Source organism: Pipistrellus kuhlii, unplaced genomic scaffold (genome assembly GCF_014108245.1).
Source record: "Pipistrellus kuhlii isolate mPipKuh1 unplaced genomic scaffold, mPipKuh1.p scaffold_m20_p_23, whole genome shotgun sequence".
Taxonomy (NCBI): domain Eukaryota; kingdom Metazoa; phylum Chordata; class Mammalia; order Chiroptera; family Vespertilionidae; genus Pipistrellus; species Pipistrellus kuhlii.
Genome location: NW_023425522.1, coordinates 2,255,041 through 2,399,219, shown reverse-complemented (window position 1 = coordinate 2,399,219; position 144,179 = coordinate 2,255,041). Strand labels below are relative to the sequence as shown.

At 44.0% G+C, this 144,179-nt stretch overlaps 3 protein-coding genes across 12 annotated transcripts; all 3 read right to left on the bottom strand.

The window, feature by feature from the left end:
- Window positions 1–47,158: 47,158 nt before the first annotated feature.
- On the bottom strand, window positions 47,159–68,354 carry LOC118726880 (Golgi apparatus membrane protein TVP23 homolog B). Of its 3 annotated transcripts, none has more exons than XM_036452173.2 (7): window positions 68,180–68,343; window positions 65,214–65,296; window positions 63,805–63,949; window positions 59,296–59,385; window positions 58,034–58,165; window positions 54,171–54,299; window positions 47,159–47,229 (listed from the first exon to the last, which is right to left on the bottom strand). In XM_036452173.2, exons 1-7 carry the CDS (start codon window positions 68,189–68,191, stop codon window positions 47,194–47,196), a joined length of 627 nt encoding a protein of 208 aa, XP_036308066.1. In that variant the 5' UTR covers window positions 68,192–68,343; the 3' UTR covers window positions 47,159–47,193. The 3 variants fall into 3 exon arrangements, with proteins under 3 accessions (XP_036308066.1, XP_045442473.1, XP_036308067.1); XM_036452174.2 differs by lacking the exon at window positions 47,159–47,229 and adding an exon at window positions 51,764–52,911 and having other exon boundaries at window positions 68,180–68,339; XM_045586517.1 differs by lacking the exon at window positions 58,034–58,165 and having other exon boundaries at window positions 68,180–68,354.
- Window positions 68,355–70,929: 2,575 nt separating this feature from the next.
- FBXW10B (F-box and WD repeat domain containing 10B) lies at window positions 70,930–108,579 on the bottom strand. Of its 6 annotated transcripts, none has more exons than XM_036452166.2 (14): window positions 107,918–108,579; window positions 105,072–105,230; window positions 101,841–102,041; window positions 101,617–101,744; window positions 100,536–100,658; window positions 97,035–97,144; window positions 95,224–95,424; window positions 92,400–92,521; window positions 87,012–87,160; window positions 86,004–86,146; window positions 79,395–79,553; window positions 77,179–77,444; window positions 74,580–74,729; window positions 70,930–71,786 (listed from the first exon to the last, which is right to left on the bottom strand). In XM_036452166.2, exons 1-14 carry the CDS (start codon window positions 108,414–108,416, stop codon window positions 70,981–70,983), a joined length of 3,216 nt encoding a protein of 1,071 aa, XP_036308059.1. In that variant the 5' UTR covers window positions 108,417–108,579; the 3' UTR covers window positions 70,930–70,980. The 6 variants fall into 6 exon arrangements, with proteins under 6 accessions (XP_036308059.1, XP_045442470.1, XP_045442471.1 ...); XM_045586514.1 differs by having other exon boundaries at window positions 87,021–87,160; XM_045586515.1 differs by lacking the exon at window positions 100,536–100,658.
- Window positions 108,580–116,835: 8,256 nt separating this feature from the next.
- TRIM16 (tripartite motif containing 16) lies at window positions 116,836–136,895 on the bottom strand. 3 transcript variants are annotated; one of them, XM_036452168.2, is made up of 6 exons: window positions 136,315–136,895; window positions 129,653–129,748; window positions 126,431–126,664; window positions 124,143–124,308; window positions 123,586–123,681; window positions 116,836–118,643 (listed from the first exon to the last, which is right to left on the bottom strand). In XM_036452168.2, the coding sequence occupies exons 1-6, from the start codon at window positions 136,789–136,791 to the stop codon at window positions 118,060–118,062; spliced, it is 1,653 nt and encodes a 550-aa protein (XP_036308061.1). In that variant the 5' UTR covers window positions 136,792–136,895; the 3' UTR covers window positions 116,836–118,059. The 3 variants fall into 3 exon arrangements, with proteins under 3 accessions (XP_036308061.1, XP_036308063.1, XP_036308064.1); XM_036452170.2 differs by lacking the exon at window positions 136,315–136,895 and adding an exon at window positions 131,765–131,926; XM_036452171.2 differs by lacking the exon at window positions 136,315–136,895 and having other exon boundaries at window positions 126,431–126,696; window positions 129,653–129,746.
- Window positions 136,896–144,179: the final 7,284 nt, after the last annotated feature.

The window sequence follows — 144,179 nt, the reverse complement described above, 5'->3', positions numbered from 1 at the left end:
TGTGTGGACATAAGATTTAGTTCATTTGGATAAATACCATGAGCACAATTCCTGGAACATACAGCAGGAGTATATTTAGTTTTTGCCCTAGCCAGTTTGGCTAGGTGGATAGAGCATTAGCTTGAGGATTGCAAGGTCCCAGGTTCAATTCCAGTCAAGGGCATATGCCTAGGTTGCAAGCTCGATCCCCAGTGGGGGGCATACAGGAGACAGCTGATCAATGATTCTCTTTCATCATTGATGTTTTTATCTCTCTCTCTCCCTCTCTGAAATCAATAAAAAATATGTCTTTAAGAAAAGAGTATGTTTAGTTTTGTAACAAACCTCCAAACTATTTTCTTATTGCTGTATTTTGCATCCCACCAATGAATGAGCTCCATTGCTCCATACCCTTGCCGTCACTTGGTGTCATCCATGCTCTGGATTCTGGCCATGCTAATAGGTGTGTAGTGTTTTCTTATTTTAATTTGCATTTCCCTGATGATATGTGATATGGAGCAAAAAGGCGTTACATTTTCAATGTGAGCGTCAAAAGTATCACAGCGAGATTGAAAACATATTTCTCACTCCTCCTTTTACAATTCTAGGCACCCTGGGGTGGCTGTGCTCTCATGACCTCTAACAGACCCTATGATACATCCAAGTCCTCAACAGGGAGTGTCCAAAAAATAATTGCCACTTTTCCCCAAAATTTCTTTAAGATGGAGATGGACCAATGCCAGAAAATGGTGATTCTTCTATTGGGAAAAGAACTTGATACTTCTTCATTTCCTGTGCAGCCCAAGGCTATTGGGTACCACCTGCCCACACTTGTCCCATAAGGCCTGTCTCTGCCATCTGATCCTGCCTAGCAGCACGTCTCCAGGACACATTCGTCCTGGAGCTACTGAACGTCTGTACCCTGAACATCTGTACACCCCAGGCAGTGAGTGTCTGGTCCCAAGCACCTTGTGGCTCAATAGAAAGGGTTTGGATTCTAATTTGTACAAACCCAGGAGCCTTGGGGGGTGGGGGGGCTTTTCTTCTTGAGGTAGAACCATTTCTTCATCATAGAAGAGACAGCAAAGTAACACCTGCCCGGCTCACTTTGCAAAGAGTGGTTCTGACAGGCGCCACCACCCACCCTCCCCAGCTGAAAGCCACTGTTGGGGCTACTAAGTCTTTCCATGTGCGGGGTTTATAATAATAACTATCATTTGTTGAATATTTATTGTGTGCCAGGGCCTGTTCTAAACATTTCATAGATGCTGACTTATAAAAGCAACAGCTTTATAAGATATGTATTCATATTTCTTCCATGTTACAGGTGAAGAGGCTGAGGCATGGAAAGGGGAAGTAATTTGCTCAGACACATAGCTAAAGAGGGACAGAGCCAGGCTTTGGGTCCCTACATTCAGTTAGTCAACTCCCTAACAAAGCACTGAGCCACTCAGTGGGCTTTGACTCGGTTTCCATTTAACAGTGAATAAGTTTTTGGGCACATCTGCAGACTGAGCTGCTGCCATAGGAAGCCCACCAGGAACAGGGCATACCAGCACACCCAGCAATGAGCTGCTCTGGTGTGCTGCTTCTCAGAAGCCCCTGCTTATACCCACTCAGACTCCAAAGAGTCTTCCTAAACGTCCCATGAAATTGGTGTTTCTCTTCAATGTTCATGGCTGAGAAAACTGACCTGGACACCACGGCCTTAAGGCGGCCAGAGCACATTCAGACCCAGGTGTCTGTGGAGCCTGCCTTTTCTTACCCTCCCTTCCCCTCCCACACCCCTGCCCCGGGCTGGGAGAGCCTCCCAGGTCCCTCGGACACCACATGGCTCCATCCTGGGTGAGGAGCACGCTGAGCTCTCATCTCTAGAGCCTGAACAGAGATCATGTCTAATTTCCCAGAAGCCCAGCTCCCTCAGGAGGAATATCTAACCCTTGCCCAGCCTGAAAGCTCCATAGACTTTCAGGAAAATTCAAAAACCCCATGTAATAAGTATTTGTTACATTTCTAAAACGTTTGTCCAACTCTTAAAAATTGATTTTTTTTTTTACAGTGAAGCCTAAAAGCTGCTGAGCATAAAGAAGAGAGACATGATATGTGCTGTTTTAAAGCACAGAAAATACTGGAAATAGGTTATACTATCAAGGCTACATACACAACCAAGGTTACAACCAAAAATGAGACTTCCTTTGGCAAGAGGGTGTAGGTGACATAAAGTCAGGAGGACACCTGATGAGAGAGAGCAGCACCAGGCACCTGCCCCCCGTACAGCCCTGTACAAGCCCACTGAAGCCACATGGCAAACAAAAGCCTGGCAACCCCCTGGGCGCAGAGGGTGGCCGTCACCCACAGCTGTGCGGGCAGCAAGCGGGACTGCACTAAGGGAGGCCTCAGCCTGTCCCTATTCCCTAGAGAAAGAGCCATGTGACAAGAAGCAAAGGAGAAGCCAGGAAGGTACCATGACGTCTCCCAGGCCAGAGGGGCACTGGCTGGAGGTGAAGGCTGCCATGGAAGGACTGGCACCCACACCCAGAGTCCCACTGGGGAGAGGAGATCACCTGCCCCAGGCTCAGAGCAGAGCAGAGCACCCCAGGAGCAACACGGGGGCCAGACCTTTCTCTGCCTTGGTTCTCTCTAAAATTAGGGGAAGGGTTTATGCTGTTGGCTTGGCTCCCCCAGAATGGAACGAAGACATCGCTAACCCATCAGAATGTAAGTCCCTAATACTCCAGTCTGTTGCTCTTGTTCACTGTGGCATCCGAAACACCTAGAACAGCGCTCAGCATAGAAGAGAAGATTGCTTTTCTGGTGTGGACTCGCTAAGAAATGAGCCAAAGAGAGATGTGCAGACATCTTCCATCCGTTCAGGCCCAGGCGGCCTGCCGCAAGGAGCTATCTGCCTGTGACATCAGCTCCCGTGTCGGGACAGCCCCAGCTCCAGCTTCACCCTCCTCTTCTCACATCTTCAGCTGCTACTGGGCTGGGTAACCTGCCACCCAGAGAGAGACTGTAACAATACCAGATAAATACAGGAACCCCTTTGCAAGGAACTGATAGTAATCAGCTTAGATGTGTTTTTATCCCAGGATTACTAACTCATGAGGGAAAAAAACATAGGACTGTGAAACCTGGGCCATACATGTGGAGATGATAGATAGATAGATAGTTAGATAGATAGATAGATAGATAGACAGACAGACGGGAAGATAAACATGGATCGGTAAATAGAATTACATAGAATTCAAATATATAGTACACCAAGCATGTCAAACTCGTGGCCAGCAGGCTGCATGCCTCACTCATTTAAACTCACTGGCCGTGAGTCTGACTTGCTGACTGTATACACATGTATGTCTATATCTGTGTCCATACACATTACAATAAATGTAAAGTGCTACCTTCTTTTCAAATCCAGTTTGCTGTTTATTTTGTTTCTGGCCTCCTTTCATCCAATCATATGGAAAGATTTTATAGGGAAAAAATGAAAATTCCTGCTATTTATTTGGAAAGCTTCTATAAAATACAGGATTTGCTTTATGAAATGGAAACATTAAGCATGTAAGGTTTCACCCACAACAGGTATGGTATGGGCTGAATTGAGTCTCCTAAAATGATGTTGAAGCCCGAACCCCCAGTCCCTGTGCATGTGATCTGATTTACAGAGGTAATCACGTTAAAATTAGGTCACTAGAGTGGTCCCTAATTCAAATTAACTGGATGTTAAACCACCCAGGGTGTGTACTTGGCTACAACAGTGCTAGAAAACTGACACAGGTGCACGTGGCTGAGGAGAAGCAATGTCATCAGAACTCGATTTTTCTGTTTCTCCAACCTCCACTTTTCTGTCTGGGCCCCCCTCGCAGGCAGCTGTCACTCATGGTGACCCCAGAAGTGACAGACTCCCAAACTTTCAGTTTCAAGGCTACTAGGGGAGTGAGTCTTTTCTCAGGAATTCCAAAAAATAGCTGGATTCAAGTCTTAGGGACTTGGATCTTGGGGGTTGGGTTAGCTAGAGTTGGAGAGTGAGATAAGAATTTTTTTCTCCACAGAAGTACAGGATTCTAATCCTCCAAAATGGGGAAATGAATGTTGGATGGTAGGAAGGTGTCTAGACTGCATTTTAACATTCAATAAACAAGTATTTATTGAGTGCAAAGTATAATTCTAGGTACTTGCAATACATCAGTGAACAAAATGGACAGGGATTCCTACCTTCCTGGAGCTAACACTGGTGGGAGGAGGAAGAGTAAGTCACTGGAAGCCAATGAAATCCCTGTGGAAAAATCAGTCCCTGGTATCTTATGGGTTCTGGCTACTTGTTGGATGAAGAAATAAATGGAAATGAAGGCAAGTAGATTTGCCAACTGAATTCCAGCTACATCTAAAAGCTCATAGAGATAGGACTGTAGGATTCTCAAATGCCATGTAAAATAAATTTCAGTAGAGAAAGATGGATGGATCTCTGAACCCCAGAAGGTGATAATAAATAATTTCATCCATACTGGAGACACTAATGCCTGGTGATGTGACATTCTGTGACAGACACACAGAAAACTGGTTTAAAAGGGGAGGGGGGGCATGCAAAACTCCTATTACAATGGTCCTTTTATGGTTCTAAAACTGAATGTCTCTTAAATACTGTTTTTCTGTTTCTTCAGGGAACTCCTCACCAGGATACTCTAGTGTGAAAAGAACTGTGATTATTCTAAGGGGGAAAAAGAAGAGCATGAAGTCACCCTATTTTGCAATGAGGATTCTTCAACAGCCAAATGTGCTTAAATCCAAACACTCCCTCCCTAAATGAGATCACAAATGGAGTGAGAACTTGCAGCTGAGTTGGTGAGCTTATGGGGAGAAAAAAAACAACAAAAAACTTCAACCCATGCAACTACCTTTTCCAATTTGCTTTAAACAAAGGCAAAGATGCTGGCCACTGGTGAGGCTTTAGTGATATTTACCACCTTCAAAGTCATCAGTGATATTTTTGCTTGTTTATTCACTCATCAACAAATATTTTTTGAGCATTGTGTCCAAGTGTGAAAACACACTGAATTCCTCCCTCATGAAGCTATGACCTATCCTAGCTTAGAGTTTGTACAGCCTACAGAGTGGCATCAATCAATCCTAAATAAACATACAGTTCAGGTAGCATGGAGCATAAATTGGAGATTGGACCTAATTGGGGGAGGGGGGGAGTATCAGACTTCTCTTCTGATAAATTATAAGAAGACTTCTGATAAATGATAATTACAGAGAAGTGATAATTCAACTGAAATTTAAAGGATCAAGTAGAAGGCATCTAGTGAAGAGACAGGAGAAGGAAACATTCCAGGACAAGGAACAGAATGTACAAAGGTCAGTAGTAACAAAAAATGTCCCTCAGATACTCATGGGCGGGTGCAGGGATGAGCCCAGGAAAGCTGGCAAGGTCAGACAGTGAGGAGAAGCCATGTGAAGAAGTGCTGTCTTCATCCTGGGAGCCTATGGTGTTAAGCAGGGAATGAACCATGCACATTTGTATTTGAATTCGTGGTAGACACAACCTGGGAAAGAATAAAAGGATCATGAAGGAAGGTGGCTGAGCACTGAGGAGGCTATTCTGGGAGCGCCTGTGAGGGCTGATGAATTTGGATGGAGGAGGAGGAGGAGGAGGAGGAGGAGGAGGAGGAGGAAGAGGAGGAGGAGGAGGAGGAAGAATGGAGGATGAATTGAGAGTCATTCAGGGGGTCAAAGTGGCTATCATTCTGATTAATTAGGTGCAGAATTTGAGAGTGAGAAGGTATCAAGGTCAACTTCTCCATTTCTGGCTTGTATAATTGGATGCTTTTTGGAACCATTGATTGAGATGGGGTAAACTGAAAGATGAGCTGGCTTGAAGTGAGTTGGTGAGATTTTGTTGTTGATTTAATTAACATTGTTTTTGCAGCAGTTTTAGTTTTATAGGAAAACTGGGGAAAAAGTACAGTGTCCCCACATGCCCTATCCCTCAGCTTCCTGTTGTTAACACCTTGCACTAGTGTGGTGCTTTTGTCACAAATGAGGAATCATTGAAACATTATTATTAACTGAGGTCCATAGTTTATATTGGAATTCACTCTTTGTGTTGTATAGTTAGATGGGTTCTGATAAATGAGTAATGTCATGGATTCATCATTGCAGAACCATACAGGTAGCTTTGCTGTCCTAAGCCCCCTGTGCTTCTTCTATTCTTCCCTTCTGTCCACTGAAATTCCTAGCAACCACTGATCTGTTTGCTGCTTCCCTGGTTTTCACTTTTTCAGAATGTCATAGAGCTGGAAGCATATAGTCTGTAGCCTTTTCACTGAGCAATATGCATTTAACATTCCTCCATGTCTTTTTGTAGCTTGATAGCTTGCTTATGTTTAGTGATGAATAATATCCCATTGCTTAGATATACGCCATCCACCTACTGAAGGATATATTAGCTAATTCCAAGTTTTAGCAATCTATAATAATAAAAATGTAATATGCTAATTAGACTAGATGACCTTCCAGAAGACCTTACGGACTAAACCAGGGTATCCAAAGGGCTAAGGCAGAGGCAGCTGAGGCAGAGCCAGCCATTGCGGTGACAGGGACTGGGCCCCTTGCACTAATTTCATGAATTGGGCCCCTAGTTATGAATAAAGCTGCTGTGAACATTTTATGTGAAGGATTTTTGTGTGGCATAAGTTTTAAACTCCTTTGGATAAATACCAAGGAGTACAAATCATATGGTAAGAGAGTGATTTGTAGTGTAAGAAATGTCAAACTGCCTTCCAAAGTTGCTGCACCATCTTGCCTTCCACCAGCAATGAATGGCATTCCTATTTTTTCACATCCCTACCAGCATTTGCCATTGTTCCTGTTTTTAAAATAGGTGTGTAGTGATATCTATTGGTTTAACTTCATATTCCCTGGTGATATATGATGCTGAACATCTTTATATTGTCTTTGGTGAAGTGCCTGTTCAAATATTTTGGCCAGTTTTTAATTGGCTTGTTTGTTTTCTTCTTGTTCATTTTAGGAGTTCTTTATGTATTTTGGAGATAACTCAGTTATCTGATATGTCTTTTGCAAATGTTTTCATCCAGTTTATGGTTTGTCTTTTCATTCTTTTAACAGAGTCTGCTTTTAACAGAGCAGAGCAGGAGTGGTGAGTTTGATTTTGAACTTGTTTCCCTTGAGCAGCCTTTGTGGCATCAAGAGGGAAATGCCACGCAAGTGGCAGGAGGGAGTCCCAGAGATAGGAGGGACATGTGAGCCCCCGGGACAGGAGGAGCATGTGAGTCCCAGGGACCCAAATGAGAGAATGTGGCAGGAGCAGAGAAAACAAGACTTAGTCTGTCTACTCAGGGGCCTATAAGTTTGGGAGAGGAGTTTGCTTTCTTTCTGATTGAAGAGTTGATTCCTAAAATTCTGGTGAGTCAGGCATCTTTGAAGCCAATCCTTTCCATTTTGGTAGAGTTAGTATTGCAGCCAGATCCCTTGTAATAGGCAGTGAAGCAAATGGTACCTTAGGGTCTAATCCAGTGTCTGGGTTGAAAATTTGTTTAATTAATGTAATAGTTGTTGGTTAAATGAATTAAATATCTAATATATTGTGTGGTGGCATTTATATAAAAATCAACATGATAAATTTATTGATTTATTAAATATCTATTTCATGAGTTACTATTGTCTCAGACACTGTACTATTTGTGTGAACAAAACAGACTAAGATTACAGTCCCCTGGAGCTTATATTCTATCGGGAGGAAATAATAAGTAAAATATAAACATAACAAGTAAATTATATTGGGCATTAAAGGGATTGTCAAGTTCTAGGAGGTAAGGAAATGTAGATCAAGGTAAGGGAGTGCCCAGATTGTGGTGTTAAATGGAAGGCCATAGTATGCTTCATGGTAAGCAACATTTAAACAAAGATTTTAAGGAAGAGAGGGAATAGCCATATGGATATCAAGGGGAAAGCATTGCAGGGATAAGAAACAGCTGGTGCAAAGGCCCTGAGGTAGAGAAGTTCCTTTAAAGTTCAAGGAACAGCAAGGAGGAGGCTGGAGCAAAGAGAGAAAGGGGTAAGAGATGATATTCTAGGTGACAGGAGGCCAGATCCCATAAGACCCTGCAAGCCAGTATGTGGACTTGGACCTTTTCTTCACTGAAATGGGGGAGTGTTCCCAGTGTTAAGTGGAGGGGTGATATAATCTGGCCTGTATTTCAAAAGGATCCCTCTAGTCTGTTGAGAATAATGGAAACAAGAAGAGATGTTAATGACGGCAGTAATTCAAGCAAGAGATGACAGTGACCTCATTCTAGATATCTCCAGAAGGCAAGCTTCACAGGTTTTGCTGACAGAGTGGCTCTCGGGGGAGCAGAAGATAGGCAGCACATGTGACTTCAAGGTTTTTGACTTGAGTAACTGAAAAGATGGGTAAAAGTATAATCAATTGAAATAGAAAAGGATGCAAGGAGAGCAGGTTTGGGGCGGGGTTGGTTTTGAAGTTCAGAGGCCTCAAGAGCTAACGTGGAGAGTTGTCAAGTGGGCAGCTGGCAGGATTCTGGCTGGAGATTTGAAGTTGGAAGTCTTAGTGCAGAGAAGACATTTAAATCAGGACTCTGAGCGAGGTCACAGGGAGTGGAGATGGAGAAGGGAACACAGAAGGGACCTGGGTTCTCTCACCCGCCACTCCTTACCACTTCCCCCGCTGCCCCCAACCCAAGCCCTCACCAACTGCACCTCAGCAGCCCACCAGCTCCACGTGCCATCCTGTGCACCTTCAGCCACTCACACGGTGGCTAGAGAAGTCCCGTTAAAGTTCAGTCCCATCCCTCCTCTGCTCATCCCTGCTGTGGAAAACAGCTGGTGTCCATCAACAGACAAATGATACGTAAAACGTGGTGCGTTCACAGAAAGGAATATTATTCAGCAATCAAAATGGCTGAAGGGTGGATATGTGCTTCCACATGGATGGCGCTCAGAATATGTTAATTGAAAGAAAGCCAGTCACAGAAATTCCCATATTGTATGTTCCATTTATACGATATGGTCAGAACAGACAAATCCACAGAGACAGGAAGTAGTTGATGGTTGCCCAGGGTTTGAGGGAGGGAAGAATGAGAAGTGCTTGCTAACAGTTAAGGGCGTTCAAACATTGCATTAAATGGTGATGGTTGCATAACTCTGAATCTACTGAAAACCACGGAATGGTACAACTTAAATGGGTGAATTGTGTTGGCCATAAAGTCTCTGTCCACGTGCCTGTGTAAAAATCCTGCTGTGGATCCCCATCTCACACCAGCCTGGCTGCTCAAGGCCTCCATCTGGCTCATGCTGTCTGTCTAACCTCTGATCTGTAAGCCACTCAGCCTCCTCCTCCGTTCCCTGGCCTCAGCCTTCTCTGTTCCTGATAGGCACACTTCAGACACATCCATCTGCACCTGCTGCTTCTTCCTCTATGAATCTGCACGTTTCACTACCTCACCTCCCGCAGTTCGTCATGCGAGGAGGTGAGGTAGTGAAACGTGCAGATTCGTCTGCCTCCTGCACATCCTCCACCAGGAATGGAGCCCGTAATCCAGGCATGTACTCTGAGGCTTCCCTGGCAGACCACACCTGCCTACAGCGGCACCGCTCCCTTCAGTATGTCCTTGCTGCCTTTTCCTCCACCTCCTCCTCACCATCCAGCCCACTAGCTACTTACCCATTTAGTTTTCTGCCTGTGTCTCCTCTGGAAGGGAAGCTCCCGTATGGGTGAGACTTTACATTGGTTTTGTTCACTACTGAGTCCACAGGACTTAGAGCATGGCTGCCTGGAGGCAGTCAAACAGCACATACATGTGCAGTGAATAAAGGATCATCTCTGTGCTGCCTTAGGGGTACCTCCAGAGTTTGTTTTTTTTCCAAAAGTGCTTTTTTCCTGCAAGTTTTCTACAGTGAACATGTGTTACTCGCATAGTCAGGGTTATATAAACGTTATATAAGGAACAATCACCCAGCCACCACTCTCTACAGCCCACAGGATGAAATCCTACACTCCTTAGCAGATCCTGTCTTTTTTCAAAGCCGAACTCCACGTCCCTCTCTCCCCTTGAAAGTAAATGCTTTCTGAACTTCTGAACTTCAAATCTTCGAAGATGTTGAAGAGGGTTTCCTTTGCTTCAATGATGTTGAACAGGATGCCGTGTTCGTGTCGCCGAGAGCCTTGCACATCCTTCTGTGTACAAGGGACTTGTGCGAGGCTGTGCAGCAGGCCACGCTCCTGACACACTGGCCCAGGCACCATTTTATGGTGGCTGGTCTCCAAGCACCAGAGTCCCACCCGAGCCCTTGGCAGCCTGGAATCCTTGTGCCTCTCAAGATGACGCTGCTGGAACCCTCAAGCCTTCTCCGCCCGCCGAGATGACGAGCTGGAGAACCCAGCAAACAGCGCCCTGCCCGTGTGCCTTGCTCCATTCTGCTCTAATTGATGTCACTCCCCTGTGTGGCTGCAGAACCATATGTATGATTAAAGCTTGTGTTATAGTCATTGCTTGAGTCCTACTCAAATACTTAAATGCCTGCTTCCAAGCCAGACTATAAGGCCCTGGGCACCTGGGCACCTGGGCACCTGGGCATCTGGGCACCTGGGCACTAGACTCTGGGTCCAGGAAACTAGCGGTGAGAAAGTCCACATATGCCTCCTTTCAGCTCCCTTTTCAGTGTATCTGGCAACTGAGGGAGCGTGTCCAGGATATTTTTTTTTAATATATTGATTCCAGAGAGGAAGGGAGAGGGAAACAGAGAGAGAAACATCAATGATGAGAGAGAATCATGGATTGGCTGCCTCCTGCACATCCTCCACCAAGAATGGAGCCCGTAATCCAGGCATGTACTCTGAGGGGGAATCAAACTGTGATCATCTGGTTCATGGGTCAATGCTCAACCACTGAGCAACAGCAGCTGGGCTATATGTCTTTTCAAGTTGGTATTTTTGTTTTCTGTAGATAAACACCCAAAGTGGATTGCTGGTAGTGCCTATTTTTACTTTTTTGAGGAACCTCCATGATGTTTTCCATAAGTGGCTGCATCCATTTACATTCCCACCAACACTGCACAGGGTTCCCTTTTCTCTACATCATTCCTAACACTTGTCATCTTTGTTTTTTGAATAATAACCATCCTAACAGGTGTGAGGTGGTAGCTCCTTCTGGCTCTGATTCACATTTTTCTGATGATTAGTAATGTTGAACACTTCTTGTGTACCAGTTGACCATTTGTGTAAAATGTCTGTTTTTAAATCAAGTGATCTGGGCTCTGAAATTAACCTGGCCTGACTTGATTGTGTCAGATTGAACCTGCCATCTTCTACCAGCTCATTAGTTGGGAAGGGAGTTATTTAGAAAAAAAAAAAAAAAAAAAAACTGTCACTCGGTGGAAGGAGGGCTTATCTGTTGGGACTGGGAGTTGGGAACAATTCACTAATTTGGGTCTAACAACGTCACTAATATTATAAGGGTTTTGGGTCAATCACATAACTTTTCTGAGCCTATTTCCTCAATTCTAAAATAAAAAGATCTTAGAGATTCCTTGAAACTCTAAGACTAAAGATCAACTTAGATGACTAGCCCTCAAGGTTATATTTTCAAAAAAATTTCTTTTAAAAACATTTTAATGGCATATTGTTCTGCCTTATGTAGTACAGCTTCATGATCTCTATGGCCCCCAGCAAGAAACATCAGCTGAGATTCTCATGCACCTGCCAGGCCCTTCCCAGCTGATCTTGGAGGGGGGTGTGCAGTCAACATCTGTCTGGGTAGAACATTGGAGACTCAGGTCAGAGAGAGCTGAGTGTGATGTGCACCCACCCTACACCACCTCCCTTTGGGCAAGGCATATCCAGAGACCACATTCACAGGCCAATGCAAAGCACATGGTCCTCGTGTCCCATCAGCATCCTCTCTCCATTCAAGCCTCTTGTCCTGATTTAATTTGGGAGAAAATGATCACTATGGCAATAGCTTTGTTCCTCTTGCAGGCAAGAAAGCCAAGGAGAGAATGAGTCAATTCTTCCTCTGAGTACAGGGAGGAGGACAGGGAAGAGGAAGCAAACAGAAATCCTAGAGACAGTCATCAAAGCTTTCATCATGGCATTGGTTCTGGAACCCGCCCTGCAGAGCATGAGGAGCCATCAATCTGGCTGAGGGAGGAAATGGCCCTGAATGGGTGACATCTCAGGCAGGAGAAGGCACAGCTGTCTGTGCTGGCTGAGATAAGAGGATTCTCAGGAAATCTGAGTCACCTTGGGCCAACTCTTTTTGGAAGCATGGATAACTCCAAGCAGCACACTCCAGAGGCAATGCCAGCACTTCCTTCCAGCCAGGAGACCCTGGGAGTCCGCATTTCCTGTTGGTGTCCTCTGCCCTAGGCAGTCACCACTCCTGGGAAGTTTCCAGATACCCTCACTAATGGACTGTGAGTGTGCTGTTAATGGGTCTTCATCTCTCTGCTCATCTTGCATTGGTTTCCTCTGGAATGTTCCAACACCCTGTATCACCCTGGCTGGGAATCTGAACATTCCAGGGTGAGAGGCTTCGTGTGACTCAGCCTCCATGTGATCTCCCAATGAAAGGCCCTGAGACCTGAATTCTGGCCCAGGTCTACACACTTCTGACAGGGTTAAAGCCCCCCTCTGAGCCTTCATTTCCTCATATGCCAATCTGAGGTGAGGAGAAGGTGGACCAATTTTGGGAAAACAGACTTTTAGAATTGCAGTGATATTAGGACCTTTCTGTCTCCTGCAAATGGTTTGCTCCCTGCTGGCCAATGCCTGCCATCCCATCATTAAATGGAAAAGAAATACTTTAAGTTGCTAACAGCATGTGTCCTTAGTGTCATTAAAGATCTAAGTAGATTTTCAATAGAAGCAAACTAATGGTAAATTACACAATGCCACCAGTTCCCTTTGGGGGATAGAGGAAGCCCTGGTGAGGATTGGGAAGGAAAGAAACACAAATAGAAGATGCCACTCCTCACATTTCTTAGGATATGACTTTCAGAGATTATGACATAGGAAATAAGTGTTAGAGAAAAAAAAAAGGTCAAAGTCAAATAATCCACCCTTGATTTTCTAAGTAGGGACACCACAACTTCAGCATTTTATCAAGTTCCTAAAATCAAGAGAAGTGTCTGGTATCTCATCTTCATAGCTCATGACTTTGGCAAAGCTACTCAACTTCTTCAGTCTCAGTTTCCTCAACAGTTAAATGGGATGACAGTAAGGTTGTGAGGAATACGTGAGACTATATCTAGTATGCTTGGCAATTGTAAGCATGCAACAAATGTTAGAATAATAATAATAATAGTACCACGCAGGTTTGCCAACAGGTCTTTCCCCCAGAACTACAGCTAAACCATACTTCTAACAAACACTCTATACTCTTCTGTAAGATTTTTCAAATATGGAGGTAATATAAAGCAGTTCTAATTTTTCACAGCCCCGGTTGCCCAGACCTACTAGTGGTAAAGATGGAAACCCATCAGTCACAATCCTGCCTCCTCTGGTGGGAGAGTGGGTTTACTGTAGGGGTCATTCAAAGGAATGGACGCTCAAACTCTCAAAGAGAAATGGCATAGAGGTGTGATCAGGCAGCAAATGGGACTGAAGAAAATGCAGCCAAGTGTGTTCTCAGAGACCTTTCACAGGAGAAGACTACACCTGCCTAAGTCTGGGTCTCACTTAGAAGCTGAAAGAGGGAGAGGACACAAGAGAGCAGGACATGGGGTCCAGAGCCTGCCTCTGGGTGGTTGCCAGGGACAGTGCTGGGGGCCAGCTTCCATTACTGAGTTGTACTGGCCCCGAGAACATTAGTCTTTGTCAAAAGAATGCATTGGCAACTCAAACCCCACAGGGCTTCGGCATTGTGGACCTGTCTGTCTGCATTTCACTCTGGACTTCATCCTCTGGTGAAGGTGATTCTCCGGTCACACGGCAGCCAGAGCAGCAATGGCAGCAACACGCAGCCTCACCCTTTCATGCCAAGAGCTTTGTGTGGTTTTGGCCAGAGCCCTGTGCTGGGGACAGTGACAGATACACAGAATCAAAGCAGCTGGGCCTGCCCACAGGGATTTGCTTGCAGAAGAACCCAGAGCATGTGAAGCAATGAGAATGAAGTGCTGTCTTCCTTGAGCTCTGCCATTCCCACCTAAATACACATTACTGACAGTAGCTCAGTTTCCTTAACATGGCCATTGAAAACTCACTACTCCTGGAGGCCACGATAATAGGTTCCTCCCTCAATGTTTCACTTCCAGGTAGAAATGCAGTCTTCCCTGGAAAGGAAAAGTGCACTCCCAGAACTAGAAGGGAGCTGACTTACATAGACAGATGTCCCTGCCCCTGGTTCCTAATTAGTTTGTCTTCATGTAAATGAAGACTCCAAATCTTTACAGATTGATTGGTCCAAAGGCACTATCATGCTTAGTCAGAATGGAGTCATTCTGATTGGTCAGTGAAGAAGCTTATGAAATATAGCCATGCAGCTTTAATTGGATAGGGAACGTCTCAATCCTATTGGTTGAAATAATATTGCAGGAACACTTTTATAACGGCTGTCTCAGATGATAGGAACACAGTTCAGGTAGACAACTCAGTGCAGAGGCAGACAGCTCTGCACTGAAGCGCAGTTTGTGTGAGAGGCCCCTGTATAGAAATGGCTGCTAGGCTCCGTTTTTTAAATTTGATCCCAGTTAGCCTTTGGAAACCCTTCTTAGTAGGTATCTAAAGAAGAGTATGTTCCTAGTAGTTGTTAAAACCTAAATTGTTAAACCTAAGTCTGGGTACAAATTACACAGACTGCACTAGGTTACCCATCTTAGCTTACTTTCTTTTGATAAGATATGGTTTATCTCAATTAATATTTCTCATTATTTGAAGGTTATTTCTTATAATGTTTAGGTTTCTTTTTTGTTATTGTTACTATTGTTTCATGGTATAGTGCTATAACACAAATGAATCAAGGGTTCTGAAGCAATTCCATGTGAAATTAAAGTAGTAATGAAACCAATGGCATAGGGTATACTCAAAAAAACATAATAGAAACAGAGTACATCTTAGAATAACAATAATAGTTAACTGTAAGCACAGCCTCAATGGCAATTCAGACTGATAATTTACAAATTCTGTGGCTGGTAAATCTGCAAATTCACTCATTTCTAATACAACGTCAAAAATAAAAACATGAATAGGAATTATGGCAACTTGTATCTTAAAATTGAATTTCATTTGAATGATTCAGTGGATTATTAGTTAAGAAACTATTAAATCACTTGCAGGTAACTCCACTAATTTTTTTTTTACAAGTGTAGTCATGTTTTTCAAGAGAAAAAAAACTAATTTTGTCACTAAAGGTGAAGAAGAGATTTTAAGTTATGCTTTAGTAACAAAGCAGTTCACTCTGTTTCTAAGATTCTGAGGAATAAAAGACTTGAAAATGAGGATAAATGTTGGCTTAAAATAAAAGCACATGCTTTTATTTTAATTTAGCAATAAATTTATTTACCAGATGATAATGAAATCAATATGTAAAAGAAATTACTACTGAGTGTGACAGCATATATTTTCATTTGTGATTTGTCTAAACCAGTGGTTCTCAACTAGGGTCAATTTTCCATGCCCGTCCACCTCTGGTGACATTGGCAATATCTGGAAATATGTGTAGAAAATCCAGGATGCTACAAACATCCTACAAAAGTACAAACAGTCCTTACAACAAAGAGTTATCTGGCCCCAAAATGTCAGTAGAGCTTAAATTGAAAACTCTGGTCTAAACCACTAATACGCAGAATATGGATTATCTGTATGAATAGACTGAAAGAGAGAGGGGAGAGATGGAAATGAACTTGAAGACTTGGTCTATCTTCTCTTGAAAATTCATGCTGTAGAAGAGATGCTGTTGTTAAGATGATAGTACTTTGTGATTCATGATGATCACAAAGTCCTGGGCCTCCACATGGAGGACAACCAGATGTGTGCAGCCATCCCACATACACCTGCTTGATTAGCAGAGACTAGGCCAACAAATTCCCTTCGTCGTGAGTCAGTGTTGAAGTAAATTGTGAGAACTGAGAATATGGTCAATTTGTGGTCACTGGAAGTTCACCTTATAAGCTCATCTCATGAGAAAATGAGTCCAAGTTCAAGATTCTTCTTTTGCACCTGCAGAATACAATACTAGGGGGGAAGCACTTCCTTGGGGTTTTGAAAGGAATATGTAATTTACAAGAGAGGCCATTCTCAGGACCTCGAGTAGCTTATAAAGGTGGTGCATCTCACTGATACATTAAGGATAAATTTTCAAGGCAAAAGCTGCATTCCCGCTCAGAGCAAATAGACTTCAGAAGTGAGCTTGCTGCCTGCCAGAGTCCCAAGTGGTAAGCATCAGGGGTGCTCTTTGTTGTTGGATTTCCAAATCCATTGACAGCTCTTTTATCCCCCACCACCTCAGGCTTTGGAGTTAACCTTGTAGGCAATAAACATGTGGCCTTCTACTCTCATTTTAGGTGAGAATATTTCCATTCTCAATGGGAAAGAAAAGGAGAGGCTCCTGCAGAGGGTGCCCAGACAGCTAAGTTCCTCATAGAGTCTTGCACACTCCTGGGGTCAGGGGAGTGGCTGCATGCTTAGAGGTGGGAGACAGAGGACCGAGAGCCATAGACCTGAGATCAGAGAGATAGGATACCAAAACATGTGCTGTAGGCTCTGCAAGATTTGTAGCCAGTGAGGATGAAGATGCAGGATGGGTACCAGTGCAGACAGCAATATCTCTCAGACTGATGCCTCTCTCCCCTGTCCCCTGTTCATCTTAGATATTGGGCAACTGGACTCAAATACTTATTTGGAAAAACAAGAAAGGTAAGAGAACCTTAGATTTGAATTTAAGGAGAAGAAAGAAAGGGGAAAAAAGAACATGAGAAAATGTCTACCGTGGGACTAAGTGTACTCTGAATATTCTGAATTAGCAAAGTTGTTTTTTACTCTTGGGTAGAATTGAACTCAGAATCTAAAATCCAATGATGCTTCTGGAGTTAATACAATGATTATAATAAACAGAGCCCCCTTTCTTACAATGCTGAGTACAAAGTTTGAAAATCTGCATCCCACTGCACCCCAGAAGGTATACATTTCTATCAACAAAAATTAGAATAATGCTTGCTGACCAGTGTCAACAATTAGAAACTCACAGCTGGGACAGGTGCTCTTGCCTGGCTTTCCCCCTGAGGACCACACAATCACTTGCTGGGTGACTGTGCCAGGAGGGCTCTGGCCCAGAGAGCACTGAGAAAAAATATCTGTCATAGGGCATTTCCTTGGAGCAGATACTTGGGCACTGGGAGCTTTATAGAATTTTATTTACAGAAACCAGGGTGCTGGCCAGGAACCGGCAAAAAGGAGATGGTTATGAGAAGTTAGAGTTTCAAGGAGCCTGTGGATTCTCCCAGTAGAAGAAAATAAACAGTTTCAAAGTGCTGTCTTGGAATTTCCATACAGATGCCAATCCCCAGAAGGCAGCAGGTTGTCAAGTGGCATCCCTGGCCTAGTCCCTCCTCTCTTGCTGAGTGGGAAAGGGTGTAAGCACATAATCACAATGACTTACAAAACATCCTTTAAAGCTTACTCCAAAATTAACCACACATCCACATAAAACAGCAGAATACAAAGCTCATCAGATATCAGGGCTGAGAAGTGCTTCCAAAATTATCCAGTCTGGCGACTCCATTCTGGACCCAGAGACCCAGAGACTACATGCCTGATCTTTGTGACCACATCAGGTATTGGGAATAAAATTGGAAATAGAACTCTGGCCCTCGAATTCCTAGGGCAGACTGCTTTTATTCGTTGCTAACATTTTTAAAAGCAAAACCAAAAAAACGCTGAGTTGTTTTTGTGGGGGATTGGTTTGTTTTGTTTAGTTTTTCTGACTGACTTGCTCCAGGATTACAATGGGACACAGTGAGGAAATAGAGCACAACAGTATGGCCCGGGAGGTGGGAAGGGGCAAGGGGGTCCCAAGTGGCCAAGATGAGCAATGGCCCAGAATAAGAAAGAGAGTTGGTCTCAATAGTCCTGAGTGTGGTTTCCAAATATGTTGATCACCTATTGCTAAAATATCTTAGCATTAAATTGTAACTATGTTCTATTATATTCATATATTATAAATACAAACATGTGCACCAAATATAGAAATTTTTAAAAGATATTTTAAAAAATAATTTTAATAGAAGCTGACTTAGTCAGTATAGGCTAATCACTATAACAAACCAAAAAAAATCCCCCAAAATTCAGTGGCTTGATACACTAGTTTATTTCTTGCTCATGTCAGAAGCTAGTGTGGGTTGTGGATGGGGTTCTGCTCCCTGCATTTGTTGGAGGATTTAGGATCCTTCCATCTTATGACTATTTCCTCCTCCGGGGCCTTGGGGTCTTCCTCATTCACCCAGCAGACAGAGAAGGAGAGGAGATCTTGATGACTGCTCAGGAGAGGGGTGGGGACTGGGGCAGTGATGAACACACCTGGAAAGGCAGCATCACAGCATCTGGGCTGTCTGGATTCCACTAGTCCAAATGCAGTCATGTGGCCCCAGCAAGAGAGGCTGGGAAATGCAGTCCAGCTTGTGCCTGACAGGAAAAGGCAATGGGTTGGTGATCACCTAGCATAGCGGTCGGCAAACTGCGGCTCGCAAGCCACATGCTGCTCTTTCGCCCCTTGAGTGATTTCTACAAAATACCTTGTGTGGGCGCGCATGTACAGTGCGATTGAAGGAGTACCCTAATTAAGGTAATAACAATGTACCTACCTATATATAATAGTTTAAGTTTAAAAAATTAGGCTCTTCAAAAGAAATTTCAATCATTAAACTGTTGATATTTGGCTCTGTTTACTAATGAGTTTGCTGACCACTGACCTAGCAGACTCTGAGACAGTCTCCCTCCTTGTTCCCAAGGAGTTACTGAGCCTCCTGAGAGGTACATGATCCTGCCCTTAGGAAACCATTAGTCTGGAAAACTCATCCTATTGCCTCCCCCATTTCCCTCTCCCACAGAACAGGACTCCCTGATGAGAGCCAGTTTTGGGGTAACATAGGAAGATGTCAATAATTGCTAATATTACTGAGCACTTCCCCTGTGTCCAGCACTAACTAAGCAATTTACTTGTATTGACTCATGTAGTTCAACAAGCAACCAAAAGGGGTTGATGCTACTTATTATCCACATTTTTCATATGAGGAAACCAAATCTCAGAGACATGAAGTAACCTGTCACACAGTGGCAGATTGAAACTGAACCTCAGACACTGGCTCCAAAGGCTATGCTGTCAGCCAGGGGGAAACTGTTAGATTAGCTCCCAGCTCCTACAGGTATCCCTTCAAGTAGAGAGAAGGCCTGAGAGGAGCCAGGCTGAGCTGGGTGGCATGAGTGTGCACTGAGTGGAGGCAGCCAGGCCCAGGGTGCCTGGGAGCAGGATAAAGAGCAGGTGGGCCTGCAGAGGTGGGCTGTTGGAGCCCCACAGTGAGCAGAGTCAAGGGTTCAGAGCACCCACACGGTCCCCGGTTGTGTTGGTGCCTCTCCTTGGTTGATCTTGGCATGAAAACTGGGAATAAGTTGGCCTCATGGGATGGTCTCCCAGGGTGGAGGGTGCAGCAGCTCCTCCAGACTCCAGCAATGGGGTGAGGTGAGCTCTGGGTCTCACCTGCCCCTGAGAGCCCACCTGGCTGGCCTTACTCTCAACTTGAAGAGGTGCTTTCCCAGGAGGAAGCCTGCATGGTGGCTCCAGGCTCCCATCACCATCATCACTATGCTCTCTGAGCCAAGCGCCAACAGCCCTGGGTCCGACCTGGGCTTGATCATAGCTGAGCAACAGATGATCATACTGTGTGATCGAGAGTTGCTTCTGACTTCAGGACACAGGCCATTCGCCTCGTGGCTCTGTGCCTCTTTTCCCTCCAGTAAAATGGGCTAAAAGTGATGGCTCCAGCTTCCAAAGAAATTCCTCAGTAGCTCTGTGTCTCTTCACCTCAGACTTCCTATTCAGAGTGAGTGGCTGGCTCTTCCTCTAAAGATATGTGGTCCTAATGTTCCCCGAGGGACCCAGTTATCCTAGGTCTGTCTGCATGGAAGAGAGGCCCTTCTCTGCCAATGCCAGGGTGCCAGGAATGTCATAGAGGCCACTGGCCCATCAGCAGTTCCCTTTCTTTGGGGGAGCTGTCACTCTACTGCTAACAGAAGCCTCTGTCACCAGGAGCCTCTGCCTTGTTCAGTGACCCTCCTAGACCACAACGCCGGCTTCAGGAAACAGGGAGGACTGTGGCTTCTGTTTGCATTTTGATTGTTTTAATTGTCCCGCTTATCAGCCCCACAGTGCACCATTGGTTTTAACCAGTTGGAATTGGATGTGCTCTGAATGGGCAGGGAGTGTTAGGTTCTGCAGTTCACTCAGAACCCTCAGTCTACCTACTGCTGTCCCAAGCTCTGCCCCCACACAGTCCCTTTAGCCCCCACAGCAGTGCCGGGGGAGCCCACTCCCTAGCCCCACTGTAGGGATGATGCATGTGAGTTACTTGGTCAAGTTCACAGAAGTAGTTTGTGGCTGAGGATTCAAACTTCGGAGTCACTTTTCTCCAAATTTCAGCATTGTCACCTCACCCATCCTCATCAGTGAGAAAGTAACATGAGCCAGATGTATTAGTAGAAAGAAAAGAAAGAGAGGAAGTGAGGAGACACAGTCAGGGGAGATTTGACTCTCTAGTCCCTACATTGTATGACTAATATGGCAGACTCTTATCTATTTGATTTCTTCAGACTTGCAAACTGTTTTCCAGTCTATAATTTATTCATTCATTGTTTCAATAAGAATTTATTGAGAAATTATCATGTATGAAAATCTTATAAACCTTATACTTTAAGGATATGTGGAATTTTTATTAATTGTCAAGCCTAGTTGGAGGTGCAAAAGATGTAGAAGACATCACTTCTGCCCTTAAAGAGCTTATAACTTGTAAAACATATTTCCCCTAAGTTTCTTAGACCAAGGCTCTAGCATCTTCTATTAACAGAGGGAAGGTCCGGAATGCAGCTGAAGTATTTCTGGCAGCGTTTCCTAGTGCCTGTGCCTTTCCAGCACTGCCTGATCCTACTGACTCATTTCAATTTGGGATTCACTATGATCACTGGATCCTTTTTTTCTGTCTTCTATTCCTCTTGGAGTCCATTCTGACCACTTGAAGATTATTTTTATTCCATATTCACAGTGTCTACCTCCCTAATCTTGAGATGACTTGGCAGCTTATTAACAAATAGTGACCTGATACATAGATTCATGCACATTGAAAGGAAATTAATTAGAAGGTGACTGGTGGGGTGGGACTGCACTAGCCGGGCTGGACACGCCCTGGAGCCAACCTCCCATAGTTTTTCCCTGGTAACCCACTCTCTGACATCCCCCAAGGGGTCCCAGAGTGCAAGAAAGCACTCTGCAAAATTGCTGTCCAACAGGTTGTGGAACGCAAATGGAAGTATGCAGTAAACCAGATTTGGGGCAGACAGTGCCCCAGCAACAACATAATCCATGGCCAAAGGTGGAATCGTGTTACCCCACAAGGAATCAGGCTCCCTCCTCTCTGGTTCTGGAGTGTGTCACTTGAGAACCGCCGCTGCCAAGTCACTGCAGCTTGGCAGCCCCTGCATTGAGTGTCTGCCACCGGCTTGTCAGTGGGCATCATAGTGATCAGTCAGATGGTAGGAGAACACTTAGCATATTAGCCATATATATATAATGAGTGGCCAGATTATTAAGACTACCCCATCAGTACTTCATTGGGCCACCTTTTGCCTTCAATGCTGTGGCGATTCTTCTTAGCATTGACTCCACGAGATGTTGAAAGGTGATGCGAGGAATCTGACACCATGCCTGATGAATAGCAATGTCCAGTTCTGTTAGATTTGATGGTTGTGGAGCCAGCTGCCTGATGGCTCTTTTAACTTTGTCCCACAGGTGCTCAATTGGATTGAGATCTGATGATTGTGGGGGCCACTTAAGCAAGGTAAAGTCTCCCTCGTGTTCTTGAAACCACTCCTGCACAATACAAGCACCATGGCATGGCACGTTGTCTTGTTGGAAGAGGCCATCTGCATTGGGATACACTATCAACATGATAGGATGAACTTGATTAGCAACGATACTTAGGTATGTTGTGCTATTCAGATGCTGTTCCATACAAATTAAAGAGCCCAAAATCATGCCAGGAAAATATGCCCAAACCATAGCACTGCCCCCACCAGCTTGAAGGGTTGTACTCATGCCTGTGGGATGCATGCTTTCATGATGTTTCCTCAAAATTCTCACTCTGCTATCTGCATGATGCAACTGGAAACATGATTCATTGGACCACATTACTTTTTTTTTCTAATGCTCGACTGTCCAAGCCTTGTGTTCCTGTGCTAATTGGAGACATTTTGTCTTGGTAACTGCAGACAGCAAAGGTGTTCAAACAGACCTTCAGCTTCCATAGTATACAGTTAATTTGCCTACAAGCATCAAGTGGTCATAATAATCCGGCCACTCAGTGTATATACTGTATATCTACAATAATAGAAGAGTAAGATGCAAATTGACTGTACCTTCATGACACCCACCAGCCAATCAGAAGTGAGTATGTAAATTAACACAACAAAGATGTTAGGTTAATTTGCATATGTAGGCACCAAGCGGCCGGGGGTGGGGCAGGATAATTGTGTCATTGCCATTGCAACAATGCAGGTGTTTTGCACCACCCCCAGCTGCTCCTGGCCTCTGGGCAGCATGGGAAGACAGAAAGGCAACTCTGGCCAAAGCAAAGGCAGTGCCAGCAGCCAGAGGAAGAAAGGTCCATTCTTGCATGAATCTTCATGCATCAGACCTCTAGTAGATAGGTAGGTATTTAGATAGATAGATAGGTAGATAGATAGATAGATAGATAAGTTCTATTTCATGAAATTTGTCCCTGGGGAACTTGGCATTTGTAGGACTAACTGCAGTATTCTTCCATTCAGAAGCTCATGACTTGCTACTAATAATCCTTCCTCAAGGAGTTCCCTGGGGAAGGGAAGGCAGGGAAGGATCCAGAAGTCAGTTAAACTGGCCTGGTGGCTCTGCCTCAGAGCTCTGAGCCCTTTCTCCAGCACAGTCCCAGGAAACACAGCCTCCAGGCGCAGTGGCTGATGAACTGGTCCATGCTGGGGCAGCCAGCGCAATGGCTTGAGATGGAAACACAGTCAAAGTATAAAATGATTATATTTAGGGGCTGCCACTCACCTGAGAACACGGGTAACCCTCAGTGGATAGAGCTATACAGAGGCTGGCCTAGCTCCTCTCCACGAGGAGAGGCCCCAAGAAGAGGAGGGAGAACTAGACCTCACTCCCCAAATTGGAGAGTCACCACCACTGAGGTGCAGCCCAGAGGGGTGCTCAGCTGGCAAGTCCTCCATCTTCTTCCATGTCCTCCCCCCTCTGATCTCCTTCCCACCCAGAGCAATATCTGGACCTCTTAGCTGTGTTTGTCAGCACTAGGCACTTGGTAGAAAAATCAGTAAACTCCATCATGAAGGCCCAGAGAAAATAAAAGACGAAAACAAATCAGGGAAGGAGGTGGATAAAAATACAGATATTCTGGAATTAGAGCTTCTAGCCTTGCCCATTAGTCACCCAAATAAGCAAGAGTACATCAACCACGTAGCATACAAAGGAGGGAGGTGGCTGTCTCCCAGCTCCTGCTGTTTCCCCCTGGGAGGGACCCATGCAGGGAGAAGGGACTGGCAGGCCCAGAGCTCAGGGATCCATCTGCCATCCTTTGTTTGGACCCTGTTGGCTCCCTGCTTCCTTCCTCCAGGCTGGGCCTTGTCACCCAGAGCGGATGTGCAGGGGCTGGACCGGCCTGGCAGGGGCAGAAGCACACCCTTCCCAGGAACCAGGCCTTGCTGTGCTGCATTTTCTCTGCCTCTTCCCCTCCCTAATCTCTCCCTCCCTCTCGCCCTCTCTCCCTTCCTCCATCTCCCCCTCTTTCTTTCCCTCTCTCCTTCTCTCCCTCTCTCCTCTAAGGAGGTGAAATTTAAATTTGTGGAGTGTAGTTAACAAATTCCAGATGCCAGAAGAAATCTTGGCCCAGACTCAGAAGTTCTGCCAGGTCCTCTCCCCCACGCCTTGCCAGAAAGGCCTAGGAAAGCCGGCAGCCTGGCGCCACCTGTCGGAAGCAGCACAGAGCTCAGCGGAGAGGAGGAGGATTTCAGGGTGGGGCTGGGGGCGGGGGTCAATTCACAAGTCCTGGGTAGAAGAATTTGGTTTATCTGATGAAAAGTCCTTGGGCAAAATAGGACGTAAATCAGAACGCCCGGTCCTTGGAAACGAACCGCAAAGGGGACTAGAGATTTACAGAGCTTTTGGACACTCCTACCTCCTTCTGCTCCTTGGTTATGTTCTGTTTCATGTTTTCTAAAACTCCAGTCTGGAGCCCAGCTGGGTTGTTTTTAACGTCAGATCCTTTGAAGAGTGGGGATTTTTGGGTCCAATCTTGAGTTAAACAAAATTAGCCAAGAGGAGACTGTGCAACTTAACTAGTAAGCCTGTGCTTGATGAAGTGTAATAGGCAGAGGAGGGGGGGAGTTTGAAGTGAGTGAAGCAAGGGGAATAAATGGGCCTGTGATTGTGGGGAAACGCAGCCAAGGAGACTTTCAAGGGCAGCCTGCATTCCACTCACACTGGAGGAAACTTCTTCAAGGTGGTGAACTATGGCAGTTGTGCAAGGAGTGGACACAAAGTCCATCGGTAGTAGGGATAGGGAGGGGCTGGGAGGGCTGTGGGAGAAAGGGAGCACATGAATGAAGTCCCAGCACCAGGGAGTCAGGCACAGCCTGTGGCTAGAGGGGCAGCTCAGAAACCTAGGTAACAACTTTCAGGGAAAAGGCTCAAGAGCCCATCTTCCTGAGAGCAGAGCGCAGAGTGCAGCTCCAGCTGCCTCTATATCATCGCACCTGGTCCCTTCCCCAGCACAGCAGGCCAGGTCATGGACCCGTACATCCCAAGCCCTGTGTCCTCCTCCCCAACCTGCCCAGGGCCCAGGGCCCAGGTTGGGCTGGTGTGAAGCCTCCCGTACAAGGCTTTTTAGTCATGCATTTGCAACTGGGAAAGGACCGCTTAACATTGGGTTTTGGAGCCCTTTCTTCCTTATGTCCCATGGAAGAGACGTATCCAGGACCTCTCCAGATAAAACAGTCCTGAGCACGGCCTTTCTTTCCTCTTCTCAATGCTCAGAAGCTTCACCACTGTCCTCTCCATTGCCCCTCCCAGCAATACTTTGTGACTGTGAGAAAATAATTGACGTACAATATCTAAATATGTAAAAATTGAGCAATCCAGTATCTTTTAAACTATAAATATTTTATTGATTTTTTTTACAGAGAGGAAAGGAGATGGATAGAGAGGCAGAAACATCTATTAGAGAGAATCATTGATCAGCTGCCTCTTGCACACCTATTGGGGATGTGCCCGCAACCAAGGTACATGCCCTTGACCGGAATTGAACCTGGGACCCTTCAGTCCACAGGCCAACTCTCTATCCACTGAGCCAAACTGGTTTCGGCAATCTGATATCTTCAAAGCTTAACATGAGAGTTAGATTATAGAAATGCAAAGAAGACTCTGAGGGTGGAGATTATGGTTTCATTGGCAGCTTTCAGAGCAGCGGATCTCAAACTACAGCATCAGGACCCTAGGCCACGGCTAAGACACCCACCACAGAGCCCCCTTCTCAGAGCTGCTGATTCACTGGGACTGAAGGGGATATTGAATCCACATTTCTGGAAACTTCCAGCTGCTGCTGGTCTTGGAATCCCACTGTGAAAGCCACTGACCTAACAATGCTTGTTGGAAGAGTCAGGGAAGACTAACCACTAAGGCTTTCTCTGTTCTCCTTGGTTTGTGGGTTGTTATGGTGAAGGGGCCAGGCCAGGAAAAGACTGGGGAAGGCATATGGGGCAGAGATGAGTCTCAATTGTAACATTTTTGCCAAAAATTTTTTAAGTCAGATTATATACTGCCTGGACAGTCTCCCTCAGAGAGCTAGGAATCATGAAGTCTGATGTCCTTTTAAAACCAGGCTTTGTCTATCTCCCTGGAACCCAACCTTGCAATGCTGAGGGGTTCAAGAAAAGGAGATTACTTTGTCCCATCTAGTGATACCCAGCCCCTGAATGGAAAGTAATTTGTGCTGCCACAGTCTGACAATAACAGGAGTGTTTCCTCTGCTATGCATATTGATTATTGGTTAAATAGTATATTTATAAATATATATTAAGATATATATTTTAACAGCCCATAAAAGATCATAGAGGTATTTTTATTCATGTAATATACTTCAGATTTGTAAATACTGGTGACACTCCCTGCTTACCAACTCCGAAAGTATTCATTGTGTGTTAAGCAGACCAATCCCATATCATGAACAAACTTAGTTGTACCAAGGAAGGTGCCTGGATTAGAGGGAGACACCGAATCGAGAAAGAGACACACTGTCCACTCCCTGTTTGAGTGGCTTGCAGAAGAGGAAATCACGTGGGCAGTGTGAGCCTCAGGCCAACGCCTCCCTTTCCTGGATTCTCATTTCTTCTGCAAAGTGAGGATGCTAACTCAGGAGGCCAGGAGCCTTTGGGCCCTGACTACTGTGAATAGTAGCTCTCTGTTCTCTCCCGGGCCACTGCTGTCCCCAGTCCTTGTGCTATGCTAGGAACGTGCCCTCTCATCAGAATTGAGTTAGGGGGTGTGTTGGATGGCCAGAAAGGCTGAGGACAGCCCCTCGGAAACCAAGGCAGACTTCAGATTGAACGGCCAGACTCAAATGGCAGGGAGCTCACACAATGTTCCATTGTGGAGTTTAAAAAACACACATTTTTAAGAGCCTGGGCTTACTAAGTCAGCGATTTGAAACATTCTCAGGAAACTAAAAATATCTCGAGAGTGGACTGATTTCTCAACAAGGCTTTAAAAAACTTTCTATGCGGAAACAATTGGGTATTTCTTCTTTAAAACTGTATGCATTTTCTTTATTTAGACTTTCACTAGTGGAAACAAGTATCGAGGGGGTCAGGCTTAGAGGAGGGCCTAGAAATCATGGACCGAAGGGCCACCCAGTCCTGAGATTCTACCCAGAGATGAATGTTTATAACTTTAAACCTCTCAAACAATGGACATTTTCAAAGCAAAGAGATACATGCTTTCCCTTTTCCTCCTGCTAATTGTGGAGGGGAGCATGCCCGCTGTGGTTTTCTCCATGCAGGACAGTCCCAGAGGGAAGCCAGAGACCCAGGCTCTGTCCCCAACCAGAAAACTACAGCATCAAGAAGGCGCCTGCAGCCGAAAAATGTTTGGCTCAGAGGTAGAGCGTTGGTCTGCAGACTGAAAGGTCCCAGGTTCGATTCCGGTCAGGGGCATGTATGTTGGTTGCAGGCACGTCCCCAGTAGGGGGTGTGCAGGAGGCAGCTTGTTGGTGTTTCTCTCTCATCAACGTTTCTAGCTATCTGTCTCTCTCCCTTCCTCTCTGTGAAAAATCAATAAAAATATATTTTAAAAAAATAAATAAATAAAGAAGGTGCCTGCAGAGCTGAGAGAAACACCCTGTCGCTTTCTGTGGGTGCAGCTGCTCAGCTGAGGCTGCTAGCCGAGGCTCAGAGGTTGGACCTAACGTGAAACTGAAAAGTCTTCGCTCAGGTGGGAGCAGGCTTTTTCCACCCACCTTATCTTAGCTAGCGAGGCTGCCACACTAGAATACCATAGGCTGGGTGGCTCAAACAATATAAATTACTATTTTCTCATAGTTCTGGAGACTGGAAGTCTAAGATCAGGTGCCAGTATGGTCAGTTGCTGGTGAGGGCTTTCTTCCTGGCTGGCAGATGGTCACCTCCTTTCAGTGTTCTCCTAGGGCAAGAGGTGGGGGAGGGGGGAGGGAGTGGGAGCAAGCTCTGTCATCTCTTCTTTATAAGGGCACTAATCCCTTCATGAGGGCCCCACCCACATGCTTCTCATATAAACCTAGCACCAAACTTTTGTGTTAGGGTTTAGGGCTTCAATGTATGCATTTCAGGAGGACACAGTTCGGTCTATAGCACATCCATTCAGCAGCCATCTAGTGAGCACCTATTATGTACCAGACAAGTGCTGGGTGGCAGGGATATGGATAAGAATAAGACATAGATCCTGACCTTAAGGAGCTCCCAGTCAGTAGGGGCCTAAGGGCAGACAAACTCCTGCAGTTCAGTGCAGAAGTTACAGTAACAGAGGCAGGGGAAGCAGGGGAGGCAGAGACAGAGCCTGGAACACCCCAGAGGCTTCCTGGGAGAGGCAGCCTCTAAGCTGAGTCCTTCTTTCTCTTTTTTTTTATTTTTGCTTTTCCAAACTATAAATTATGTAATTGTGGTCAGTATAACATGTAAAAGGAGAGAAAGGTTTATTTGTGAAAAGTATTCATCTTCCCCACTCTGCCTACAGCCCCACCTCCCTAATCCAATTAAGGTTGCCAGTCTGGTATGCGTCTTTGCTCAGCTTTTTCTGTGCCCTTTAAAGAGATAGACACATATATGGAAGTATCTTTCTATGTTTTTAAACTTTGTAAGAAAAACTAAGTGATTCTGTGCACATCACTCTGCACCTGGCTTTCCTCAGTTAACTCTGCATATCGTCATCCCCTGGCAATGAAATGCCTGGAATCGCCCTGTTCTCTTTAACTGGTTGCACCTAGGGTAGCTTTGCGCACTCCAGCTTATCCTCACCATTAGTATCAAAGGATCAAAGCACATTCTTTCTTAATTCTTTTTTATTTAATTTTATTTTAGTTAGCAATCTCACTCTTCTTGGACCAACACAGTGATCAAAATCTTGACAAAGTGGCAACAGTTCCCTATAAACTTTAGGATGTTGGAGCGGATTGTCCCAAGTCTGGCTGCATGACCGACTCAAGAGTGCACACAATCCTTGATTCCCACTGTTCACTTGTCAGCTCTGTACACTAACAAGATGGTCTTCATGCCCCAGCTGAGACCTGGCAAACACACCTGAGCTTCTGGATGGATGGCAGATGGCAGGTCACCAACCAGAGGCTGCACAGGTTCTCAGCAGCCCTTCCTCATGATGTAGGGCAGTGCAGGGCACCAGCGTCCAGAGGTGTCCGAGGCCCCGTGCCTGGTGCAGTGGGGTGTGCAGAAGCCAGGGTTCAAGTTCTGTCAAGCTGCCACCTGCACGTGCTGAAGCTGCCACTAGTTTGTTTCCCCTGGAAGTCATGATGGACCAGATACAATCTGCGATGGCTGGGCTGGGACTTCTTAAGCTTCCCCAGCTAGTGCTGGATCTCCATCTCCCCTGCAGTGTCCCTTCAGCCTGGTCCAAGGCCACACAGCCAGGAAGTGGTGAGCTTGAACCCAGGCTGCCTGTTCTTGGCCAGCTCACTAAATGAACGCATGCCAATCCTCACTGTGCTGGCATGAATGTTGGAGTGATTGATGGTGATGATCCTGGCAGTCAGGAGACCCTCAGCCATAGGCATGGTTGGCTCTGAGAGTCTGAAAGTCTGGGGGAAATGCTGCAGGCTGAGGGGGGCATTGAGGACACCCTGATGGCTATGCTATTGCTGTTCACATTGGATAATCATTGAACTGATTGACTTAGAGCAGTGTTTTTCAACCTTTTTTGGGCAAAGGCACACTTGTTTCATGAAAAAAATCACGAGGCACACCACCATTAGAAAATGTTAAAAAATTTAACTCTGTGCCTATATTGACTATATATAAAGTAATTCTCTTGAATAGGAATCAAATAAACACAAAGAAAGTATTTTATAATTACTTTATTATGAAATATTAAGTAAACAAAATAGTGAAAAATTATAAAATTCTTGTCTTGTCTGCACCTACGGCACACCAGGCAACATCTCGCGGCACACTAGTGTGCCACGGAACAGCGGTTGAAAAACGCTGACTTAGAGCATGACTGACTTGTCCCAGATGATGGGCAGAGCCAGTAAACCTCAGATGGTCAGAGTCCAAACCCCAAGTCTGCCACCAGCACTCTATTCGGGGGGACAGAGGCATCTCCTCCAGGAGCAGCCGTGGGTGGCTTTCACAGCAGACAGAACTCAGTGTTCACGAGACCTGCATCTGTGCCATACACATTGACAAGGTAACTGACAAGTAAGGAGGGACACTTTAAAGGAACTGTATGTGTTCCTAAAGAATGATATAATTATTCTTGAAAAACAAATCTTGAGATTCTGTAACATGCACCATAAACACGTTGCCTCTTCTCAGCTTAGTCCCAGACACTGAATGCTTGTCAGAACGGTGGATAGGTCTAAGGATTTCCGTACTTGCTTCAAGAATCGTATGCCCTGTCTATCATTTATTACTCTCAAGGAGAGTATACACAAAGCTGAACTATATGTAATATAGAGAGCATGAAGGAAAGAGAAAATGGAATTAGGGCTCAAATTCCAGCTGGAGGAAAAGAGATGAGCTGACATCATGAAGAGGGGAGTGCCAGCAACTACAGGTCAAACTGTGAGGTCTGCATCTGAAGGACTGGGGTCATCAAACAGGCCTGAAACCCTGTGGTGTGGGAAGGTTTGTGCGGTGTGGTGGCTCCCCCCACAGGACAAAGGCAGGAGCGGGTCCCCATGGTGAGCTGGCTTGGGTGGATGGGACTATAGATGAGAACAGAGGCTGCAGTGGACACTGTTGTGCTCCAGGCCCCAAGTCCGTCTCGTGAGCAGGTGCACCGCTCCCAGCTGCAGTGGCTTTCCTCCCAGAGCAAGGGTGCCCCTCTGTCCCAGGGCCTCGTGGCTGCAGTCTGCCTGGATAAGCTAGAAGCGGTGAGTATTGCCAGGGTGGTGTGGCCTTTAGCCAGTGATCGATGGGAAGGGCAGAGGAAAGCCCAGTGCCTGCTCCCACAGACAAACTCATAACCTGGCTTAGCCTCCACTCCACAGCCTACACTCTCACTGTCCCTGCTCCGCCTCCCTGCTCTGCTGGGTGTCTCCTCTGGGCCCAGATCACCCATGTCGCTCTGGGAAACATGACTGTGACGAGCTCCTACAGGAAGGGGCAACACCAGCAGCCCAGGAACCTGCTGCCCCAGGAGCAGTACCCCCACGCCCCAAAGCCCTGTGCCCCTTTGCGAGGCCCAGACATGGGCAAGGAGACCTGGGCTGCAGGAGATGTGACTTCTAAGCTGAGATGTCACAGTCATTCGATTCAGAGCATAGCTAGGGTGAAGTGTTTTTTGCTTGGTTTTGTTTGGGGAGAACCAGAAGCAGAAAGGCCAGTGACAGAAGACAAGTCTCTGAACACCTCCCCAGGAGTTTGGCCCATAATTATCCTGAGGCCCAGCTCCCATCATGAGCCTCACCCTGTCCGCAGAGTGGATGTGGATGTGAGCGCTGCCCCAGGCCAGGGCACTGCAGCAGGGCCCGCATAGAAGCAGCACAGGGAAGGAGTCCTGGTGTTGGGCTGGAGGGGAACCTGAGGGGCTTGGTGACCAGTGAGAGCTGAGTGGAACGGTTAGCATATGTATCTGCTTGGGCTGCCATAACAAAGAGCCACAGCCTGGTGGCTCACACAACAGGTATGTGTCTCCTCACAGTTCTGGAGAGCCTGACAGCCACGTGTGAGCAGCAGTGGTTTTTCTCGAGGCCTCTCTCTCCTTGGCTTGTAGAGGCCGCCTTCTCACTGTCCTCACAGGATCTTCCCACTGCTGTGTCTGACTCCCACTCTCCTCTCCCACATGACCCCATTTTGCATCACTGGCTCTTTAAAGGCCCGTCTCCAAGTGCACTCACATTCTGAGCTGCTGGGGCTTCAGCGTGAGTGTTGGAAGAACACAACGTAGTTCCTAACAGTTAGCAATAGGACGGTGAGTTTGGCTCCAGGAAGGCTGAGTTTGAGGTGACAGCCAGACCTCTCAACTCTGCATGAATATCCAACAGGCCTCCCTGGAGGTTGGGCACAGAATTCAGGCAGGAAGCCCTTGTTGTCAAGATTAGAAGGGCCTGCTTGCGCAGCACTCAGGGAACATGCTATCTGGGGAAGCACCCAGATGCCAACATCTCACTCAGGTATGTAAATCCAGGAACTCAAGTTGCCTGTCCACCCAGTGCTGACCAAGCCCAGGAGTCAGATCATGCCCAGCAAACTAAAAGGAGGCCCCATGTAAATGAGAGTGCCTACTTAATAACTTGCCCACGGAGATTTCTGAAAGGACAATGAGTGCCAGTCACTTCCACGAAACACTCTGTTCCTGCTGACTAATTGGCTTTCTGTTCCCTGTCCCATCACGCCAGTTTCTGTAGTCCAGAAACCATATCCTACTTGATTTCACATCCATTCCTAAATGTATCTTATTAATAACTGCACCCACCCAGTCATCTGACATAGTGCCTTGCATGGGGCAGGTGACCAATAAAGCCGATAGTCATGCAGGTGAGACAGGGACTGGCCTCTCCCAGGTGTACAGGAGAACAGCTAAGACCATCAGCTGCAATCAGACTTCCCAGATCGGAATCCAGTCTCTGCAACGCTGTGTGACCCTGGGCAGAATCAACCACTCCGTGTCTGTTTCCACATCTTATCAAATTGAGGTGATACTTAAAGTGCCTTCTTCTTCAAGTTATGAATATTAAATGAGTTAATATATGTAAAGGGCTTAGAGTTATGAATATTAAATGAATTAATATATGTAAAGTGCATGGCACACAATAAACATTGCATAAGTCCTGGTAGTTTTAATATCCATTATGTACTTGACCTTTTACCTAGTGCGTCTCATTAAATTTCCAAACCATTTGAGGTGGGCATTGCCATCCCTTCCTTAAAGAGGAGGAAGCCAGATTTGGGGAAGGTAAGCAGTGTGCCCCTCAGCTGGTGAGCAAGCTCCAAGCTGCCTCATGCTTATTTTCTTGCTGCTGCAGCAGTTAGGCTCAAGATAACCTTCAGTCAAGAAGAACATGCCCAGTTGCTCATACAGGACCCCACAGGCAGGAAGAGTCAGAAGTGGGACCAGTACAGCATCAGGCTCTACCCAAAACTAAGGGGTTCAGAGATGGGATCATGTCTCAACTCCTACCCTACGTAATTGCAACCCTGCAAACTGCTTCAACAGCACATTCAAACTCAAGAGGTTTTCCATTTACATCACCCATTAGCACTCAGTACCCCAAATGGTGACCAGTCAAACCATTAGCATGCAGGCCGTGTCCACATAGCTCCTCCGTCTGGAAAGCCGATGACAGCTGAGCTCCCAACAGCTGGTTGAACACATAGACCATAACCAGGTTGTTACTGTGCTTTAGAGAATCCTAAGCATTCCTCCAGCCCCAGGATGGCAAATAGTGAAACACTGTCAGGAGTAATTGTAATTAATTAGAATTGGTGGTCTAGAACCACAGCTGAGACTGAGGTCAGTGGAAAAGAGCTCCATAGTTGACTAGTGATGTCTGTCAAGGACACAGGAGGGGAACAGCACACCATATGCATGTTTGCAACCCTCTTCCAAGCCAAACTGCTCTGTGTTCACGCAGGTATTGAGGAAGCAACTGGTATCCACTTGGTTTGTTACAGGGGGAAGGGGGAGAGGCATGAAAACATGGAAAGACATGGTCCTGCCTTCAAGAAAAGGCACAGAGGTGAAATATCAAATAAAAATACCAATAATGTGTAGGGAAAATTGCTCTCTTTCAAACCTTATGTACTCTAATTTTTTAATGGAGCTTTTAGTTTTCTCAATATGCTTCAAAAATAGTTGGAGTCACCTGCCTCTTATAGAAGCAATGAAACCTAAACTGTAAAAAGTGTTTATAATTGGGCCTGGATGGCATTTGATTAATCCCTTGTGCACTGCAGGAATATCTCCATCTTTAGCAACACCCTTGTCCAGTCCCTTGGTCTGCAATCTGGAACCACTAACTCCAAACCACTCACCTGCCTACCTACCTGATTCCCCTAACTGCCTATCTGCTCTCCCCTCCTGGCCTGATCACCCTAACTGCCTAACTGCTCTCCCTCCTGGCCTTATTCACCATACTGCCTATCTGCTCACCCCTCCTGGCCTGATTCCCCAAACTGCCTACCTGCCACCTTCTCCCTTCTGCCTTCTCCTGTTACTCTAGCCTTCTCATCTTCTCCCTTCTCCAGTGGAGTTGCCTTCTCCCTTCTGCCTTCTCTCACAACACAGGCCTTCTCACCTTCTCCCTTCTCACAGGTGCTGACCTTCTCCCTTCTCCAGAGGTGCCACTTTCTCCCTTCTGCCTTCTTCTATGGCCTGCTGAGCAGTAGGTGGTTATTGTGATGGCATCATGACTGATTTGCATATTACCCTATTATAAATATAGATGTACTAGAGGCCCAGTGCATTAATTCATGCACAGGTGGGGTCCCTCGGGTTGGCCTGCAGATATCAGGCCCCAGCTCACCCCCAGCCTCGCAGCCCCACCTGGCACCCCACATGACCTAGTGCTGCCCCCTCATCTGCTCCACCATCCCATCACGGTTCTGCTCTCATCAGGGCCCATTGGGGCCAACAGTGTTTCCACTGCTGCCCTCTGCCAGTGCCACCTTGCTGATGCCTGCCATGTTCCATGCCGCCCCCTGGTGGTCAATATATGTCATAGTGAATGGTTGAACTTCCGGTCTCCTGGTCAAACTCACAGTCAAATGACCACCTGAGAGGACAATTTGTAGATATAGATATAGATATAGATATAGATATAGATATAGATATAGATATAGATATAGATATAGATATAGATATAGATATAGATAGATAGATATAGATAAAGATATAGATATAGATATAGATAGAGATAGAGATAGAGATAGAGATAGAGATAGAGATAGAGATAAATAGATATAGATATATACTAGAGGCCAGGTGCATGAAATTTTGCATGGGGTGGTGTCCCTCAGCCCAGTCTGCACCCTCTTCAATCTGGGGAATGAATGTCTGACCACCTGAGGAATGTCTGACTGCCCATTTAGGCCTGATCCCATCAGAATCAGGCCTAAATGGGCAGTTGGACATCCCCCCCACAATCCAGGACTTCTGGCTCCAAACTGCCTTTGCCTGATTGCCCCTAAGTGCTTCTGCCTACCAGCCTGACCACCCCTAACAATTCCCTTTCCAGACATATCAATGCCTAACTGCTCCACAGCTGGCCCGATTGCCCCTAACTGCCTTCCTCTGTGGGCCTTGTCACCCCTAGTGCCCTCTCCTACAGGCCTGGTCACCCTCAACTGCCCTCCCCTACTGGCCTGGTCATCCCTAACTGCCCTCCTTGCTGGCCTGGTCGCCCACAACTGCCCTACCCAGCAGACCTGGTCTCCCCCCCCCCAAAACAATACCCTCCCCTAAAGCCCTTGGTCCCCCCCCAACTGCCCTCCCCTGCTGACCTGGTCTCCCCCAAATGCCCTCCTCTGTCAGCCCAGTCGCCCCCTAACTGCCCTCCCTGCTTGCCTGATGGCCCACAACTGCCCTCTCTTGTAGTTCTGGTCCCCCACAACTGCCCTCCCAAGCAGGCCATCTTGTGTTGGACATCTTGTGTCCACATGGGGGCAGCCATGTTTGACCACATGGAGGTGAACATCTTGTGTCTTGGAGTGATGGTCAATTTGCATATTATTCTTTTATTAGATAGAATATCTTTTTAAACAGAGTAAAAAATTGACATAAAAAGTCTGAACAGACTAATAACAATAAACCTGGTTAAATCAAGAATTTGGAACATACACACTATCACCATGGCTGCAATCTGACAAGCCTGTTCTACCAAATAGTCAAAGAACACATATTTCACTTTTTACACAACTTGTTCCTAAGGAAAGAAAAAACAAGAAACCCTCCCAAGCTGATTTATGAGGCTAATATAACAGCAGGCTCAAGAGGTTGCTCCAATACCAATAATTAAATAAACACCATTTCCAGTGTTGCACAGAGAAGTCTATGACATCAGGGAGAGAGGGAATGCCTGCCAACACAGTTTACAAGGCCGTCATACATCTTCATATCAAAACTCACAGGACATTCTGAAAGAGAAAGTTTTCAGATAATCTCACTTATAAACATAGATGAAAAAATCACTTTAAAATATAAAAGCAATTCAGCTATACATAAAAATGGTAAAGCGAGACAACCAAGATGGTGGCATTGGTAAATACCTGAACTTGCTGCTGTGCACAACCACATCAAAACTATAAGACAAAATGAATACCATCCAGAACCAAGGGAAGGCTGGCTGAGTGGAAATTCTACAACTAGAAGGAAAGAGAAAAGCTCATCAAGTCTGATAGGAGGTGTGGAGGTGTGGGATTGTAGAGGTATGAGGCACATGGAAAACGGCTTGCAACTGGGTATGCTGTTGTCTTTTTCAATTGGGAGAAAGATACAAGCCCCCAACTGCTCTGAACTCCAGTTCAGAGTGAGACTCTGGGGACCCAGACTCAGACAGAGAGAAAGAAACTGGATTGTCTGGCAATGAGCTGGAATGTAAGGAAAGCTTTCTCTCAGAGGTACTTGCAGTGATCATTGTTCCTGTGTGGGGCACAGGACACAGAGGCCCAGGGGTCTCTCAAGTGTGGGGCTGGTGGCAAACATTGCTGTTTGCTTCACCCTGGTGATTTCCTGAGGTTCCATCCCAATTTACAACCCCACCCACACTGTGTGCAGAGGCTTTTGCATATGAATGACCTGGCCTTTTGCAATCTAACAATCTGCAGCTGGGTCGGAGAGCCCCAGAGATTCCAAAAGAAGACCCATGGCTCCACAGCAGCTTGCATTGCTTCTCAGCTGGGCCTCATCTGGGCACCTCCAAATCCAATCAAAGAGGAGGAATCTGCAGATCTCTCTGTAGCTCCTGCTGGGTGGCCTCAGGCACCTCCTTGGAGATTCAAGAGCCACTGTACTCAATGGTCAGAGTGAGGCCATCCAGATCACAAACCTTACATCTATAAGAGACACACTCAGGGGGACAGATTCAGTGAGTGCCAAAGCCCCACTGAAGCAAGTCCTACCCCATAAGGGTATTTCCAGCACAGAAGTTCTCCCATTGTAGATAGAACTGGTCCTCACAGCCAATTAGCCTGAAAGTCAATTCCTTCCAGTGATACCAACAGCAGTCAAGGGTTAACTACAACAAGACTGTGCACACAGCCCAAAAAAGGGTGCACCAAGAGTGTCCACCTCAGGTAATTAGGGAGGCTGAGCCACTGGCTCTATGGAACACTAATCAACACAGGGAAGCAGTCAAAATGTGGAGACAAAGAAACAGGCCACTAATGAAAGAAATGGAGAAAACCAAACTACTGGATATACAGTTCAAAACCATGGTTATAAAGTTACTCAAGAATCTTCTAGAAATCTCTGAGAAATACAGTGAGACCCTCAAGGATATGAAAAAGGACCAATTAGAAATTAAGCATACACTGACTGAAATAGAAAATAATATACAGAGATCCAACAGCAGACTAGAGGACCCCAAGAATAAAGTCAAAGATTTGAAATGCAAAGAAGCAAAAACACCCAACTAGAAAAGAAAAAAGAGCCAAAACTGGTTTGGCTCAGTGAATAGAGTGTCGGTCTGTGGACTGAAAAGTCCCAGGTTCGATTCCAGTCAAGGGCATGTATATTGGTTGCGGACACGTCCCCAGTGGGGGATGAGCAGGAGGCAGCTGGTCGATGTTTCTCTCTCATCGACGTTTCTAGCTCTCTATCCCTCTTCCTTCCTCTCCGTGAAAAATCAATAAAATATATTATAAAAAAAAGAAGAAGAAAGAAAGAAAGAAAGAAAGAAAGAAAGAAAGAAAGAAAGAAAGAAAGAAAGAAAGAAAAAAAGAAGAAAGAAAGAAAAGAAAAAAAAAACAAAACACCCAAAACATGAAGATACTGCAAGGAGCCTCTGGGACGACTTCAAGCATACCAACATTCAAATCATAGGGGGGAAGGGGAGGGGGGCAAGATACTGAAAGAGAAAGAGAGCAAGATACTGAAAACCTATTTGAAGAAATAATGACAGAAAATTTTCCCACCTGGTGAAAGAAATAGACCTACAAGTTCAGGAAGCACAGAGAACCCCAAACAAAAGGAATCCAAAGAGGACCTCACCAAGACACATCATAATTAAAATGCCAAAATGCCAAGAGCAAAAGACAAAGAGAGAGTATTAAAAGCAGCAAGAAAAAAACAGTTAGTTACCTACAAGGGAGTACCCATATGACTGTTAGATGGTTTCTCAACAGAAACTATGCAGGCCAGAAAGGAGTGGCAAGAAATATTCAAAATTATTTATAGCAAGAACCTACAATCAAGAATATTCTACCCAATAAAACTATCATTTTAGAATTGAAGGTCAGATAAAGAGCTTCAGATAAGAAAAAGCTTCCCTCCTCTGCCAGCCTGGTCACCCCTAACTGCCCTCCCCTGCAGGGTTGATCACCCCGAATTTACCCCCCCCCCCCCTTTGCAGGCCTGGTGCCTCTCAACTGCCCTCTCGTGCTTGCCTGATTACCCACTACTGCCCTCCCTTGCAGGCCTGGTCCCTCCCAACTGCCTTCCCCTGCTGGCCATCTTGTGGTGGTCATCTTGTGTCCACAAGAGAGCAGAATCTTTGACCACATGGGGGCAACCATTTTGTGTGTAGGAGTGATGGTAAATCTGCATATTATTCTTTTTTTAGATAGGATAGAGGCCTGCTGCACTGGTGGGGGCCAGCTGGTTTGCCCTGAAGGGTGTTCTGATCAGGGTGGGGGTTCCCTTGGGGCATGGGGAGGCCTGGGCAAGGGGCCTGTGGTGATTTGCAGGCCAGCCATGCCCCCCAGAAACCCAAGCAGAGGCCCTGGTATCTGGGGTTTATTTACCTTCTACAATTGAAACTTTGTAGCCTGGACCAGAGCCAAGCCTTCTGCTTGCTCTGTGGCTTCCACCATTTCTGTTTGGATTTGTTTACCTTTTATAATTGAAATTTATAGAAGTTTAACAGAGGCATGGGCTAGCCAGAGTGTGTGGAAAGCTTGGCTTCTTCTGTCGCCAGGGGCAACCCTAGCCTCCTGCTCTTTCCAGCTCTGTAGCTGCCACGATTTCTGTTTGGTTTTATCTATCTTCTATCATTGAAACTTTGTAGCGTTGAGTGGAGGGTAAATGCCAAGGCTTTTGCTCTTGGCATTTTCCAGGGCAGGCAGAAAGCTTGGCTTCCTCCATTGCCTGGGAATCTCAAGCATCTTACCTGCTCTCTCTGGCCATAGCCATCTTGGTTGAGTTTATTTGCATATTTGCTCTCAATTGTCTGGTGGGGAGGCTGGTGGGTGTAGTGGAGTGATGGGTAATTTGTATATCATTCTTTTATTAGATAGGATATTCTGTTCATGAGAGAGATCTCCCCTCCAATTTGCTGCCAGAGAGGTTCAACCCCAATGTTGTCATGCCAGCTGTTAATACAGCTTTAGATCTGCTATTAGTGGGGCTCAGTGGGTTTTTGTCTGATGTTGCTGAATCTGGTCCCTTGGTGTTTCCATCCTGGGCCTCCTGGGAGCCTCTCTGAGTCACTGTTCTTTCTGTCCCTGGGCAACCTGGTGGAGGTCTGATTGGTTGAAGCCCATAGTAATTCAGTGGTTGGGGATTCCTTAGCCCACAGGCTGGTCTGCCTTGAGTCTCAAGCTTTGTTGCCTTCTGTTCTGAGTTGTATTCCCTTCCCCCATGGAGCTGCTCCCACAGGTGTCAGCTGCAGGTGCTTGGGGTTCCACAGACTTTTGCCTGGCTGCACAGTCCGGGGTGGTGTCTGTGGTAGGGACCCAAACACTTGTTGTTTTTTCACTACATTTAAAGAGAGAGAAAAAAAAACCAAAAACCAAAAACTTATATAAGCCAAAAACACCCTAAACTAAGTTGAAATTATAGACTGGAAGAAGATATTTTCACCACGCCACAGACCAAGGACAAATATCCAGAATACTTAACTGATGTCTTATACATATGACAAGGCACTGCTGAAGGAAGCCAGCACATGTGGAGAGGAACCTGATGTCTCCCATGGTTGTACCACCAGGTGGTATGTGTGTGTGTGTGTGTGTGTGTGTGTGTGTGTGTGTATTTGTGTGTGACCTACCTGCATTCACTCTCCACACCTTTGCATAAGTAATTCCTTGCCTTGCCCTCCCAGCATGGCTCAGTGGTTGAGTGTTGACCTATGAACCAGGTGGTCATGGTTTGATTCCTGGTCAGGGCACATGCCCAGGTTGTGGGCTTGGTCCACAGTGTGGGGCATGAAGGAGGAGGCAGCCAGTCAATGATGCTCTCTCAACATTGATGTTTCTATCTCTCTCTCCCTCTCCCTTCTTCTCTGAAATCCATAAAAATATATTTCTTTTAAAAAGTAATTCTTTGACTTAGAATCCCTTTCCCAATTTTTTCCCCCTGGAATTAAAAATGACTTCATGAAAATGCGTTTTCTTCTTCTATGCTTCTCTGTCACATTTGACATCAAGCTTTAAGATGTTACAATTCATTATGATTAGTATTGTTATTACCAAAGATTGGCTGTCTTATTTCTCACAATTCTGGAGCCTGAAAGCCCCAGATCCAATAGCCAAGCCAGTTCTCTTCCCAATGAGAGCTCTCTTCTTGGCATGCTGGCAGCCGCTTTCTCTCTGTGTCCTCACATGGCCCTTTCTTGGTGTGTGCAATTGGAAAGAGATATCTCTCTTTTTGTTTTTGTAATGCCACCGATTCTTTCAGATTAGGACCTCACCCTTATGACTTCATTTAACCTTAATTATCTCCTAAAAACCTTATCTCCAAATATAGTCACAATGGTGATTAGGGTGTCAACTTATGAATTGGGAGGTGGGGTTGGGGTGGAGTACACAAGTGGGTCCTGGCAAATATTCCACTTCCCCCAGTCCTGTTTCATTCTACAGGTCTCTCAGCCTCTCCTACAAGTTGTCTCTGTCCTGGGTATTAGGGATCAAGATGAATGCTTGTTGCCAGACTCTATATGTAGATAAATCTAAGGAAGGGGGTGATGGATGGAATTCTAGGAGGAAGCATGATGTAATCCTAAAGAGGAAAGAGAGTAAAAAGGAGAAGCAGCATTCCAATATGTTTTTAAATTCTTATCATAGGAGGGAGAAGAATTCTCTTTAAAGTGGGGAAGATATAAAGTCAGATGCTTCAGAAAACTCCCAAAGGGAGTGCATCCGCAGCCTCGCTTTTTGTTGACTGCTGGGCCTCGGAAGGAGCTCGCAGGGCCTGTCCTTTGGTGACCACAGGCACTAACAGACCCACACTTCTCCACCCTTATCTAACCTCAGCAGGCTTAGCTGCTGGAAAACCCTTGTGCTTGACAAAATTGCAAATAGAATCAGGAGCTAGAAACAAAAACAGAGACAGCATATGCACAGTACAGAGTACTGGGACCCCAGTGAGCTCTGGGTGGTGACAGCCCTGCTCATTGCCCAAGCTGGTGGTAACCATCAATAGCTTCATCTTTGTCTCCTGCAGCTCATCCAGGGGCCCCAAAGAAAGAAATGTGCGATTCTCTGTCATGTGAGAGGCGTGCAGTGGAAAACAGGATACATATGTTCACGCTCCCTGGGCTGTTAAAGGGGGGCAGGGTACACACCCAATAAATGTTTGTTGAGGGTCACTCGGTGCCGGGCATTGGGCTCTGCACTGGGAATGTAAAGAAAGGCAAAGCAGAAAGTCATGGAGCTTTCAGACAACAGGAGGGGAGTGACAGTTAGTTTTATGTGTTGACTTGGTTAGGTTGTAGTACCAGTTATTTAAATTGTTACCTAGGTGTTGCTGCAAGCATTTTGCGTATGTGGTTAACATTTTCAACCACTGCCCCTTAAAAGCAATGCCCTCCTAGAGCAAGGGGGTGGGTCTATCTAATCCAATTAGTTAAATTTTAAGACCTTAAGAGCAAAACTCACGAGTTCCCTGAGGAAAGAGAACTTTGGCCTGGAGATCACAGCATAAGCCCCTGCCTGAGTCCCAGCTGCTGTCTGCCCTGCTGACCACGCTTGCCAGCTCCCAAAATTATATAAGCCAATTTCTTGAAGTAAGTATCTTTTGTGTGTGTGTGTGTGTGTGTGTGTGTGTGTGTGTGTGTATACACATATACATATGTAAAGAGATTCACTTCCAGGGACATATCTGACTGATACAGAGCTGTGGGTATACAGATATAAAGGCGTGTTTCTCTCTCCCATTGGTCCTTTTTGTCTCAAGAATCCAGACTGACCCAGGAGACTCAGAGACCAAGGGCATTACTAGCAGAGCCCTAGCGCTATCACTGGGAACATCATGTGTATCTAGTTGTGTAAACCTAAATCAAACTCTCAGATTTTAATCTTGGATCCATCATGTACAGACCTTGGGCTACTTCCCACATTTTTGAAGCCTCAGTTTCCCCATCTGTAAATGGGGACAGATCTCCCTCATAGGGCAATTGGAAGGGGTCAAAGTGGTTCAGTATCTTGCCCAAGAACACCCATCCGGAGAGTATGGAGTCATGGTTTACTTTTTGTCTGTCTCCAGTGCAGGCACCATAACTTTCTGCCTTCTCACCTTGCTCCTTGGGAGCTGCATTTCAGCTGTTCATTCTGTTACAGCCACTTTTGACATAGACAGACCCTTACACGTTACAGCTTCAACTCTGCTCTCCAGGATCCTCTCAAACTCTGCCTCTGGCCCAACTCTAAAGCAGAATCCCAGGTTCCCATCGCATTCTGGTCCTTGGATGTAACCATTGACTTCAAATCCAGCATATATTCAATTCAGTCTTCACCACCATTGATTGAAAAGTCCTGGCTTCCCCTCTCTACAGTTGTATGGTCCTGGGAAAACTAGTGACCCTTTAATCCTCAGAGTTCTCATTTGTCCACTGGGATGGGTGCAGAGCCTGCATTTCTCTGTGTCTGTAGTACCTGCCTCAGTGTCTGGAACACTGAGGAAGATACTACATATATTATAATGAACCACTTCGACCCCTTCCAATGGCCCTATGGCCCCATTTACAGTACTAAATATATTACTGTACTTATTCATTTAGCATTTGTTCATTCATAAGCACTGGTTCTAATTAATTGCATAACAGGAAGCATGGATTTAGTTCTAACTCACTAATTGCAGGCTGATTTTCCAGGAAAACCATTACTTCCCATTAGACCTGGTAACTAAGGTGAGGCAATATGGCTGTTTCATTTACCTTTTATGTTGGTATATTGCCACCTAGTGGAGGACATGCAAGCTACAAGCAAAAGAAGAAAAAGGGATGCAAAGAAAGTAAATCTTAAAAGAAATGTTTGCCACAGTATAGTTGAATTTTAACACTCTGAAAAACATAAAAAACAGGATGTTTTAAATATAAAATAAATTAAAAGTGAACACTATAGCAAGTTATCAGCTCATAATTTTATGATCTCCAATAGTTCTCAGTTAAATAAAATTTAAAAAATCTGCATCCTTTCCTTCAACTGACTGCTTTGCTCTATTGGAATTCTCCACACCATAGATTGGATGTGAATCTGAATTAAAGAGAAGACACTTAACTAGCTGTTGGATTTCCTGATAGCTCTATTGTTTAGCTAAGCAACTCTTATTTTGCTTTTTGAATAAATTAGTACTATCAAGCACTTGCCCTGTGCTTGGGACTATGCTGAATATTTTATACAGATTATCTACCTCATTTAGTCCTTATGAACCCCTTCCGCCGCCCCTCCCCCCCCAAAAAAATGGAAGGTAATCTTACTTATGACTCTCAGCTTACTGGCTCAACTGTAAAAATGGGATAAGTAGCCTATTCAAACTCAGAACCAGGAAGTAGAACTGGATCCACAACCCCAGTCAGACTGACTCAAACACAAGTTCTTCTTGATTACATTTTCCTACATCCATCTCCAGCATGGAAAAAGCACATTTGAATGCTTCTATAACAGAATGTTAACACTACAAATTGGTGTAAAATGCTTTATGGTCTATTGGGACAATCTTTCACTAAAGTATTCGGTAAGGACTGCCTTTTCTCAGTACTGATGTCTCCTCTGTCATTCCTTATTTTAGGAACTTTAGTCTTTTTCCCCCTAATGAATTCCTTCCTTCTCTTTCCTTTGGGTTTACTTTGCTCTTCCTTTTTCTAGTTTCCTAGGGTGGAAGATTATTGATTTTAAATCTCTTTGATATTTTTAAGACTACTTTTCAAAGTAGTCTTGGATTCACAACAAAATGGAGAGGGTGACACATGGTTTCCCATACCCTCTCTACATATGCATAGCCTTCCCCAGCACCAACATCCCCCACTTGTCACAGTCAATGAATCTTCATCAACACATCATAATCATGTTAAGTCCATAGTTTACCTTGGGGTTTACTTTTGGTGTTGTATTCATTCTATGAGTTTGGGCAAATGTATTACTTGTATCCATCATTATAATATCACACAGACTAGTTATACTGTCATAAAAATCCTCTAGTCTCCATCTATTCATCCTCTCCACCCCAGTTCTTAGCAATCAGTGATTGTTTTACTCTCTCCATAGTTTTGCCTTTTCCAGAATGTCATATAGTTGAAATAATATAGTATGTAACCTTTTCAGATGGCTTCTTTCACTTAGTAATATGCACTTAAGTTTCTTCCATATATTTCCATGGCTTGATAGCTCATGTTTTGTTTTGTTTTTTAATGCTGAAAAATATTCCACTGTCTGGATGTACCACAGTTGATTCATTCACCTCTAAAGGACATCTTGGTTGCTTCTAGTTTGGGGCAATTGTGAAGAAAGCTGCTGTAAACACCTGTGTGCAGGTTTTGTGTGGACATAGTTTTATTCCATTTAAATAAATACCAAGGAGTGCAATTGCTATGCTATAGGTTGCTGGTGGGGTGTCCTCTGCATCCCCACCTGTTACTGGTGGAAGGGGGCTTTTTGGGGTGCTATGGGGACAAGAATCTCCTGAGGCCCGCCCAGGAGGAAGTACCATAGAAAGCTTTGCTGATGATGTAAACTTAAGGGGGCTGACTCCCTTCCAAGGTCCCATCTCCCTCTGTCCCACATGGAAAAAGCGCCATCTTGTCTTCAGCAGGGCAGAGCTTCTGCTCCTTATTAAGGTCCTGCCCAGGCCAGCAGCTGGCTAGGTTAGCTTGTATTTCCAGATGGACTGCAGGGTCTGCATGGCTTCTCGGGCCAAATATCAGACTAGTGCAGGTCACAGAGCAAGCCAGTGCAAGGAAGCAGGAGTGAAACAAGGGAAACAAGAAGGTGAGAATTCCTTTGTCTCTGGCAATTTTAACTAGAGCCTAACCAATTAAGCCTGAGGGTTCTGTATGCTTGCAATGGCTCCATCCCTCTGGCCAATTATTGTTTTCCTAGGTAAGCCTGAAAAGCAAGCACTTTCCCTACATCACCCAACTAAACTGTGCATGTACCCCTTTTCCTCCCCCCTGTGATTGCCAGGGAAGGGACCCTGGCTCCCTGTGGAGCATGGAGTTGCAGCTTCCTGGTGAAGCTGCCTAGAGGAAGCTGCCTAGATCATATGCTTACACCTGGCCTCTCCTTTGCTCCTTTCCTGTTATTATGAGCTAGCTAGTTACAGCAATGACACAAGTACCTTTAGTTCTGTAAGAACCCACCAAACTGCCTTCCCGCATGGCTGCACCATTTTGCATCCCCATAAGCAACAAATAAGTTTTCTTTTTTAATAAAGGGTTTCTTGTTATAAATCTCCCTCTAACCATTGTTATGGCGGCCTCCCATACGTTTTGGTATGTTGTGTTTTCATTTTTGTACATCTCAAAGTATTTTATAATTTTCTTTGTGATTTCTTTTTTGATCCTTGGTTATTTCAGTGTATCGATTACTTTCCACATATTTTTTATTTTTCCAAATTTCCTTTTGTAGTTGATTTCTAATTTAATTCCACTGTGGTTAGTATGGTTTTAATATTTTTAGATTTACAGAGGGCTGTTTAATGGCCTAACATTTGGCCCATCTTTGAGAACACTCCATATGAACTTTAGTGAAATGTGTTGTCAGTTACTGGAAGTGTCTGTGACTCTGCTGGTTGACAGCACCCTGGGATCCTCCGTTTCCTTGTTGCTCTGACCAGTTTGGCTATCCATTACTAAAAGTGAGATATTGAAGTCTCTGCCTACTATGGTTAGATTTCCTGATCTCACCACCTTTCAACAGCAAAGAAACTAAGTTTTTTTTTTCTACATAACAGTTTTTCTTTCTAATTACCACAGGCCAGGCCTAGAACTATGCTGAATATTTTACATAGATTATTTCAATCATTAAAATAAGTGAATCATCTTATCTAATAATAAACATTTAAATTGACTGCACTTCTATTATGCCACCAGCCACTGAATGATATGCGAATTAACCCAACAAAGATGGTGGTGTCAGCAGCCAGGAAAAGGAAAGCCCATCCTAGCATGAATCTTCCTGCATAGGGCTTCTAGCTATTTAATAATAATAATGAAATTGTTTCTCTCTTCAATCCTCTCAGCTTTTGCTTCTTATATTTTGGGGCTCTGTTGTCAAATACATATGTTTATAATTATTATGTCTTCCTGATGGGTTGACCCTTTTATCAATATACTAGGGTCCCAGTGCACAAATCCATGCACCTTGAAAGGAACTGTAGGTCACAAGGCTGCGGTGGGCACAGGGGTGGGTCTCAGCTCATTCTCCATGCTCCACACACCCCCATACCCTCTCTACTGGCAGCCTGCTCCCACCATTGCCACTCCCACTCACTGCTAGCACTGGCCCTGCCCGCACCTGCTGATAGTGCAAAGTGATTGGGGCCAGAGTTGGGCACTGGCAGCAGGTGTGAGCGGCACCTCTGGTGCTGGCTGTGGGTACGAGCAAGGCTGGTGCCTGCAGCAGGTGCAAGCACCAGGAGGGACCATGGCGTGCAGGAGTGAATAATTTTCAGTAACCAAAGGCTCACCCCAATGACATCAACGAGCACCCTACCTTGGTCTGTCACCCCCACTCACCTGTTCCACCATCCCACCGCCAACACCCGCCTGCCATGCTCTACACACACACCCTGGTGGTCAGCAAATGTCATAGCAAGTAGTTGTTTCTATGGAGGACCAGATCTTTAGAGACCCTTACTCTACCATTCTTGAAATGTTACTCCAGGATTTCTTTTAATAGAAAGTGGTATACAATGGATTTCTCTTAAATTAATGCAACAACATATACTGAATTCACTTAGAACATCAGACATTCCACCTATGATATACCACCCAAACAAGAATTGTTTGACTTCTCAAATTTCATAGAATGCCAGAACTAGTTTCCAAAGTCTATGGCAGCCATCCTAAGTAAGAACTCAGAATATTAGAATATCTGCATACCAGCTCAAATTTGCTTTCCAGCTCCACCTAAGCAAGACTAAGGGACAGACTGTCCACCTGTAACTCAGACCAGTGTTTTTTTGTTGTTGTTGTTATTTTTTAAATATATCTTATTGATTTTTTACAGAGAGGAAGGGAGACAGATAGAGAGCTAGAAACATCGATGAGAGAGAAACATCGACCAGCTGCCTCTTGCACACCCCCTACTGGGGATGTGCCCGCAACCAAGGTACATGCCCTTGACCGGAATCGAACCTGGAACCTTTCAGTCCGCAGATCGACACTCTACCACTGAGCCAAACCAGTTTCGGCTCAGACCAGTGTTTTTAAAACCTTCAGACCCACAGCAATTTTTTATTACAAGTATTTTTAAATACCCTTCCTATTATTCTAAAAAACATATATATGGGTAGACTACAACTTATCTCGGGCATTTTTAAAGTCGATGTCTAATATAAAGGAGAAATAAAAGGAAGCAACTTATGGAAATATGTAGTTCAATATGAAAGTAAATGGCCACAGCTACTGAAGATGCAATAAGACAGTCAGGTGCTTTTATGAGAACGTAATTACCAGGAATGTGGCCCTACAAATTGGACAATGCAACTGCAGCAGGTCTGACTTGCAATTCAAAGGCCATGAGCAAGGTTGTCATTGGTGAGTTTTAAAAATGAGGGAAAACTCTTGGTAAAGTACTGAATAGAGTATAACCTTTCACTTGATGGTTGCTTTTGATGTCAAATATTGCAAATCTGCAACTAAAAATGTAAAATGGAGTTTTTATATGTACAATGGGACTGATAGTGTAGGCTCAGATAACTGTCAATGCTCACAAGCTAGAGACTGTGGGGAATAGATCCGTGGTTGAAGAGTTGGGCTTATTAGAACCTTTTGCACAAGAAAGACCACATCAAGGGTTTCTCATAGAGGGTGCTAAGGGTTTATTCATAGGATATGGGCCTATAGGTGGGCCTCTGTGACTTAACGAAAGGTTGGCTCCATGGATCATAGTTGGATTGGGTGCTTTCAGAAAGTAAAGCAAGCCTGAGGTGTATTCTACTAATTTATTTATATAACTATTCATAAGATATATGGGAATTATTAGACATACACGACAATTTTTGGTCCTGTCATCTGCTTGGCCTGGTACCCCTAGGCTCTGTCCACTAAAATAGCCAATCATTATGTCAATCAATCCTTCTCTCCCATACTACAAAACACTATCCCTTGTGGGTAGCACCACTGCTCTGAATATTCTAAATCCAACCCCCTAATCATATCAAAGGATACATAATTAATACATTGAGGACCAGTAGTTTTCTTCCTAGCTTTACCCAGTGGCCAGGTAAGTTTCTATCGAATGAGTACAAAAAACATTTTACATAAATGTTAAAGGGATACTTTAAAATTAAATACCCATTGCATTTTGAAGTTATTTATTACATATGTTCTTACAAGCTAATATCTTTTTAAAGAATTCTTGTGATTGACCACAAGCCTTAGAAAACGTGAGAATTCTCATGACCCATCCGCAGTGTATTAGTATACCAGTCTTCACCCTCACTGAACTACTTGCTTTAATGGCTTTGCATAAAAAGTTGCTTTAGCCGAAACCAGTTTGGCTCAGTGGATAGAGCGTCAGCCTGCAGACTGAAAGGTCCTGGGCATGTTCGTTGGTTGCGGGCACATTCCCAGTAGGGAGTGTGCAGGAGGTAGCTGATCAATGTTTCTCTTATATCGATGTCTAACTCTCTCCCTTCCTCTCTGTAAAAAAATCAATAAAATATATATATATTTTTAAAAAGTTGCTTCAAAGGGCCGTCTAGACCAAAGGATGCCAAGAGCATTGGCCACCGCAGGGGCTGGCGTGCCCCACAGAAAGCCCCACATGAGAAGTATGTGGAAGGCACTGCCAGATGCCCACCCAGTGTCCCTTTCCCTACTAACAAAATCTCTTATTCAAGGCAGCAGTGTGCCTTCCTTAATAACCTGTTTTCCCAGACTTTCTTACCCCTGGGTGACACTATTTTGGCTAATGAGATGTAAGTAGAAGCAAAAATCTCCTGTGATTTCTTCAGCTGTGACAGTCATGACCCTGAGGCAATGAGCATGGGGACAAAACCCAGCTTTCTAAGTAACGGTTTGGTGACTACATCAACACCAGCAATCACCCACTTTCAGACTTATTGAAATCCATTATTTAAAGCACATGTGTCAAACACAAGGCCCGCGGGCCAAATCCGTCCCGCCAGGCCTTGCAATGTGGCCCGCACCGCGCTGTCATCACTGCACTCCGCTGCGTTTCCATCACAATGACAGTTTATGACTGTTCAGTAAACCATTCGCCCGCGATTTTGGCTGGATTTTAGATTTTGGCCCCTTCTCTGATTGAGTTCGACACCCCTAATTTACAGGATTTTCTGTTACTGTGAGCTGAACAACTTACTAATAGAGGAAATTAAGTTACAACAGGTCATTGATTTAAAAAAAAAAAAAGGAGGTTTATGCTAAGCCTTTAATATTACCATCAATTGGACAAAGAACAGGCTCAAACTATATATGGGGAGGAGGGGGTTGAGTTAAATCTTAATTTTTCACAGAAGGAAGTCAACAGCTAATTATAAAGTTACTGTGTCAAGAAACAAGGTAAGCGTTAAGCATATTATTTAGAGGTACAGCGGTAAATATCCCAAAACATAAAACCAAGCGGTTGAAAATGTTTGCTCCTGGGGAACAAAACTGAGAATGGGATAAGACTTGCATTTATTTGTTGCCCTTCTGTACTACTTGATTTTCAGACCATGGGTGCTTGCTTTCTTTAATTAGTTGTAGTGGGAAAAAGTTACAAATGAGATTACATTTTCCTTGGCACTAAATTATAACGTCAGGAATTGATAGGCTTGTTCCTTTCTTATTTAGAACAACATAAAGGTTTGAAGGAGTGTTTCCTGATTTTCACAAGAATTAGATATTCTTTTTATTTTATTTGTAATTAAAAAGTATATTTAATATACGATTTGAGACTATAATCTTCCAAACCAGGAACGGACTGGTTTCACTTTCCCTAGTAGTGGTTTCCAAACAGCAGCTCAGGAGGCTCCTCGGAAATTGGTAGGTAGGGCTGAGAGGGTGACTCTAGAGCCTCCAATCCTGTTTCCCCCAGAGCAGCCCTGCTTTATTTATTATAAATATTAAGCTTCGACACAAGACTTGGAAGAATGAACGAGTATGAAAAATCACTGCACTATGGGCAAAAGTTAGCACAGCTGAACAGGTACCTACTGAATTATTTATCTAAATACTATACTAATGCAAACAATTAGGGGGGATGCTGAAACTACACTTTATTGAAGAATTCAGTTAAGACTCTAGCAACAGAAAAGCCAAAACAATAACACTCAAGCAAGATAGAAGTTTGTTTCTTATTTAAAAACTAGAGGCCGATGCATAAAATTCGTGCAAGAATGGGCCTTTCTTCCCCTGGCTGCTGGCACCAGCTTCCCTCTGGCACTCAGGACCCAGTCTTCCCTTACAGCTTCATCTTTATTCAGAAGGGTGCCCGGACTAATTAGCATATTATGTTTTTATTATTGTAGATTCAATAGGCAGTTAGGGTAGCTATTCCCATTAGAGGGAGCTCAACACCCACCTTATTTATCTGCTATTCACAAGCTCCACCTTTGCAGTCCACATTTCAGCTGGCAGGAAAAAGAAAAGGGGAGGGGACGGACATGCCCCCCTTTTAGGAACTTCCTGAAAATGTGCCTGTGGCCAGAACTCAGTCACATGGCCACATAAGATGCAGCAAGCAAATCTGGAACAAGCTGTCTTTGTTGCCATGTCCCAGCTAATAAGTAGGAAACGTGTAGAAGAGAAAATGGATATTAGAAATAAGTGGCAAACCCTGCCACATGCATATCCCAAAAATCAATTCATATTTGGCTTGTAGGACTGCAGGATCAAGTAACAACAGTTATATCAAAACCTGTATCAATGTGTCCCCTGTCAGACTCTTAACTTTAAAGATTCAGATCTTTCAAATTAAATAATAACATGTCTGTATGCATCACTGACTTTCCTCACCAGATAAGCACAAGTAAAATGGCAAACAGGCACTTAATAAATGAATGACTTAATAACTTAATGATTCTTAAGAAAGGAAAAGACATTAGAGAAAAAAAATTCCTCTACACACAGAACTGTATACTGATGAGACTTCCTATAACCTGTTTCCTTGGACAAGTCACTCAGTAACCTGAAGTTCCAGGCATCACACGAAACGGGTACGTCACGAATATCAAATGAGATTACACGTGTCAAGTGCTTTGTAAACATTAGAGTTTTATACAAATATAAAGTTATGCACTTTCAAAGCTATCACTCCAAATAGACACTTATTCAATTAAACAAAACATCTTTAAAACAGTTTAACAATGTATAAATACATTGGCAAAACAGTTTGTAGACTGAGACTCCAACAAAGGTTACCGAATACCTATAAGAGAATTTACATGCGTCTGTAAAGTTCATAGACTGTTACACATATTGCTTTTTAAGAAATACCATTAACACAAATACATGGTTTACAATATCCCCACTAAAGCAAGAAAAAATAGATTCATAAAAAAAAGTGTCTCTTAGGCATTTATTATGCCAAGTATTTAAATAATTATTCTTACTATGACTGAAGAATAATGCTCTCTTCATGGCAAAATGTTTTGTTAGGCCAAGAACACTCTTCAAGAGCTTCCTGGCTGTAATCTCCAAAAACAAGTAGAACACAGCAATAAACAAGTATCTCTTACACTTAAACCATGAAAACTCATTTATATTAATAGACCTAAAATACATGACTTGTTACAATAAAAATAAACTAGCTCACACCACTATCCAAATTTGTTTTATATCTGCCTTTGAATGCCTAGAATAAGAGTTTCATTATCAAGTACATAGTAAGCCATAAAATTAACAATTATTTCTAACTTATACATAGTTGAAGTGCTCACTCTTACCATGGAAACAAAATTTTCTTCTGAAAATAACCTACAGAAATATTTAAATATACATAATTTTGAAATGAGATTAAGAACCTTCTATATTCTATGAATCAAAATGCAAATGTCTTCATTACATATGTACACAAATATAAAGACTCTTATCAAACTATAATGCGTGGATATTAATTACATGACTGGGCACACACATATGTACACCATAAACCAAATTTTGACAATGTTTCTAGCAATACAATATTTTAAGCCCCAAATGCTAGCAAGAAAATGAAAACTACTTTTCCGATTTGTTTTTTTAAGTAAATTTTTAAATGGAAAAACAAACACAATACTTCTCTCTGCTACATGCACTGAGTTCTAAAAGGCTCAGAGTGAAGAATCTCTTCAGTTGTTCCCAATATAACAGCCCACAGGGGACTTCTCCCCCTCTTCAGGAAGTCTGATCATCTCCAGTGTTCTGCAAAAGAGTAAGAACTCCGAATAAAAAAAACTATTTTACTTAACACAGACTTCGAAGAGCTAGGAAAATACTCCGTATTTGTAAGCAGAGCCAGCTACATTAACTTACATTCAATGGCCCCAATCATGTTAAAAATTACAAACATGCTAGAGAAGCAAATCAATGGATCCACCCCAACGTCCAGCAGGTCAGTGTCATTCTAGCAGAGTACCACCAGGTGGCAGGTTAAGTCCACTAATCTACCCAACATCCACTTTCACTAGCCACCTTCATTTCAGAAACACTGAAAATCCTAAGGAAAAACACCTCTAAACACACACCTGACAACCACCATATGTGGACCACAGAAAAGCTCTTTTGGTACCATGCCAAGACCCTCGGGAGGAGAATCATATCCCTCCAAAAATATTATTTTTCTCTACTCCTCATCCAAGAGAAACTACAGCAAAATGAAAAGAACAATGAATCTCAGAGGAGAGCTGGATTAAGCCCTAGTTTTGTACCATTTATAAGCTGTATATTCTTCAGTAGGGCTTTAGTTTTCTAAATGCAATCGTTGGACTCATTGGGAACTTGTTAAGACATGCAAACCAATACCCTACCCAGATCAAACAAGGAACTCTGGAGAGGGATTCCCCCCACCTGTTTTGGCCCTCTTGGTGATCCTATACCTGTTCAAGTTTGATGCTCACTACTAACACAATACTACCTGACTACCTACTGCCTGGAAACAAAGACCTAATCATTTTTCCCCAAGAGATTTAACAATCTAAGATTACTACTTATCCCACTGAAAACCCTCATAAATATTTTTATTGGGGAATTGTAGTAAAACCAGTATTTTATTTAAAAAAAAGTCTTAGTAGTTTAAAATAATCTTTAAATATACAGTCTTATTTTGTTTCTAATTGTTCTTCTAAAGAAAGCCTAAAACCTTATAGTTATTCTTAAAAACTGTTAGAGCCACCAGAATTAATGAAAGTAATTAAACTATTTTTTTTTTCTTCTTTTAATAAGCTATTAGCAATGACAGTTTCTCTCTCTGGTTTTAAAATAATTTTAGGACAATACACTGGAATGTCTTAAAAGCCTCCAAAAAGTAATTAAAATAACTATATCATCAACTCATACTTAAATAAATATGTGCCTTAAAAAAGTTAAGTATTTCATAAAAACTAAATTCCACAAGAGTTAGAAATCACTGTATTAGTCACCTGACACATCAAATTTAGCCTCACAGCCAGAAAGAGACTTACTTGTCTTAAAAACTGCTTTCCAAGATAAGATGTGGCCATGCTGGTTAAATTCTTTCTGCTGCCCACTTTGCACCTGATGTAGCCATATAGGTTGGCACCTTGTAGCACCACACCCATGGTAACCACTGCCTAGAAGAGAAAAATAAGCAGTAATTACTGACCTGCACCATAAATGAGACCAGACAGTGTCCCGGGGAGAAGGAAAAGGAAGGTCTATGAAGGGGGGCTGTGCCAATAAGACCCCTTCACCTGCCAGAATAGACCTCTTCAGCAGGTAGCCATACTATCTAATAAAGAGGTAATATGAAAATTGACCATCACTCCAATACACAAGATAGCCACCCCCATGTGGACACAAGATGGTCGCCACAAGATGGCCGGCAGGGGAGAGCGGTTGTGGGCAATCAAACCAGCACGGGAGGGTAGTTGGGAGGGACTAGGCCTGCAAGGGAGGACAGTTGGGAGTGATTAGGCCTGCAGGAGAGGGCAGTTAGGGGTGACCAGACTGGCAGAAGAGGGCAGTTGGGGGTGACCAGGCCTGCAGGAGAGGGCAGTTGGGAGGAACCAGGCCTACAGGGGAGGGCAGTTGGTGGTAACCAGGTCAGCAGGGGAGAGCAGTTAGGGGCAACCAGGCTGGTCAGGGAAGTTAGGGGTGACCTGGCCAGCAGGGGAGGGAGTTAGGGGCAATCAGGCTGGCAGGAGAGCAGTTAGGCATCAATCAGGCTGGCAGGGGAGTGGTTAGGGGGTGATCAGGTTGGCAGGCAGAAGTGGTTAGGGGCAATCATGCATGTAGGCAGGCAAGCGAGTAATTGGAGCCAGCAGTCCTGGATTGTGAGAGGGATGTCCAACTGCCCGTTTAGGGCAATCAGACATCCCTTGAGGGATCCCAGATTGGAGAGGGTGCAGGCTGTACTGAAGGACACAGCCCTCTAGACCCCCAGTGCATGAATTTCATGAAACGGGGCCTCTAGTTCAAGAATAAAATCAATAAGCTCACATCCTTAAATATGACAGAACTAAAGGAAAGCAACACCTGCAACTTGTTTTTTAAATCACCCAACAATGAAATTTAGCCAACCATCCAGGAGGTAAGAGGGAGAACTGAAATAAAAAGATTGAATTCATGTATTTTAAAATACTGTATATCAAAGACTAAACAACTGGTCAGAAATGTCATTCAAAAGATAATTATTATGAACCTTGACAATGAAAATAATACTAGAACAAACAAAACAGGTGATAGAAAGGGAAGAAACAAAGCAGGGTATTTAGGAGAATTCCATTTCTTTTCTAAACAAAGTCAATAAACAGATTTAATGGTATTACTTAAAATAACTAAAATAAGATTATATAGTGAAGTTTTTGGGAAGTCCAATGTTACACACAGATTTCTTACTGCATTCATGGGTCAACTATATAGTCAACAAAAATCCAGAGGTAGAAGCAGGGAGGAAAGGTAGGAGAAACCATGATTGGTAACTCTACCATCGCCATAGTAGGAAATCAACATATATTAAATGCATTTCCTAATTCATGAAAGAAGGTATGATACAAACATCTAATAACATAAAAAATAGAAAAACTAGAGAGAATCCAAGATGGCGGCAAAGGAAAACACACCTAAACTGCGGCCGTGCCCAACAATTTTAAAACTACAACTAAAAGACAAAACGTCTATCACTCAGAGCCACAGGAGGGCTGGCTGAGTGGAAGTTCTACAAGCAGAAGAAAAGAGAGGGGAGCATTCAGTGCACAAAAGCTGAAAAACTGAGGTACGGGGGCACACTCACTTGCCTGCCTGCCTGATTGCCCCTAACCACTCTGCTTGCTGGCCTGCTTGCTCCCAACTGCACTCCCTGCCAGCCTGCTCTCCCCTAACTGCCCCCACCCCTGCTGGCTTGCTCACCCCCAACTGGCCCCTCCTGCCAGACTGCTCACCCCCAACTTCCCGTCCCCCCCATCAGCCTGATCAAACCAAACTGCCCTCTCCTCCAGGCCTGATCGCTCCTAAACACCTCTACCTCTGCCCCACCACCATGGCTTTGTCCAGAAGGACATCCAGAAGGTCCCCAGGACTAATTAAAATACTAGCCTTTCATTAGTATAGATAAAGGCCTGGTGCATGGGAGGGGGCTGGCTGGTCTGCCCTGAAGGGGCCCCAGATCAAAGTGAGGGTCCCCTTGGGGAACGGAGCCAGGCTGGGTGAGGGGCGTGGAGCAGTTTGCAGGCTGGCCACACCCCCATCGGGGTGAGGGTGCCCACTGGGGGCGTGGCCAGCTGGGTTAGGGGCTGAGGAGTGTTTTTAGGCAGGACATGCTCCCATCAGGGTGAGGGTCCCCACTGGGGGCGTGGCCGGCCTGGGCGAGGGGCCGAGGGCTGTTGGGGGTGGTTTGCAGGCCGATCAACCCCCAGCTTTGTCCAAAAGGTCTCCTGGTCTAACTAGCATATTACTCTTTAATTAGTATATATACTAGAGGACTAGTGCATGAAATTCATGGACTGTCTGGAGTGTATCTCCCAGCTCAGCTGCACCCTCTACAATCTGGGACCCCTTGGGGGGTGTCTGACTGCCAGTTTCGCGCCTAAACCAGCAGTAGGTCATTCCTCTCACAATCCAGGACTGCTGGCTCCCAACCACTTGCCTGCTTACCTGCCTGATCACCCCAAACCACTCCCCTGCCAGCTTGATTGGCACCTAACTGCTACCCTGCAGGCCAGATTGTCCCCAACTGCCTTCCCCTGCCGGTCCAGTTGCCCCCAACTGCCCTCCTTGCAGGCCCAGTCCCCCCCAACTGCCCTCCCGTGCTGGCCTAATCGTCACACTAACCTTCCCTGCAGGGCATCCTGTGGCGGCCATCTTGTGCGAGAGTGTGACAGTCAATTTGCATATTACCGCTTTATCATATAGGAGGATAGCTACCTATACTAATAAAAGGGTAATATGCTAATTAGACTGGGAGACCTTCCAGAGTCCTGCTGGACAAAGCCATGGTGGCAGGGCCGAGGCAGAGGCGAATAGGAGTGATCAGGCCAGGACTGGAGAGCAGTTGGGGATGATCAGGCCGGCGGGGGGCAGTTGGGAGTGAGCATGCCAGCGGTGGGGCAGTTGGGGGCAATCATGCCAGCAGGGGTGGCAGTTGGGGATAAGGAAGCCTGAGCAAACTCATACAGTTGTAAAAGGTAATTCAGGTTGTGAGCTGAAACACTCTTAATTGGAGCTTGAACCTTCAAGTAAGCAATCTAATTGCCATGGGGCCAACAGAATATGAGGAAGCCCAAGCCACTTGTTCAGGCCATGTGAGAGGCTGTGGGCCTCATGAAGAGGAGATGCCACTCCAGCTCCCAGTCACTCCAACAACTGTCTGATTGCAACTACAGTAGCCAGAACTTCCAGACCAGCCCTTCCCAAGCTCATAAACCAGAGAAACTGAGAAAGATCATTAAATGACTGTTGATATTTTAAGCCACTAAATTTTGGGAAGATTTACTAAATAAACGATATCCAAAACAGGTTAGCAACCAATATTTTTAAAAAGACCACTCTAGTTCCAAACTAAGCTAAACATGTTTGTCTGCAGTTTTCTGAATATCCCATCCCAGAAGTGAATTCTGTGATAAATACAGTAATGTCTGTACAAGGTGGGTTAAATTAAAATTCTGCCAGACACCCAAGGAAATGGTGAAATGGGGTCTTTGCTAGGACTCTGCTCATCAATACTTAAAAAGGAAAATCAAACTTGGGAAATTCAGGATCAAGCTGCCCATTCAAGATGGGACCCTGATGTTAATATAAATGGCTGATTACTCTGACTACCCATCAGACATCTTAATGGGTTATTCAATAGTTATACACTGATACTCACCAACCACTTCAGTCTGAAGGAGAAGAGAGAGCTGAAGGCAAATATCACCCAAAGCACTGGACAGGCAATAAGTCCTAACCAAAAAATTCTTGATTCAGCCTCGGAAACAGTTTTATTATCTTGAGGGGATGCCTATACAAAAACATGAATTTAATAACCAATGTTTTGTGATATTTATCAGTAAGACTGTTTAATATTTATTTATGAAAAACACCTTATCCTCAAATTCAAATAAATACAGACAACCAAAGTCCTAAGTTAGACCCATCACCCTCCTCCCCCAACCAAATAAACAAAACAGCTATTAGTTCTACCTCTATTGTAACTTTAGGAACTGGTTTTAATACACTTGTTTTAAGTCAAGAATTTTCAGGACAGAGTAGAGAGTTTAAGAATGGTCTTTGGTAGACTTCTATTCAACTCTTCTTGCATTTATGTTTATTCATAAAGAAGCTTTAAATGATATCTTCTTAGGTGAGGATCAATGATATCAAGATAATAGTCATCCTAAAAAGTTAAGTCAGGGTACATAGAAAAAAAAAAATAGAATTGAGGGATTCTGGACAATGACCACAGTATCTCAGCAGAACTCAGGAATTTAAAAGGATGATGAGTTGTTTATAAGGTAGATTTTATAATGTAAAGAAATATGGGCTCGCTAAGCATATGCTGCTTTCTGAGAAAGACTTGTCAAGGCCCTTCCAAGCCGAAGGCAAGCAATTTCACTGGTACTGTCTCTAAGAATTTTGTCCTCTGCCTCCCAAACAACTGTCATTATAGACAAGCAGGCCAACCCAAAACAGACCAGGGTCCCCTAGGGCTCCTGAAGGGCCAACTTAAAGATGGCACTGCACTGATCAATTCAGATTTTCTATCCAGATATAAACCTTCTTTCTTTTTCCTGCCCACGAATGGGAAAGGACCATTGGAGCAAGGACAGAACAAGCTATTAGAAGCGGTGATTCCACGCCAGGCAATGTAAGGAAAGAGACCGTTTGTCATCAGCTCCTAACAGCTTAGCACACTGTATAAACTCTAACCCAAAGTCCACCCCTTGAGGATTCCGTCCTGTACAGTTAGTTTCCAGTCTGAACTAGTCAGAAAAATATAATTAGTTTTAGAAAGCCATCTGGTTTAGCATTGATATAACAAATGATTTGGGTAGTACTTTTACTCTTGAACACTTAATCCATAAACACTCAAATGTAAACTACACATAATTCATTGAATGATACTAAAAACTGGGGGAGGGAGGAGTTTACCTTCCTGGACTCAAACACCCAATGGCTTTTTCCATCTTCATCAATATGATTCCACCAACGCAGGCCAACCATTAGTCTTCCTGTGACATTCTGGTAAAGATTAATATATACCACATATTTTAAAAGCATTATTTTAAAAGCATAGGGTCATTATTTCAGTGTAATATTTCACAACAAAACAGCATTAGCTTTACCTCCATAATATTCAGTTAAAGATCATTACATACCAGGCCTGGACGAAAGATTAAACATACGGCAATGGCAGGACCAGCAAGGGTGGAGGTGACAGGGTAAGCATATCTATAAACACTTCCTTTTCCCTCATGAATTCTTGTCCTTTCTCCAGTTCAGTAATTTGTTCCTAACCCCCTTGCTCTTTAGCTACTGTGACCTATTTTTCCTATATATTCTGACTGCAGCTACATATATTTTATATGTAACTCTTAAATTGGTTATTATGGACTGAATGTTGACATCTCCCCAAAATTTATATGCTGGCACTCTACCGGTGTAGAGTGAACTTCAGGTGGCTAGGATTAGATTAGGTCCTTAGGGTAGATCCCTCAGAGATGGGATCAGAGCCCTTCTAAGAATCAAGAGAGAGCTTCTGACCTGTTCTCTGCCTTCTGTGAGGTTACAAGGAGAGGTCAGCAGTCTGGAACCCCAGAGTCTTCAGGTGAAGTCAATGACACTAGCACCCTGATCTTAGATTTCCAGCCTCCAGACTTTGGGAAATAAATCCCTATAATTTCTATGGCATTCTTTTATATCTACAATAGCTGCTCAAACTAAGACAATGGTTCGAAGTACTGAACTTCATTCAGTACTTCAAATGTACCAAGTTATTTTCCTCTTATGAACATAACTAATTATTTTGATAGCTTTCCTAGTGCTTATTAATCAACAAATATTTATTAAGCATGTAATAAAATTGGGATAACAGATACATTTGCTGTCCTCCTGGAGCTTCAAGTGTTTGTGGGGAAGAGAGGCAGCCAACCAATGGGCATATGTCCCATTACCAAATGTGGTAAGTACGGTGAGGGAGAGGTGTGGGGTGCCTAACAGGGAAATATTATCTCGTCAGGAACCAGAAAATGACTCTCTGTGGGATCAACAATTGGAATGAAATTTAAAGAATAAGTATAAATCAGTAATACAGATTTTTAATTAGTGGCATCCTGTGAACTTTGATGGGAAAAATTATCGTTATTTTCACTATCACCTGGATAAATTTAATTTACCTTTAAATTATGAATATAGACAATTAACCACAGTAGAATTAACAGTACTGGTGATTTTGTCACAATAAAAACCGCAGAACAGTATTTAAAAGCACTATTCATAGCTTCATGGGACTGGAAAAGGAACCCATGGCACAAAAACAATTAGGAATCCCTGTGTTAAGGTAATATGTAGATGAGAAGAACATTCTAGGTAGAAAAGCAGACAGTTCTGTTTTCTTTTTAAGCCAAGTTATTTTTTAGATTGTATCTTTTTAAAATTCCAGATTTGACATTCATTTTTTTATTAATTTCTAGCTTTGTTGCGCTGGGCTAGAAAATGTAGCTGCTCTGAGCACTTTATTTAGATTTCCTTCATAGTGATATTTGATTAATTTTATAAATATTGCACAGGAACTAAACTAGTTATTAAATTGAGGCCCAGCGCACAAAATCATTTGTGGGTAGAGCCCTAGACCTAGCCTGCAATCAAGGCCATCTTGCATCTGCTCTCCAGTCCCCAGTCCCGCCCCGCTGCAGCCCACCAAATTCCCCATGGTTCCTCATTGGCCATCCAGCACTCAGAGCCTGCGGGCTGGAGGGAGGAACCAAGAAGTGGTCAATGCACCTCATAGCGACTGGGTGATCAGTCGTTCTGGTCATTAGGCCGTCATGGTAGCTGGCTTTTTATTATATAGGATCTTTGCATGTAAAAAGTTACAAATACCACTGTTAAACTGACCTCTTTATTCATTCAGGTCCTTTCCACCTTATTATTTATATTCAGCTTTTGTTGCTTTGATTGGTCAAAGACAGTGGTTTGTCAAACTCCTATTATTGTTCCTTCCATTTCTCTGAGCTTCTAAGTTTTTCACTAAACATAGTTTGATGTAATGTTATTCTGTGAATGAACCTTACTATGTCTCATAAAATGATTTTTCTTCCATTGATTGCTTACTCCCATTTCTATTTTGTCTAATAATAATAATGCCAAGTTTCCTTTTGAATTGGTCTGATGTCATCATTGCATTTTATACTTTTTTCTAGTATCATGATTTTAGTTAGAACTTTTTGGTTGGACTTTTGATTTTTGCCCCAATCTCAGAATTCTTATTTTTAAAAAGGGAGTTTAATCAAATTACATTTACTGTTAGTACTAATTTGCTACTACTTCCACCACCTTGTACTATGCCTTGTGACAATTAAGCTTCATTGCCATGTGCTTTCTTTCCCTTGCTTTATAAACTGTGTTTTAGTTGCTCCTATCTTTTCCAATGCTGTGAAAGATACACAACCTATTTTACTAATAGTTACCACTAAAATTTAAAAACCATTTAACTTTTTTACTCCATCAGAGTATGAAATAAAGCAAAAGCACCATATAGACTATAACATTTCAATTAAAAATTTTTAAATAAATGTTTGTTTTAATGATTATAATTTTTTCTCTTGACAACTGCACTGAGATTTATAATAATTATGATAACATTTCTGTTCTAACTAGGTTTCGAACCCTGCCTACCTCCTTTCCCAAGTTCATTCAATAATTTCCTCATCTTGACTTTTTAATCACTCTTCAAATAGCAATTGTTTGGATATCTGTAAGTAATTTTGCCAGATAATGGGTAACATTTTTTAATTCCTCATTAAAAACAAACAAAAAACCCAAGTTATCAAAAAATATACTTTTGGGGCACAATTTTTAAAACCCTAAACCCAAAAGGATTTAATTATAAGAATTTGGAAATTATAAGGAAAAAGTTACTGAAGGCCATGCTTTATCTGGCTAAACAGAAATTACATGAACAATAAAAAGGGGACAAAACTGTTACCAAGATATAGCAAATACTTTAGAGCATAAAGCAACAGAAGAAATTCAAAGAAAAGTAAGCCAAAGAAGACTGTACAAAATCTTAAATAAAATAGACTTTTGTACTCTTCATTCTCAGCATTTGTGACCTATGGAAACTGGCCACCACCAAACCAACCATTGCTGGTATCTATAAGAATAAAAGGTCTAAAAACTGCAGCATAGCCAAGACCAGTTTGGTTCAGTGGATAGAGCGTTGGCCTGTGGACTGAAGGGTCCTAGGTTCGATTCCGGTCAGGGGCATGTACCTTGGTTTCGGGCACATCCCCAGTCGGGGGTGTGCAGGAGGCAGCTGATTGATGTCTCTCTCTCATAGGTGTTTCTAACTCTCTATCCCTCTACCTTCCTCTCTGTAAAAAAAATCAATAAAAATATATTAAAATAATAAGAAGAAAGAAGAAGAAAAAGAAGAAGAAGAAGGAGGAGGAGGAGGAGAAGGAGGAGGAGGAGGAGGAGGAGAAGGAGGAGGAGGAGGAGGAGGAGGGAGAAGGAAGAAGGAAAGAAGGAAGAAGGAAGAAGGAAGAAGGAAGAAGAAGAAGAAGAAGAAGAAGAAGAAGAAGAAGAAGAAAAACTGCTGTGTTGGTGGTAGTGAACAGACTTGTCACATCTTGCCCGTCTTTGAATCAATATATGTCTCTGAAATTCCAAAATTAGCTTTTGCTTTTCCCCCCTCCGTCCCAAACCATCTTACTATGAAAATTCCAAGGACACAGAAGAGTAGTTTTACAGTTAACACCTACATACTTACAACCTAGAGTATACGGTTTCAATTTTAAAAATTACTTTATCACATGTCCATCTACCTCTGTATCTATCCATCCATCTCTCATCACTGCCTTTGCGTTTGAAACCATTTCTTACATTCCTTTCTATCCCCTACAACTTCAGCACTACTGACATTTTGGGCTAGATAATTCTTTGTTTTGGGGAACTATCCAACCTGTGCATTTAAGATGTTTAGCAGCATCACTGGCCCCTACCCACTAGAAGCAAAGAGGACTCTTCCCCCAAAGAGATAACCAAAAATGTTATCAGACATTGAGCCATACATGCCCTGCAGGGCAAAACGGGTCCTGGTTGAGAACTACTGCGCTAGAGCCTTCACAGATGGTGGTACTCCTTAAGTTCTTGTGAACAAGCTATCCTGAGGTCTTATCTAGACAGCCAGAAGTGACCCCGAAAAAAACAGGTGAAATGGATTAGAAGCAGTATGTAGTCACATTTGTTAGATTTTAAAGCTGATGTAGGCTGACACAAAGCACAGATACACCTGGCACTTTAACACAGATGAGGCTCAAGGTAACAAAAAGATAAATTAATGGCAACCCAAAATACTACGTTTCATTTTTGTACCATTTATACACCATTCAATCTCATCATATTAAATGGTTTCAAAATAAAAACAATCAAACCTACCTTGACTGCCCAAAAATCACATGACAATAACAAGATAATCGTCACCATACAGGCAATAAAGCTGCTGCTGAACAATTCACAGAGAAGATAGATTACAATTGCACTGACTCGAAAGAATAAATGGAAAAATGATGCCACTGGATGTCTGAAAACCAAAACATAACAAAAGAAATGCGATTACATTTTAGACAGTTACTGCAGATGTAGATGAAAAAATGTTTCAGCCATAGCATAATCATGCAGTTTGGTCAAAATAAAAGATGATTTGAGGAAGAAGCAAATCACCAACCTCTTTTTTCTTAAGCCCCATTATTTGACTAAACCCTGTTTAAAACAGCAAATACACTATTTAAAAAGGACTTTAACAACTCATTGAATACTTCAGGCATGAAGACAAAGTAACCATTAGAGTGTATTTAACAGCTTTATTGAGAAATTCGTGCATGGGGAAAGGGGGGTTGCGGGGGGGGGGGGGGGGGGGGTTGTCCTTCGGCCCAGCCTGCACCCTCTCCAATCTGGGACCCCTTGAGGGTCTCACAATCCAGGACTGCTGGCTCTCAACTGCTCACCTGCCTGCCTTCCTGATTGCCCCTAACTGCTTCTGCCTGCCAGCCTGATCACTCACATGCCAGCCTAATTGATGTCTAATTGCTCCCCTGCCAGCCTGTTTGCCCCCAACTTCCCTCCTCTGACTGTCCTGGTCAACCCTAAGTGCCCTCCACTGCAGGACTGATCGCCTTCAACTGTCCTCCCTTGCAGGCCTGGTCCTTCTCAACTGCCTTCCCTTTCAGGCCTGGTGCCTCCCAACTGCCCTTCCCTGCTGGCCATCTTGTGTCCACATAGAGGCAGGATCTTTGACCACATGGGGGCAGCTATCTTGTGTGTTGGAGTGATGGTCAATCTGCATATTACTCTTTTATTAGATAGGGCCTATTCTGGACATTTTATATAAATGAAATTGTACAATATATGGTTTTTGTGACTGGCACCTCTCACTTTGTTTTCAAAGTTTAAGTAGAATCTGATTCCATTAAGTGAATTTCTTTAGAGAGAACTAAATTTGGAATAGAAATGTTTGGCTTGATATTTTCATGTTAGTTTATATAAAAAATGCAATTCTGAAATTTGCACAATAAATCAAAATGTCATAATGCATCTACAGAAACTACTAGAATTTAAAGGAAAACATAGTAGTGGTCATGTAATTGGATTTGCGGATTTGAAAACAGTGTTGAGTAAAATTCCATGCCAGTTATGCACAATGAGAATCTGAAATGTCCCCATTTTTGTCTAAGACTAAAGATCACAAGAACATCTCAACCACTCTGCTTGAATCCCATCAGCTGTCACCAGTTCACAGACAGAACAGTACTGGACACTAATGCAACTCGTAAACGTTATTTTCATACCTGATTTTGGATTTTGGGGGTCGATTAGTTGTTTCCTCTTCTGCATCAAACAGTGCAACATCTTCACTTTCATCATTACTGTCCTAATAAGAAAATTAAAAACCCATGAAGCAAAACGAATTCAGCATGTACCTGCTGACTACATACAAGGCAAGCATGCTAGTCAAAATGGAAAACAAGGTTAAGACATGGTCAAAGCCAACTGGCAAAACCCCCATTACATTTTAGGCAGTTATTGCAGATGTAGATGAAAAATGCTTCAGCCATAGCATATTCATGTGGTTTGTAGAGAATAGTTATTAGAAAATGTAGCTGCTCTGAGCAATCTATTTGTATTTCCTTTGTAGTGAGATTGGAGCAAGGACAGAACAAGCCCCCTACCCCCACCCATTAAGGTGCAGGGGCGGGGGGAGGGGGCTTGTTTTGCTGTCTCCATCCGTACCCAAGCTGCTGAGCCTGTGAGAAAGCACCAGGGTGCAGACTATGGTCCTGCACTGGAAGAAACTCAGTATTTCTGGCTCCTTCACAGAATCATTAGACTTACATTATTTCCCTGACCCCTTCTCATAACTCTTTTTACCCAAAGCAAACCACCTGTGCTCTGAATCACTTTTCTTCCTGCTTCCTCAGGGGCTTGTTCCATTAATTTTCCCTTTATTTACACTTTCTTGTATCTTCAAAGCTTTCTATTAGATCTTTCCAATCAGCATGGAAACTTCTTCAGATGTCCTTTATAGAGTGAAAAGATATTTTTAAAAACTTTGATCCTGAATCTCTCCTTCCATCTTCCACTTTCCAAGGGGTTCCTTCTTTTCACAACTTTAGGCTTCTAAGAGTGGTTCACATTTCAACTCACTGCAATTCACCTTCAGGCTCAACCACAATAAATCTGCTCTTTATACCTTTCCTAGTGCCAGCCACTCATCCCTGCTTCTAGTTCTAGTGGCTTGCTCAGCTCTACTCCAGCCTCTCATTATCTACTCAGTAATCCTCCCAACATGAAAATCATACCGTGTCACTCCCCTGCCCAAATTGTCTATGGAGCCCCTCCACGTATGGAACAAAACTTAACTCCCTCACACATAGCTCAGATCTCATGATCTGATCCCCCTGCTTACCTTCTGACACTCCCTCCCACTGGACACTACAGCAATAGTTACTACATGTTCTGAAAACACGGGGTCTCTCCCTCCATCTGCCTTTCACGTTTACCCAGAGAGCTCTTCCCTTTTCCATCCCCTACGTGGCTCACCAGTAGGCAAACATCAAATCATCTTTCAAATTCCTGCTCAAATACTGATTTAAAAGAGAAACTTTCCCTGAAGTCCCCAAGCATACCATTTCCCCTTCCCACGGCACTGGAACAAATCTCCATTTGAACAATTATCTCAGGATATTCTTCTGCAAGTGTACCCTCCCTCTCTCCCTCCAAACTGTAAGCTACTGGGGGGCAAGGTCTGTCCCTGCACTTCAGTGAGTCCTAGTATCTAAAAGAGCACTAGGCCAGACAATACAATCCAACACAAAGGAGATGATTGACTGCCTTTAAAGCATGGCGACTGATCAAGGCCAGGAAAAATACAAGCGCAAGTGCGAGCACAAGTCAGAGGACCTGGAGAAGCGGGCCTCCACAGAACAAGTAGGCCTCCTGCTCATTCCAGGCCCTTAACGAAGAGTATGTTCAAAGGTCTAGAAGTGCAAAGTTTGTACAGGGAACAGCAGAGCCCTCAGAGTAAGAGAAAGGTGGCAGAAGAGGAGGAACTAAAGCTAGAAAGGTAAAATGGACTCAGGTGGGAGACCAGTTGTTCTCAACCTTGAGTACAGGCTGGAACTACCTGGGTCCCACCCTGAGGTTCCGGTGTCATTGGTCTGGGGTGTGGTGTGGGCATCTGGATTTTTGAAAGCTCTCTAGATGGTCATAGTGTGCAGCCAAGAGTATGATGCTATGGAATTACTGTCCTAATAAGAACATTCAATACTCATGAAGCCTCCAGCTCTTGATCCAAACAGTCCAATCTCCTCCCAGCAGCTGAGGTGACCTTTTCACATGAGGTCTTATCATTCCCCTACTCGCAATCCACAGCACTGCGGCTGAAAAACAGACTCCTAGGCTGACACATCTCAACCTGGGCCCTGCTCACCTTCAAGTCTTGTCCCAGGCCATCCCTCCATTAACCAATCATGCCTCCTCTCACTCCACCAAATTAGCCCACGTTCTAATCCCTGCATAGTGTGGATATGTAAATCTGCTTGGGAAAAAAATATTTGGCAGAAGTGATTAAAAGAAGGGTTTGAGATGGGGAGATCATCCAGGTGGCCCCAATGATGCCATTACAATGGTCCTCGGAAGAGAAGCCCAGAGGGTCAGAGCCAGGGAGGTGATGAGACAATGAGGAGAGGTCACGTGACGGAAAGTGGCCGCTGCATTACCCAGTCCTTAGTGACCTCACTGACGGCAGCTGCGGGAGGGCAGGGCCTAGAACGGTGCATGGGCCGGGGTGATGCCTCTAGTCTAGTAAGAGAAAGCCCACCTGTGACCATCAAGTCCAAGTGCACTTCACAGATCTCTTTTAAAGAAAGGATTACTGACTTATTCATAGTTATCTCTGACTGGAAACGTGTGGGCTGTAATTAAATCCACCAACCACCACCAATTCTGGTTTGGCTGGGCAGCGCGGCCCTCGGGTCAGGCCAAGCCTCCCGCACTCGGAGCTGAGAAGGCAACCCCGCTCCGCCCGGTGCTTGCAGCCGCCCCGGGGTGCCGAGCCGCTCTGGCTCCGCACCAGCGGCGCCCCCGAATCCGCCGCGGCCTGGACAGCGGCCCGCGCCCGCCCCCGTCGCTCCTCCTCGGGCTCCGACAGCCATCCCGGCGCGGACGCCACAGCCCGGGACGCTCCGCTCGCGCCCTACCCTCTCCAGGCCGAGGTCGGGTACAGCAGCCCTCCGCTGCCGCGGCAGCCCCTCACCTGATGCAACATGTTGGCCCAGCGCAGCCCACTTCCGGGAGCCACGTCAGCGCCGACCGCTGGGCGGGGCCTGGAACTCCTGCGACGTGGTCGCCAAAGGCCCGGCGGAGCCCAAGTGCAGGCCGCCGCCCGTCCCCACTTCCGCTTCTCCGCGGCTCGCGGGAGGAGCGAGTACCGGGACCTGAGCGAGAGTGGGGGCGGGGCGAGCGTGGGGGCGGGACTCCCGGGAAGGGAGCAATGGAGTGGGCGGGGCGAGCGTGGGGGCGGGACTCCCGGGAAGGGAGCAAGGGAGTGGGCGGGGCGACCCGGGGGCGGAGCAGCCAGGAACGGAGCTAGCTGCGCGGGCGGGGGCTAGGTTTGCCGCGTGGAGCTGTTCTTCCTAGCAGCATCGATGTCGGAAGGCGAGGGTATCATATTTGTACCTTAAAATTTAGAAGCAATTGAAAAAAAAAAAAAGTGGATGTGCTCCTGCGAAGGGGTAAAAAGTTATTGAGAAGAACAAAGCAGGAGGACCCCACGAAGTAGTGGAGGGTTTAATTAGGAGAGGAAAACACGCCCGGGAAGAGTAAGGAATAGAGGGAGGCTGAGAGCTGGTCCAGGAGTTTGAGCATCTGGGTTGGAGCTGCTCCAAAGCGCCCCACCTCCGCTCCTCTGCTTACTGATTACCTAACCGCTGTACATTTTCCTTTGTAAAGTGGGGGTGATAATGGCGGCATACAGATAAGTACCTAATAAACAGAAGATGGTACTTGTATTACTGTTTTAAAGTTCAGCTGCTAATGGTGTGGTCTTGCCCGTGTGAAAGCTCTGAAACTCAGGGATCGTAAATCATCTTTGACACCGATCATAACAGTATCCTACCTGGGTGGCCTCAGGTCAAGTTGCCATTGAAGGCTTGTGAAATAATGTGCATTAGCACATTTCCTTAATTGAGAAAATTCTTCCTAATAAAACCACTATTTTTACATGGCTATTTGACAGTGCTACTTTAAACCTAATAGTAAAAAATTGTTTTCAATTTGGCAAACAATAGTATTCCTGCACTGAAAGTGAAAAGTGGAGGCAGTGAACAGGTTACCTGTGCATCTAGACAGCCCATGCCATGCAGGTTGTGGGTTGGGGTTTTCGTTGTTTTTGTTTTGCATTCTATTTGAACTCATTACCACCTGTATAGGAAAATCTCAATTCAGTTTATAGCCTGTGTAGGAAAAAAAAAAATAGTTCTTCCCTACTGTGTTTCTCTCCTGTGTGTCTTCTTCACTACTCATATAAAACACTTCATTTCTTGTCACCAAATATGTCGAGGTTTTTCTCTACATCAAGCAATTCTCTGCAGCACCAGCCTCTCCCTCTCTCTCTCTCTCCCTCTCTCTCTCTCTCTCTCTCTCTCTCTCTCTCTCTCTCTCTCTCTCTCTCTCTCTCTCTCTCTCTTTCTCTCTTCACACACACACACTCAGCTGCCAGTCACAAGCCCCAATTCTCACCTGAGCTTCTGACCAACCAGCTATAGATCAGAGGTTGCAAGGATCCCTCTCCTTGGGTTCAATTAACTTGCAAGAGCAGCTAACAGAACTCAGGGAAATACTTACTTACAGTTACCAGTTTATTAAACAAAACAAAAAAAGCACCCAGAGCCAGATGGAGACACATACAGCAAGGTCTGCAAGGGTCCGAGCTTAGGAGCTTCTGTGGAGGTGGGTGTGTCACCTCCCAGGATGTGGATGAGGTCACCAACAGAGAAGCTCTCCAAACCCGCTGCTACTGGGGTTTTTATGGAGCTTTCTCATGCAGGCATGTCTAATGGTTAACTCCATTTCCAGCCTCTCCTTCCAAACCTCATGGGTTGTTTTTTCTGGTGACAAGAGACCACCCAGCCACATCATTAGAACACTAAGTGCTGATATCACTTAGGAATTAAAAGGTTTTTCAAGATCTCTGTGCCAAAGAGGGGGTTAAAGACAAATATTAGAACGAAAGATATTTATTCCTAGTATTCATATTGCTTGGGAAATTACAAAGGTTTCAAGAGCTATGCCAGGTATGAGTGGCAGAAGCCAATATATATTTTCTGTTATCTGACAGCATCCTGTGGCCATGCTGAGCCACTGAGTAGGAGCAGTCCCCTTTGGATGGGGCTTGCTCTCTCCAGTGGTGGCCTGCACTCTTCCAAATTACCTGCCTGGACCCTGATACTGTTAGAGGTAGGGAGATTTCCACATCTCCATCTGTTGCTGGTGGGAGAGAGCTTCTTGTGATTTCCCCAGAAAAGGAATTTTCTGAGACTCTCATGGGAGGATGAGATACTGTACAAAGCTTTGTTTCTGTGGAATTACACCCCCGAGTTTCCAAGGTCCCATGTCCCCTTGTCCCACCAAGGAAGCCGTGTAGCTGTGGCCTCAGCAGAGCTGGAATCGGCCAGTGTCCGGAGTTTCACTCCACCTTGGAGCAGTGTCCAGTCCAGCATCAGGCTAGCTTAGCTTGTATTCCCATCCGCAGTCTATCAGTCCACTGCGTGTGCGGTCCGCAGGGCCACGGTGGCTATGGAGGAAACATGGACAAATGCAAGGAAGCAGCCACGAGCCAAGAGAGCCCCACGAGCCAAGAGAGTGAGTTCCTGGGGATTATGTATTCCCAGATTTTCACAGGCTTGCATTGACGCCATTTATTTCTGTTCCCAGGTTTGACTGACAGCAAGCACCCTCCCTCTGTCATCCCAACTTCACTACGATAAAATAAGCCAAACACCAATGTCTACTTTGCTTCCTTTTTATTGCAAGACATTGTAATCTCACAAGGCTGGTTCAGATAAAAACATTTGGACCAAGTTCAGGGGCTGCGGTTTTCCCGTGCTTCATGAAGTTATCTATGGGCAGGCCTTTGATCTTCCTGATCCATGCAGCTTTTCTGGCCTTTTCTGGGTTGACCACTCCAGTGGGCTTTGTGGCCTGATATTCTTTCAGCTTGGCTTCCTCGTATTCTTTCTCCTCCCTCACAGTCAACAGCATGAAGTCGCTGTTCATTCTAAATGGATCGAGGGCCATGCAGTAGCAAGGCCGTTCTTTCTTGACAGGCTGGGTTGTCTTGCCTACTTGCGGAGCCAGCATGCGGTTTGCCTTAATGACATGCCTGCTGGTTAAGGGTCTGAAGCTGTGTACTGCCCGGCCAATGGAACTGGCAACTTGGTCTTCACCTAAGCTGGAGCGGATAATCATGGGCTGGGGTATGGTAGACTGAATTTGGGAATGGTGCAGAGAGTTCTTCAAGTTGGGCTGCAGTTTTTGGATTTCAAGGGAAATACTGGTTTCTTTCACATCTGTAGAAGGGTGGATGGCTCTCAAACGGTCAACGGCATGTTGTAATGATTTTCCTTTGAAGCCTATGACCTTCCTTGGGTGTGAAATTGAAGGTTCCCAAACATCAATGACTTCGGACTGGACCCTATGCGGATAGGCATACTTCCCTGAATTATGGGCTTGCTGCAGGGCATTAACTGTCAGTAGGAACCGGTCGGGCGACATAGAGATTTTCCAGGATTTTTTGATTGACTGTTTGGGCAGGTATCCAGAAGTTTCCAGTTGTCCTTTTTTTGGTACTCTCTCTGTATCATCTAGTTTTTCAAAAAAAAAGAAAAGAAAAGAAAAAATAAATCAGTGTCCCATGAAAAGCATTAAGTATTTAAGCATGAAAATTAAATGTGTTCTAATTTATTCTGACAAATAAAACATATTTGTTGCCCAATGGACATGTCATCCATCATGTGGGCAAAAATCCCCCATGATACCAGAAATTACGATATATTCAATACAACAAGTCTTTAACAAATATGCTAGTACTTGTGTGTACATGTGCATTAACCTCTAGATATGCATATTTTGAAGGGAACATATGTAATCCAATGCTCCACACATATTTTGAAATGTCATACCTCATTTATAATACACACAAAATAGGCCTTATAAATTCACAGTAACATACCTGTTTTTAAAGAAAAATTGAATGACAAAATTGGATTACCATCTTATGAATCAAATTTGACTCCAAATGATTTTTGGCTATTTTCTAAAGTCAAAACTATCTTTATCCCTGGGAAATGCTAAATATCACAGCAAGACTGAAAGGCAGTTCATGAATAGGTTTGTTCTGCATAAATGCAGCAGAACCAAAAGCTGCTGACAAGAACCAGAGATTCATCCTGTCACACTAGATCATGGTCAAGACCAAGGTGCCTAAGATCTGAGTTAAGAATGTCTTTACAGGTGAGCAAATCTATCACATCTCAGTTGAGCCTTTCGACCCCTACAATACCTCATGGATACACTGAAAGTAGTATTCCCATTTTATGAAAGGAATAACTGAGTCATGAAAAGTAGAAGTCATTTGTTTAGTCTGACCCAGCAAGTAAAAGTCTGTACCACCAACTATAGCAATCTATAACTAGCAAATAAAATGCGACCATGTGCAAAGCATATAATCTTCCTTGACCATATGGTTTTATCCCAAGATGTTTGTGTATGGACATATTAGGATGGAATAAAACTTGATATATCTCCCTTTCACTTTGTGAATTAAATAATACTGTATGAAAACATATAAAACAAAATAAAACTAAGATGTCAAAATCTTCCCCACTCTCCTTTCAATCCCAGAACAAACCATTCCACACCTATATGTGTACATGTGTGACAAACCACACAATTTTTTCTCCTCTTATAAAAATTGTGATAACTCTTTGTTTATTGACTTGTCTTTTTAAAATAATATATTGTGGCCAAAACCAGTTTGACTCAGTGGTAGAGCATCGGTCTGCGGACTGAAGGGTCCCAGGTTCAATTCCGATCAAAGGCATGTACATTGGTTGCAGGCACATCCCCAGTACGGGGTGGGCAAGAGGCGGCTGGTCGATGTTGCTCTCTCATCGACATTTCTGGCTCTCTATCTCTCTCCCTTCCTCTCTGTAAAAAATCAATAAAATATATTTAAAAAATAAAAAAATAATATATTGTGGATTTCTTTCCAAGTCAATATATATAGATCCTCGTTGATACAATTTTATCTGTTGTGTAACATTGCATAATATATATTTTTTCATTATTAGTCATTCCTCACTGATGAACATTTAGTTTGTTAGTGATCATTCTTGAAGAAAGGCAAAGACCAGTTTTTCTTATGTTACAAGCAAGTGCAAAATGATAGATAGCACTAGCCGGTTTGGCTCTGTGGGTAGAGGGTAGGCCTGCAGATGAAAAGGTCTCAAGTTCTGTTCTGATCAAGGGCATGTACCTCAGTTACAGGTTCAATCCCTATCTCCAGTCAAGACATGTTTGGGTGGCAACTAACCTATGTGTCGCTCTCACATTGATGTTTCTCTGTCTAGCCCCTTGGCTTCTACTTTCTCTTATAATCAATAGAAAAATATCCCCAGGTGAGGATTAACGAGAGAGAGAGAGAGAGAGAGAGAGAGAGAGAGAGAGAGAGAGAGAGAGAGAGAGAGAGGGAGAGGAAATGCTAGATTGTTGACATGCATGCAGTGGGGTCCTCATGCATTCTTGGTGGGATGGTAAATTGATACATCATCTTTAAAGAACCACCATGACAATATTTTTTCTGGTTTTTAAATGCAGTTATCCTTTGGCTCAGCAAAGCCCTTCCTAAGATTTTACACTACAGGTATACATCTACATGGGGACACAGACATAGGTACATACAAAGATGCCCACAGTTAGTAGAGCCCTTCTAAAACTTAATTGTTTTCCCCTCACCTTGAAACTAGAATCTACAGGGAGTTTGATTCAAAGAAGTGCTGTTGTATTAACCAAACTATTTGAAAGGCATTTTACATCTTTATCGAAGTTCCTCAAAAACAACAAAGGGGCACACTCTTTGTGGCTGTCCAGTGATTCTTCTTAAAAGCCCCTTCCCCATCTCTCGCTTATCTCCTTATCTCATATACGTAGCACCCGTCCCCAAATCTATCTCTTTCCTTATGAAATCCCTAAAACACCCTCTGAAATCAGCCGCAACTTCCTCTTCTTTCTTCTGATCCTCATCACTCAGACTGATGACTTAACCATCCAAGAACTGAGGAGGCTGAATGGCAGGGAAGGGAGTCACACTATGAGCCCAAATTTAGCTCTTACAAAGGTTCTCACTCCGTGGACTCAAGTTCTTAAGTAGACAATTAAGTAAAACCAATCACTCTCAGGAAAAGCCAGGCATTTTTTTCCATTCTGAAGTCTCAGATAAGCAACGTTAATGATCTGCTGAAAAATTAGACTGAGAAAAGGGGGGGGGGGGCAGGAGGAGGGAAGAGGGAGAGGGAGAGAAGGAGGGAGGGGGGGAGAGAAAGAGAGATAGAGAGTTGAAGCATGCCAATGAGACAAAACATCAGTGCTCATCTTACCTCCTGTAAGGGGTTTTGCTTCCAGACTCTCCTGCACACCATCCAAGCTAATGGCTTCCTTAGAAACAGGACTCACTTTAATTTTGCTGTCTCCATCTCTTCGGGGTGATTTTACCTTAACTTGACTTTGAGGGGACTCTAATGACTCTGCTAAATTAAGATTGATGGGGGGAAAAAACAACACATAGTAAGTGCATAATTCAATTAAGCCTGAATAATGGGGGCATAGCTGATAATTTGATTGTTTTTCACCCAAACCATCATCTTATTGTTTGTCATATGAACCTAGGAAGTCACCTGGAGCCTAAGGATTGATCACCCCACCTACTGATTATTGAGCTCTAAGCATTATCTGAAACTCTCCGTCCTCTTTCCTAGCTGACCATTTGCAGTGCTACATTCTTGGAGGTGATCTATGGATCCAACTTCACAAACCAAATATAGGTTAATAATACACAATTTATTCATTGTATGTCTTATAAATGGCATGAGTCATGCCACTCCATTGCACACTTACACACACACACACACACACACACACACACACACACACACAGAGGTACCAGCTTCAAAACTAATATTTTCCAGGTATGCATGTTCTCATTATCAGGGGTAGAGGTAATACATTCGGCAAAGAACATTTTTCTTCTGCTTTATAATAATACTAGAGGCCAGTGACTAGGATGTCCCTCAGCCCAGCCTGCACCCTCTCCAATCTAGGCTCCTTTTGAGAGATATCCAACTTCCCATTTAGGCCTGATCCTGCTAGGATCAGATCTACATGGTCAGTTGGACATCCCTCTCATAATCCAGGGCTGCTGGCTCCCAACTGCTCACCTGCCTGCCTGCCTAATTGCCCCTTACCACCTCTGCCTGCCAGCCTCATTGACGCTTAACTGCTCCCCTACTGGCCTGATTGCCCCTAACTGCCCTCCCCTTGGCCTGGTTGCCCCTAACTGTCCCTCCCTGTAGGCCTGGTCATCCCCAACTGCCCTCACCTGCAGGCCTCATGCCCCCAACTGTCCTCCTCTGCAGGCATGGTGCCCCCCAAGTGCCCTCCCCTGAAGGCCTGGTCCCTCCCAACTTCCTTCCCCTGCAGGCCTGGGTCCCCTCCCCACCCCCCACCCCCAACTGTCCTTCCCTACAGGCCTGGTTGCCCCTAATTGTCCTCCCCTGCAGGCATGGTGCCCCCCAACTGCCCTTCCCTGAAGCCTGGTCCCTGCTAACTGCCTTCCCCTGCAGTTCTGATCACCCCCAACTGCCCTTCCCTGCCATCCTGGTCACCCCTAACTACCCTCACCTGCAGGCCTGATCCCCCCCCCCCCAACTGCCATCCCCTGCAGGCCTGGTCCTTCCCAACTGCCCTCCCTTTCTGGACTGATCACCTACAAATGCCCTCCCCTGCCAGCCATCTTGTGTGGCCATCTTGTGTCCACATGGGGGAGGCCATCTTGTGTGTTGGAGTGATGGTCAGTTTGCATACTACCTTTTTATTATATAAGACTAGAGGCCTGGTGCACAAAATTTGTGCACTGGAGGTGGGCATCCCTCAGCCTGGCCTGCGCCCTTTCGCAGTCCAGGAGCCCTCAAGGGATGTCTGACTAATGGCTTAGACCCGCTCCTGCCACTGCTGCTCATGATGCACTAGCTAGTCATGAGCCTGGCTTCTGTCATACTGACCACCCCGGGGCAGCTCCCGCATTGAGTGTCTGCCCCCTGATGGTGAGTGTGCATCATAGCAACTGGTCATTCCGCCATTCCGTCAATTTTTATATTAGCCTTTTATTATATAGAACTAGAGACCCTGTGCATGAAATTCATTCATGGAGCGTCCCTCAACTCAAACTACACCCTCTCCAATCCAGGACCCTTCCAAGGATATCTGACTGCCCTGTGGGATCAGGCCTAAATCAGCAGTTGAACATCCTTCTCACAATCCAGGATTGCTGGCTCCTAACTGCTCACTTGCCTGACTGCCTGATTACCTCTAACCCCTCTACCTGCCTGACTGATGCCTCTAACCACCTCTGCCTGCCTGATTGCCCCTAACTGCCTATGCCTGCCTGTTTGCCCCTAACCTCTTTGCCTGCCTGCCTGATCACCCCTAACTGTTCTCCCTGGCCAGCCTGATTGCTCCTAACCGCCTCTGTCTCGGCCCCCACCACTGTGGCTTTGGCCAGAAGGATGTCTGTTAGGATATCTAGAAGGATGCCTGGAAGACGTCCAGTCTAATTAGCATATTACCCTTTTATTAGTATAGATTTTGTCCTAAGAAAATAATTATGTACCATATGTTTGGCTAGAGGGTGTGGAGGGAAGATATTGGTTGCTTGCTCTTTGTTTTAATGACAAGTATTAGAGGCTAATGTTAGCTACTTTACAAAGATACTAATAATATGAAAACTTAGGCCTTGAAAATCAGGAAGTTACCTTGAGCTGGCTAACAAATTGGTGAATCAAAGAAAATTGCTCCCACCTTTCTTAAAGGTGGAATTTATATAATCAAAAAACCACTGGACAAAATATCCCACAAAGAAACTAGTCCTGGAAGCCCAGGACCTGCTCCATTGGGTACCACTTTGATGGTCAGTTCTCTTACCTAACGGTGTCCTGGTTCCCTTTAGCTGAATGCGGGACCTTTGAGATTTACTTATCGTGGACTCCTGGGCCACCACATATTTACTGGACATGGAGCTCCCCACGTTGGGAATCGGGGTGCTAGTCTTGGAGATGACTTCCAGGAGGTTATCTTCCCTATCCTCTTTATCCTTGTACTTTCTTTGTTTGGTCCGTTCCTGGAAGTACTGCCACTTGATATTCTCAAACTGGAATGTGAGAATTTGGCTCTCTGTGTTGATCACCATCCTGGAATGAAAACAAGATTGCCCAGAAAAGGATCATGAAGGCCAACACTCCCGGCCTCCAGATCTGCATGCCAACTACTGTCCTGTCCAGTCCTGGGCCAAGGAAAATTCCCCAGGAAATTACTGTGCCAGTAGGGGCTGTAGGTTGTTGAAGAGTGTAGGATAGTAGGCCATACAGCAGGGCCTACTATAACTATTTGTTGTTGTTGTTATTGTTGTTGTTAATTAAATATGAACAGGGCACATATGTTCTTTTTTTTTTTAATACATTGACTCTTTTTTAAACATTTTATTTTATTTTATTTTATATTTTATTGATTTTTTACAGAGAGGACGGGAGAGGGATAAAAAGATAGTAACATCAATGAGAGAGAAACATCAATCAGCTGCCTTCTGCACACTCCCTTCTGGGTATGTGCCCGCAACTAAAGTACATGCTCTTGACCGAAATCGAACCTGGGACCCTTGAGTCCACAGGCCAACACTCTATCCGCTGAGCCAAAAACCAGTTAGGGCCCAGGGCACATATGTTCTAATTACTTTGCTTTTGGAATTAAAATACTTTTTAAAGAATTTCCATTCTTGGAGTGAGTGCCAAGCACCTCGGATGCTCTAGGAAGAAGGCTTAGGTACTTTGCATGATAGTTAGGTTCTGAAATTTACCCTTGTTTTAAGCTTGGCATCCAAATGCCATGTTTCTATTGCTGTGATGGGGATGTGGAAAACTCTTTAGTGGGAGAGGTTCCTGCCTCAATGATCCTCCAGCCCACTCCCTTTCACTCTATCTCTCCATGGTCTCCAAGCATGCTCTACTTTAGACTGAACATGTAGGGTGTTTTAAAGCAGGATAGTTTCCATCTTCTCTAATCCCCATTTAATGACCTGGTGGGAAAGAGTTCCAAACCTAGCCAACTGCCCCCCCCCAACCCCCCCACCCTCCCCCGCCCAAGAACTGCCTCCCACCTGCCCATGGCTTCTGTGGTTCTCAGAGCAAGCCACGTTCTCTGCTCTACCTGGACCTCCTTTCACCATAAACAAGGAACAGAGACACTGAATGAAGGTTCCTTTCTGCACAGAAGGCTACAATTTTAAGATCACAATGGTTAGTGTAAACCCTGTAAGAGAGTGACTTGTTTTGGTTGAAAACACTGGAATAAAATTTGGGGTATCATTCCAATTACAAATCTCTTTCAGATTTATTCTTTACTCAAGCCAAAAGGAAACAGTCTCTCTTCAGATATCAGGGATGAGAAAAATTTAGGGATAATTTTAAAAAATATATTATTACCTCCTGACTGAACAGTGTTTATTTACTGAGACTTATTACCAGTCCTCCCTCTTTAAGATGAAAAATAGTGAAGTTTCATTAAAGAGAAGGCAATATGATTCATGGAGATTAACTTGATGTCTAAAGTGAGTTTGTGGTAGAATTTTTAACCAGTAAATTCTACATAAGTATATTTCACATAATAGCACCCTGAACATGACCTATACCAAGCACAGTACTATATGCAATTAGTCTAGTCCCAGTTCTGGTTTCTGTAAATTCACTTGCTCAGCACTGTCCCAGGGGACATGGGACCCTTTGTCCCTGCCTTTCCCTGCCTCCTGCACATTTGGGCATCTGAAGTGAGGCTGCAAAGACAGTGGGTGGAGCTCTGGGGCCCTAAGTGCAGGCTTAGGGAGCAAGCAGGAGCTGCCCATATCAGAGGTGTGGTCCCTGCAGCTAAGCCATGCTGCAGTCACTGCATGAGTTGCCCAGACATATAGGACAAATCAAGAGTGATGTGAACCTTGACTGCTAAGTTTGGTGCAAAGTCCACTTAGTCTCCCATGAGACCATGATTCTCCTCCAGCCGAAGCCCAGCTTTACTGACAGAAAGTCCAGGGCTGGTGTCCCAGAGGAGGCAAAATCATCCAAACAGAATTGTTCATAGCTCGGACCACCCACCTGTTGCTGTCAATAAAGAAGGACAACACGGGATCGCCTCTGCCATTGGCTTTCATCACCTTCAGACAGTTCCCATTGAGGAAGTTGTAAATGCGGATCTTGCCATCTGCACAGGCACTGATGACCCGGAGGAAGAGCAGGGCCACATGGAGAACCTCCCTGGAAGGGGACAGAGCAATAGGCAAGGTCTGTCTTCTGGTAAGCTGCTTGGAACTTCTGTGGTTCAGGGTATTTTGTGTATGGTCAGAAGTTAGTGGTTATAACTATCCCTGAAGCAATGTTTGGCATCATTTCATAATTCTGGATGTAAAACCGTGAACCCTCAAGACATGGCTCTACTCATTCCTCCCATTCTGTGATGATTTCTTCTGAAATTTGGTCACAGTGCCACAAGATAGCAAAGTGCAAACGCCTGTGTCAAATTTTTGTGGGGTCTGTTTTATAGATGATTATACTTCTATAATTTGATCCTAGCTATTGACTTCTACAAAAGTCCTGCCAAGAATTAATTTTTTTAAATTTTAATCCTTATTTGAGGATATGTTTTCATTGATTCTGAGAGATAGAAAGAGGTGGGGGGTGCATGGAGGGGCATGGATCATCGATTGGCTGCCTCCCACACAGCCTTGACCAGGGATTGAACCCATAACTTTTTGGTGCACTGGATGACATTCCAACCAATTGAGCCACCTGGCCAGACTGAATTATTTAACATTTCAATTCCTTTTTAAATTATATATATATATATATATATATATATATATATATATATATATATATATAAAGTCTATATCTATAAAAGGCTAATATGCTAAGTATCCAACCATCTGACTAGTTGCTATGACATGCACTGACCATCAGGGGACATACACTCAATGCAGGAGCTGCCATGATGTACACTGCTGGCACCACAGACCCGGTGCCAACAAACCAACACTCGGCTTCCCCCAAGTGGGACACAGGAGCTGCCACCACCCCGGAGTGACACCCCACCAAATCACAGCCAATGCTGCCAAGACCCCAATACTCCATGGCACAAAATGTGGCCCACAGCCCAGCCCAGCCCCAAAATAGTGGCTGTGGGTGCTGGGTAATGACATTGCAATGTCATGTAGCAACACATGGCTTCCTCTCTCTAGTGACAACTAGCCTCCTTGCAGTTTCTTCAGCCCATGGACACAACTTGCTTTATAGCCAGGTGCAAACATTTCACATGTTAACCAAATGTATCTGAAGCATTTTCCCGTGCCTCATCTCATTTGATCCTCACAGAAGTCCTGGAGTATGTAGATAGAAGACTCAGTAGAATCCTATTTTCTTTTCATTAGCTGGGAAAATGAAGATTTAGAAAGCTTAGAAACTTGACCTGATTGAAAATAACTAAGAAATGGTGGGCCTTGAAAATGACTTCAGGTTTTCTCACTGCACAGAATATCACCAAACAACTGCTGCAGTTAAATATTTTATCTTTGTTCTCCCTGTGTGATCTACAATAATAATCTGCTTTGTGTTGATATTTACTGCTGAATTGCTGATAATTAATTGAAAGAGAAGATGGGGTGCTTCACTGGGCTGGAAAAAGTTTAGCTAAATCAGAAAGCAGGTCTAATTAAGCAAGTTTATTCTATATATATACTAGAGGCCTGGTGCATAAAATTTGTGCACTGGGAGATGGGGTCCCTCAGTCCAGCCTGCATCCCTCTGAGGGATGTCTGACTGCCAGCTCCTAACCTCTTGCCTGCCTGCCTGCCTGGCTGATCGCCCCTAACTGCCTCTGCTTGCTGGCCTGGTCACACCTCAACTGGTCCCCTGCTGGCCTGCTTGCCCCTAACTGCTCCCCTGCCAGCCTGGTCACCCCTAACTGCCTCTGCTTGCTAGCCTGATCACCTCCTAACTGCCCCCCTGCTGGCCTGGTCACCCCCTAATTGCCCCCTTCCAGTCTGGTCACCCCCTGCTTGCCCCCCTTCCAGTCTGGTCAGAAGTCAGACATCCAGAAGATATCCATTTGACCTGGTCTAATTAGCATATTACCCTTTTATTAGTATAGATAAAAGGCTAAGTTAACTCATGCATGTATGATACATATAAAGCTCTCACAGTTGCCAATTGCACGCATATAGTTCAATCTGTCATTGTCGATTGTGAATGTGGTTGAAACTTAATATATATATATATATATATATATATATATATATATATATATATATATATATTATTGATTTTTTTTTTTTTACAGAGGAAGAGAGAAGGATAAAGAGTTAGAAACATTGATGAGAGAGAAACATCAATCAGCTGCCTCCTGCACACCTTCAACTGGGGATATGCCCGCAACCAAGGTACATGCCCTTGACCAGAATTGAACCTGGGACTCTTCAGTCCACAGGCCGATGCTCTATCCACTGAGCCAAACTGGTTTCAGCATAGTTGAAACTTTTATTATAGAGAAAGGGAAAATAGCAATATTAAAATATTTCTTCAAATTAATTTATTTTCAATGTGCACAAATTCATGTACCGGGCCACTAGTTATTAGATAAAGAAAGGAAAAACAAGCAAAGATGCTCATTTTCATACGAAGAAAAAAATCTGGTATTTTGCCAAAACCAGTTTGGCTCAGTGGATAGAACGTTGGTCTGCAGACTGATAGGCCCCAGGTTCGATTCTGGTCAAGGGCATGTACAATACAATGGTTGCAGGCACATCCCCAGTGGGGGGTGTGCAGGAGGCAGCTGGTTGATGTTTCTCTCTCATAGATGTTTCTGCCTCTCTCTTCCCCTCTATAAGAAATCAATAAAATACATTTTTTTAAAATCTGGTATTTGAGCCGAGACCGGTTTGGCTCAATGGATAGAGCGTCTGTTTGGGGACTGAAGGGACCCAGGTTCGATTCTGGTCAAGGGCATGTACCTTGGTTGCGGGCATATCCCCAGTAGGGGGTGTGCAAGAGGCAGCTGATCGATGACTCTCTCTCATCGATGTTTCTAGCTTTCTATCTCTCTCCCTTCCCCTCTGTACAAAATCAATAAAATATATTTTAAAAAATAATAATAAAAAAAATAAAATCTGGTATTTGAGCAGTTTCTTTGGGGTCTTAAAATGGTAGCTTTTATTTCTCTAGTTAAACATCCTGAAGAAAAACTGAGGTTAATCAGTTCCCTTTTGTGATGACCAGTAAGAAAAGAGACAGGAGCAGGAGATGACTTAGATGGATTCCTCTAACAAAATCCTCCCTACAACAGCTGGTCCAGTGGGACTCCAGATATGTGTAGTAATCAGTTCTGAGAGGTGTAGTTAACACATTCCTGTTAATGATTCTGAATAGTTGAATTTGATGCTACCAATTTGTTTGATTTTACATGCAAAGCAAGTCCACCCATCCCTGCCATCTCTACCCATCTAAGTCCACCCATGGCTTAGCTCTTAAAACTATCTCTTATCCTCACCCCCACCCTTGCATATATACATTCTTTAGAAATAAATAACAGAAGAAAACATGGAAAATTTGTTCATAGGGAAATACATAACAGTTGATGCCTACATTTCTCTAATCAATAACCTAACTTTCACCTTTAAAAAACTAGGAAAAGAAGGTCAAAATAAACGTAAACCACAGAGAAGGAAAATAAAGCTTGAAGCATAAATCAATGAATTAGAGAATTGAAAAACAATAGAGAAAAATTAGTGAAACCAAAAGTTGGTTCCTTGAAAAGATGAACAAACCTTTGGCTAGACAACTGACAATTATTTACTTAGACTGACCAAGAAACTAAGCGAGAAAACTGAAATCACTAAAATCAGAAATGAAACAGAGGACATTCTTATTGACTGATGGAAATGTTCTCTAACTAGATAGTAATGATGGTTATACAACATTACAAATACACTAAAAACCACTGAATTGTACACTATGACTTCTATGTTATGCAAATTCTATCTTTATTTAAAAATTTAAAAATGTATTATTATAAAACATTAAAGAATAAAGGACATGTTTGTTTGTTTGTTTTAAGATACTACAGAGTACAAAACTTTTATAGGGATCATCATTTCTATATCTCCTATTTTGTATCCTCTAATTTTATTTCTTTTATCTCTTGTTTCCCACACTATATGCATAATCTTCATTTTGGAGGAAAAAAAATGTTAAGAAGACAGATAGCAACTATGTCTGTTTTTTACACCTCTATCATATTCAGAAGGTGGATATCAGTCCAATCATGACAACTCTCAAGAAAGGCAATCTGTCAAATTAATCCTTATTAAAAATCAATTGAGAATATTTATGGAGCACTTACCAGTACATAAACACAAGAGATGAGTTGGAGGAGGAGCCCCATAAACAAGAGCATCGACCATGTCTGCCAGCTGTCTATGGATTCACTGTAGCTATACAAGGCATCAAGAGCCAAGGAGAATGGTATGTTGGGGCTCCCATCCAATGGGAGTGACAATGGTTTAGGAATGTCTCATAGCTGAGGTGGAGTGGGAGGCTGGAATAGTGACTAAACTACTGGGTTTTCTGGGAACAAATAATTTTCCAATACTTAAACTAAATTCTACTGAATTGTGGTTGGGAGGTTTTTAAAACATATAGTTGCAAATTTCAGATAACATAATAAGGTTTGACTCCCTCCTTGGGGTCCAGGTTTGACATGCTAGGAGAGTTGCTGACAGTCACCTAAGGGTTGGATAAATCACCGAACACAGGCCCTTCCCAGCACCCACTCATCAAGAATGCAGTCACGCACCACAGACAAAGGATACCTAACTATATAAAAGGCTAATATGCTAAGTGTCCCTCCCTCCATCTGACCAGTTGCTCTGATGCATACTGACCACAGGGGAAGATGCTCAAAGCAGGAGATGCTGAGCTGCAATGATGTGGCAGCAGTGGTTCTCAGTGATGCACCCTGAGCCAGAGAGGAGGGAGCACAATTTCTCATGGGGCTGTGAGATTCCATCTTCGGCATGGGTTATGTTGTTGCTGGGGCACTGTTGGCCCCGAATCTGGTTTATTGCACACTTGTGTTTGCATTGCACACCCTGTACAACAACTTTGCAGAGTGCCCTCTCACACTCCAGGACCCCTCAGGGGATGTCAGAGAGCCAGTTTCGGCTTGATCCCCAAGGACCAGGCTGAGGGACCCCACCTGCTGGAGGGACCTCCTTCTCACTCCACAGATGCCTTTCAAGCCACAGCACCACCCCAGGTGTGGCCAGCCAGGGAGGGACCGTGGGAGGTTGGCTCCATGGCAGGTCTGGCCCATCTCTCCCAGTCCCACCCCACCAGCCACCTTCTAATGAATTTCCTTTCAATGTGCACGAATCTGTGAACCGTGTCACTAGTACACATATATACCCAAATCCCCTTCTACCTCCTATGAAGCCAGTGTGCCTGCCAAGAAGTTCTTTGGAGGATATAAGGAAATTTAGAGACATATTTACTAAATAGCTATCACCTGATAGATTTCCCTGGAAGATTTATTTACTCTTTTAATCAATTGGTATAGCCTTCATTCCCTGGGGTTGTTTATATTGCACTCAGATAAAAAAATAATTATTCACATAGTACTGGAGTGGCACAGAACAGACTGTAAAATCTTTGTTCATGGCAAACCCATTAAGTGACCACAATACCCTTTCCAAATAAGCCCCAATGTGACCTCAGACTACTTCTGAAATGGTTCTAAGCAGCCACTACCACTAAATTGGGATTGGAATTGTAAAATGAAATCCATTTCTGTCCTGGAATAGAATTGAGCCCACAGACTTTAAGTAAGCTCCTTCTCTAAGCCCTCAGTTAGTATTTTCAATTACAGCTGGCATTCAGTGTTATATTAGTTTTAGGTGTACAGCATAGTGATTAGACATTTATATAATTTAAGAAGTGATCCCCTAATAAGTCTAGTATCCACCTGGCATCATCCATAGTTATTACAGTATTGTTGACTATATTCCCTATACTGTAACTTATATCCCCCCACCATGACTATTTTGTAACTACCAATTGCAGTTATCAGTCCCTTTACCTTTTTTACTCAGCTTGCTATTCACACACATCTGGCAACCATCAATTCCTATCAGTCTGTTTCTGTTTTGGTTGTTCATTTATATTGCTCTTTAGATTCCACATATAAGTTAAGCTTATCAGACAGAGAAGGCCCTCAATTATTTTTAAACCTTTTAACTTGGAACATTTCAAGCTTTTGTGAACACAAACTTCCTGGGGCAAACACCAATTCCAAACATATTACTTTGACTGGAATTGGCATTATTTGGGACATTTCTGCCAAAATTCAGACATTTAGTAGTTAACAGACACCAGTATATCACGTGTGTCATATGTATAACATTTCAGACATTTCTCTAAATCCACATCTAGTAGTGTTGTTTCTTAAGAGAAACAAGTGAGAATGGCAGAGGGACTGGCCAAACAGAGCGGGTGGTAGGTAATAGATAAAGGAGGAGGAAAAGAAATGGGTTGAGTAGCAAAGGGGACAAAAGGTCATAGACAGCAAAAGGGACTGGTCTGCCAAAAATCAAGGCAGAGGCTGTGACAGGAAAAGGAAAGAGCAGCATATACTTCAGACAGGGCTTTCCTGGCACATACTTGGGATGCTTGTAGGCCATGAGGCATCGCTCATACTTTCCCACCATGCTCCAGGCCATGACTAGGCCATCCACACTTCCCGAGAGGAGATGCCACTGGTCAAAGCACAGGCACTTCACAGCTCCCTCGTGGCCAATGAGAATCTGCAAGAAAAGTTGATTCTGTTTTTAGCCAATCCTCAACCCAAAGTGTGACTCCTCCAAGGGCCAAAGCTGGAAGCTTCTTTAGGTAAATTCCAAAGCCACTGTCCACCAACCCACGAGTACAGCTCACTTGGTATTTAGCTAGCCAACTTTACTTTTGCTCTAAGGAGGCTTTCTCTCTCCAGAGCTCCCTCCCCAGTGAAGGGTGAATGGATCAGGAAGAAGACTGCTGGTGGGTCTATGGCCGATGCAGGCCTATCTTTCTGGAGTACCAGAGAGGGCCTGGATCATTGCATTGTCCTCTTCTGCCAGAAGGAGAAGGGCAAGGTGTTTCATCCCCAGCTTCTTACCAGGACTCAGTGGGCACCCGGGGCATCATGTGCCTGCAAATGCTGATTAGAACACAGTGACAACAAGATTAGTGGTAAAAAGCTGTGACCCTGTGCTCCTGGCATAAATGATATCTCACCACCATCCATGAGGGCCAGGAAGTTTCAAGAACATTTTATGTATTTGAACATTCAGGCATTTTCAATACAGCCAACATTCTCATCAGAAAGTAAGGGAAAAACCATTTTGTTCCTTCCCTTACCCATGCCAGAATCAGGGTAGAATATTCTCTATTGCTGTAAAAATATCCTGAGCCCATATATAATGTCTAATCAGAATGCAGCCTTTCAATACCACCCCCATGACAGCATGGGTCACATGGGTCCTGACATTCCACCAACAGTCAATGGCCCATTTTTTTTGGAGCGGGGCTTCCCCTTCAGTTCTTTAGGATTGCCCTTCTGGTGACTGTAACTCAATTGCTCCAAGCATCACCCCCCAGTGCCCAATTCCCTCCACAGCCTACTGCCCCCACCTTTACCACCTGAGCCAGGACAATGTGCCACACTTTCACTATTCCTCGCTCACAGCTGCTCACGATGTAGGTGTCATTGATCTTGGTGGCCAAGATGGGGTCTTTGTGTTTAAATGTCTTCAGGCACTTCCCCGTGTCTACATCCCACTCTGAAAGGGAGGATAGAGAAAGTTGAGGTCAGACAGAGGGAGGAGAGCAGATTACAAGTTTCTTCAATACCCCATCACAGAAGCTAAGTGGAGCCTGTCAAGTCAGACCACAAAAGATTTTAGCATGGCCCAGCACCCCCACAGTTTCACCAACAGCTCCATGTACCTGCAACACAGAGCTCCCTAATCATGAGCCCTTGGGAGATCCAGCTATGCCTAAATCATGGCTCTAACTGAGAAACTTAGCCTTAGAGTCCAAGTTCTGGACAGCTCATCTCCAATGATACTTCTCAAGCCTGAAAAATTCTTGCCATGGAGATGTTGAAAAAATGGTGGCATCATCTTTCAAGATGCTATGCTCCTGACTGACACTTTCCATCCCCCAAAGAAAAGAAAGCTGTCTATTTCCACTTACATTTTTTAATATTTCTGAATATGATTTGGATTGTACTAATTGAGAGGCTATCACACCTGGTGGCAGGTTTAGTGCTGCTTCTACATAGATGGTGCTAGAGCAACGGCCCAGTGTACTGTAAGACGGGAGGATATGAAAATAAATGGGGGAGTGGAAGAACAGAGCTTAAAGGTAAAAATTAAGTGTGCACCATGAATTCAGTGGTAAGACTGTTATAGTCAACTTCATCAGCTCTAAAGTACCTCCTTGGCAGCAGAATGAATAATCTAAGACAAAAATGACCACAGCTAATATTTATATAGCACTGACAAAAAGCCCGGCATCATTCAAATTGCTTGACATGTATTAACTCATCTTCACAAGACAAATATTATTATTATTTCCCACTGTACAGAGGGGGAAACTGAGACAGAGAGAGGTTCGGTAACCTGAATCACACAGGCGATTAGCAGAGTAAGCTGTGATTAGAACCCCGGGAGTCTGGATCCAGAGGCTATACTCTTAACCATGTATACCAGATTAACGTTAAGTATGTTTTTCTTATTTTACATACATACTGGCTCTTTTATTAAATTAGATGTGTGAAACTTGAAATGTTCATTAAAATATTCTTGGGAAGGGGCCATCACTTAAAGAACTTAAAACATGGGGAGTTACCTCTGAGGTTTTCAATTGTCTCTTTCTCTTGGGTGTTGGTAACCCAGGCAGGTGGGAAGAGGCCAGGGACTGCTGGCAGGGCAAAGCTTAGGGTAAGAGAGATCTTTTGATAGTTTTTTCATCATGTGTATTAGTTTTGACTTTTAAATGCTGCATTAAAATATGTAACTTGATTATGAGGTTTTATCGGTGCTCCCTCAAGTTTTATACCTGAGTTAAAGGCCTAAATCCCTTTGCCCTAGTTCCACCTTTACCTGTGTTATCATAGGATTCTTTCAAGCTTGAGGCCTTGTCTATCCTTGCATCTTCAGACCCTCATCCTTTCTGCTCTACTCCTTAAAGCAATCATGGCAACAAGACATGTTCAGATAAAGGAGAGCAAAAAGATAGGGAGTATCTTAAGAAAGTCTAAGTGTTTGCGTATGTGTCACCACTCTTTCTCCCTTTTCCACATCTTTTTCCTCCACGTGCCCCTAATATGCTGAGGTTTTTGGGTCTCTTTTTTTTCTTCTTGTCATGTTTCCTCTAGATTTGCAGGGAACTTCTCACCCATACATAGACCTTCCAACTTTCATTATCATTGATAACCACCAAAACAAGACTTGTGTAGACACACCTGCATCTTCCTACTGCAGTTCTCACCTGGGTAACTCTGAGAATCCCATACTCAATTAATTAGCTTTTTATTACTGCTGTAACAAGTTCCCACAAGCTTAGACGCTAAAAGCAACACACACTTATTATTTTATAGAAATCTGACATGACCTCAAAAGGCTAAGATCAAAGGGTCAGCAGGGTAGTGTTTCTTTATGGAGACTATGAGGGAGGGGATCCACTTCCTTGCCTTTTCCACCTTCTAGAGTCACCTACATTCCTTGACTCATGCCTCCCTTCTTTTATCTTCAAGCCAGCAACATTGCATCTCTCTGACAATTCTTCCATAATCACATCTCCTTTTGATCACAGACAAGAAAGTTTGTTTTTAAGGATCCATGTGATTACTCATGGCCCCACATTGAAAACCAAGGATAATTTCTCCATTTTATTTATTTATTTATTTATTAATATATTTTATTGATTTTTTACAGAGAGGAAGAGAGAGTTAGAAACATCTATGACAGAGAATCATCAATCAGCTGCCTCTTGCACACCCCCTACTGGGGATGTGCCTGCAACCAAAGTACATGCCCTTGGCCGGAATCGAACTGGAGACCTTTCAGCCTGGAGGCCAATGCTCTATCCACTGAGCCAAACCGGTTTCAGCTAATTTCTCCATTTTAAAGTACTTAACTGCATCTGCAAAGTCCCTTTGGCCATACAAAGTTACATAGTCATAGATTCTGGAAATTAAGACATGAATATCTTTGGTTGGCCATTATTCTGCCCACCACACTCAACATGTCCAAAATTGAAGCCATTACCGCTTCCTCCATTCCTCACCCTTCCCTATTGTTGCCAGGAGATTGGGTAGGTTGCAATTCCCTGTCATAGTGGAGGTGGGGTTCTTAACAATATCTTTAGTAAGGAGTTTTCTAAGACTCACATGGGAGAAAGGGTGGCTTTTGTTGGCATGGAATTATATTTATTGGGTTGCACAGTCCCATGTCTCTTAACCCAGACCTGGAAAATACGTAGCTGGTCCTCCAGCAGAACCCACAGCAGGTTCAGTGTCCAGAGTTTTTGTTCCATGGTGGAGCTGGGTCTGATATAGTATTAGGCTACCATTAGTCCATTAGTCCATTGTGTGGGTGCCACATGACCATGGGCCACATGAATTCCAGGGAGTGTACCCCCAGCCATAGTAGTTCCAGAGCACAAGAGCCAAGAGAGAACTCCCTTGGTTCTGGAGTTAAGTGTCTCAGATTTCACACCCTTCTGTCCACTGACTGGCTCCCAGTTGTGACTGACAGATAAGCATCTTCCCAAATCATTCAACCTTACTGGGCATGCACCTATTGTCCAGTCCCTTCAACCCACTGATCTATAGGAACAGACTTAGGGAATGTTAAACTGTAGCTTTTTGGCAAAGCTGTATAAATAGCATGCCTATATTATTTAGTCTCCCCTTTATTATATTTCTGTTAATTAATAACCGATTGTTATAATGGTATCACTGCTATTCCCCTGTAGTTCCTATTTACAGCACTGGCACTTCTATAGCCCCGATGGCCTGAGTTGAAAAGTGTGGCCCCATTATTTGCGCTTCTGTCTTTCTCACTTTTCATATCCAATTGGTGGTAAAGCCCTGCCAATTCCCCCTTTAGAAATCTCCCTTCAGAGAATCTCTGCCATTTAATGTAAACTCACACCTTCTGAGTTTCTTCACTTGCCTGCTCTCCAATCATATAAAAACACCACAGTCTCTAAACTGAGTAGTGTCTCACTTTGTCCCCTATCTCCACATGGTCACTGTCCTCCAGATTCTTCTTCCACACTATCACTAGAGTTATCTTTCTCAAAAGCATACTTACACTAATAAAAGAGAAACATGCAAATTGGCCCACCAGCCAATCAGGAGGGAATATGCAAATTAGAAGGACAAAGATGGCAGCTGCCCAGCTGTTCCAGATGCTAAGTGGCCGGTGGGGCAGGATGCCTGCTATGAGAGGAAGGGCAGGGGGCAAAGGGATCTACAGGAGCGGCACTCTGGTGCAGCAAAAACGAAGACTTCAGACTCTGGAGTCTGCAGCGAAGACCAAAATGTCAGACTCCAGCCAGAGTGTGCAATGAAGACCAAGATGTCAGACTCAGCCAGGGTGTACAGAAGACCAAGATGGCAGACTCTGGCCAGAGTCTGCAGCAAAGACGAAGATAGCAGACTCCGATTGAAGTCTGCAGTGAAGACGAAGGCGGCGGACTCTGGCTGGAGCCTGCAGCAAAGACGAGGAAGGCAGACTCCAGCTGGAGCTGGGTCCCAGGTTCTGGAGGAAAACTGGTGCTAGAAGCCAAGGGAAGAAAGGCCTTGCAACAGGCCTCTAGTTTGATCATGTCAGTCCTCAGCTTAAGATGCATTTATACTAGTAGCTTCCTATGTCCTATAGGATAAGGTTCATTTTCCTTCCACGATGCAGAAGGCCCTCGATAATCTGGCCATAAACAAATTCTCTTTACACCACACCCAGCCATACCAGCAAGGGGAAATTTCCTGAACACACCATTTTCTTCAACCTTCTATGGATTTGCCTGTGCTGTTCCTTCTACTTGGATTGTCCTCTACTCTCTCTCAGGAACTAAATAGTATCCTGTCTGTGCTGTTTTCCCTCCTGCTCTTAGTTCTATGGTCCCACAGAACTCTGCATGTTGGTTTGGAGCATATAATTTAGTCAGACACTCTACCACTCAGCAGTTTTAATTTAGGGAAAATTGTTTTTCTCTCTGAGTTTGGATCTTTCATCTGTATCCACCACATAGTATTCTTATGGGGATTAAATAAGATAATATATATAAAGCATCTAACACAGTCAAAAAGTTAGTACTCAATAAGTGGCAGTTGTTATATTAGTCACATATTTTATTATATTCCCCATCATATATTTATATATCTATTTTCATTAAGAAATGACAAGCCTCTGAAGGAAATAAAAGGCTGTATTGAAAGAGCCATTTCATTCTCATTTTATTTCCTTAACTAAAGGCCTGGTGCATGAAAATTTGTGCATTCAGGGGGTCCCTCAGCCTGGCCTGTGCCGTCTCTCACAGTCCAGGAGCTCAGGGGATGTCCAACTGTGGCTTAGGCCTACTCCCCCAGGGAGTGGGCCTAAGCCACAGTTGGAGATCCTTAGCACTACCAAGGAGGCAGGAGAGGCTCCCACCACTGCACTCACAGCCTTCAGCCCAGCTTGTAGCTGAATGGAGTTCCTCCTGTGGAAGCACACTGACCACCAGAAGGCAGCTCCTGCGTTGAGCATTTGCCCCCTGGTCAGTGTTGGTCTTTTCTTGTTCAGCTGTTAGGGTCAATTTGCATATTACCCTTTTATTATACAGGATAGCTCACACAGTATCTAGCATATTGTACAGATTTAACCAACAATTGTCAAAGAAATGGATCAATAGGTATATAGATGGGTGGGTGGATAAAAAAAAAAGTGGATGCCTGTAGAAATGAGCAAAATATGTATTTTGGCAACCTATGGATTTGGGGAAACTTCTTAGAAAGTTTCTTCTCACCTTTCACCTGGCAATCTTTTGCTCCAGACACTAGTGTATTCTTATATAAATCGATGCAAGTGATTGTCCCCTGGTGGCCGGTGAAGATTCGTATGCAAGTCCCACTTCTCAGATCCCAGTATCTGCAGGAATTAGGCCAAAAAAATGTTTTTCAGATTTTCGAAAGACCCAAGGGTTTATATGGCATAGTGTTCCTGTAGATAAAAAATTAGTTGTAAGGCAGAAAAGTTTCCTGGTCAAACTCAGAGTCCTGGAATTTAATCTCAGTTATAGTACCTACTAGATGTGACTTTGAGAGAGTTACTTAATTTCTGTGTAAGCTTCTTTTCCTGATTGATGAAATGGAAATGATAATATTAATAGTTACCACATAGGATTTTTGCGAAGATTAAATACATGAATGGAGTGATTGTCAACCCAGGGTGATCTCCCTCCCCTGCAGGCAAGGATTTATTGAAAAACTGGCCTGGCCAGGACTGCCGCAGGAACACCACACGCAAGTGGGCCCCACACAACCGCACTGATCCAGGAACACACATACTTTTAAAATTATTAAGAAACATTAACAAAGTTGCTAGATACAAAATCAAACTACAAAATTTTTTTTATCATTTCTCCATACCAGTAATAATCAATTTAAAATATAAATGAAAATGAAGTACTATTTACAATAGCAACATTATAAATTCTTAGTTATGAAATAAAAAGCTTCTGCATAGCAAAAGAAACCATCAACAAAATGAAAAGGGAGCCCACTTTTTCTATGGGAGAATATATTTGCTAATGATACATCTGATAGGAGGTTCATTTCCAAAATATATAAACAGCATATATAACTCAACAACAGAAAGACAAACAATCTAATTAAAACATGGGCAAAGGACCTGAATAAATACTTCTCAAAAGAGGAAATAAAGATCGTCAATAGACATAAAAAAATGCTCATTAATCATCAAAGAAATGCAAATTAAAACTACAATGAGGTATCAAATCACACTTACCAGTAAGGTTACTACCAATAAATCAACTAACTATTCTGGCAATGATAGGGGAAAAGGGAACCCTAGTACACTGCTGGTGGGAATGCAGATTGGTACAGCCACTGTGGAAAACAGTATGGAGTTTCCTTAAACAATTAAATATTGAACTGCGCTATGATCTAGAGGTCCCACTTCTGGGAATACATCCCAAGAGACCTAAAACACCAATCAGAAAGAATATATGCACCCCTAGGTTCATTGCAGCATTAACAATAGCTAAGATTTGGAAATACCCCAAGTGCCCATCAGTAGATGAGTGGATAAAAAAGCCATAGTACATTTATACAATGGAATACTATATAGCTATAAAAAGAAGGAACTCTTACTCTTCGTGACAGCGTGGATGGACCTAGAGATTACACCAAGTGAAATAAGCCAGGCAAAGAAAAACAAATATCACATGATTTCACTTATATGTGGAACCTAATGAACAAAATGATCTGGCAAACAGAAGGCCTGGCTACATTGAACAGACTGACAGATATCAGAGGAGAGTCGGGTGGGGAGCATTGGAAGAGATCAACCAAGGAACATATATGCATAGCCCATATACACAGACAATAGTGTGAGGATTGCCTGAGGTGGTGTGGCAGCTGGGGGGATGGGTGCAAAGTGGGGGGAAATGGAGTACACCTGCAATACTGTCAAAAGTAAAGATAAGGAATTCATGCACTTCAGCTAACAATACTGTGCCATATATTCAAAGTTACTAAGAGAGATCTTAAAATTCTCATCATAACAACAATAACAAAAACTGTAACTATGTGTGGTGATGGGTTTGTTTATACCTAAAACAGAAATGTTATATTACAATTATATACCCCCAATAAAAAAAATTTTCTAAAAACTCATATATACAGACACCAGGGAACAAATCCAAGAACACATATGGCAACACTCCTTGAAAGAATAGAAAACCTAGAAACAATCAAAATATCCATTAACAACAGAATAAATAAATGAGTTAAGATATATTCATTCAATAAAACACTATATCTCAGTAAAAATACGTTAATTACTGCTGCCTACATCATATGGATGAATCTCAAAATCATAGTTCAGTACAAGAAATCAAATATGGATGAATTTTTAAAACAATTCCATTTATGTTAAGTTAAAAAATGGACCAAAGTAATAAATATATTTGGAGATATATATAGGTTGCATAACTATAAATAAATCAATAAAAATACTAGGGAATAATTAGTATAAAATTTAGAATAACATTACCTCTGGTTGGGAAGAAGAAAAAAGCAAAAGGGAAAGGCACATAATAGGATTTGGAGACTGACAACGTTTTATTTCTTGGCCTAAGTAATGAGTACAATGGTCCTTTTATAATTCTTAAAAAAAAAAAAATATATATATATATATATATATATATATATATATATATCCATATATATAATTTTACTTCCATACCCTATTTCATACCCACAAAAAATACTTTGCCCTGAAGGAATCTATGAAAAGAAATATAAATTGGTTCTTCATCTAGGATGCTAAAAAAATACTTTCTGATTCACAGTCTTCAACTAGAAAATACTAGTAGATCTGATCATTGTTATAAGCCTATCTCATCCAAAGTTTAAACAAATACAAGTTTTTGGTTTTTACCTTGCTAAAAAAGCAAAATGCTGTGGGCTATTCTAGAAGTTAGTATTTTTTTTAGGATAACTTATCAATAACTACAAAAAGGAAAAAAAATATATGTACTTCTTTGTTCCACAAACTGGACTTAGGTCCTAGGTTGGTGAGGAACCACAACTCCTTGGCCCACTCACCTAATACTCAGGTCATAGCTCCCGCTCAGGAGAAAGTTTTCCGCCTCACACAAGAAGAGGGCACGGATACTTCCAGTGTGGCCTCGGAATTGGACGGGGATCTCCTTTGCTCGTAAGACATCCAGAAGCTGGATCTTCCGATTGGATGACACAGCTACCACATCTCCCCCAGAATAGTGGATGATTCTATTTCTGTCCCACCTGGGTTGCCAGGAAAAAGGATGATCCATGAAAAGAGAGTTAGTGTCCAGCCTGGAACTCACTAGCATGGTGATTTCACCTGCAAGTATATGAAAAGTCAAGGCCTTCCAATAAGGACAGTAGCAGAGATAGAGGCCTAGTATTAATGGGCCCTGATATATCACTACCTCATAGCATAACAAAAAATCCATTTTGGGTAAAATTAAAACCTAAAGACAAGGGGCAAAATCTAAAAAATAAAAATAAAAAAATTGTTAATTAATGTATGATAAATCCCCAAAAGAGAGAATAGGAGAATAGAGTATGCAGTGTTTCCCAAACTTATTTAACCACAGAAACCTTTTTCATGGAAAACCTCAGAGGAACACAGTAGGGAAGCCCTATACCCACTGCATATACCACTATTTCTTTTTTTCTTTTTTTAATTTTTCTTAACCAATATCCATGAGCATCTATTAAGTTCCAAGTCCTGAGCTAATAGGAGCCATGAGGAATGCAAAAATGAGTAAGATATGGACCTTGACTTCAATGAGCTTGTAGTCTGATAAAACAAGTTGAATTGAATTAATTTTTCAGCCATAATATTATTAACAAATAGATAAAATGTGATCAGGATGACCAAATAATTATTATCCAAATATTTTTTATTGTGAAAGGGGACACTTTCACAATAAAAAGTATTATTAATTACTCCAGGATCACAGAGTAAAGTGGGATTGCTTCAGTAAAAAGGAATGTATGGTCACTCTAAATATGAGAAGTAATTTTGTCCTCATTGCATTTGTCATTCCTTGAGCCCAACCAGTCATCATCTTTTCTAAAGAGTACCTATCACCATACCACTCATAAAAAGTCAACTTTGCATGTCTCCTATGTGCTCTGTCTTTCCCTTAAGGACTGGTCAATATGCAATTCGTTACTATGGCTCACAGCCAAAAATAAAATAGATATGGCCTTCACAAAACCTTGCGAAAGAAGAGTGAAATCCTAGGCCTAAAGAATGGCAGAAAGTTGACTGTTAAAGGGTCTTATAGCATATCTACATGATGTCACACTATATAGTTATCATAAATACTATTTTCATATTTAACATGGAAAGATACCCACAGTATTTTGCTGGAGTGGGTTACAGAAATATATATAGCATAACTCACTTCTATTTAAAAATATATATTTATGCATGCAAAAAAAATTCTAGAATAGACACCAATATCAATGGTGTTATCTCTAGAACACAAAATTATAAGAGATCTTTGCTTTTCTCTATACGTTTTCTGGCATTTGGGGATATTTCCCCCACACACACACTAAGCATATTTTACTTCTGATATTAGAATAAAACAATAAAATATTTCAAAAAGAAAAATTTGATGCATGTAAGTTGTACATGTTTATTGGTCAGTATATCCAAAATTTATAAAGGGAAAATATCCCCCACTCACTGCTGATAATAGTGCAAAAAAAAGCAAGCACCTATTCTCATGTGAATTTAGAGCCTGAGGTGAGGAAGGATTGCCTTTCCAAGTGAACCAGGGTCATGGGAATCCTAAGATGCCAGTGTGGGCAATTCAAAGATCTCTGAAGACCTATATTCAGATCCTAGTACCTACGTGTCAGAAAGAATGTGGATGTTGTAAGACCCACAGAAGACATTTCTCTCCTCCATCTGGATCTGCTGGGTTTCCTGGTTCTGGTATGCCATCCACAAGTTGTTGTCATTCTAACAAGGGAACACTTGGAGTCAAAATACAGTGTCAACTTTACCCCTAAAGTCTCCCCCTGCAAGGATACAAGGGCCCTCTTCAGGCTGTGGCTGTTGCTATGTGGTCATGGGGAAGGGCCAAGGTGCAGGCAGAAAGGTAATCTGTAAGTGAGAAAATATTGAGTCCAAGGTCCTAATTTTTCTCCCATTTCTTTATGTTTCATATGCATTTGATTCCATGAACTTTCAATATTGCTGGTGCTCAACTTTTTAAAAAGTGAGCTTACAAAGGGTATATTCACAGATAAAGGCACAGGTCCCTTTTGACCAGCCATTGCATGCAGTAGGGTTTCACATTTATATTACATATATTTGATAATACAAAGTATATTCATGGGAACTGCAATATATGAAATTACTCTATAAGTTCACACTTCAAAGTTTTCATACATCTACAATCTTAATTTCTCCTTACCGCTGCCTCGCAAAGTACATCTTTCACCCTACAAAGTGTTCTCATCATTTTATAGATGAGGTATCTGAGCCTCAGAGAAGAGAAATCAATATATGAAACCTCAGCAGAGGTGCTTGCTTTCCCTTTCCCTCCCTCCTTCTCTCCCTCCCTCCTTCCCTCCCTCCCTCTTTTCTTCCCTTCTCCTCCTGTCTTCCCTATTATTTTTCTCCCTCCCTTAATCAAATACTTCCTGAGCAGCTATAGCCTTTTAGGCACGCTGAATTCTGGCACAGATGACTCAACTGCACTCCTAGTTCCATTCTTCTTTCCAGCCATACTCTTCCCTCTCCAAAAGCAGAAAATAATACACAACCAGGCAACCAAACACAGAGTGAGTTTGTCATGAAAGCAAAGAAGACCAAACCATCGTATTTGCATCTGGAAGACCTTATAGGGACATCTCTTCCTAAGTCTCCTTCTAAACCTTAGGCATCTTCATGCCTGTAGGTTCTTCCTTAGAATGGTTGCTTTCCTCAGCTTACTCTCCTTTAAATATATATATATATATATACTTTATTGCTTTTTTATAGAGAGGAAGAAAGAGGAATAGAGAGTTAGAAACATTGATGAGAGAGAAACATGGATCAGCTGCCTCATGCACACCTCCTATAGGGGATGTGCCAGCAACCAAGGTACATGCCCTTGACCAGAATCAAACTTGGGACTTTCAGTCTACAGGCTGATGCTCTATCCACTGAGCCAAACCGGTTAGGGCAGCTTACTCTCCTTCTGAAATTTAACCTAGTGATATCCACACACAAGTCTCTCCTCAGAAGAATCTATCAAACGGCCTCCCCTCCAGAGGGCCAGTTCGGAGTCCAAGCAGCTCTGCTACCTGCCTTGAATTAAATGAGGCTTTCCTGGCTTCTCACAGTCATGCTGGAATTCCTTGGCTCTTGCCCATCAATTAAGTTTGGAGCACTTAGAATCTACATGGAGTAGATTGGGAGGAATAAGACCTGAGTCATTGGGAGGAATAAGACCTGAGTTCAAATTCCAGCTTGCCACTGACCAGCTATGGGAGCTTGGGCAAGTTTTCCAGCAACATGGCCTTCATTTACACCTCCAGAAACTGGGAGCAGTGACCTAACTGGGAGCAATACCTGACCTAAGATGAATATCAAGTATATAATGTGTACAAAGCCTAGGCACCATGCCTGGCACACTGAGCTCAGTACCCATTGCAATCAGCACCTTTCAGCAGTACTCACCCTCCACCTTTTCCTAGCAGACCCCTTAACTGTTTTGTCTCACTGCTTCACATGTCCTCATTTGGCCTCATATTATCTCTCTGTTCCTAAATTATACATTTCTAAAATATTACACCCTGCCTGGGTGGTTCTTTTTTGTCAGGCACTTATAGCTTTTTCACCTAAGGAAGAAGCATGTTCTTTTCACTATACCCAACAGCAGGTCAGCATTTCACTTATATTTGTCTCTATTATTCTGCTGGTTAGAATCCTGAAACTCTCTGTGCTTCAGTTTCTTTATCTATAGAATGAGTGAATGGACCAACTCAAAGATTTAAAAAATTGCAAGTCAAATGAGGTTAAAAAAAAAAAAGTGTATTTACCTTGGCCCATATTTTTTTAAGTGCTTTTAATTGGTTGCCAGCATTTAAAAAAGCAAAGAATGGTCAAAGCCGGTTTGGCTCAGAGGTAGAGTATTGGTCTGCGGACTGAAAAGTCCAGGTTCAATTCTGGTCAAGGGCATGTACATTGGTTGCGGGCACATCCCTGGTAGGAGGTGTGCAAGAGGCAGCTGTCGATGTTTCTCTCTCATCGACATTTCTAGCTCTCTATCTCTCTCCCTTCCTCTCTGTAAAAAATCAATAAAATATATTTTAAAAAAATAAAAATAAATAAAAAAGCAAAGACTGTCACATGATAATTTAGGTTTCTAATTTCTCTCAAAAGTTCAGGTGGTCTAGGAGGTTGATCTTCACAGTCTTCCATGGCAATAATTAGCTCTAGCTGAGAAGCAACAGGCCCCTTCAGATGTAAAGTGAACCCTCTAATCCACCACTGTTTCACTGTTCTTTACTACTTATACCACTGCCTCCCTTATTCATGAGACCTGTCTGGCCTCTACATTCATGAACTAGATGGTCTCTCTGGACACTTCTATTCATCATTTTCAATGCAGTTTTCTTATTGGAAACTACAGTCTGATCACCCCTCAATAAATATTCTTTTAGGACCCATTGAATAGTTTCAAAATAGAAGGCTCTTGAGAAAAGAGGAGGAAGCAGTAATCTAATGAATGGTTTTAGGAATGAACCATGCCTGGATAGGCAGAACATAGAGTTCAGGGTCATCCATCTGCTCTTCATTATTGCCTAAGATTTTGGTAGGGAGATCTATGGTTAAGTAACTTTCCCCTTCTATCCTAGAATCAGAATGAACCTGGACATGAAAAGTGAGAAAGTTTAATTCATTCTGGATCCTGGACATTCTGGACTGGCCCTCCTGTTCTCATTCCAGAGCCACAGACTTCTGCAGCCTCTAGATGCCTGGATAAATGGGTGTGGAGGAAAATCCCAGCTATAACTGGCATTGCACCTGGCTCTGAGCTCTGCACCAAATGACTTGGTGCTGGGACATAGCAATGAGATTTAAAGTAAGGACAAATCCTGAGACAACAACCAAATCAATCCATTTGTTTAACACCTGAGGTATTTCAGGGTTAAAAAAAAGGAAGTAACTTAAGCTGAAGGACACATGACACAGAATTCTGGTCATGAATATCACTTCCAATATCCTATATCCATATGCTTTATCCTATATCCTCCCATTCTCTATACCCTATGTAAGGACTGAGCCTGGACTTCAGCTTTCATTGGCCAATAAGAGATGATTTTCACAGTTATTTGCCCCCGATGCCATCAGAACCCACCTTTGTTTTCAGTTTCCATTTCTGATTTTTCACACGTATGCGCTTTATATCATCTGTCATTTTAGGAACTGGGACGAAAACCTTACAGGCATAGGTGGGATCTATTCCCTTTGTGTAGGAACCCTGGGGGAAAAACAGAAAATGGCTACTTTTGATTCCTTTCTCTGAGAGAAGGGAAAAACTAGTGCTTGGCAAGATTCGAAACAAGGATGAGCTCTAACTCAGGAAGTTCTGAGCCTGGCTAGTTAGGCAAAAGGGTGTGTAGACTGGCTTAAAGAGGATAATACTAAAGATTTGGAATGATACCAGAAAGAGGGGTCAGTCATCCCCAGTTTTCCAGGATGACCTGTTTCTTCTCCTCTTCTCTCATCTGTCTGCTGGGAAAAATTCTAGCTCCCAAGAATCCTTGATTTGAATTAGGTTTCAGGTAAGAAACAGAAGTAAAAGTGCCAGAGAAAATTGCATTTTAACCTACAAATAGACTTTGTGGCCTTGCAGACATCTGTGTACTGTGTTAGGCTGACCTAGAAACATACACATGACTTCCTGATGGCCTAAGCCACAATGCAGCTCTAGGGGCCAGCGGTCAGGGGTTGGGGCAGAGGTGGGTGGTGAGTCCCTACTTCATATGATTTCCCAAGGCTCTGCCTTTCTCTTCCCGATAGGTTTCTACCTATTGTCCCTGCTCAACACACTCACAATGGTATAGATTAGGGGTGTCAAACTCAATCAGAGAAGGGGCCAAAATCTAAAATCCAGCCTAAATCGCGGGCCGAATGGTTTGCTGAACAGTCATAAACTGTCATTGTGAGGGAAACGCAGCGGAGTGCAGTGATGACAGCGCGGTGCGGGCCACATTGCAAGGCCTGGCGGGACGGATTTGGCCCGCGGGCCTTGTGTTTGACACATGTGGTATAGATTAATGGGGAGTCCACACAGAAAGGAAGTGAAGCCTATGAAGCAGCAAAATGGAGAAGGAGGCCATTCAAAGGGTTTGCTGCGTGGGCTGAAAGGCTCCAGTCTCTCAGCCTCCACAAGGAAGTGAGGCCAGTCTGCAGACTGCCCCTCCAGACAGGAGTACCTGCAGTAAGGCGATCTGGTTGTGAATGAACGCATGCATCGAGTAGTCCTTCTTGACTTTCTTTGCCAGTACAGCCCAATGCTGGCTCACAGAGGCACATCTGCTCAGGGTGTTTTTATCGAGCATACCTGTGGGGAGGTGGGGAAGGTAGATAAACCTGGGATCCTTTAAACTGGATTACAAGAGGAAGACTCTTGAGAAATCACCAATACATCTCAGCATACTTAGGATATACTTGGAGAGATGGATGGGCAGTTGACGGATGAAGTCCCGGTATTTGCAGGCTCCAGAAGACAAGTCCCTGACAACATCCTGGTCAACCAACAGATTGGATGGGATGTACCCTGCCTTGAGCATGTGTGCTTTTTTGGAATATAGCTTATTCATCTCAGAAATGCACTGGAGCGAATTCGTCCATTGTCCCTCTAGAACCAAGACAGAGAAAGGAACATGGTTTGTCTCTTGTATAACTCCAGGCCAGAATGCATCAGAGTCTGCCCTTAGACTACTGGAGTTTTGTCATTTCTTATGCAAAAATGAAATTAGAAGCTCCCTAACCAAGTATGTAAGTACTTTCCAAACTTCCCAATTCAAGGAGATGTCTGTAGTTTCAAAGTCTACCCTGCTCAGGAATGGCATCTGGAATTTCCTTCAAATTAAGGAAGCACTGTAAACAATTTTAAAAGAGGGGAATGATGAAATAAATTGGTAAGATGTTGATAATTATTGAATTTAGGTGATGGTTTTGTGAATGGTTATTATACTACTAGAGGCCCAGTGCATGAATTCATGCATGGGTGGGGTCTGGCCAGCTTAGCTCCAATCATCGGATTGAGACTAGGCCTGTTGGGAGGAGGTTAGTCAGCCAGCCCATCAAGCAGGAGGTTAGTCAGCCAGCCCACCAAGATTGGGGCTCAATCAGGGCTGAGCTGGCTGGGGGGAGGGAGGAAGGCAACTGGCTGGTGGACCCCACCTTCAAATGGGGTAGGGAAGACCAATCAGGGGTCAGTTGCCAGAGGAGGGGCTGTAGGAGGTTGGCCAGCCAACCCCACCCCTGATTGGTGTGGAGGGCTGATGATCATGGACAGAACTGGCTATGGGGAGGGCCATGGGCCCATCAGGGTGGTAGGGGCTGATTTGGGGTGGGGCTAGCCATGGGGAGGGGCTGTGGGCAGTGGGCTGGCCAACCCTGCCCCCAGATTGGGGTAGGAGGACTGATCTGGGGTGAGGCCAGGTAGGGAAGGGACTGCAGGAAGTTGGCTGGCTGGCCTCACCCTCTATTGGAGTAGGGAGGCTGATTTGGGGCAGGACTAACTAGGGAGAAGGGATGCAGGCCAATTGGGATGGGGTAGGCCCATCGAGGGCAAGGGTGGCAGGGAGGGAAGAGCTGTGGAGCGTTGGCCAGCTGACCCACCCTCAATCGGGGTGGGAGAGGCTGATCAGAGATTGGGTGGCCAGCAGGGGGAGTGGTTGCGAAAGGTTGGCCACCAGCCTCACCCCCAATCAGGCCAGTTCACTGGCCACAGTGGGCATCATAGCAACCAGTCATTTAGGTCATTATGGCATTCTGGTCACTGGCATATATATATTAGAGGACCAGTGCATGAAATTCATGTATGGGGGTGGGGTTGTCCCTCAGCCAAGCCTGCACCCTCTCCAATATAAGATCCCTCTCACAATCCAGAACTTCTGGCTCCCAAATGCTCGCATGCCTGCCTTTCTAATTTCTCCTAACCGCTTATGACTGCCAGCCTAATCACCCCTAACCACTCCCCTGCCAGCCTGATTGATGTCTAATTGCTCCCCTGCCAGCCTGTTTGCCCCTAACTGCCCTCCTCTGTATGCCTGGTCACCCTTAATTGCCTTCCCCTGAAGGCCTGGTCCCCCCAACTGTTCTCCCCTGCAGGCCTGGGTCCCTCCCAAATGCCCTTCCCTGCAAGCCTGGTAACCCCCAACTTCCCTCCTCTGTCGGCTTGGTTACCCCTAACTGCCCTCCCCTGAAGATTTGATCACCCCCAACTGCCCTCCCTTGCAGGCCTGATCCCTCCCAACTGCCTTCCCTTGCTGGCCATCTTGTGGTGGACATATGTGTCCACATGGAGGCAGGATCTTTGACCACATGGGGGTAGCCATCTTGTATGTTGGAGTGATGGTCAATCTCATATTACTCTTTTATTACATAGGATAGAGGCATGGTGCACAGGTGGGGGCTGGCTGGTTTGCCCTGAAGAATGTCCTGGATCATGGTGGGGGTCCCCTTGGGGTGTGGGTGGCCTGGGCAAGGGGCCTATGGTGGTTTGCAGATCGGCCACACAACCTGGTGACCCAAGCAGAGGCCCTGTTATCTGGGGTTTATTTTATCTTCTACAATTGAAACTTTTTAGCCTTAAGTGGAAACCTGGGCTGGCCAGGGTATGCAGAAAGCTTGGCTTCCTCGATCGTCATTGGGGACAACCCTTGCCTCCTGCTCTTTCCAGTTCCATGGCTGCCATCATTTCTGTTTAGATTTATTTATCTTCTATCACTGAAACTTTGTAGCCTTCAATGGAGGTCTAGGCCAGCAAGGGCAGAGTGAAAGCTTGGCTTCCTCCATCACTGGGGAAACTTAAGCCTCCCTCCTGTTCTCTGTGGCCATAGCCATTTTGGTTTGGTTTATTTGCATATTCACTCCTGATTGTCTGGTGGGTGTGGCTTGTAGATGTAGTAGAGTGATGGTTAATTTACATATTATACTTTTATTTGATAGAATAAAAACCTGCTCAGATTGGCCAGAGTTAGAGAGGCGGTCTATTAAAAAAAGAACTGGTGTTGCCTTGGAAGTAGGAGGTAGTCTTATACAGTGAATATAGGTCTAAACCTATGTTTTAACTGTAAAATTAGGAAGGTTGTCTTACACGCCAGAAAATATGGTATATAGATCCCATCTACTTTTGAAATTTTCTGGTTTAGAACCTATGTGTCATATTTCCTGTCATTGTTTCTTGTATATGTCTTGCTTTGATGTCCAGCTTAGAAAGGCCTTGAGGTCAGGGTTCAAATCGCCCACAGCTTCTATTTCCTATCAAGTAATCCAGTGCTAAAAAAACAGCCATTGCGTTTTTCAAAAAGAATGGTTGAATTCTAGGGGTGCCAACCGTGCCACAGGTCAGGGGCTAAACAAGGGACTTAGCCTGGGACAGAGAGAGGCTTCCAAAGAAGCTCTTGAGAGTTTCCTTTCTGATGTCTAATCTCAGGTAGCTCTCAGAGGCACCTTGCTGTAGATTTTTGAGTGATAATAACTGATTTTTATCCTTGCTTCTCCCCTTCCCAGAGATTCCAGCACAGCATAAGTGAAAAATGAAGGTTAATTCTCCAAATCTATCATTCCCAGATGCTATTGCCCTCGCAGCCCCTCCAACTCCTTTGGGGCTGCCCAATCTCATATCTATTGGCTTTCTCACTACAAACCAACTTACCAGTATGAGATGTTTCCCATTCAACATTTTTAAGCAAGCTTTTTCCCTCTGAATCTTTGGACAAAGGGAAGGATGTGCTCCTGACTCTTATAGTATCAAGCTGGAGGTTGTAGTATTTTTCAGGAAATAAAAGTATAAGACTGGGGTCTTGACCAAGTTCTGAAAAACAAAAGATCAAGACAAGGTTGTTCTTTAAGCAGGTGTGTGGAAGAATAATGGCAGTAAATTATTTAATTTCTACTTGCTTCTTTTAAATCTACATAAAATGGGCCAGGCCAATTATGTTGGTTTTCATTTGGGGTCTTTGAGTTTCTATGCAAATATCACAGAATTCCCCTACTTAGATTTTGCCAGCCTACCTACAATGCAAAATTTATCAGAGCTCTTTTACAGAGAGCATGAGAGTGCTGTGGGCAAGAGCTGGAAGAGGGACTGCTTTTCTGGAGCTCTAGCTGAATTTTCTTCAATGACATGAATAAGTATCCTTTAGTAAAAAAAATAATGATAATAATAATAACTTTTTAAGAAAGAAGTTCCCTAGGACCTTGGTCGGCAAATTGCAGCTCGCGAGCCACTTGTAGCTCTTTGGCCCCTTGAGTGAGGCTCTTTCACAAAAACACCATGGCCTGGGGGAGTCTATTTTGAAGAAGTGGTATTAGAAGAAGTTTAAGTTTTAAAAAGTTGTCTCTCAAAAGAAATTTCAATTGTTGTACTGTTGATATTTGTCTCTGTTGACTAATGAGTTTGCCGACCACTGCCCTAGGAGAAAGAGAAGGATGCACAACCTGTAATTGGGCTCGACCCTAATATAAGTAGCTAATTGCTGTGGAGGGTGATGAAAACCTTTGAGAGTAAACCACAGAGCAGTGTATGTGGGTGTATAAGCCAGGCCTGCTGTAGTCTGCCCTTCCTTGTGGTGAGGGGTAGCACTGCACAATGGGAGATGCTCAGGAAAGGAGTTCTGGTTTTCAACCCCCTTGCCTGGGTGATCCAGTTCCAATCTCTCAAGATTTCCTGATCTCTGGCTTACTTATCTATGAAATTCAGGAGCTGGACTAATTTTTTTCATCACTTCTTCCTTTCAGATTATCATTCTTTCACTTCCCTAATGCACCGAAGAAGCCAAGTGGCATAAATCGGGATCTAATCACCCATAGTTCATCTACCGTGTTTCCCCGAAAATAAGACATCCTCCAAAAATAAGACCTACTTACAGGTTTCCTTTTGAGTGAAATATAAGGCATCCCCCGAAAATAAGGCCACCCTAGACTAAACATGAGAGCTTTGGTCCACTGATTCTGAAAGAAATGGAGTCACAAGAAATTCACCAGGAAATTCAGAAATTGGATTGTATGATGGTGTTCCAGAAGATGATAACATGATTGTCATTGAATAAATGAGTAAATTCTTGATACTCTAGGATTCACAGTTTGTCTGGTTTGTGTTGACAACTACCGTATTACCGTACCGTATACAGGTAATAAATTTCCTTTATTTTCATTTAACAATAAATGTGTACCGTATTCTTCTTCATGGAAAAATAAGACATCCCCTGAAAATAAGACCTAGCGCATCTTTGGGAGCAAAAATTAATATAAGACACTGTCTTATTTTCGGGAAAACAGGGTAGCTTAAAAATCCTTTTGGATTCCACTCGTCTACAATTATAACTACAAATAAGTTCTCATGGACATTAGGAATTTCCATTATTCAAGACCTCACACTCTTGCCGAAACCAGTTTGGCTCAGTGGATAGAGCATCGTCCTGTGGACTGAAGGGTCCTGATTTCGATTCCGGTCAAGGGCATGTACCTTGGTTGCGAGCACATCCCTGATAGGGGGTGTGCAGGAGGCAGCTGATCGATGTTTCTCTGTCATTGATGTTTCTAACTCTCTATCCCTCTCCCTTCCTCTCTGTGGAAAATCAATAAAACATATTAAAAAAAAAAAAAAAGACCTCACTCTGAAACTCCTGCTAGCTCCCTTCCAGCCTGCTTTTATCTCCACTAAACCTGTGCTTCCCCACACTGGACCTTTCACTCCTGGACACCTGAGAAAACTACCTCTTGCCTTCTTTCTGGTTGTTTTTGCTTCCCCGATTGAGCTGGCCAAACATTTCTAAGATCTTCTCACCAACATACTAGATCAATGGCTCTCAAAGTGAAATCTCAACCAGCAACATCAGTATCAGCTAGGAACTTGTTAGAAATGCAATTTGTCCGACCTGCTGATTCAAGAGTTTTGAGGGAGCTCAGCCAGCTGTGACTTTATAAGTCCTACCCCAGATTCTAATACAAGTTAAATTTAAGAAGTGTGCTAGCCTTACTTAGCCCTTTCACTATCTCCAGCCTTGGATAAACTCCACTTCAAGGCTAGATTTTATGTGCAAGCAAGAAACATAATGCAATGAGTGAAAACATAAAGCTCTAGGTTTTGACCTGTTGGCCTGGTTTCTGCAGTGAAGGGTAAAGGACAAAACAATTCAATTGCTTCCCCTTCGCATCTTTCCCAAGGCCAGACCAATCTCTAGCTCATTGATTCAGGAATCACACCAGCCTCAAGTGATAGACACACAGACTAGCCATTTCTGTGCTGAAGGGAGGCAGAACCTGTTTTAAAGGCTTGGCAGTTAAAAGGTCCATACATCCTGCTGCATTTATCATTTAACTATTTTCTAGAAGGAAATTATGTTAAACACTTTCTCCTTTGGTAAATAGGATCTGGTGTCAGGGCAAAGGACTCTAATCTGCCTTCTGGAAAATCCCAATCTACCTAAGTTTGTCCTTTACCGACTTCAGGAACCTGACTTTCTGGGCCATCTGGTCTCTACCTGCAGCCTCATTTACCTAAAATGGTATCATGCTCCTTCTGAAACAGGACTCTGATGACGTTGGCAGCAATGAGCAGTAACTTGGGGCCGCACATCTGCAGCAGCAAGAGTGTGTAATTTGCTTTAGTCCGGTGGGTGCTGTTCCTAAACCAGCACAGTATCTCCTTCATATTCTGCTCTACTGTCTTATCCAGTATCTGGCTCACGGAGAACTTCATGATGTCCTCCTCCCGCTTGCTGAGGTCGACCCGGGACCTGTTATAGATGAAATCCTTCCCCTGTATGGTCTGAAGGAGAGTTAGGAAATAGTGTAACAAATATAAGCTATCTAACTGTCCCAGAATGCTCACTAGAAACCTCCTCTGAGCTATGTCACTGACCCTTCGGAACCACTCTTTGGTGGAGAAGATCTTCCTAGCCAAGATGCACGTTTCACACCTCTGACACACGGGCACAGTTTCATTCTCACAGCGAAAAAAGGGGACAGTCTTGAGCTTTGATTCCATGTTGTTCATGGTCCTGAGAGGACCAGCTCATTTTATCCTTGCCCGTGGTCAGCTCCACCGAACGGCAGAGGGACAGGAGAAGCTGATAAATATCCCAAATGACGCTTTTCTATTATAAGCATCTCCCAGAGAAAAAGCAAGCCTCTGAGATGGATGGAAAGCTTAGCTCTCCCAGAAACTGCCAGTAGAAGTCTGCCTGTTGGTACTGAACTCTAGGAAACATGGTTTTACCATAAATCTCCTAAACCTGGCACTGCTTTTGTGGAGGCAGTTGCTGTATATTCTGAAAGAGCTGGTCATCTCATTTCTAGAACAAGAACAGTGTTAGTCAAACTTAAATAATATACGAACAATTTTTTAAAGGGAGAAAATATTGGGTAGCCTGGTGTTGAGCTCCAATTGGTATTGTTATTAATGACTTTTAAATATTTGTGAATGTAAAATTAGATGTAACTTCTTATGATTATAGCTGTTTGATTAGAAGATGGCTATCCCAATGACCATGAATATATTTATACTCATTTTCTTAACTCATTATCAAAGTAAAAACACAAGTGTTTAATATAAATTTAAGTTACTTAGCTGCTTGAGAATGCTAACCAGAAACCTCTTTAAGGAAGTACTCAGTAGAAAAATTTTCACTGGGACAAAGAGTGTACTTGGGGACTTCCAACCTCAATCACATGCGAACCCATGTGTCTAGGAGGCAGCTTCGGAGGGAAAAGTGTGGGGTGTGGGCCAGACTCTTGAGTTTAGATCCCAAACCGCCTGCTTACTATTTCTGTGAACACAGGTACATTGCTTCATCCTCTCCGCTTCAGTTTCTGTAACTGGGAAATTGAGATAACACTTCCTACTACATACTAGTAAAGTCCTTGTGAGGATTAAATGAACTACTATACACAAAGTACTTAAGAGATTGTCTAGTACATAACTAGCCCCCAATGACTGCTAATTATTGTACCCTTGTTACCATAATTATTATTGTCATTGAGATCACTCTGCTGGCAGCCAGGCAATCAATGTTCACTAAGATGTTCATATGTGTGTATGTTCATACATTGAGATGCATGTAAAGAAATAATGTGACTATGGGTGCAGAAAAATGACATGAAAATAACTTACTTATTTCATGAGATCTTTACTTTTTAACTCTGGCTTATGATCTATTCAGGTGTGACAACTGGGGCCATTAAAGACAACATAAGGGTGCACATGGCCGTTAGAAAATTTTCAAAATAATTAATAAAGATGTACTGTTGCTAAGTTGGGAAAAATTGCTGTACTAGACTATTACCTAACATAGCTACCCAGCTTGTCCCTGCAGCCAAAATGACCTTGTAAATGTTGTAAGCCCAGAGAGAGACTTGAAAGCACACTGAGACCATTTTGCTTCAGACAAGACAAGGTTCAAAAACTGGTTCTGGTACTTAGGAACTACATGGTCTTCAGTAAGCTACCTGATGAAGATGGCAAAGATGAAAGCAGGTAATAAAAATTATAGCCACCTTCTGAATTAAAGCAAATGTGTGAGACCAGTCACTGCTACTGTTGTTGTTTTTATGGTTATTACTCCAGATTAAAGAGATTTGCAATGCCATAATAAGCACTTCCAGTCTAGAGATCTGGCAGTTAAAGATAGGCATTGGAAATCATTGCCAGAGGTGGTTTGCAATGGCAGTCCCATACAAGGGTCTGGTGGGGGCAAGAATCAAGCTGGGGAGGACAGCGCTAGTAGCTCAGCCTCTTCTATCTGAAGAGATATTTGAAAGGCAAAAGCAGATTAGTATATAGTAATCTATCAGGAAGGCCAGACAAAGGAGGATGGGAGGCCCAAAGCAGAGAATTGGGGATATATTGTCCCCAGAAGGACTACAAAGTAAAATTAAAAGTAGCTTGTTTTTGAAATCCAAATTAAGATTTTAATCTGTGAGGTTGATATACATGAAGCAGTTTTACTAACCCAACAGCCTTTACTCCATGCTCAGAGGCCCACCGTGGCCCGCAGAGACACTAGGTGGAATCCCAGAGGTGCGGCCTTAAACAAGTACCTCCAGCCTCACTGAGGCCAGTTTCCTTCCTGTGGATGACACATGATCCTCCCTACCCTGTAGAATGTAATGTGAGGGTTACATTCATCAAAGTAGGTGATCATGATACTTCTGCTGCCTATCCATTCCACTCACCACCCTAAAAGCACATGCACACACAGCCTCTCACCTGGCTCAGGAGTCATTTGGGATCTGATGGTAGAGTTTAGAAAATGGCCTTGGTGAAGGGCAGGACAAGATGACCAAATGGGATAAACCAAAGGGCTAACAGGCAACCTGGAAACTCAATGATTTCTCATGATGAAGAAATGGCTCGGTGATACCCAAAGGAGTGGGCAGGTAAACAGGTCTCAGCCAGAGTGAGACCCAGGTCATCGTTGACAGTATTACAAATGTCCCTCATTCCCTGCCCTCCCCCATTTGTCCATCTCCACCCAGCTCCTGCCACCCCTCCTCTTGTCTCCACCACTCTGTTGACTGTGTCCATTAGCTATATATATATCTTTTTTGGCTACTCTCTTCACCTTCTTTTACCCAGTTACCCCAATCCACTCCCTTCTAATATCTGTCAGTCTATTCCATGTATCCATGCCTCTGGTTCAATTTTGTTTGCCAGTTTATTTTATTTATTAGATCCTACATATAAATGATACCATGTGATACATCTTTCTCTGACTGGCTTTTTTGCTTAGCATATTACTCTCCAGCTCCAGTCATGCTGTCACAAAGGGTAAGAGTTCCTTCTATTTTTATAGTGTGTAGTATTGTGTAAATATACCCCAGTTTTTTTAGCCACTCATCTATTGATTAGCACTTGTGCTGTTTCTATAATATATCTTGGCTATTATAAATAATTATGCTATAAAATAGGGGTGCATATATTATTTATGATTGCTGTTTTGGGATTCTTGAAGTATAATTTCAGTAGTGGGACCTCTAGGTCAGAAGGCATTTCCATTTTTAATTTTTTGAGTAAACTCCATAGTGTTTTCCACCAGTCTGCATTCCCACCAACAGTGCACAAGGGTTCTCTTTTCACCACAGCCTCATCAGCACTTGTTTGTTGATTTATTGATGGTAGCAGTTCTGGCAGGTGTGGGCTGATATAATGTCATTTAATTTGCATCTCTTTGATGATTAGTGACATTGGCACTTTTTTCGTATTTCTACTGGCCAAAATCAACTTCTTGTGATCAAAAGACACAGCTAGTTATCTTCTAAGTTACTATATCTTGAATTGTGATTATACTTGAATTGATTTGATTTGAAGACATGCTGAAACAAGTTGAAGAGATAGATTGAGCAAGTATTCATATCTCATAATTTTATCATGAGTCTTGGGAAAATGTGGGAATTTACTCAAAATTCATAAGATATCTAGAAGAAAATGACATATGCCTTTGTATTTCAAAAGTCCAATCAAGTTGGTTTAGCATGTAAGTGCAATACTAATATTCTCTTGCAACCACATCAAAATTACAACTAAACTACAGAACAACCATCATTGAGAATCACCTGAAATATAGCTGAACAGAGTCTTATAACTGAGGATATGTGGAGATTGGTAGGAGTGGGACAGAGATGTGGACAGGGGGTCCCACAACCACATGTGACTGCTAAAATTCCAGATGGATATTTCAGTTGCACAATCCCCCTTGAGGAGCAAGGCATTCCAGCCCCACACCAGGCCCCCAAGCCCAGGATTCCAGTGCCAAGTAGAATAGTCCTCATAAATTTCTGGCTATAAACCACGGGGATTGTGGCTGAGTGACATGGAGGACTTATGTAGTTCCAGATGTTTCTCTTAAAGGGCCTGTGCACAAATTTACTCAGACTCACTCACTCTGAGATCCAGCACTGGGGCAGCAGTTCAAAGGGGGCTAGGGACATATGGGGAGGAACTGAATTGTCTGGCATCAGGGCAAGGGCTGAAAAGGCAGCTTTCTCCCAAACAAAAGTATTAGCAAAGGTCATTGTTCCTTTGCTGAGATATGGCAGGTGGGCACCATATCTGAGTCTCCATCAACCTGGCAAACACTGTTCCCCCCAATCTGGTGATTCCCTGAGACCTACCCCATTCAAGTTTCAGGACCACCCAGTGCCTTTCCATGCAAACCACCTGTCTTAGCTCATATCGTGGATTTCACTAAAATCTCTAAAACAAGCACCATTTGGCCTTAAAATGCCCCAAACCACTTGCTAAGGGGCCCCACGCCTGGCACTAGAAGCAACCAGCCTTGGTTCACAGCTTGGTCTCTTCGGGCACCTCTAACATCAGCACAAGTAGCAGCCATCTACTTGTGCTGAGGTTAGAGGTGCCCAGGAGAGACCAAGATTGTTTTGTAGCTTATGCTCGGTAGCTCCAGGCAAGACACAGGTGTCAGCTGACCTTGGCCTACACCTCCCATGGGGCCCCAGAGCCAGTGAACCCAGTGAATAGCTCAGACCACACATAAACACCAACCATCCACCTCCACTAGCAACACATTCCAGGGAAGGACTTAGTGGATATTAGAGCCTTCTGAAGTGTCATGAACCTGCAGAGTAGATCCTTCATGGTGGTTATAGCCAGTCCTCACAACCAATTTGCTTGAAGGTAAATACCTCCCATTAATGTGCCAGCAGCAACCAACACTCAACTACAACAGGATGGTGCACTTAGCCCACATGGAGGGCACACCTGGAGCACCCAGCTCAGGTGACTGAGGGGGCTATGCCAATGGAATCTACAGAACACCTACTACATAAAGCCATTCTATTAAGTCTGGCAGGTGAGGATTAATCAAACAATAAAAATAAATAAAAACCAATGGGAAAAATATCCAGAAAAAGAACTAAACAAAATAGGTCAGTCTACCTTTTGTATAGTTCCAAACACTGGTTATGACAATGCTCAATGAACTTAAGGAAAGAGTAGAAGAATATCAATAAAGAGATAGAAAAAATAAAGTTTCATATAGAAAACATAAAGAAGAACCAGTCAGAAATGAAGACTACAATAACTGAAATGAATACATTACAGAGAATCAACACTAGAGTAGATGAAACACATAATCAAATCAGTGATTTATAAGATAAGGAAGCAAAAAACACCCAATCAGAACAATAAAAAGAAAAAAGAATCCAAAAAGTGAAGATATTTACAGAGCTTCTGAGACAACTTCAGGTGTACCAACATTTGCATCATTGAGCTGCCAGAAGGAGAGAGAAGAAGAAATTAAAAACCTACTTTAAAAAAATGGTGGAAAACTTCCCTAACCTGGTAAAGAAAATAAACTTCAAGTCCAGGAAGCACAAAGAGTCTCAAACGAGATGAACCCAAGGAGGCCAAGATATATCGTAATTAAAATACAAAAGGTATTTTGTCAAAGAAAAAAATCTTAAAAACAGCAAGAGAAAGAAAGGTAGTTACCTACAAGGAAGCTCCCATAAAACTATCAGCTGATTTCTCAACAGAAACATTTCAGGCCAGAAAGGATTGCCACATAATATTCAAAGTGATGAAAAGTACAGACTTCCATCAAGATTACTCTATCTAAAAATGCTATTATTTATAATTAAAAGACAGATAAAAAGCTTCCCAGACAAGAAAAAGTTAAAAGATTTCATCACCACAAATTAGTATTATAAGAAACTAGAGGCCCAGAACATAAAATTTGTGAATGGGAAGGGTGGGGAAGGTCCCTCAGCCCAGCCTGCACCCTCTCCAATCTGGGACCCCTCAGGGGATGTCCAACTGCCTCTGGAAATCCAGACCACTGGCTTCTAACCACTTCCCTGACTGCCTGATCTCCCCTAACCACCTCTGCCTGCCTGCCTGATTACCCCTAACTGCTCCCCTATTGGCCTGATCTTCCCTAATTTCTCCCTTGCTGGCTTTATTGCTCTTAACTGCTCTGCCTCCCCTCACACCTGGGACCCAGGATTCCCTCCTCTGGCCTGTCACAGGCACCTGGACCCAGGATTCCCTCCCTCTGGCCTGCCACAGGCATCCAGGACCTGGGTTGGCTTTGCCTGGGCTGGCCATAGCCACAGGGAAATGTGGGGGGAGGCTTCACCTGGGCTGCAGCTGCAAGCCCCCAGGATCTCAGGGATGGCAGTTTGTTCCTCTCCTGGGCCACAGCCTAGTTGATTCCCATTCCTCTCTCAAGAACTCATTTGTGCCTGGCTGGTCCCCATTCCTCTTTCCTCAGCGTTGAGTATCTAAGCCATTATGGTGTGACCGTGTGACAGCATGAGGGTGTGACAACCATTTGCATATTATCTCTTTATTATATAGGATGTTAAAGGAATTTAAGGAGAAAAAAATATTAAAAATATGTGAATAATAAAATGGCAATACATACCTATCAACAATTACTTTAAATGCAAAATATTAAATGCTCCAATCGAAAGACATATGGTAGCTGAATAGATAACAAAACAAAATCCTTAAATATGCTGTGTACAAGAGACAGACTGAAAAATGGGATAGTAAAATATGTTGGGGGCAATCAGGCCGGCAGTGGAGGGCAGTTGTGGGTGATCAGGCCAGCAGGAAAGGGCAGTTGAGGGCCATCAGGCTGGCAGGGGAGCAGTTAGGTGTCAATCAGGCAGGCAGGCAGGCAAGCAGGCGAGCAATTAGGAGCCAGCAGTCCTGGATTGTGAGAGGGTTGTCCCTGTGGGATTGGGCCTAAACCAGCAGTCAGACATCCTCTGAGTGGTCCCAGATTGGAGATGGTACAGGCGGGGCTGAGGGACACCCCCAGCCCCCATGAACCCAGCCAATAGTATAGTCAATAATATTATAATAATTATGTATTTTGTCAATGGAAACTAGATTTATTAGGATGCTCATTTTGTAAGTTATATAATGTCTAATCACTGGGTTGTGCACCTAAAACTAATATAATATTGTATGGCAACTACAATATAATTAATATATATATATATATATTTAAAAAGTTGACATAGAATATATTTATGTAGTGGCTAAAATCACATTCTGACTTTCCAATCACAAATGATCTAATAATGGAACCAAATAATCTGGCACCAAAAGGAGCTCTTGATGAGTTCAGTTTTTGTTTGTTTTCCTTTCCAGAATGAGTCCACATAATGAGAGGAAATAAAGGTGGGTAAATACAGAAGAATGACACACAGAGTTGGGGAAAAGACAGAGAATATAAAATAGGCCTTTATTTTATTTTCTTTTTTTAAAGTTGTGTGTTTTGGGTAATTTCCAGTTGGGGGGCCAAGAAAAAGAAAAGAAAAAAAACCTCAGTTGAAGCAATGACAGAAAGAAAGCAAATATTCCCAACTCTCAATTTTGCTTTGATCTTTTATATCAATAAGAAAAGTCTCTAAACTGAGAACAGGTGAAAAGAGCTGACAGGGAACAAAGTTCACAACAGGTGAGGAGACACCCAAAGGGTTCCTTTCATCTGAGCCAAGTGTTCTGGTCTGAACGGATTACATCTCATGACAGACACACCTCGTCAATGTGACTAAACACTAGGCTTTATTGTTTGAGAAATTAAGGAGAATGGTAGAAGGTGGGAACAGAAAAATTTTGATATTTTAAAAGAAAAATAAGGTATATTCTGGAAACAACAGACAAGTAAACGATGTTAGTCAACGGCAGAATTCTTAAATGGTTTATTAAATATTTGGTGAGCATTTAGAAAAGAAAGTGACAAGCACCACCAGACCACAGGGGCTCAATAAAAACAAAGCAGGCCAAGCAGATCTCATTTTCTCTTTTGAGAGGATAGACAAGAGCAGCAAGGACTGCAGACATAGGAATGCAGCAAGGAATGCTTATCTTGTTCTCTGCCATTGAAAAGGGGTCTTCTTTGGGTTCAGTGGACAAAGTGGCAAAAGTTCTACCGATGCATAAATTATTGAATAATTGAGCCCAAAGAGTGTCGACTGCATACTGCAGGATTCTGTATTTTGCCCTACCCTAAACAATGTAGGTATCAACAAGATCAAGACTTAAGAAGAAAAGGTTAACAATTGTTTAGGTGACTCTAGATTAGGAAGGAGAGCTAATATATTGGAAATAATTAATCAAAACCATCTCAGCAAGCAACAATAATGTGATGAACTTTAAAATTCAAGTAAAAAAAATAATTCAATAGAATTCAGATTTTTAAGAATTCACTAAAGAGCCCTGACCACTTTGGCTCAGTGGATAGAGCATCAGCCTACAGACTGAAGGGTCCCAGAATTTGATTCTAGTCAAGGGCATGTACCTTGGTTGTAGGCACATCCCCTGTAGGGGTGTGCAGGAGGAATTTGATCAATGTTTCCCTCTCATCAATGTTTCTAACACTCTATCCCTCTCCCTTTCTCTCTGTAAAAGTTTTTATTAAATTTTTATTATATTTTAAAAACTCACCTACCTCTTTTCCAGGGGATCAGCAGCCAGGTGAACAGGTTTGCTTTGACAAAGAACCAGAAGTTATATTTCCTACGGACTTCCGGTTATATCTCAGAAACTCATTTAAAAATAGTTTGTCATTTACATAAATAAAAAAATGTGAATGTTTGCCATAAATCTTATGGATTTCCACATCTGTGGAAAGGAGGATGAAATGCTAAGGGAGTGAAAGACTTGGAAACCATGAAGGAAAACAGGAAAATGAAGTGTGAAAAGAAGGAAAGTGGGGAATACAGTGTGAAGAGCTTCTGGGGAGGATATGTTGTGAGCGCCACCCTTAAATACTTGAAGAACTGTCATTTGAAAGAGAAATCACAAGTCCACACACTCCAGGTGACTTCAAAAGGAGAGGAATGAGCCCCTTGCCTAGAAGTCATGGGGTCTGAGACTAACACACTTCTTATCATCCTTGCTGTTCCAAAAACGCATGAGTGAGCCATCTGTTGCAGCACAGCTACAATCCCATCAGAGGTGGGGGCTGCAAAGAGATTTGCAAACTCTGAGAGGAGGGTTTAGGATGCTCTGTTGCCATGGAAACAGGTCATCATGTAGTTTACTCCCTTATTACACAACACCCCCAATCCAGTGAGGAAGTCAGCACGGTATAGTTGTTGAAAGTTTAGTGTCATCCCTTCAAGTCTGGACCCCAGCTCTGTCACTTACTCAGCATGTGACCTCAGTGACCTTGAGCAAGTGAACTATCCACCCTGGACCATATTTTCCACATCTGCAGATTACGGCTGATATGAGCTTCCACCCATAGGATTGTATGAGGGTCACAGAGTTGATGTACAGGTAACACTCAAAACAGTGTCTGGGACCTAGGAAATACGTGATAAAGTTAATAATTTATTCTTATTACTCTGTGATTTTTTTTTTTAATCTCCCTGAAGATTCCTGGTTACCAGTCCCAGGTACAATGTGCCATTCACCTGACAGGAGAATGTCACTCAAAGATGGGAGACCCAAGTATCACTCCAAAGGGACTTTCACCTGAACATGACTACAAACTTGAAGAACAGCACAGCATAGAGCAAAAGGGAGAAGCCAGCAACTCTTGTCCTCATTCACAGACCCACATATTTCTAAAGCCAACTACCCCTGGCAGAGATTTCTGCCTCCAGAGGGCAAGACACTGCCCTGCCCTTAGCAAATGTCCAGAATGTGGATCCAGAGTCTAAGCAGCAGCCTCCACGGCGGCCGGTGCAGGCTTCTCAGGCTCCTCTCCCAGATCCACAATGCGGATGGTGTCTTCCTTCTTGGAGAGCCAGAAGGCTGGATAAACTGGCTCCGAGAAATTGCAGTCAAACCTGTGAACCAGAGTCATGGCGTCGGGAGCCACGCCGTAGAAGGAGAGCATCCCTCCCGGGAAGTTGACGTAGATGCCCAGCCTCCGGAAAGGGCTGGCTTTGAGCGGGGTCTCCGTGTCGCTGTGCCAGGCCGAGAACTCCTTCCCATTCCAGTGCAGGCTCCAGGAGAAGTTGTTTCCTGATATACAGCTGTTGCGCTCCTCCCCTTTCCGGTCGATGCCTTTGCAGGTCAGGCCAATGTAGGTTCCTGCCCCAGAGATCTCTACCTCAAAATAGTACCTGTGCAGGTACAGGCTCTGCTGGGACAGCACCTGCCGCCAGTGCAGGAACCTGCTGGGGAGGTCTGGGTAGGGATGCTCCCAGGGTGTCGTGTTGGTGACTTTGCGGTTGTCCTCCTGCAGCCGGAGATACCTGTGTGCCGTGTCAGGGTCAAACGCGATGTCACAAGCATCTGAGGAGACACAGACGTCAGGGAGAGTAGGTCAGAAAGCCAACAGAGCACCTTAAAACCTGACCATCCTTCCAAGTATGAGAATGCACCCATATCTCTGTTCTGCTTACCCAGGCTGCTCTGTCCCCTGGAAGGAAGGTGCTGCCCTGTGGTTAGCAAACCAGGAAATTGAATACAATGTGATATTATGATTTATAGTAAGAAGTACATGCTTGGTTCCTGCCCCCACCCCTTCCCGGCACAGAGCTCCTAAAACCCTTATAGTTTCCTGGGTGATAGGACTGACTTTTGTTCTAATGAGGTGACTAAGGTGGGCCTCTGGATGGCTCCTGGATGAGGCAGAGACCAAGCCATGATTAGAATTTTCAGCCTCACCCCCACTTCAACAAAGAAGGCAGGAAATGGAGTGAACTGATGGTGGCTGCAAGAGGAAGTTCCATTTAAAAAATCCCATTAGTAGGGGCTTCAAAGAGCTTCCATGTGGGTAAACACTTCCACCCTGGGAGATGACACACCCTAACCCCACGGGGACAAAAGGTCCTGAACTCAGGCCGCTCCCAGACCTCACCCTCTGCAGCTCTTTACCTGTATGTATGCCTGTGTCCACCATCATGTTCTGTAATTACCTGGTAAACATGTTTCTCTGAAATCTGGGAACTGCTCTAGCAAATTAACCCAACCAAGAAGGGGTCATGGGGATCTACAATTTGTAGCCAAATTTCATGGAAGTTGTGAGTAACCTGTTACTTGGAAACAACATCTGAACTTGGGTGGGAGCAATTTCAAGGGACTGAACCCTTAGCCTGTGGGATCTGACACCATCTCCAGGTAGACAGTGTCAGAATTGAATTAAATTATGGGCTACCCAGCTGATGTCTCAGAGAACTGTGTGTTTGAGAAACCCACACACACGTTGAAAGAGAACCCTGATCCTTTTCAATAAGTCAATCCACTTCCTTTCTTTCTGAAGCTCAAATTACTTGGCATTTCCTGTATTATTTGCTGAACTGAATCAAGAAATAAAATCCATAGATTTACTTATTCATTCTTTATACAAATATGTGCTGAAAACCAGGCACTGTTCTACCCAGTGTTGTCAAGGGTTCAGGGGAACAGGAACTTACCCACTGAGTGGCCAGATTATTATGATCTCTGAACGCATAATAATCTGGCCACTCAGTGTATATCCTATATAATAAAAGGCTAATATGCAGCCGGGACCGGTTTGGCTCAATGGATAGAGCGTCGGCTTGGGGACTGAAGGGTCCCGGGTTCGATTCCGGTCAAAGGCATGTACCTTGGTTGTGGGTACATCACCAGTAGGGGGTGTGCAAGAGGCAGCTGATCGATGACTCTCATCGATGTTTCTAACTCTCTATCTCTCTCCCTTCCTCTCTGTACAAAAATCAATAAAATATATTTTTTAAAAAAAGAATGCAAATAATCCTTTAAAAAAAAAAAGGCTAATATACAAATTGTCCCCTCCACTAAGAATTCTACCAGCAGGCAGGCTGGCCAACTTCCCATGTCCCCTTCCCCTGGCCAGACTGGCCAGATCCCACCCATGCATGAATTCATACACTGGGCCTCTAATATATATATTCTGAGTGGCCAGATTATTATGTGTTCCAAGATTATAATAATCTGGCCACTCAGTGTACATCCACATTTTGTCCATTACTTGTAAGGGTTTTTAATATCTGACCAATATTTAGCCTGATGAACTCTCAAACAATCCCCACACATCTCTTCTCAGTCCTGGAAAATATCACCTTCATGCACCCAGTTGCTCAGATCTCACTAAAGTTATTTTCAACATTTCTTTTGCCCTCATCCTCACCCCCACCATGCCCCTTCTTCACGTACAGGCATCAGCAAGACCTTTAGATGCCACCCACTTCTCTCCAGGGCACTGGTTCACCCACCCCCTCCCTCAGATCCCACTCAGACTATGACTGTAGGCTCTTTGCTGGTCATGTTGCTCCCCTCTCATACCTTCCTCAGGAAGGAGCCACATTGTTTGTTTCAGAATGTAGGTCAAGGTGAGTCATGTCCCCCAGCTTACAGCCCTTGGGTGGTGCCCTTGCTCTTAGGATAAAGCAGTGACCCCTCACCCTCGCCTACCTGGCTCTGCTTAATCGGTCCTTGCCTGTGTCTCTAGCCTTATCAACTGCCCTTTCCACTGATCTCAGACCCACCTAAAACTGAACCCCCAAGGGCTTAAGCACAGGCCATTCCTCTGTGGTGTCATTGCTACCCCAGCCAGGTCTGGGGATTCCTACTAATCCTTTCGGGTTGTGGCTGAGATTCCTTTCCTTAAAGAGGCTCCCTGTGACTCCGGACCAGAGCACTCCCATCACTGGGCACTCTGGCCTTTTTAAACTTCGTGGTACTCATCACAATGTATAATAATCTCTTTGTAGTTTGTTTCATGCTTGTCCTCCTCCTTATCTGTAAGAGGCTCATTTTATGTGGTACTCTCTCCTGGGGTTCTAACTCAGAGAAGATGTGCAGTATGTACTTGCCAAATGACTGTGCATGTTAAGGGCTATTTTAAAATCCATTAACTTAAAAAGCCCTTAGTTTGATCTGGAGCTTTCCCAATTCCTTTGGTAAGAGGAATTCTTAGTAGTCTATGAGACTACATCCTAGAATAAAAGGACACAGCAAGTTCGGGAAATTAAAAGGGAAAAATGAGTGTAAACTGAGGACCATCAAAGGCATATAGTCTACAGCTGTTACTAAAAGTGGCCCCAACAGTATCCACAGTATTGCTCTTGCCCACCACCAACTTTTTGGGAAATCCTCGGCATCCAGATATCGAATAAAAATGTTCCTCTCATTTAAGGGGATGAAGGAGTCCCAGGAGGGCAGATGATTCTATGTTTTGGGGCAAGAAAACCAGTATAGGTCTGGAATATCCCTAAAAGCAATGATATTTCTAAAGATATCAGAGGCAGAATGCCAATGTTTAAAAGAGGAAGAGGCCAGCGTACAAGTGGCTCCAACTGTTCAAATTGGCAATTTGAGCTCCAGAACTTTGAAAAGTGAAAATCTGAGTCTACAAAGGTTAAAGGTTCATAGCAACACTCAAAGAGAAATAGTAATATTAGGTGTACAAAAATTTATTTGTCATGCAAAAGAAAATAGATTATGTATATTAATAAAAGAATAATATGCAAATTGATCATGATGCCCTCACAGTAACAACTGAACAGAAGGCTGCTTGGGCAAGGCTGGCAGAGGGGTTTTTGAGGGATGACCAAATGACTGATCAGCAGGCTGCATGGGTGACCAGGCCAGCAGAGGAGTTAGCAAGGGATGACCAAATGACTGACCAGCAGGCTGGGTGGGGTGACCAGACCAGCAGCGGGGGCAGTGAAGGGCAACCAGAATGGCAGAGAGGGGCAGTTGGGAGAAACCAGGCTAGCAGTGGGGGCACTAAGGGGTGATCAGGCTGGTGGGGGGAGCAATTAGGGGTGATCAGGCTGGCAGGCAGAAGCAGTTAGGGGAGATCAGGCAGGCAGGCAGGTGAGCAGTTAGGAGTCCGAGGTCCTGGATTATGAAAGGGGTGTCTGACTGCTGATTTTGCCCTGATCCCAGGCCAAAACTGGCAGTTGGACATTCTCTGAGGGGTCCCGGATTGGAGAGGGTCCAGGCTGGGCTGAGAGAACCCCTCCCCTCCTTGTGCACGAATTTTATGCACGGGGCCTCTAGTAATAGGAAATGTGTCAATTTTGTTTTAATGTTAAGAATGGAGTGTATTTGGCTTCTTGTATTAATCATATATGTTTGTCAAATATAGATGTTCTACTGTCAAGAGAAGGCAAGAATATGTCACAGAAACTGTGTGGAAGCCAAGAGATTCTGGGAAAAGTCAGAGCTGTGGCAGGAGTACGAGGCAGGCATCAGAACCCGAAGCTGCATATGATAACTGGAGAAAAAGGGGCCCAGGAGTTGGTCAGCCAGGAGTCATCTCCAGAAACAATAAGAAGCAGAGTTCAATGTTGTATCCCAAAAAGACGAATTAGCCATCTCACAAAACGAGCCTTAACATGCAGATGCAGTCCTTCCTCTATTATAGGGGTGTCGAACTCAATCAGAGAAGGGGCCAAAATCTAAAATCCAGCCTAAATCGCGGGCCAAATGGTTTACTGAACAGTCATAAACTGTCATTGTGATGGAAACGCAGCGGAGTGCAGTGATGACAGCGCGGTGCGGGCCACATTGCAAGGCCTGGCGGGACGGATTTGGCCCGCGGGCCTTGTGTTTGGCACATGTGATCTACTAGGAGATGAAACCTCATGGGCTTGTTAACCATAATGAAGTGTTGACTGGCAGCATAGTGTTGTGATATGCTAACAGACCAGGTCAATACCACTTAATGACAGGAGAGTGTGTTACACAATCCTGGCCAAGCCCAACTTTATGGGGAGCCATGTGGTACTATTATAGTTAGGCTGTACAAAGTGCCAAGGTCATGAAAGACAAAAACTGACTGCGGGACCAGATCCAGATTGGGGGAGTCTAAGGAGGCATGGAAACACCTGTGACCCTGGATTGGAGTTTAGGTTTAAAAAAAGGACAATGGTTAGAACAGTTGGTGAAACGGAAAATACATTTTGTAGATTAGTTAGTATCACTGTAGCAACAATGCTTATTTCCTGGTTTTGATCAATGTACTGTAGTTATGCAAAGTGTTAACATTTGGAAAAGCTGGATAAAAAGAAAAATGGGAACTCTTTGTCCTACTATTGCAATATTTTTTTAAGTTTCAAATTGTTTCAAAATAAAAACAATTGTAATTAAAATTTTCTAAATGTACCATTTAGGGACAAACCACAGATTGTAAGAACCCGAACCCTATGTGAGAGAAAGCGTTCTTGCTTCAGCAGAGCATCGCACTGACATCAATAACCAGGAGGAGAGCTGTCACACTTACATTGGAGGAACTGTTGCCTGGTGCTGGGCTCAGGTTTTGAGGTCCGATACTTGCGCTCCACCACAGCTGACACTTGAGTTCTGATGTCATATTCCTCTAGAAAGGCAGAGAGTTGTGAATGCACATCTGTCCAGGTGGTCAGAGAACTTAGAAGCAGGTCTTCCCAGCCGCCCTTCCCCAGGTTTCCCAGAGGGAAATGGGGCTGGACCCTCATCACGTCCCAGAGAACCATGCTCTCTGGACCACATTTCTCTCATGGATAAGGCAAAATAGTCTGAAAAAGATGGCAGATTGGCCTGTATTTCACTTAAAAGGTAAAGGTGTCAGCAACCTGAGAAACAGAAATGTCAGCTAGTAATGGTGTGTCTAGCGCAACTTATCTGGCCTCAATTGTAAAATGAAATCAAGACCTGCCCATTAGGAACACAGTCTAGCCAAAGGGTAGTTTTGAAAATGAGATGTCCCCCTGATTTCACCTTCTCCCCTGGTTCTCTCTCTCACCTTCCCCATCAACCACTCTGAGAGACACACACCACAGCCCACAGGAAGCTTCTCACCGTCCTTTGCGAACTCCTGGAGCTTTTCCTTATAGTTGTGCAGCAACTGGACTAGGTGCACGGTGGAGTCTGTGATGACCTTGCGGATGCCCGAGAGCTTGTCCTTGAGGCCTATGTAGACACTAGGGAAGGCACTGTCCTCGGTGTTCTTAAACTTGCAGTACTCCTGCAGGGAGGGAAGCAAGGCAATGCCCTGGTTTCTGTGTTTCCTTAACTGGCTGCTCTCCTCATTCTGTCCTCATTCTCTGCTGCTGTAAAATGGGTTGATGGCCATGTGCACTTCACAAAGGAAGTATATCATGTGAGCAGCTTATAACATAGAAACCATCTATTTTTTAAGCTAGGAAAGTGGGTTTTTAAAAATCCAGAGATACTAGATGCCCATGAGCAACTCTTATGCACAACCCAGACTGGTGCCAAGAACACATTTAATGCCAACAGCCAAAGGAGGTGATATTCCTGCTATGCTCATACCCTCAGAACTTTTAAAAATGATTTAGATAGGAGCCACAGTGGGGAATGGAGGAACCGGTATGGTGCTCAGATGTGCATGGATAAGACCTCAGACAGGAATGCTGGCTGCTTTCCTCTCATTCTTGTGCTGTGATTTGGAGTTTGAAAAGTGCTTCCACGGAGATAATCACATTAAGTCAGTGATGCTTCAAGACAACGTGATGATCAGGAAATGTTGTTTTCAGACATAACATGTTATCCAAACTCAAATGTAATTGAAGCATTGAAGAACAGACTGGGTAGTGTGTAAAACTTAGTGATGAAAACAGTTGCACCAAAAACGGTAAAATAGATGAGTGAGAAAGATGAAACAGTCCAAACCAGAGAGTTGATAGGGAAAGGTAGATGAACATCGTAACGCTGTATAGAGATTTTGAACCATACACAATAAAAGTAGCCAACGGGGAAAGGATAGGTTATCCAATAGCTGTCATGTCAGCTGGCTAGCAATTTGGGGAAAAGGAAATTATCTTTCCCCAAAGTAAATAAGTTAACTTATTCTAAGGTATTGTATTTTGTGCATATTAAAGTTTTTATGTTAAAGCTATAAAAGGAAAATGAAAAGAAATTGTGTATATTCTCTTTGGAGAAACTCTTGACATGAATCAACTTTGATTCATAGATTTTTCATGTTTTGATATTGGAAAGCAAGGAACTAACAAAGACATTCCATCCATATTTTTGATTTTGCTTCTCTTTCTCTCACTCATTATAAGGTGGGGAAGTATGGGTGAATATTTTCCTTCATATTTTTCTGGCTTTCACACAGTAAACATTTATGTTTGTTATAACTAGAAGGGAAACTTTTCAAAACTGCAATAGAGAAAAATTATCTGTATTTAGGGATATTAGATCTGAAGGAACTAATTATTTACTCTGCCCTGATCCTTTGATAAATGAGGAATTTGGGACCCAGAGAAATTAAGTGACTTGCTAAAAACTACACAGCTACTTAGTAATGGATCCAAGATTGAAGTCCAACCAAGTGTTCCTCCTCTGCAATAGTACAGGGCCTTGGTCTAGCTCTAATGGCCCATTTCTGCATACAGTGCACTGCAGTGCAAGTCTCTCCTCGATGCCGAAACCGGTTTGGCTCAGTGGATAGAGTGTCAGCCTGTGGACTGAAGGGTCCCAGGTTCGATTCTGGTCAAGGGCATGTACCTTGGTTGCGGGCACATCCTAGTAGGGGGTGTTCAAGAGGCAACTGATCGATGATTCTCTCTCATTGATGTTTCTAACTCTAAAAAAAAAAGAAAAAAAAAGAAAAGAAAATCTCTCCTCGAGGGGCCTTCCTCAATCCCACATGTAACTGGCCTCTGACCTCACCCTGCCAGGCAGGCCTCATCACATCACAGTGATTATAAAGCACACTCTCCGAGTTCATCCCTCCCTCATCTGCAGTCCTTCACAGCTTCTGTGACTCCCTGATAAAGAGCAAAGGTCTCTCACAGCCAGACATCTGCCAGGCCTGGCCAGCCAGCCTCCTCTCCCATCTCTGGGAAAGCACCCAACCCCCCAAATCAGGGTGCTTTCTCACCCCGCCTCCCTACCTGTATACATGCTTTCTCTAACCTCTGAAAGGTTTTTCTGAGCAGTACTCATCTGCCCTGACTGGTTCCAGCTTCTGGCTCTGCGAAGCCTCCTCTGCCCTTCCTGTTCTGTGCTCTGCTGAATCAAGTCCTGCCTCCCTGTCTCCGTCCCCCTTGCTCCTACTGATCAGAGGGCAGCTCACTCCCTGGTGGCCCAAGGACACCTCCGCCCCCACGCAGCCGCACCTCCAGGAACAGCACTGTGTTGCTGATGGCAGCGATCCTGCCCAGCTCCTGCCTGCTCTTCTCCATCTCTGCGCTGCTGTGCTCCAGATGTGTCTTGATGCCATTGGCCTGGCTCAGAGTGGCTTGCTCCTTCTCCTCCAGGAACAGCATCACGTCGGCCTGGGCCTTCCTCACGGCAGCAAGGAGCTCCCCAAACTGCTCCTCAGCCACCATCTTCACCTCTGACACTGACACCTGCCGAGTGGGGAGGAGGCACAGCAAAGAACCTGTTAGCAAGGTGTCCACTGTATGGAAGTGTAAACCTGATAAACAGATTAAGGAACAAGTTTCTATTGTAAAAGGAAGCTTTGTTCTCATATGAACCCTGGGTTCTGAAAAGATTTACTCCCTAGCAGGTAAAAGTTCTTGTGTACACATCATTCACTTGGGCCTCACCCACTGGATGAGAGTGAATTTGTCTGTGTGTCAGACGCCTTCCAGCTCTGACAGTTGGGCTGCTATTCAACGTTCTGAAATCAATTTCTCTTCCAAGAATTCATTGTACTTTAGAGTTATATTTATTGAGGTTAACTAATAATTTGGCATCTTTGTACAAATATGTAGCATGAATTAGCTTCCTTAGCATTTTGTTATATCTGCTTACACAGCCCACTGAGGCCATCAGCACCAAAAGCACAAGTAAGTTTACGGCATCCTGCCAGGCATGAATGTTTAGGGTGTGTTCGGTGCAGAGTGAGTGCCACATCCAAATAACAGATAAGCAAACTCAGAGTGATAGCGATTACACAGCACTGTGCATGTGGGACTCTGTTCTTTCACAGGTGAATGTCATATAAATGCCTTCCATCAGTCTCACATTTACAATGTCAGTCCAAGTGGTGAATGGCTTCTGCTTCTCTTTGGTAGTTCTTAAGTACTGGTGCTTATAGTTCTTCTTAAACAGTACTCTTATACTATAGTTAAGATTTTTAAAAATATAGTAAAAATATTGTATTCTCATGAACAATGAGCCATACACTCTTAGCTCTAGAATTGGCTGTTAGGCGGTCTGGATGCTGGATGCCAAGTAAGCTAGGATATGGGTGCCAGGGCCTCTGGCCACATCCAATAGTCTGTATAATAAAGTCACTCTGATGTCAAGCAGCCTGGGCATGTGAGCCCTTCAGGAGGGAAATGGGGTTCCTGGGGGTCTGGTGTATGCAGATGGCTATCCAGGCATTGACACAGGACTGGAAAGTTCAAAAAGCTTAAGTTCCCAGGATAGTTAGGACAAGATTAGAGTCTTGCCTCATGCCTCAGCTCCATAATGTCAATAATGTCAGCAGCTTGTGAAAGTGACTTTATTTTATGTATTTCCTATTTTCACTCTTTCCTCAGAGGCAACAAGCATTTATTTGGAATTAAAAAGAATTGCAGCTCATAGAACACCAATTCTGGCATAAACCCAGAATCTCAATTATAGGGTGAGGGCAAGGGGATATTATGAGAAAAGAAGGGAATAACTACATGAATAGGAAAAAGAGAAATTTCTGTTGGTGCTAACAAGTTGGGTCACTCTTTAACTGTACATGACTGGTTTCTAATTTTTCTTCAGGAAGAGAGTCCATAATTTTCAGTCCTTCTGGTCAGATGTTTGCTTTCCTGTTGCCTTAGCAATACAATGTTGGTTTGGCCTGGGATATTGTGGGAAAGGAGGGGAATCCACTTACTCCCTATAATGATGATGGCACGTAGGTTCCTCATAGAAGCATGATTTCATGAAGCTCAGAGGCATTAGACTAAAGACAAACTTTATGGTTCAAACCACCCTCCTGAGAGGGGTCCTCCTGAGGAAGAGTTGTAAACAGGAGGCCTCAAATGATCTGGTGGATTTACTCTTCTGCTATTATGGGTAGCCTCTCACTCCTAAACATTCCCATGGAGAAGTACTTCTTCCTTGCATGTAAATGGAATGTGTGAAGGATTTAATTTACTGCCCAAATGATGACAAATAAAGATTATGGAAAAGAGAGGCCACAAATATATCGAAGTACCAAAGGTAATGGTGTAAAGAGGGTGGTGCCCATGTACTAAGTCATTCTTAGGTCAAGGGAGGGACAGTTCCAGGTTCACCTGTTCCATCAGTCTGGAGGCCCTAGACAAGTCTTATCATATCTTTATCTTCATGTCCCTTATACATGGTGACTTGATGATAATCACCTCCAACAGTTACCATGCAATTATGAAAAGAGCTGGGTAGGGATGTAAGTGTCTGAAAATGAAAGAACTGGGAAAAGGCAAGGTGCACTGTGTGGTTCTCCTATTATGGAGAGCCTGGGAATCAACAATCTCTGGAGGTTTACAAGGCTTCAAATGGGCAATTGTTTGTTTTTTCATATGATTATGTGGGTAAGAAAGAAGTGTTTACCCTAAAGGAGCTAGTTAGTTGTAAACATTTAGGAGGAAATTAACTTGAAATGAATACATGCATTATATATGGTGGGTGGATGGAGGAAGGGATGGATGAATGAGTGGATGGAAGAGTGAGTGGATGAGTGGGTGGATGGATGGATGGATGGATGGATGGATGAGTGGATGGGTAAGTGGGTGGATGAGTGGGTGGATGAGTGGATGGATAAGTGGATGGATGACTGGATGGATGACTGGATTGATGGATGGATGGATGGATGGATGGGTAGGTATATTGAGTTCTCTTCTGAGTAGTGGTTATTGGTTTGCCACTAATGAGAAAAATTTATGGGACTGTTTGGGTCTACATACAGTTTATATGGAAAGTGGTCACAAAACCAGAAAGACTAACACTAAGTAGCCTGCACACCATTGACCTTAACAACCACCATCCACTAATCCAGCAGTTTCCAACGCTCTTTTCTGGCTGCCAGGACATAGTGACACACATGCAGGTGGAAAGGCAAAAGTTATGTATAGTTCCTGGAGCTCTATCTAAACACTCCCTGCTGTCCCCACACACTTTTCCCCTGCTCAAGAAAGAATATGCAAATGTAAAAATAATGCTAGTCTTGCTTTTACTCTATATTATGAAAAAGTAACTCACTTGCCAATTTTGAGCCTTAAACTAATTTCATAGAAAATTAGCTGAGAGACCCCAAAGAGCCCCTGGACCTGAAGCCCCATGGTCTATAACCCAGATGAGCCTTGCTGAGCCTGCAGCTGCATCCAGATGTGTACTGAAGCCTGACAGGTGACCCAGACCAGCCTTACCAAAACGGATTTATGATTGGCTTGGAGCCTGGCAATGGCATTTTCATTCAACTTGAGTTTCCGCTCCAGGTCTAGCTGGGTGCTCCGAAGCTCAGCCTAAGAAAAGAAAAGGACAGCATTAAGTAGGAAGGAGTCCAGCGTGCACAGAAGGTCCCAGGAGCAATAACACTTTGAAGTTACTTCCATGGAAAGGAGAGTTTGACTTCGGAAGCTGCTCTCAATCAAAGTCAGCTCAAAGCACCCTAAATGGAGGTGCCCAGGATCATCTGTGTGCCAGCACATCCTCGAGCTGAATGCAGCTCGAACTGGCTATAATATGGGGAGCATATACATGATGCATGCTTGTCATTATTTTAAGCTGTTATATAGATTACCTCATATCATTCTGACCACACCCATATTAGATTAAGATCATTATCTCCATTTTACAGATGATAACATTAAGCAACCATGGAGTTGAACCAGGCCATCTGACCCAGGCCAGAATGACCTAACAAGGAGCATGGGCTTGGAGCTGATAGAGGGGATTCCAGGCTTTCTACTCGACAGTTGAGACTTTGGGGAAAAAATCTACTTAACACCTTGGACCACCATTTCTTCACCTGGGAAGTCCTAATTTGCAGGGTTCCTGTGAGGATAAATGAGGTAGTCTGTGTTAATAAAAACTTTGCACAGTAGCCAGAGCATTGTAAATGCTGAACTGATGCCAGCGATGCCGTCACCTTCACCAATATTCTTAGTATTGTTGCTGCGACAGCTGCTTTCCACCGCGCCTTCTTGTTCACTCCTGGAGGAGGGCATAGTGAGCCAGCAAGGCAAGTGCCCCCCTGAGAACCTCGGTGTGCCTGCTTTGACCCCACTGCCCAGCTTCACTCTCATCTCCTGGGACACCCTGAGCACTTTCTGCCACAAAATGTGCCAAGGCATGAAACATAAGCCTTTGAAAACTTTCCAGGCCCTCTCACTTTCCTGCTTCCACAAGGGCATGAGGCAGCAAAAAAGAAAAAGAATAGCTCTAGCTGTCATTGCTTTTAATAGGTTGTCTGCATTCAGAGCCGTGAGCCATTGTGCCCTAATAGAACTCAGGCTACAAATAAAGTGTCTCTCCTTTCTCCCACTGAACCCTGGGGACACCCAGGCCTCCCAGTGAGGGAGCCTTGGCAGGCAGGTGCTGCTTGCTCAGCTCTGGGGCATTGACTTTGAGCCAAGGAAACCCCAGTGACCTCCCTCCCACTCCTGAGACCTGAGATCTGATGCCCAGGAGTGAGGATGGGGGAGGGGGTCTGCCCTATTTGGGGGGCAATTGTGGAATCTTGATCTGTCTAAAACAGCAGTCACCAGCCTTTTGAACCTTGTGGACCACCAGTAGTCTGCAGGCCACCAGTTGGTGATTGCTGGTCTAAAAGGTTTACACAGCGACCTTTTCCAGAGGAGGGGAGGGAACATGAGCCGCTGTTTAAAAGTGGACACCGACACAACAGAGCACCCTGGCAATGTGAGAATGTGGTGAAGCAGGGAGCCCCAGCGTGAGCCAGAGTCACAGGGAGACCCCAGAGTCTCCAGGGAGGCGCTTCTCTCACTTCTGCAAACCACCATAAAAGGAGAAAAAGGCTCCTGTGAGCCTAAGAGTGACTTCTCTGAGTGAGTCACCCCATGGGAAGTCACTCCTGTTTACCACAAAAGGTGGGGTCACTTTGAGAAACCAGTATCTCCAGTTGTTCCTCCTCCTCAGAAATGATGGTGTGGCTCAGACTCTGTCTCAGGGTTTCCTATGGTGCCTGCCATACATAGCATAGGCCAGGGTGCTCAACAGGACAGCAGTGTCAATCGCAGAGACAGCCCCATGTTGAATGACATAGCATCCTGCCTACTTCAGGGGGCAATGACAAATGTGCAAAAGGCACCGTATCTGGGGTCTGGAGACTTGACTGCTGCCTGCACTATCTTCATCAAGTCATTTAGCGTCCCGTCTGGTGCAGGGCCACAGGACTACGTCACAGATTTGTCCTCGTTTCTATCTACAGGGCAAAGCCCCCCCCCCCCCCCCCCCCCCCCCAAGCTGGAACCAGGTTAGAGATGCAAATAGGAAGAGCATGAAAAAAAGAGCAGAACATTCCGGATGGTGGTCATTCCTTTGCACTTCCCACCACAAGATGCTGGTCCTTCAGGAGTGTTTGCATTTGGTTCCCACCTGACTTCACTCCTCAGTTATTGGTCACAACCGGCCACGTGCCAGTCCAGTGAAATAAGACATCCTCCCTGCTCTTGAAAGACACATAGCCTGTGGAACGTTTATGAAAAACAAGTTACATAAGACTAAGTCCGAGGCATTCCTCAGTTTCTAGAAGAAATTCTTTTCCTGAGAGACCTTCAATCACTGTTTCTCGGAGGCCAGCAAACAGGCTGTGAGTGACGCTGGTTCACTGATTCCCAGAGATGCACTGATATCGAGCTCTGAGCTCTCAGAAGCTGGGCTCCTGTCCCACACGGAGACAGTGTCTGCGGGCAGCACACAGTCCTGAGCTCCCAGAACCAGTGCTCATGTGCAGTACAGTGGCCTGTCACTAATGGAATTCAAGATCTGAGTCAGGGCCCAGATCAGTCTTTCCTCCCTCAAGAACCCTGCCTGCCCTGACCTCAGCACCACGACCACACCCTCTCTGATCACGTGGCAGCTGTGTTGCCCAGCCCTCTGGCATTCCAGGGAGCCACAGAATGTGCCTTGGCTTCCTGTCCCTAAGGACAGACAGGGCAAATAGCATGGCCAGCCGTGAGGACACAGCCCATAGGAAACATTCCATAGTAAGTGATAAACTTGAGGAAAAACAGGAAAGAACCTAGTGCATTTCATGGGGCAGAACAAACAGGACAGCAGTCAGAGAATGCACACTTGACCATGCATGCACGTAGCACAACCCCACAGTAGCCAGCCTGAGATTTGGAGGAGCGAGAGGAGGTAAGACCAGAGGCTCTTAGGAGCGAAGGGGTCTTGGGAAGCTGGTTTGGAGCAAAGGAAAGCTCTGAGGTCCCATTCAGAGCAGTTCTGGCTGTTCTCGATTATTTGCAAAATAGAAAAAATAATCAAGAACAGCCAGAACTCCCAAACTCGTGTTTGTTCCCTAGCATAGCTAAAGGCTGTGGGAGCTTCAGAAAGGGATCCTCTGGTTAACTGAGGCATAAGTTGCCCTGGGCTGATGCAGATTTCGGCTACTTTGTGTCCTGATGGCTGACCATGCTATTTACAGTTTTCTATGCACAACATGCTTGCTTGAGTAATTAGCCCTTAACACGATTCAAAGTGACTTTCAGCAAGTGATGCCAGCAGGTTTGGGCCAGCTGAAGGGAATGTAATGTTATCTAATAAAACTTTCAAAATAATCCTGGTGGCAGTTGCTCCTTGCAGACAACCTTTTGGCTCCTAAGATTTGGTATAAAGCCATCTAGAGTATGCTGCCATTGACAGAGTAAACTGACTATTTGAGCTGAAAATAAGGATGCAGGTGGGCAGGACAAGAATTCTCTTAGGCAGACCAGAAAGCAGAGCCTGTGAATTGGGGTCATCAGCAAAAATCTGGGGTCTGGGGCTGTCGCACTGTATTCATAACCATTATTGCTTTTAAGCACTAAAGCCTTCCCTAGAACTCCTACCCTGCTGTCTTCACTTTATCCTACCAGTCCCCTTAGGGTCTCTGAATTTGGGGGTCCACACATGCTCTACACTTTTTGCTCAGAATTGCAGTTACCCTAAATCTCTTATGCATCAGTATACACTACGTTTAAAATTCATTCTGTGTCTATGCTGCTATAGGCATAGAACATTCCTTCAGGAAAATAGAAGGGCCCTGGCCATGCTCAGTGGTGTGCTCAGTGGTTAGCATATTGGTCCTCACACTGAAGGTCCAGTCAAGGGCACACACCCGGGTTGTCGGTTTGCTCAAGTCTCCAATGGGGTGTGTGAAGGAGTCAGCCAGTAGCAACCAAGGGATGTATCTCACAATGATGTTTGAGTTCTCTTTCTCATCCTCTTTCTCTCTCTCTCTCTCTTTCTATCTCGCCCTCTCTCCATTTCCTTCCTTCACTTCCACTCTCTCCTAAAAGAAAAGAAGAAAAAAAAAAAAAGATATCCTCAGGTAAGGATTAAAATCTTTTTAAAATTAAATTTAAAAAAGAAAACAGAAGAAAGTGTAGATGGTGGCATTTGCCTCCAGGGAGGGAGATGGAGATGCAGGATAATCTATTGCAATATTTGGTGGAGATTGCTTTTCAACATGTGCACACATCACTTTTCCAGTAAAGTGTAAGAAATCAAGACATTATACCCTGATAGATCTTCCCTTCCCCCAACTGATGGACGGAGAATGAGGTAAATTCCACCTGCAGCCTGAACATTCTTGAGCACCTAACTAGGCACCTTATATGGACTATACATTGAACCACCAATCAGCACCTGCAAAATCCCCTAAGCCCCCGATTCCCAAGTCCCTAATTATGTGCCTTATATGAAACCACCAATCAGTGTGTGTCGAGTGCCCTAAGCCCCATCCCTTCCCTTTCCTCTCCTCAAAAGGCGCCTTCATCCCTGCACATGTGCTCTCTCTTCCTTTGGAAGGTAGCCTGGCAAGGGTCTTCTCCTCTAATAAAGCCTGTGTCCTGGTCTTCGGCCCTCAGTCTCATTTTTCATCTCACCTTTAGGGTGTCTTCTCGCCAATCTCTCGACCCTTGGTCTTTCTGACTACATCAAACTAAAGAAGCTCTACCTGGGCACAACATAAACTTGACAATGTCTCTCTGTGGCCTGAAAATGGCACTTGTGATTCCAATATCCTCCAAGACCTAGATAATTTTTGCCACCAGATTGGAAAGCATTCCAGATCCCTACAAACAGGCTTCCCCATCCCCTAACCCCCCTCCCACCCTCCCGTTCTCACCCCTCGCTTTACTCCTCATGTTCCACCATCAGATCCTCCTCGTAAAGTCCTCTCTGCCCTCTCAAACCCCTTTCTCTGTCTTCTGACTCTTTCGACCCAGCTCAGCGGATCATTCCTCTCCACAAGTCTCACTCCTGCCAGCTCCTTACAACCCTGAACTTGTCCCTCCCTGACTAAGCACTCTTTTTCCCAGGTCAATGGTCGGACTGCAGGTGGAGTTTACGTCATTCTCTGTCCATCAGTTGGGGAAAGTGAGAGGATCTATCATACCCCAAGGAAAAAGCAGTGTACTTTGTCTTAATAATTCTACTATATGTGTGGTAGGCTTGTTAGTACAAAAAAAAAGTCAGGTTACCATATTGTGATCTTGGGGTTCTTCCCTGGGGTTCCTCCAGTGGGATGGCTCCCAGGAGCTCTCACTCCTCTCCCCATGACTTAGTCATCTGTGCAAGTTTAGACTAATGTGGAGACAAAAGATTGCTACCTCCCAGAGTTATTTGAGGACTGGATGGGAAAATCCACGGAGAGCAGTACATACATAGCAGTGCTCAGTGGAGACTAATTTCCTCAGTTATATGAGCTTTTCCCTTTGACCCTCTATCTGTTCATGGGAGCCTGTCCATGGTTATAAAAGTAGAGAAATGGGTGACATTCCCTGAGACTGGAAACTCTAAGAACTATTGGCGAGTGGCTCCCAGGTTTGGAAATGGAGACTCACTGGCTTCGGGACTACAGTGATTTCCAAAACAGTTCCCACTAACACTAATGGAATCTAAGCTTAAAGGCGGGGTTGGGGGAGGGGAGGGGCTGGCAAGTAAACTACCCTTCCCAGAAGCCTGCTGCCTCTGCTGTCCACTGACAACCATGGGCCTGCCCTGTGAGCAGTGAGCATCGCAGAAATAGCCAGCAGTGAGAATACCAGGGATGAGGGACAAAAGCAACTGCACTTCCTCGCCGGGAAGTTCAAGGCAGAGAAACAAAGTAGACGAAGTTGCTAAATCCATTCCCAAGAACTCCAGGCTCTCAGCTTTAGGGCTAGCTGTTCTAGAAACAGTTTCCCTATCTGATGGGAATAAAATTACAGGTTATGAGCACAGGGTTTTCGGTGCTCCTGATTCCTCTATCTGATAAGGAACTTGCATTTTCCCTGAGTCAGGTGTCCTTGACTTTGTGCCTGGAGGTAAGTTTCCAATTCTTTGTTATCTTAGCCCTTTTCAAGCTCTTAAATTTCACCCTGGAACCTCTAATGGGGCACGTCCTACGGGTCTCCTCTTTGTGGGAGAGGGAAGAAGAGAAATTAGGGGAAAGGCTTGATTCCTTTTCTGGAATTTGTGCCGAGCTTTGCATTTCATTCACTGCCACAGAGACCTAGGCAGAGGGGACCAGCACTGCCTTGAACCCCACAGCTTCTGCACCCCACATCCAAACATGGAACAAGGACGGAAGCTGCGTGAAAAACAGCAGGAAACAAGCCAGCACGAGGAGGGAGATACAAGCAGAGACAGGACAGAGGCAGCAGGACTTCCATGGGGACAGAGTGACCTACTTCAATTTCCAAAGCCAAATGAAACAGATATTGACACTGGGCACAGCCGGCTACTGGGGTCAAGTCCTTCTCAGGTAAACACAGAGCTCAGAAGTGAAGTGAGCACCCTGGGAGGAGCAGTGTGGCTCAGCCCCTCCCGGGGCACAGAGTCTCCCCACCTCCCTCTCCCAAGGGGCCCTGGCACTTGCCTCCTTGTCCCTGCGGGCAACATCCAGGGAGACTGAGGCATGGCCCTTGTGCTGGTCCTGGCCACACTCCTGGCAGATGCACTGCCGATCCGGGCTGCAGAAGGCGATCAACGGGCTGTGGTGGGCAGGGCAGGTGGGCAGGTCCTGGTCCTTCACTGGCTCGGTCAGCTGGTGGCTGTGCAGCTTGCTGTTCTCCTGGTGTGGCCTCAGGTGCTCCTCACAGTAGTTCAGCATGCAAGTCAGGCAGGACTTCACCGCCCTCACCCTCTGGGTCCCCAGGCAGAAGTCACAGAGGATCTCCTCCTCACCACCGCCACTATCCTGGGAGCCAGCGCCCGGCCTCTCCACCTCCCCCTGGGGGCTCTCCTTATCCTCTTCTGCTGGGCTGGCTGACCCAGAGTCTGGGCTGAGAGTGACCAGGGAGTGAGCTGCGATCCCGGGCAGTGGCCCTGGGGCCATCAGGTCCAACTCGGCCATCCGGAATGCACAGCAGCCGGCTGGCCCGAGCTTTCCTGCTTCTGCTTCTAGGCCCAGGATCCTTGAAGCCAAAGTCAGACAAGAGAGCCACGCCCAGGTGATTGCAGCTGCTGCAAGATTTTAACTGTTTCCTCCCTCCCAGTGGAAGCTGGTTAGTCATTACTCCGCTCAGAGCTTGGACAGCGGCCAGCTGTGGTGACGCCACGGCAGTTAGATTACTCATACTCAGGACAGCCGCTCAGGATGCCTTCCCACACGCACAGGCCCCTCCTTGGGGCTGCTCCAAAATTTCAATTCTTCTGTCAATTATTTGTTCCCATAGGCTAAGGCGAAGACCATGTGTGTCTGTGGCTGCTCTGGGAAGGACTACACATTCCTGAGCTCTGTTGTAAGAAGCCTGTGTTGCTTTACATGGTTTTGCAGGCTACATTGTTTGTTTTTTATTTTTATTAAAGAAATCCAAAATGCACTGACTTCAGCCTTAAGGCAGCCACATTTGTCCATTCTCCTCTCACAGGCAACCAGGAACAAGTACACGCTTCTGCATCTGACAGCGACCTTTCCCACACAACTTTTTGCACATTTCAGTTCGGGTGGGTATTTAGTGTGGATTGGGAGGGTCAGGGAGGAGCTCCATTCAGACAAACATCCTGCCCTTTGGTCCTGGAGAGGGGTGTATGCCAAAAAAATAGCCCTTTTGCCCACTTAATAAGGCGTTCCCAGAAACGCTGTATGAGTTTGCTTGGGCTGCCATAACAAAATACATGGATTGGCTGGTTTTGTTAACCTGGAAATTAAAGACCAAATTGAGAAGCAACATGTGTTTATCTGAGAGAAAAAAAAAAGAATAGCTATTTGGAAAACACTGATTCAGGCAGAAACCTGTGGGGGAGGAAGAAATTTTCCTCTGCCCTTCTAGGTTCTTCCAGCTGGCCTAATATTCAAACAAACATGAGACAGATTAACAAGAGAAAATAACCAAATTTAATTCCATACATACGTATGGGAACACTGCAGACCTGGGAGAACCAGACACCCCACATACGTGACAGTTTCAGAGACAGAAAGGGAAAATTATATATTTGGCATTCGGAGCTCAGGATGAGGTAAGGCGCCTTGGGGCTTCAGAGAGGAGGAAAGTCACTGGAGAACAATAAGAAGAGCCTATGTTCAGTAATTAGAGCCTCGCCCCAGCCTACTATCTAGGTAGGTCATAAAAAGTTACTTCTGATGGTAACTTATTCTGGGCAAGGACCCAAATTTAAATCATGTAAGGGAGAGGTAAGCGTTTTTCCTGAGTCTGCAGGGACTTGATTGCCTTCAGCTCAAAATAATTTAAATGCCAAAGTGGCACATGTGGGGACACCTGTACTGAATACCTTCAAACCCAAATAGTCTTTTGATTAGAGAGTAAAGGCAAGAGGTCTTTCTGAGGAAAAGGAAGGGGGATAATCACATGGATAAAGGAAAAATTTCTGAAGTTGCTTTTAAGCTGTTATTCTTTAACTTTACGTTCTTTAACTACACAATGTTGGTCTGGCCCAGTCCAGAGAATACTTTTCCAAGTTCAAACATTCCAAACGTTGGACGAGTAAGATATGCAAGGATTCCCTAATTCTATTTTTAAATGGCTTCAACATTTCAGTTTGAACAACAGAAATCTATTTTCTCACAATTATGGAGGCTGGAAGTCCAGGATGAAGGTGTTGTCAGGGTTAGTTTTTCCTGAATCTTCTCTCCTGGGCTTGGAAAGGCCTCTCCTCCCTGCAACCTCACACAGCTTCCCTCTGTACATGGGTCCTATTCTCCCTCCTTATAAGGGTACCAGTTTTATCGGATGAGGGCCCACCTGAATGACCTCATTTTTCTTAAATGACCTCTTTAAAAACCATGTCTCCAAATACAGTCACATTCAGAGCTACTGGGGGTTAGGACTTTAACTTATGAATTGGGGTGGGGACAGAAACAATTCAGCTCATAACACAATGCCAGGGGATGAGATAGGAAGTATCTAGCCCCTTAGAACAAAGGCATAGCCACTGGATGTGGGGGTACACAGCGTACCTAGTATTTGCCAGATGAGCACCAGTGAACCCAGGGTACCTGCTCCCAACTCTGATTTCTGAAAAGACTCTGCAGCTTCCCCCAGACTTCTTCAGATAAACTCATAAGGATTTAGGAAACAAATGGAATAAAGAGAGAATGGGGGAGGGGGCCCTGGTCCAGCTCACCCCTGAGATCAGGGCTCGGAGTGTCTCCCAAATGCCACATTCCTCATGGCTCTTCACCCATGGGGTCAGTTCTGCAGGATCTGGATTAATCAGATAAACCAAAAGATGTTTCTTCTCAGTGACCAGGGGAAGGAGCCATGAGGAAAGGAGTCAGCCTTGGGCTTTCTCAGTTATTAACAGGTCAAGGTTGCTTCACAAATGCAAGAAATCCAGCATCTGCTTATAGCTGGAGAGCATAGACGATTATAACGATCTATCTCAGATATGGCCCAGCAATAGGCATAAAATTTCCCAAGTACCCTGTCATAACTACCCTCCTCCACTGCTGAAGATCCCCCCACCCCCCAAAAAATTTCAATGCTGAAGATCCTCCCCCCCCCAAAAAAAAAAAAATTCTTGTTTCCTTTCATGGTTTTTAAATCTTCAACCATGAGGGAAGGAGCTGGCTTCTGCTGGTCAGCCTTGGGCTTTCTCAGTTATTAACAGGACAAGGTTGCTTCTCTGCCAGAGTGACCTGATGCTGGGAAAGGAACAGAGCCTTTGCTGTTTCTAGGGAGGCAGAGGGAAGGTGGGTGCCTGTTTGGCCAGTTCCCACAGTTTCAAGTGCCAATCAGAAAATATGGGTCTGGCATGGGTTTCTTGTGGCCTCTCACTCATTTCCCCTCATTCCCACCCTTTCCCCTTCCATGAGTTGTTTCCCTGCAACACCTCCATTACCACTAACCCTGTAGGGCAATTCATGGTGCTCAACATTCTTTAGTACCCCATTGGGACCCTTGAGCTATTGACATTCCTCAGCCAGGAGGAAAACAGGAAATCCCAGGTTGGTTTGAGAAAATCATTTGTCCTCTCTTAACTTCACTTTCCTTGTCCATGAAATGAGCAAGGCAGGGTTGGTAAGTGTAAGGTTCCAGCTGAGAGGTTTGCGACGCAGAAGCAAGACACAGAGTCCAGGCCATTAAAAAAAGGCTAAGCTCACTGGTCCGAGGGTGGGCCAGAGAAGTTCCCACCAAAAGGTGGTATAGGTATTATACTTCAGTTGTTTAGTGAGGGGAAGGCAGCGGGCATGAGAGGTATAGAATTCCTGCCTCAGGCCAGGGGTCTAAGAAGGCCCTAGGAAGGCTCCAGCTAGCCAGCTATCTTTGTCACCATCCACCTTGCAGATGCTTGCATCATGGGCTTCCCCCCTGCCTTGACCTAACAGTAAGTAGGTTCCTGGTTTGGCTCTCTGGGAACTGTGTTGTGTCTCAGTTCATCTCTGAGCTGAATGGGAGAGGCATCGCCATCACACACCCTGCTTCCAAGAACTGCATCGTACCTCCTCACGCTTCAAATCCTACCCACACCTCAGCAGCAGGAGGCTGGAGCTGATGTCCTGCGTGTCTCCTAAACTCAAGTTCCCTGTTGAAACAGTCACTCAGCAACCACTGCCACCATCCCTTTCCTTCTTGTGTGCCCTGGGATATCTGATAGTCTGTCTTCTCTAGACAGTTCTCTCTGCCTCCCTACCTTACCAGGAATGTGGCTTTCCCCCAACACCATGCTTCCCCTAATGCCTCTCAACCGGCTCTCTTCCTTCTCTACCATGAGTGTATCTCAGAGCCAAGGTGGAGCTGGAGGCTCTTCATCCCTCTAAAACACCCAGCCATATTGTCAGATCTGCTCCCCCGATGCTCATCCCAGTCGACATTGCCACCTCCTCCTCTCCTCTGGACTGTCTCTGCCAGGCTCCAACCATGCCCTTGCTTGTGGAAGACTGAAGCCCCTGGGTCGCAGCCTCTTCCTCTCTACCCCAGCTCTCAGAACCTTCTCCTCTGAATTTCCCTTCACCACCTCATATCATAGCTGAGGTCCTTCTCCTCAACCTCCCACTCTGGAGTCACACCTAATATATATATATATATATATATATATATATATATATATATATATATATATATATATATATATGTAGTAAAATACACATATAAAACTTACCATTAACCATTTGTAAGTGGCATGGAGCACATTCACATCCACCATCACCACCCACCTCCAGAACTCTTTCATCTAGAAAAACTGAATGTATGTTCCCATTAAATAACTTCCCATCCCTCCCCCAGCCCCTGGCAAACCACAATCTACTTTCTGTCTTTGTGAATGTGACTATGCTAAGTACCTCACGTAAGTGGAATCATTCAGCATTTGTTCTTCTCTGTCTAGTTTATTTCACTCAGCGTAATGTCCTCAAGTTCCATGAATGTATCAGAATTTCCTTCCTCACACATGGATTTTAAATTCACTAGAACTCTGTCTCCAAAACCATGAATTGATAATCTTACTCTCTGATTATACCTATGGCTCACTTGCTTAAATGCCTTATGGAAAAAAAGGGTCTCGGGTTCAACAGGCCTCTAATGCACTGTTCTCCACCATTTCCTCTTTGTCACCTTTCCCCTCCTGTCATCATTTTCCTCTTTGTCCCCTTTAGACACCATGGTCCACCACAAACATCCTTCTCTTGCAGCTATCCTCAGCCTCTTGCCCTCTCTAACCTCTATCACATTCTCCTGACAACCCCAGAACTCTAAGTAACCTCCACTGTTCACCTTCCCTGAACCTACATCTAAACGCAAGAATTACTGGAGCAAAATTGCCAAGAGGAATGCCATTGTAAGTTCAGGATCAGTACCCTTCAGGGGACCCTGGCACTGCACTGTCATTATGCTGTATTCCTCTCTTCCCTCCTGAACAATTAGATTTCTCAGTCTTCAACCCTCTTACATCTCCCACTTCCATAAGCAAGAGGACCTTAACTCATGCTTTACTATGAAGGAAAGCCACAAATTTGGAACTCCCTGATGTCCCCGTGGCCAAGTCTACAAAGGCGACAGCATCTGTAGCCTCTCCTCCCCCTTTTCTCTGCTGCAATTGAAGTGGAATCCCTAGATCTGTGAAAGTCTAGTCCCTCCTCCTATACCTTATCAGGGACTCTACCCCTTCAGTGACAAACATTCCTTCATATTTACTCTGCCCTGTATTTGCATGTTCATTAGAGAGCTCCCATGAACATGCAAATACACTCTAGTATCTTTCATCTTTAACAAAATTTTCTCCTAACCCCACATTTTGGTCCAACTCAGATCTACAAGTCTCATCTTCAATGTCCCTCCCCAGAACCTCACCACCTCCCGACCACTCACCTTGTCATTCCACTTCCCACTGTTTATCTAGCACCTATCATTTGAGCTATAGATTTGCTCAGTGAATGAGTGAATCACTACATAGCGTTCATCTGCTCCTATAGGTTCCATTGATGCGTACAAGATCCCTTATACTAATAACTGTAAGGTTGGCAGTTTCTGACACATGTCCATTTTCTATTTCATAGCTCCTGAGCCACTATGAGGATCTGAAACTCTTACCGAAACCATTTACCTTGCACAGTCACTCAGACAGTCTTGCTTGACCACTCAGGGAACAAGAAGTGACACCAAAGGTTTGGCTGCTGAGAGGGCAGGACGGGGTGAGGACAGATTCCTGTCTCCACTGTGGGGCAGGGTGGAGTTATCCTCCATTTTGTAACTGAACCCTAGCCCTCACCCAACCAATCAGGGTTAGCCTAGGCAGTGACATCACCACCGACTGGAGTAAAACCCCAGGGTTTGGCGAAGTTCGCTCTCTTTTGCCATGCTGCCGGCTTGAGTGGGACAGAGCCCATGCTAGCATGGAAAAGGCTCTTTTGTTTATTGCATTGGACTCGACTCCCTGGTGGTCCTTGGGGATCACGAAGTCTGGGCGTAACAGCTGCCATCTTCCTCCCATGCCTGGCTCTGTTCAGTTCAGCTCTGACCATCAAGTCCTATGGGGCATTCTACAATCTGCTAGTTGGTCTCTTTAGCTTTGAATCATTATATGCTAACAATTCACCAAGACCAATTCAGGCAACAGGATGGTCCTGCCAGAGTGAAAGCTTACCAAGTGGTGTTAATCAGACACAACTGACTTCATCTACACCAGCCATAAACCTTCAGCCTGGTACAAAATGAAGTCTCTCTCTCTTCTTCACAAAACAAATGTGATTTCACCTGAATGCCCCTTTCTGAATCAAACATGATACCAAGAATATTAGGGCCAAGTTGTGGTTTGGTCTTTTTTACAGAATCCAGGGAGATTTTTCTACCCAGAATTCTTAGGACTCAAATTCTACCAAGTGGTAGGTAATTTTAGATTGGAAGATAATTCTTAATCTTTCTTCCTGTTGACTTTGTGTCAAATAACCCCACAAACTAACAAAGCTCGTTGTTTATGTACAAGGAATTCAATACATAAACAATGAATGCTAACAGATCCCCTCCCACTTTGTGAGAGTAAGTCCTCGCCTTGGGGAATCTGGAAGAATTCAAGAAAAGCTTCCTTAACCCAAACACTCTATTTGGCTGTTTCTGACTCCTCAAGCTTTTCTCCTAAGCAAATAGCTTTCAGTTCATCTCTTCAATAATCACATTGGATTTTTCATTTGCATCTCTGCTAAGTCATTCAGTGCTCTTATTCACAAACATAGGTAACATTTGTCCACTGGCCTGTAGAAACTCGGGAAAATCAGACCATCTGACTGAGAAAATTAAGAATAATATGATAAACTACTCATACAGCTGAATTTAATCAATTCCAAGAGATTGAACTTTATTAAGACTGTGTCCTTCCCTCTTTTCTGGTATTAAAAGTCTAACATTTTATGAAACGATGGGGATAATAGTGTGGGTGGTGGGGGTGGGGGTGGAGGAGTTTTCTGGAAGTTACATCTTAGTCATCTGAATTCACTGTGCAACTTTTCTGGTAAGATCTCAAAGTCTGGGAACCTCAGAACTGGAAGCTGCATTACTCAGAAACCAACCCGGAATTTTCCTGGAAGCCAGGGGGCATTGTCCCAGTGGGGTTTTGAGCCTGGGGTTGCTATCAGCAAATTGGTTCTCAGCCTTGCTTTTTTCATAGAATGCTCTGGTCATTAATTATTGCTAGCAAAACAAGAGAATTAACTAATGGAGAGGAAAACAGATTACCTACTCAAAGGATCATTGCTCCTAGTCTCAGGACACAATGGTTGTTCCCTGCTCCCCATACATATCTCTTTGTGGGGTAGTAACTGGCCTCTTAAAGAAGGGGCCTTCCTTGGGC

Bases quoted from the DNA above. Each gene is read 5' to 3' on its own strand.
- LOC118726880 (XM_036452173.2), bottom strand. The intron at 59,386-63,804 runs GTAGGTTTGATT...AATCTTTACCAG, and splicing joins GTGATTTTTGGGCAGTCAAG to AATGTCACAGGAAGACTAAT. The intron at 54,300-58,033 runs GTGAGTATCAGT...TTTCTCTTCTAG, and splicing joins CCTTCAGACTGAAGTGGTTG to GCAGTGGTTACCATGGGTGT.
- FBXW10B (XM_036452166.2), bottom strand. From the start codon at position 108,416: ATGAACAACATGGAATCAAAGCTCAAGACTGTCCCCTTTTTTCGCTGT. The intron at 92,522-95,223 runs GTGAGTGGGCCA...TAATTCCTGCAG, and splicing joins AGCTATGACCTGAGTATTAG to ATACTGGGATCTGAGAAGTG. The intron at 86,147-87,011 runs GTGGGGGCAGTA...CTTTTCTTGCAG, and splicing joins TCCTGGCTCAGGTGGTAAAG to ATTCTCATTGGCCACGAGGG.
- TRIM16 (XM_036452168.2), bottom strand. From the start codon at position 136,791: ATGGCCGAGTTGGACCTGATGGCCCCAGGGCCACTGCCCGGGATCGCA. The intron at 129,749-136,314 runs GCAAGTGCCAGG...TTCTTTTCTTAG, and splicing joins TTGCCCGCAGGGACAAGGAG to GCTGAGCTTCGGAGCACCCA. The intron at 118,644-123,585 runs GTAAGTGTGACA...GTGTCTCCTCAG, and splicing joins CAGGCAACAGTTCCTCCAAT to ATGCTTGTGACATCGCGTTT.